Source organism: Pristiophorus japonicus, chromosome 2, assembly GCF_044704955.1.
Source record: "Pristiophorus japonicus isolate sPriJap1 chromosome 2, sPriJap1.hap1, whole genome shotgun sequence".
NCBI classification, from domain to species: Eukaryota; Metazoa; Chordata; class Chondrichthyes; family Pristiophoridae; genus Pristiophorus; species Pristiophorus japonicus.
Window position 1 is genome coordinate 351,820,607 of NC_091978.1, and position 127,980 is coordinate 351,948,586.

The 127,980-nt window shown below is 45.2% G+C and overlaps 1 protein-coding gene across 1 annotated transcript; it reads left to right on the forward strand.

Annotated features, from left to right (window-relative positions):
* Positions 1-8,604: 8,604 nt before the first annotated feature.
* LOC139234938 (rod cGMP-specific 3',5'-cyclic phosphodiesterase subunit beta-like) lies at positions 8,605-116,370 on the forward strand. Its single transcript, XM_070865876.1, has 22 exons — positions 8,605-9,066; positions 18,631-18,783; positions 18,877-18,966; positions 37,927-38,067; positions 44,276-44,350; positions 44,920-44,984; positions 45,081-45,147; positions 46,490-46,537; positions 55,984-56,133; positions 56,243-56,386; positions 60,653-60,718; positions 62,538-62,684; positions 64,340-64,447; positions 68,025-68,134; positions 82,758-82,845; positions 90,688-90,788; positions 105,256-105,363; positions 105,496-105,559; positions 108,662-108,736; positions 109,342-109,425; positions 112,325-112,481; positions 116,312-116,370. Exons 1-22 carry the CDS (start codon positions 8,605-8,607, stop codon positions 116,368-116,370), a joined length of 2,562 nt encoding a protein of 853 aa, XP_070721977.1.
* Positions 116,371-127,980: the final 11,610 nt, after the last annotated feature.

A 127,980-nucleotide genomic window follows, 5' to 3' on the forward strand; every position in this document is an offset into this window, starting at 1 on the left:
GAGGTCTTTAAAATTATGAAATGTTTTGATAGAGAGAGATTGTTTCCACTTGTGGGGAAGAGCATAACTAGAGGCCATCAATATAAGATAGTCACCAAGAAATCAAATTCAGAAGAAACTTCTTTACCCAAAGAGTGGTGAGAATGTGGAACATGTTACCACAGTGAGTGGTTGAAGGGAATAGTATGCATAATATAGGACATTCTTGCTATTGTGGGAGTGCAGCGAAGGTTCACCAGACTGATTCCCGGGATGGCAGGACTGACATATGATGAGAGACTGGATCGACTGGGCCGGTATTCACTGGCGTTAAGAAGAATGAGAGGGGATCTCATAGAAACATATAACATTCTGACAGGACTGAACAGGTTAGATGCAGGACGAATGTTCCTGATGTTGGGAAAGTCCAGAACCAGGGGTCACATTCTAAGGATAAGAGGTAAGCCATTTAGGACCGAGATGAGGAGAAACTTCTTCACTCAAAGAATTGTGAACCTGTGGAATTCTCTATCGCAGAGAGTTGTTGATGCCAGTTCGTTAGATATATTCAAGAGGGAGTTAGATATGGCCCTTATGGCTAAAGGGATCAAGGGGTATGGAGAGAAAGCAGGAAAGGGGTACTGAGGTGAATGATCAGCCATGATCATATTGAATGGTGGTACAGGTTCGAAGGGCCGAATGGCCTACTCTTGCACCTATTTTCTATGTTTTCTATGTTAGATGCATTTAAAGGGAGGCTAGACAAGCATATGAGGGAGAAGAGAATAGAGGGTTATGCTGATAGATTTAGATGAGGAATGATGGGAGCAGGCTCGAGTGGAGCATAAACGGCGACATGGACTGGTTGGGCCGAATGGCCTTTTTCTGTGCCATATATCCCATGTAATCCTATGTAAAATCTAAGCTTAAATGTCAGGTCCCTAAGAAGCAGATGTTCTGCTTTTCTTACATGATTCAGATACATGAATTCAAAAGGTTAAACCGTGAATAAAGTTGAGCAATTGTTTATTCTCAATCAAAATGACACACCTTGAAACTTTATTCATCTTTGTGACAGATGTATTTCACAAGAACTTAAAAAAAACAGATAATGCTCCACTAACATTGAGAAGTGAATTATTAAAGTTAGTTTGGCTACAACTTGGTCTCCCCACTTTTAGTCTACATTATCTTTCTCGCTGCCATTATTGAACAGCAGAAATGATATCCAGCACCCAAGTGTGTTGGATGGGTTGTGTTATGAAATTTCTGTTCAGACAAAGCATTTTTACCAAACTCTAAAACCACAGTGGATACCAGTACAACACTGAATGTGAAGAGAACTTCCAGATGAATGTACGCATCATCCATGATCTAACAGAATGGCTCAAGGGGCTGAATGGCATACTCCTGTTCCTATCTGTCATGTATGTATGCTTGGGGTTACTAGCCACCAGGTGGCGCCACTGTCGGAGGTCATTGGGCTGTACGCACGATTGTGCGGCCCAGCTATAAAAGGCAAGCCATCATGTAATGTAATCATTTTGGGCCATAATAAAGCAGAGCCAGGTTTGTACCTGTGTTAGTTTACAGTATTCAGTCTATCGAGTTATTACATACATAACATTTGGTGACAAGGTAACTTCGCATGCAAAAATGAGCACAATTAGAATGCTGGAGAGATTCGTGGAGGGAGAGGACTGGGCAGATTTTGTAGCTCGCCTGGATCAGTACTTCGTGGCCAACAAAATGGAGGAACCCACTGATGCAGTTAGGCGCAGGGCGGTCTTCCTGACGGTTTGCGGTTCGAAAATCTATGGACTCAAAGAATCTTCTCTCGCCTGCAAGTCCAATGGACAAAGACTATGAGGAATTGTGTGCTCTGGTACGTGACCATCTCAAACCAGAAGAAGGCATCATCATCTCACGATAACAATTCTACGCGCACGTTCGTTCTGAGGGCCAGGATGTGTCGGAATTCGTTACCGACCTAAGACGTCTAGCTGGACCGCGTAAGTTCGAAAACGCATTGGGAGACATGCTACGGGACTTCTTTGTAACCGGCATCAACCACGAGGTGATCTGCGTAAGCTACTGGCGGCGGAGACGCTGGATTTGAGCAAGGCCATCACGATTGCCCAGGCATGCATGACGACGGACAAAAACTTAAAACAGATATCATCGAAAAATCGGAACTCGGCAAGTACCGTAAACAAGATTGTATCGTCGTTTGCAGAGCTGCATCTGGCAGGGCCTACTCAACTGCGTATGCGAAACCTGTGGCTGCCCAAAGTCCGCCAACGGGAATTATCCAATTTCACCGTGTTGGCATTGTGGGGGCAATCATCGGCCTCATCAGTGTTGGTTTAAACAGTACATTTGTAAAGGCTTTTCGAAACTAGGGCATCTCCAGCGCATGTGTCCACAACTGAGCAAGCGTGCTGCGACATACCACGTGGAGGATAATGACCAGTATAGTGCGGATCAGGATATGCAATTCAAGATACCAGAGGAGAAAGTGTATGGACTGTATTCATTCCTAACAAAGAGCCAGCCGATAATGATTAATGTGAAACTTAATGGTGTGCCGGTACTGACGGAATTCGACACAGGTGCGAGGCAATCAATAATGAGCCAGAAGACATTCGACAAGCTTTGGGATACTAAGGCTGTGAGGCCTAAGTTGAGTCCAGTCATGCCAAGTTGCATACGTAAACTAAAGATCTAATAACAGTGATTGGCAGTGCAGTAGTCACGGTGTCGTGTGATGGTGCTGTTCATGATTTACCGTTATGGATTGTTCCAGGCAATGGTCCAACACTGTTTGGCAGGAATTCGCTAGAAAAAATCAAATGGAATTGGAACGATATCAAAGCGTTGTCGTCGGAGGATGATACTCCACCTGCTCAAGTGCTGAGCGAGTTCCCCTCACTGTTTGAACCAGGCTTCGGCAATTTCACGGGAGCCAAGGTGCAGATCCACGTGGACCCGGTGCAAGACCTGTCCATCATAAAGCTCGGGCAGTTCCGTGCATGATGAGGGAGAAGGTCAAAATCGAACTGGACAGACTCCAGTGTGAAGGCGTCATATCACCGGCCAAATTTAACGAATGGGTCAGCCTCATTGTTCCTGTGTTGAAGAGTGATGGCACCATCAGGATTTGTGGAGACTACAAGGTTACGATTAACCGAGTTTCGAAATACCCGTTACCGAAAACTGATGACCTGTTTGCAACACTAGCCAGAGGGAAGTCATTCACTAAACTGGATCTGATGTCGGCCTACATGACATAGGAGCTAGTCGAGACATCGAAGAAACTTGCGTGCATCAACACTCATAAAGAACTGTTTATCTACAACAGGTGTCCTTTTGGAATTCGCTCGGCTGCAGCCATATTTCAGAGGAACATGGTGAGTCGACTGAAGTCTGTCCCTAGAACCATCGTGTTCCAGGATGATTTCATGGTCACAGGTCATGACACCGCCGAACATCTGAACAACCTGGAAGAGGTTCTACATCGTTTGGACAAAGTGGGACTCAGACTGAAACGTTCGAAGTGTGTCTTCATGGCACCGGAAGTCAAATTCCTGGAGAGGAAAATTGCTGCTGACGGCATCAGGCTTACGGACTCGAAAACCAAGGCCATCAAATATGCACCCAAGCCTCAGAATGTGATGGAGCTGCATTCGTTCCTTGGTCTACTCAACTACTTCGGTAATTTCCTACCTAGATTGAGCACTTCATTAGAACCACTGCACATGCTGCTAAGAAAAGGCGACAACTGAGTTTGGGATGCATTTCAAGATAGAGCTTTTGAGAAAGCTACTAATCTGCTTTTCTCTAACAAGCTGTTGGTACATTATGATCTGTGTAAGCATCTAGTATTGGCCTGTGATGCTTCGTCATATGGAGTTGGTTGCGTGCTCCAACAAACTAATGAGTCGGGTAAACTACAACCTGTTGCGTATGTTTCTAAAATGTTGTCAAAGGCCGAAAGAGCCTACAGCATGGTAGAAAAAGAAGCATTAGCCTGTATGTATGCATCAGTACCTGTTTGGTCTTTGGTTTGAACTGGAAACAGATCACAAGCCACTCATTTCATTTTGTTTTCGGAAAAAAGGTATCAATACCAATGCATCATCCCGCATCTAGAGGTGGGCGCTGACATTATCTGCCTATGATTATGTTATTCACCACAGACCTGGCACTGAGAATTGTACCAATGCACTGAGCCGTCTGTCATTGCCCATATCGGAGGTGGAGACGTCACAACCTGCAGACCTACTGTTAGTTATGGATGCTTTTGAAAGTGAAGGAACCCCTGTCACGGTTCAACAAGTTAAGACCTGGACCAGCTAGGACCCGTAATTATCGGTTGTGAAACATTGCATCCTTAGTGATGATTGGTCTGCCATACCCAAGCAAATGGGTGATGAGACCAAACCTTACAACCGTTGCAAAGACGAACTATCCATTCAGTCAGATTGTTTACTGTGGGGTAATCGTGTTGTTATGCCTAAGAAAGGCAGAGAGAAATTTGTACATGATCTACATAGCACTCATCCCAGTATTGTCATGATGAAAGCCATTGCCAGGTCTCATGTATGGTGGCCTGGAATTGACTCTGATCTGGAATCATGTGTGCATCAGTGCAACACTTGCATGCAGCTAAGTAAAGCATGAGCGGAATCGCGCTGAGTGTGTGGTCGTGGCCATCTAAACCATGGTCCAGGATCCCTTCCTGTGAAAGATGTTTTTAGCTGTGGTGGATGCATATTCCAAGTGGATAGAGTGTATAATCATGTCATCCAGCACATCCACAGCTACCATTGAGAGCCTTCGTGTCATGTTTGTCACTCATGGTCTGCCCGACATTGTTATAAGCGACAACGGATCTGGAGTTTCAAGAGTTCATGAAACTCAATGGTATCAAACATGTGAGGTCAGCACCATTCAAACCCACATCTAATGGTCAGGCAGAGCGTGCTGTCCAAACCATCAAGCAGAGTATGAAACGTGTAACTCGGGGTTCACTGCAGACTCGCTTGTCATGCATATTGTTTAGTTACAGGACAAGACCCCACACGCTTACCGAGGTCTCCCCTGCTGAACTATTGATGAAGAGAGGTCTCAAGACCAGCCTCTCTCTTGTCCACCCTGACTTGAACGATCATGTTGAATACAGACGTCAAAGTCAGCAGTGGTATCATGATCGCGCTGCTGTGTCACGTGACATTCCTGTTAACGATCCTGTGTATGTACTAAATTATGGTCAAGGTCCCAAGTGGATCGCTGGTACTGTTACGGCCAAGGAGGGTAACAGAGTGTTTATCGTCAAGCTCCAGAATGGGCAAACATGCAGGAACCATGTCGATCAGATAAAGCTGCGGCACACGGATCAATCGGGACAGTCTGAGGAAGACACAATCAGTGACCAACCAATCTACCCTCAGTCATCAGAGGACTCCGCTGTCATCAATGAATCTGGACTTTCAATCCCTGACATGGTCATTGCCACTCCCATCAGATCGGCTACCCAGCCCCCAGTCATAACAGACTCAGAATGCTCACCCAAGGCTGGAGTTGAACTGAGATGATCAACTCGAGAACGGAAAGCCCCGGACTGTCTCAATTTGTAAAAAGACTGTTACTAAAATCTTAAAGGGGGATATTGTCATGTATGTATGCTTGGAGTTACTAAACACCAGGTGGCGCCACTGTTGGAGGTCATTGGGCTGTACGCACATGTGTGAGGCCCAGGTATAAAAGGCAAGCCATCATGTAATGCAATCACTTTGGGCCCTAATAAAGCAGAGCCAGGTTTGTACCTGTGTTAGTTTACAGTATTCAGTCTATCGAGTTATTACATACATAACACTATCTTTCTGATAAAATAACAGAGGGAAGTGCTTTAAGGATTTGTACAGTGTTCCAGAGTAATTTCAAGGCCTCAGTGTTTCAAAGCAAATGTCTGAATACTTTGTGGTGTCTCATTTACTCTTTGTGTACAGGTTTTGAGCCTGGTTAGAGGTTACAGGGAGGGCAGTAAGGAAGCGGGTGGACTGATGTGGCACTCTTTATGCCGCAATACCAAATATGTGACATCATGAGCACCAAGAGTTTGCGCTTCATCTGCAGCACAACCTCATCACATCAGAAGGAGGTTATTTTGCAGACTGTTCCAAACGAGCAGGTCCAAAGTATTCACAGTAGCGGGGTGGGGGCAGGGGGCAGCAGGGGGGGAGGGGGGCGCAGGGAGGGAGGAGAGGAAGAAGTGTTGAGCCAACACCCCCTTATATTTAGGGATGGTGAATAAAAATCATCATCATCATAGGCGGCCCCTCGAACGAGGATGACTTGCTTCCACATGAGTTCACAGATGTTTCAATGTAGGACCCGATATTCCAGTCCTGAACTCCAATTGAAGAGTGGAAGATGCCTGTGCGTGGAATTTTTTAACGTGTGGTGACCGTTGCACATCAGCCACTACACAGGCTTGACAGAGCTAGACCTTTATCCAGGACGACTGGAGACAAGCTCTGCTGCATCGACCTAGTGCGACACATATCGTAGTGTGGGCTGGCCTGTGCTGTCCCTGGGCCTTCGGCTCTTCTGGGCTCAAATAAAGTAAGCATTCTATGTATGTATTGAAAGAGTGTCTCGTATGCATCACCAACGCGGCTTGCTGCTACCTCAGCGATATTGGCCACCTTCACCCCTGACTCACCTGCACTGGTGCTGAAACCATTATCCACATTCTTGTTACTTTAAGAAAGGGGAATCGGACAGAGTATATAATGGGCGGTTGATCCCTTACAGGCCATTTTGCACCCAGACGTAAAAGTAAAAATGGCCCCAAACTCTTCAATGCTCTCTTCACTGGCCACCCGACTTCCAATTCATCCATAATTCTCCTGCCCACAATTCTTAATGTTAGCTTACGAGCGTTCTGCATTTGGTATAAACTCATAGATAAAATGTTACAGTAGGATCATGCACAGAGGTTGAAATTTCTTCCATTTTTGAAGTGCTAATGAGCATTACCAGATATGGGCCTAGAAATTGGATCATGCAGCGTGTCCCGATGACACAAGACCAATTTTGCGTGGTCCTCTTGCGCATCAGTTTTGGTACGGCAGTTCGCTGTTGTCGCTGGGTTTGTGCCCGAAATGGGATGCAAACGAATTTCTAGGCAATGGTTCCTATTGTCTTGTGATTGGATGTAATGACAGCTGCAGTTTTGAATACCTAGTCTGAGGTATTACTGAAACTGAAACGAGTTTCCAGCCACATATCCACAGCATTACTAAAACCGCCTATTTCCACCTCCGTAACATTGCCTGCCTCTGCCCTTGCCTCAGCTCATCTGCTGCTGAAACCCTCATCCATGCCTTTCTTACCTCTAGACTTGACTACTCCAATGCACTCCCACATTCTACACTACGTAAAGTTGAGATCATCCAAAACTCGGCAGCCCGTGTCCTAACTCGCACCAAGTCCCGATTACCCATCACTCCTGTGCTCACTGACCTACATTGGCTCCCGATTAAGCAACGCCTCGATTTCAAAATTCTCATCCTTGTTTACAAATCCCTCCAAGGCCTCATCCCTCTCTATCTTTGTAATCTCCTCCAGCCCACAACTCCACGAGATGTCTACACTCCTCAAATTCTGCCCTCTTGAGCATCTCTGATTATAATCGCTCAACTATCAGTGGTTGTGTCTCCAGCTGCCTGGGCCCTAAGCTCTGGAACTCCCTCACTAAACCTCTCCATCTCTCTACCCTCCTTTAAGACACTGCTCAAAACCTATGTCTGACCAAGCTTTTGGGCATCTGCCATTATTTCTTCCTATGTGGCTCGGTGTCAAATTTATTTATTATGTCTTATAACACTGCTATGAAGCGCCTTTGGATGTTTTACTGCGTTAAAGGCGCTATATAAATACAAGTTGTTGTTGTCTATCCTGTGGCTACACTCTCCTTTGGTTTGCTTCAGGTTATTCTGCACTCAAATTCATCCATTAACTTAATACTGCCATACAACTGAATTAACAGGATAATTACAAATTAAAATAACAGTGCTATGCAATCTGATAAAGTTGTCTTGATTTCTTTCAGGCTCATGTTTTTTGTGTAAGTGTCAAAATAATAAGATAATCTCTCTGGTAATAGGAGATTAGACCTAAGAGTACATTTAGTAAGAATGAAAAGAGCTTCTTAGTTGTGCTTTGGATAGTATAATAGGAAACCATACAGAAACGTTTATAGTTCAGATATACCTTCAATAACGCAGCATAAAGGCTGGCCAGAATGAGTCACTCTCGAAAGGATCTTCTCGACTTACAAATCTGGTAAGAGGCGATAGCATGGGATGAGGACTGGCTGCTACTCTGTCACATGACACTTGATCAGGTTTCTCTGAGACAATCTACACGCGCAACAGTTCACCTTCAACAGTATTAGGAAGATACTTTGCTGATGACAGTAGAATGTGAGCAAAGCAGCCTCCGTGTTTGCACAAGTCCTACAATGAGCTAGATCTGGTGCGGATATTGTGAACCCGGTGTACCACGGTCACCTGAATTATTCCGAATTAGTGGCGCAAACAGACAGAAGTCGCCAAAATGAACAAGGAAGATGTGGAAAAATTCCTGGACACTAATCCTGCATTTGCCAAGCAATACTTTGAGAAGAAGCTTCGTCCAGAAGCTGTTGCACAGATCCTGCCGAGCACTGACCCTGTGGCTGTCACGACGTTCAGCGAAGTTAGCCAGGTGGAAGAGAGCAATATTCTCTTTGATCTGATCCGAGAGATGCAGGAGAGCATAAATATGGAAAAAGTGGTGTTCCAAATTTTACGAAGGGTCAGCTTCCTGATCCACGCAGATCGAATGAGTCTGTTCACGTACCGGCAAAGGAATGGCATAGGGGAACTGGCCACCAGGCTGTTCAACATCCACAAGGATGCTGTCCTGGAAGACTGTTTGGTTCATCCAGATCACGAGATTGTTTTTCCACTGGACCTTGGTATTATAGGAAATGTTGCGCAGACTAAGAAAACGATGAATGTCCAGGATGTTGCTGAGGTAGGTTTGAGAATATGTAAACAAGGTAAATATTTGAAAGACCTCGGATTCAGTCAATAATGATTCAAAAGGTTGCTTGCTTTATTTTATGCATCCTATTGGTTTTGGCCACCAGAGCCAGTTGATTAATAGGATTAATGTGTGTGGTTGAATTAAGACTTAAATGACTTCACCAGTTATGTATCTAAATTTGGAGATGCTATAAATGATGAGAATGAAATATGCACGAGTTTATTAGTTTATAGACTGAATTTCATATATTTTACAAAATTTATTCACAAGATGTGGACGTCGCTGGCACGGATTTATTGGCCATCCCTAATTGCCCTTGAGAAGGTGTTGGTGAGTCACCTTCCTGGATCGCTGTAGTCCGTGCGGTGAAAGTACTCCCACAGTGCTATTAGGGAGGGAGTTCCAGGATTTTGACCCAATGACGATGAAGGAACGGCGATATATTTCCAAGTCAAGACGCTGTGTGACTTGGAGGAGAACTTGGAGGTGGTGGTGTTCCCATGCACCTGCTGCCCTTGTCCTTCTAGGTGGTAGAGGTTGCGGGTTTGGGAGGTGCTGTCGAAGAAGCCTTGGCGAGTTGCTGTAGTGCATCTTGTAGATGGTACACACTGCAGCCACGGTGCACCGGTGGTGGAGGGAGTGAATGTTTAAGGTGGTGGATGGTTTGCCGATCAAGTGGGCTGCCTTGTCCAGGATGGTGTCGAGCTTGTTGGAGCTGCATTCATCCAGGAAAGTTGTTTATAGATTTGCACATAAATGAGGAGAAATGTTTAACATTAAAACTGAGACATCATAACAAGAGAATATTTTAGACTGACTTGCTTCAACTTTAACACAAATCTCAAGTATACTTCATCAACAACTTGCATTTGTATAGCGCCTTCAACATAGGAAAATCTCCACAGGAGTGTAATCAAACAAAAATTGAGATCAAGCTAAAGAAGGAGATATTAAGACGGGGTGACTAAAAGCTTTGTCAAAGAGGTAGGTTGTAAGGAGCAACTAAGGAGGAGAGAGAGGCAGAGAGATTTAGGGAGGAAATTCCAGGGCTTAGGGCATGGATGCTGAAGTCCCGGCTGTCAAAGGTGAGGACAAGGTAGTGGAGGATGCACAAGAGGCCAAATTTGGAGGAATGCAAAGTTCTTGAAGGATTCTAGGGCTGGAGGAGGTTGAGGTGAAGCCATGGACAGATTTGAACATGAGGTTGAGGCGATGGTGAACCGGGAGCCAATGCAGGTCAGCAGAGGTGATGGATGAGCCGCAACTTGGTGCATTGGAGAAACTAGTGTCACCTTGTGTCAAAATAACCACCCATGTCTTTGCATATCATTCACTGGTTACTGAATTGCAGTTGCTCCAGAAATATCTATTTCTAGGGTTAGCCACGACTTGAATAGGAGTAGTGAACCCTAGCTCACCTTAAATGGCCAATTTATTTTTCATTTATTATACCCGTGGAATCTGCCAATTCTCAAATATCTGGTAACCAAACTAAGCATAGAATGTGCAATTTGTGATGGTATTTCAACTCTTGTTTTCAAAACTGTGCTTGGAGATGATTCAAATCCCTTTGATGTAATCCTGTGACCTGGTTATCATATCTGGGATTACATTTTCAGGTTAGGTCTTATTAATTCTATTCAAATTGGATAATTAAGGTCATCCCCTCCAAAGCAAAAGGCCTCTAATTTAACTTGCACTGTACTGTGTGAATGCAAGTTTAATGTTTTTTTTTCATCTTTTCTACTCTAAAAGTATTTTTAGCCTTTCATGTTTCAAACTCGTCTCCTAGATGCATGCTAGCTCACTATGTCCCAGAGAGTGTTTCAACTTTGCATGATATCTAGGTAACAAACAGGAAACTCATTTTCAGATTATCTCAGTAACTGGTTCTATCTCATACCTGCATCATATCCTCCTTGTCTTCAGAAGGTGGCAGACTAACACCATGATAGACCTTGTTTGAGGCTTTAACGCTGGGAATTTATTTCTCCTTTAACCACTGGAACCCCGTTTCAAGCATCTTTCCGGGGTTGCCACTGTTATAGAATCATAGAATCACATACATTTGCGGCATAGAAGGAGGCCATGCACCCCATCGTTCTTCTTCCAAAGCTATAGCAGTTGATGGGAAAAACTCCTGAGAAATTCTAGACATTGCTATCAAACATATTTATTAAACCGTAAAAGAAAAAGCAAATAGTAGCCAAAACTTAATAATTTTTACAGTAGTTGCATATATTTTTACAGCAGTTAAATATAGTTATCTCCTTGTTGTCACCCTCAACTCCATGGGACTGCCTAAGAAGAAGACAAAGAAGAAGAAGATCTCCTTGTTGTGATAGATTGCAAACTCTATATTAACCTGTAATTAAGTTTTTTACCTTATGATAATTTTTTCTTTTTCATTAACTGAGTTAATTATCTGCCTTCACTAACTTTCTTTGATGGTTTCAGTAAAACTCAAATCTCTTCAAAGGCCCTAGTTGGACGCATTGATTTGAAAACAAATGAGCTGATAAATAATTATAGACTTTTGAAATAGTTACCGAGGCAAACAAAATTTAAATAATTGGCATTTGTATTCAAAAAAAGCTGGCAATCAAGCACATAATTGAACAACTCACACAGCATGTTTGTATTTGAATTGAATGGTTTATCCCCGCTCATGGCCTCCTGTTGTTTTGAGACAAATTGACTAATAATTGCAACAAAATGAACCGGAACTATTTTCTGTGAGCAAAACTATTTTAAACCCTTCTGGGTAAATTTCAGTGCATAATGTGATTTTCTGCTCAAGTGCAGCAATCTAATGTAAAAAGTTCCAGAGGCAGTGAAAATACCAGTCTCTAAATGTATCTGAGCAATAATCGAGCATTGGTAGTGATACAGTCTGCTTGGATTCTTTGTATACAATCACACTAGCATGCAGCTGATTAATTGTTCAACCTGCACAGTTGAAAAGGAATCCTAGGCACACCATTACCTGACTGAAGAGAATTGATGAATATTCTCACAACGAAACAAACTTCAGCCATATATATGACTGTGATATAAATAAGTTCATAGCAATGTCCCTAATCTAAGTAAACTCTTTCTAAATCCCAGTATTTCCCACTCTCTGTCAGCAGGAGAATATGTAGCAGAGATGAATATTGGATGACTTTAGGACTTCAGTCCAGATACTGAGGGTTCAAAGGGCGAATCTTTTGAATCTAAACATGAAAATTGAATATTGAAACCATACTGGCAAGTGGGAAAGTGGTAACCCCCGAGAAACAAACTAGTTCCCCACACACAACTGCCATAAAATGTTTGCACACTCACCACAAGATCCCATTATTCCCATAAATATACTCATAACATAACTTAGGCCACAGATTATCCTCATTGCCCTCCTCTGCATCTACTCCAGAGCCAGAACTGTCCTACTTGAGGTGGGGGGCCGGGGGGAGGGGGGAACCAAATGGTGCACAATACTCCAGGCAAGGTCTTACCAAAGTCTGATAACCCTTATTACTGTGGCCCTAGTTTTATTTAGACCTGAGCAGTCTTGGCAATGGCAGTACATTTCAGGACCATGTTTGCTTTGCCACAGCTGCCTGACACTGCACTTAAACTTTTAGGAAGTGGTAAATGCTGAATCCCAAGTTTCTCTTCTTTACTGTCACCTTATCTTAACCCCATCCGCATGATTAGTCTATCCCCAAATTCTGCGCAACTATGTGCATAACTGCAATCGGAATGCGGACAATTTATTAAAGGGAATATAATTCTCCACGAGTGTAACTATTTAGACTTTTTTCCAGGATAATAGTAACTTAAACCTAGACATGTTTGTCTCCAAACTAGGCCATAGTTCTTTACACAGATCCTATGATGCTGCTTAAATTGCCTTAAACTGACACCTACTGCTTGCTTACCTTTGGCCTGCAGAGTCCTAATGACCTAAGCTAAAGTATTTGTTAGCCTGTATCACACAGAATAAATTCATAATATGCAGATATTAGCACTGACTTCTGTATTGTGAAGCTAAACCTTCAGCTGAATCACGCTCAATGTACGTCTGTGGTTTCTGCACTTCTTCCTAGATTGTAGTCCTCTATGATACAAAGTATCTATCTAACTCTTCTGCCACACCTTGTCTTCATCTATATTTCTGCCCGAGTCGCCCTACAACAGTCCTATTTGTTCTCTAATCAACATGGGCAAAAATGTATCCCTATTAATCTAGCTATTTTCAGCTATCGCTCTTTCTAAGTTTACTTTAGTTTGTCTAATATTTATTTTGAATTATTCTGACTGCTTTTTATACTATTCCTTGTCCAAGAGTCTGTTGCTTCTTTTATAAGCCCTGAGTGGTAGTTTCCATAAACCCTCAGTGCTTCCTCCACATTGGCCATGACTTGCTCAGGTGAATCCCAGCCTCAATGAAAAGACCTGTCTTTCCAATAAGCTCGCTCCAATTGTCAACAAATGGAATCTTCTTTTTCTTTGCCCACCTTTGTAACCAGATGTTGAAATCCATGTCCCAATCAGCAGCACTCTTCATAGTGGATAACTAACCTGAACCAATAACCTAGACACCATCTAGAGAGCGCGATTTTTAAAATTTGATTTTGAGATGTGGGCAGCTCTGACAAGGTTGCTTTTATTGTCCATCCCTAGGTACTCTGACTATTGAGCCTTCTCCCTGAACCACTGCTGTCCTTCTTGGTGATGGAGCTCTCAAAATGCTGTTTGGTAGGGAATTCAAGAATATTGACCCAGTGATGGTGTGTGACTGGAAGGTGATGTTCTCATGACATTGTTGCTCTTGTCCTTCCCTGTGGTGGAGGTCACAGGGGAGGGAGGGAGGTACTGCCAAAGTAACCTTAGTGAGTTGCTGCAGTGGATCCTGTGGGTTGTTCACACTGCAGCCACAGTGCTCCAATAATTGAGTCCACTGGCATGATTTAAGCAAACTGCTCTGTTCTGCATGGTGTCGAATTTCTTGAGTGCTGTTGCTGCTGTAACCCTTTCAGGTGAGTGCTGAGTATTTCACCACACTCCTGGCTTGAGCCTTGGAAATGGTGAAGAGGTTTCGAGGGGTTAAGAGGTGAGTCACTCATCACATATAATACAGCATTTGCCCTGTTCCTGTAGCCACAGCTTCTGGTCATTGGTGGTACCCGAGCTATTGACAGTGAGAGACTTGACAATCATGGTGCCATTGAAAATCAGTGGAAAATGGTTGGGTTTTCTCTTGTTTGAGATGCTCATTACCTGGCATTAATATGGCACAAATGTTACCTGTCACTTGTCAGGAGAAGTAGACTGATGTGTTGAAGTTTACTGAGGAACTCATTCATTTAGAAAAAGCAAGCAAAGGTGTGATTATTAATGTGTACTAGAGCTGAACTTAATTACAGTATGTCGCTGTAAGAATCATCTATCAGGTTAGCATGGGCTGCTTCATTATAGGACGCTCCTCTTTCCATAAATCATTTGTCCCCACGTGATTTACAGCAGTGGATCTCTTAGGCAACCCCTTTAAAATATCCCACCTTCATTTTTTGTCATAGATATTTTTTTCTCGCCCTACTAAAAAGTCTGGTCATTTCAGTCTTTAGTTTTAATGAGCAATATTAACCTCTATTTCATCTGTCCAGATGTTGACTGACCATATTTCTAGCATTTTCTGGGTTTAGTTCAGATTTCAAACATTTACAGTTTAAATATATATATATATAATGTATTCTGTTTGGCAGTGTGACGGTGTGGTATATTTGGTAGTGTGATGGTGTGGTGTGAGTGGCAGTGTGAAGGTGTGGTGTGAGTGGCAGTGTGAAGGTGTGGTGTGAGTGGCAGTGTGAAGGTGTGGTGTGAGTGGTAGTGTGAAGGTGTGGTGTGTTTGGTAATGTGATGGTGTGGTGTATTTAGTAGTGTGGTGGTGTGATGTGTGTGGCAGTGTGGTGGTGTGGTGTGAGTGGCAGTGTGACCAGGATATAGTCGACTGAGGCATACGAAAGCACGAGTCTTACACTAAACATCTATAAGACAAAGGTCCTCCACCAGCCTGTCCTCGTCGCACAGCACTTCCCCGCCCGCCCCCCCCAGCCCCCCCCAGTCATCAAGATCCACGGCGCGGCCCTGGACAATGTGGACCATTTCCCATACCTCGGGAGCCTCTTATCAACAAGAGCAGACATTGATGACGAGAATCAACACCGCCTCCAGTGCGCCAGTGCAGCCTTCGGCCGCATGAGGAAAAGAGTGTTCGAAGACCAGGCCCTCAAATCTACCACCAAGCTCATGGTCTACAGGGCTGTAGTAATACCCACCCTCCTGTATGGCTCAGAGACATGGACCGTGTACAGTAGGCACCTCAAGTCACTGGAGAAATACCACCAACGATGTCTCCGCAAGATCCTACAAATCCCCTGGGAGGACTGAAGCACCAACATTAGTGCCCTTGACCAGACCAACATCCCCAGCATTGAAGCGCTGACCGCTCTTGATCAGCTCCACTGGGCAGATCATATTGTCCGCATGCCAGACATGAGACTCCCAAAGCAAGCACTCTACTCGGAACTCCTTCATGGCAAATGAGCCAAAGGTGGGCAGAGGAAACGTTCTAAGGACACCCTCAAAGCCTCCCTGATAAAGTGCAACATCCCCACTGACACCTGGGAATTCCTGGCCAAAGACCGCCCTAAGTGGAGGAAGTGCCTCCGGGAGGGCACTGAGCACATCGAGTCTCATTGCCGAGAGCATGCAGAAATCAAGCGCAGGCAGCGGAAAGAGCATGCGGCAAATCTGTCCCACCCTCCCTTACCCTCAACGACTATTTGTCCCACCTGTGACAGGGACTGTGGCTCTCATATTGGACTGTTCAGCCATCTAAGGACTCATTTTAAGAGTGGAAGCAAGTCTTCCTCGATTCCGAGGGATTTCCTATGATGATGATGATGATTGGACGGCGTGTTGGAGCACAGGCAGTGTGAAACTGAGCGTACAATGTAAGTGTAATCTCCTAATGGTCCACACTAAAGCAGATAATGCAATCTAGTACCATTAACCACTGTGCACCCTGTGTTACATGTGCATTGAAAGCCACTAGCTAGACTCGTACTGGAGCACAATGTCTTAATTATTTTCTGGTGCTCCGACCACCTAATGCTTGATGCACTGAGAATGCAATGAGACTAAGGGTAGAGACTTTCAGGCATCATCAGCTATTGAAGGATTGCTGGCTGCTTGTAAATCTGTTTATGGAGGAGAACAATACATTGGGGCAGAATTACATAGAATTTACAGCACCGAAATAGGCCATTTGGCACAACTGGCTGATGCTGGAATTTATGCTACCCACGAGGCTCCTCCTACCCTATTCATCAAAGCCTATCAACATATCCTGCTAGTCCTTTCTCCATCACATGTTTATCTAGCTTCCCTTTAATTGCATCTACCCTATTGACCTCAACTACTCCTTGTGGTAGCATGTTCCACATTCTCACCACTCTCTGGGAAAGAAGTTTCTCCTGAATTCCTTATTGGATCTATTGGTGACTCTCTCTCTTATATTTATGGCTCCTAGTTTTGTTCTCCCGCACAAGTAGAAACATCTTCGACCCTATCAAGCCCTTTCATTATTTTAAAGACCTCTATTAGGTCTTCCCTCAGCCTTCTCTTTTCTAGAAAAAAGAGCCCCAGCCTGTTCAGCCTTTTCTGATAAGAACTTTCTCAGTTCTGGTATCATCCTTGTAAACCTTTTTTTCCACCTTCTCCAGTGTCTTTATATATTTTTTACAATATGGAGACTGGTCTGATACATGGAGCTGTTTTTGGAAGCCAAGCAAAACGCAATCGACGAATGACGGGGAGTGTTGGAAGTGGGTGATAAGTGACTGAAGGATTGTTCAGGTGTTTCAGCTGCATTCTGGGGCTTTGTTCTAATTAGATTAAAATGTGGTGTCCTGCGTGCATTCAGTGCGTAGATCTAAGTGTTGAAAGTTTGCAGTTGACACTGAACTGGGTGGCGATGTGAGCCATGAGGAGGACGCTAAGAGGCTGCAGGGTGACTTGGGCAGGTTAGGTGAGTGGGCAAATGCATGGCAGATGCAGTATAATGTGGATAAATGTGAGGTTATCCACTTTGGGGGCAAAAACACAAAGGCAGAATGTTATCTGAATGGCGGCAGATTAGGAAAAGGGGAGGTGCAACGAGACCTGGGTGTCATGGTTCATCAGTCATTGAAAGTTGGCATGCAGGTATAGCAGGCGGTGAAGAAGGCAAATGTTATGTTGGCCTTCAAAACTAGGAGATTTGAGTATAGGAGCAGGGAGGTCTTATTGCAGTTGTACAGGGCCTTGGTGAAACCTTACCTGGAATATTGTGTACAGTTTTGGTCTCTTAATCTGAGGAAGGACGTTCTTGCTATTGAGGGAGTGCAGCGAAAGTTCACCAGACTGATTCCAGGGATGGCTGGACTGACATCTGAGGAGAGACTAGATCAACTGGGCCTTTATACACTGGAGTTTAGAAGGATGAGAGGGGATCTCATAGAAACGTATAAGATTCTGACGGGACTGGACAGGTTAGATGCGAGAAGAATGTTCCCGATGTTGGCAAAGTCCAGAACCAGTGAACACAGCCTAAGGATAAGTGGTAAGCCATTTAGGACTGAGATGAGGAGAAGCATCTTCACTCAGAGAGTTGTTAATCTGTGGAATTCCCTGCCGCAGAGAGTTGTTGATGCCAGTTCATTGGATATATTCAAGAGGGAGTTAGATATGGCCCTTATGGCTAAAGGGATCAAGGGGTATGGAGAGAAAGCATGTAAGGGGTACTGAGGGAATGATCAGCCATGATCTTATTGAATGGTGGTGCAGGCTCGAAGGGCCGAATGGCCTACTCCTGCACCTATTTTCTATGTTTCTATGTAGGGTGCAATATTCCTCACTGTGCTTATTGGGTGCTGGGTAGGCCTTAGGTCTCAACACTTGATCATATGGTGCTGAGGCCTATGATTGATCCATTGGACATGTCTGAGTGCAATATTGCCTTTACTGATTTCCACTCTTTCATATGTGGTGAGGTGCTGATTAAAGACCAGGCCTATCCTCATATGGAGCAAGTCAAACTGGAGGGTTTCTCTTCTGCATCTCTGAATAGATACTTTCAGATACATCGGCATAAGCTTGGGAGAATACTCTCCATAGGACTGTGCATAGCATGGGGAGACCCAAGAAAAGAGATGGGGCAAAGATACCTTAAAAGCGAGGAATTATTCTTCACAAAGAAAAGACAACAAATGTGCTGATCAACAAGATTAGATTCGTGAAAGCTTTATGATCTGTGTCATGTTGTGGAGTTGGGAGCAACCCATGTGCCTATAACCACGGCTCTTACCAAGTCCAGACAGGAAAGCTTGAGGCCGGAAAATGGTCACTTCATAAAAAGCAAAGTAGATCCATTTTTTCATTGTGCCGCATTACCTTTTATTTTGTGCGCATTCACTTCCTTCTACACAATGTTAACTTCTGTTTTGTTTTCTTCTTGTGAATTAGTCCAACCTTTACTGCGAATTTGTTGATACACTGACTGAATATGTAACAAAGAATGTGCTCGCTACTCCGATAATGAACGGTAAAGACATCGTCGCAGTGATCATGGCAATTAATAAAACAGATGGACCTTATTTTACTCAAGGAGATGAAGATGTAAGTCTCTCAGCATACCCATAGTAACAGATTAATAAAAACACACATATATTTGTAATCATTTATTTTATGGATGGTAAACTTTTTTTTCAGCTTTTCTTGAAATATCTCAACTTTGCCAACTTGAACCTCAAAGTCTATCATCTGAGCTACCTCCACAGCTGTGAAACAAGAAAAGGCCAGGTAAAAATTCCCTCAACATAACTGGATTTTCTTTAGAATTATCTCTCCTGCATTACCAAGGGACAATATTGGGGCATTTGATCAAGAGCATGGATTGTGAAGGGTTTATACATTGTTTGTGGTCAGAAACAATACATTGTGGATTATAGGCTCCTTACAAATGTGGAACAAATTACAATCCAACCAGCTTTGTGGTTGTTTTTACTATCACTGGTGTAACTGTGGCAACCCCTTCATATATTTATGTCTCCTAAGCATCCTGGAATGTCCATGGAATGGAAAATAGATCACTTGAACTGCACAAAAATCCCTAAGCAAAGTTATCAAACACCAGTTCAGCAAATTTGAAAGATATAAACATCTCTCCCGAGGCATTTTCCTCAATGGGACAGGAGTAGGCCTTTCGGGTCTTGCTGCCTGTATCTTTGTCATTACAATTCCCTGCCTTCTCCCTTATTCCTTAATATCCTTACTTGTTAAGTAAGCATCAATCTCAGTTTTAAACATCTTGACCTAGAAATTCAGGTTTGCCCATTTTTTGGACTGATACTTTTGCCTGAATACCTAATAACATAAGAAATAGGAGCAGGAGTAGGCCATACACCCCCTCGAGCCTGCTCCGCCATTTACTACGATCATGGCTGATCCGATCATGGACTCAGCTCCACTTTCCTGCCCGCTCCCCATAACCCTTTATTCCCTTATCGGTTAAGAATCTGTCTTATTTCTGTCCTAAATTTATTCAATGACCCAGCTTCCACAGGTATCTGAGGGAGTGAATTCCACAGATTTACAACCCTCTGAGAGAAGAAATTCTTCCTCATCTCAGTTTTAAATGGGCGGCCCCTTATTCTAAGAATGGTGCCTGATATTGAACTTCACACCTCATTGTAATGGAGCCAGCATGGCGCAAAGACTGGAGGAGAGAAGAGAAAAGTTGGGTTGCTGTTAGTCTAATAACTTATGCATGTGGACCCCTAAATCACTTCATCTATTTCCCCCCCACCCCCCGGTGCCTCCCCATTTGCATTGTACTCCCATTAGCCATTCCTGCCTCCATGCTGTGCTACTTCACACTTTGTTGTGTCAGCCTGGATCAGTGGTCATACTCTTGCCTCTCACTCAAGAAGTCATGGGTTCAAGTTCCACTTCTGATGCCTGAGCATACAATAAGAACATCAGAAAGACAGTGAAAGCTGTCACTTCAGTGCAGTCCTGAGGGAGTGCTGCACTGTCAGATGTGCTGCCTTTTGGATGAGCAATTAAACAGAGACCCAGTCTGTCCTCTCATGCAGATGTCAAAAAAAACCCATGGTACTATTTGAAGAAGAGCAGAAGTGTTTTCCTGCTGTCCTGGCCAAAGTTAATCCCTTAACCAACACCACAAAAAACAAATCATCTGGCGATTTGTCTCATGCTGTTTGTGGGAGCTTGCTGTGTGCAAATTTGTTGCTGTGTTTCTCTACATTACAATAGTGACTACACTTTAGGAGTACTTCATTGGCTGTAAAGTGCTTTGGAAGATTGTGAGGTTGTGCAAGCCGCTATATTAACTTTTTCTTAATTAAACTACATCTATCATTGTTCCATCTATCTGCTTAATTTATGTCCTTTTGTAATTGCTCCGATTTGGGAAGGTTCCCTTTCATTCCATCCATTCCAGGAATGTCCCTTTTGTCCTAACTCTTTGCTTCATACATTCCATCCAGTTTCCTATCTAAGTAACAAGTTTACTTCTAATTCACAGCAAACGATCCTTAGCTAACATAGAAACATAGAAGCAAATAAAATACGTGCAGGAGTAGGCCATACGGCCCTTCGAGCCTGCACCACCATTCAATATGATCATGGCTGATCATGCAACTTCAGTACCCCATTCCTGCTTTCTCTCCATACCCCTTGATCCCTTTAGCCGTAAGGGCCACATCTAACTCCCTTGTGAATATATCTAACGAACTGGCCTCAACAACTTTCTGTGGTAGAGAATTCTACAGGTTCACAATTCCCTGAGTGAAGAAGTTTCTCCTCATCTTGGTCCTAAATGGCTTACACCTTATCCTTAGACTGTGACCCCTGGTTCTGGACTTCCCCAACATAGGGAACATTCTTCCTGCATCTAACCTGTCCAATCCCGTCAGAATTTTATATGTTTCTATGAGATCCCCTCTCACTTTTCTAAATTCCAGTGAATATAAGCCTATTCAATCCAGTCTTTCTTCATATGTCAGTCCTGCCATCCCGGGAATCAGTCTGGTGAACCTTCGCTGCACTTCCTCAATAGCAAGAATGTTCTTCCTCAAATTAGGAGACCAAAGCTGCACACAATACTCAAGGTGTGATCTCACCAAGGCCCTGTACAACTGCAGTAAGACCTCCCTGCTCCTATACTCAAATCCCCTAGCTATGAAGACCAGCCTGCCATTTACCTTCTTTACTGCCTGCTGTACCTGTATGCCTACCTTCAATGACTGATGTACCATGACACCCAGGTCACATTGCACCTCCCATTTTAATAATCTGTCAACATTCAGATAATAATCTGCCTTCCTGTTTTTGCCACCAAAGTGGATAACTTCACACTTATCCACATTATACTGCATCTGCCATGCATTTGCCCATTTACCTAACCTGTCCAAGTCCCCCTGCAGCCTCCTAGCATCCTCCTCACAGCTCACACTGCCACCCAGCTTAGTGTCATCTGCAAACTTGGAGATATTACATTCAATTCCTTCGTCTAAATCATTAATGTATATTGTAAATAGTTGGAGTCCCAGCACTGAACCCTGCGGCACCCCACTAGTCACTGTCTGCCATTCTGAAAAGGACCCGTTTATTCCCACTCTTTTCTTCCTGCCTGCCAACTAGTTCTCTATGCATGTCAATACAATACCTCCAATATCATGTGCCTTAATTTTGAACACTAATCTCTTGTGTGGGGCCTTGTCAAAAGCCTTTTGAAAGTCCAATTACACCACATCTACTGGTTCTCCCTTGTCCACTCTACTAGTTACATCTTCAAAAAATTCTAGAAGATTTGTCAAACATGATTTCCCTTTCATAAATCCATGCTGACTTGGACTGATCCTGTCACTGCTTTCCAAATTCACTGCTATTACATCTTTAATAATTGATTCCAGCATTTTCCCCACCACCGATTCAGGCTAACCGGTCTATAATTCCCTGTTTTCTCTCTCCCGCTTTTAAAAAGTGGGGTTACATTAGCTACCTTCCAATCCATAGGAACTGAACCAGAGTCCATGGAATGTTCGAAAATTACCACCAATGCATCTATTATTTCTAGGGCCACTACCTTAAGTACAATGGGATGCAGACTATCAGGCCCTGGGGGGATTTATAGGCTTTCAGTTCTTCAATTTCCCTAACACCATTTCCTGACTAATAAGGATTTCCCTCAGTTCCCCCTTCTCGCTAGACCCTCGGTCCCCTAGTATATTCGGGAGGTTATTCGTGTCTTCCTTAGTGAAGACAGAACCAAAGTATTTGTTCAATTGGTCTGCCATTTCCTTGTTCCCCATTATGAATTCACCTGATTCTGACTGCAAGAGATCTACATTAGTCTTACTGATCTTTTTCTCTTCACTTATTTATCGAAGCTTATGCAGTCAGTTTTTATGTTCCCGGCAAGCTTCTTCTCGTACTCTATTTTCCCCCTCCTAATTAAACCCTTAGTCCTCCTCTGTTGAATTCTAAATTTCTCCCAGTCCTCAGGTTTGCTGCTTTTACTGGCCAATTTATATGCCTCTTCCTTGGATTTAATACTTTCCGTAATTTACCTTGTTAGCCACGGTTGAGCCACCTTCCCTTATTTATTCTTACGCCACACAGGGATGTACAATTGTTGTAGTTCATCCATGTGATATTTAAATGTCTGCCATTGTCTATCCACCGTCAACCCTTTAAGTATCATTCTCCAGTCTATCCGAGCCAATTCACGTCTTATACCATCGAAGTTTCCTTTATTTAAGTTCAGGACCCTAGTCTCTGAATTAACTGTGTCATTCTCCATCTTAATAAAGAATTCTACCATATTATGGTCAACTGTAATGTCCTTACTCAATGGCACAAAACCCACATGAGATACAAACTACGGACAAGGTCACTCTATGACCTGAACCTTTATTCACAGGACCAAGAAATGATGACCCTCCCTTTATATACCTGGATGACCAGGTAAGGAGTGTCTCCCACAAGTTCACCCCCTGTGGTCAAGGTGTGCATTGCTTAAGTGTATACAGTATTGCAGTGGTGTAACATTGAGGTTACATACATGACATCACCTCCCCCCCAAAGTCTTATTGGGATCATAGGTTAAGTCTTTCAGGTGGTCTACGCTCCCTCGTGGAGCGCCGCAGTTGGGGCTCTGGTTGTTGAGCCTTGGCGTAAGTGTCTGTCACCTGTGGTGATTCCGGGCTGACCACCGGGTCTGTGTATGCTGCTGAATGTTCTTGTTGCTCGTTCACTGGCAGTGGTGTGAGCACCATCTCATGATCTTCCTCGGGTTCCTCAGTGTCCATGCTGAACCTTTTTTTTAAACTTGGTCCAGATGCTTACGGCATATCTGCCCATTGTTAAGTTTAGCCACGATGTTCCCCTCTTTGTCTATTACAGTACCCTCAAGCCATTTGGGCCCCACGGCGTGATTGAGGACAAATACGGAGTCATTTATTTCTATACATCTCCCCCTTGAATTCCGGTCATGGTACTCGTTTTGGGACTGGCACTTGCCCTCAACTATGTTGGTCAGGACTAGGTGAATGAGGGACAACCGAGTTTTGAGTGTTCGTTTCATAAGTAGCTCAGCAGGCAGGACCCCCGTGAGTGAGTGCGGCTGGGACCTACAGGCCAGCAGGAGACGCGATAGGTGGCATTGAAGGGAGGGTCCTTGAATCCTGAGCATGCCTTGTTTAATGATTTGGACCGCATATTCCGCCTGGCCATTGGAGGCCGGCTTGAACGGTACTGTCCTGACATGGTTGATGCCATTGCCCGACATGAACTCCCGGAATTCGTAGCTCATGAAACATGGGCCATTATCGCTAACAAGGATGTCCGGCAAGCCGTGGGTTGCAAAGACCGCACGTAGACTCTCCAGAGTGGTGGATGTCGTGCACGAATTCAAAATGATGCACTCGATCCATTTCAAATACGCATCTACCACAATGAGAAACATTTTTCCCATGAACTGGTCTGCATAGCCTACATAAATACGTGACCATGGCCTGGTGGGCCATGGACACGGGCTGAGCGGGGCCTCCCTGGGGGCATTACCCAGCTGGGCACACGTTGTGCACCTGCGAACACAGTATTCCAGGTCTGCATCAATTCCCGGCCACCAAATATGTGACCGGGCGATGGACTTCATCAGCACGATGCCTGGATGCTCGCTGTGGAGTTCCCTGATGAATACCTCTCTGCCCCTCTGGGCATGACTACCCGGCTGCTCCATAGTAGGCAGTCAGCTTGGATAGAGAACTCATCCATCCGCCTGTGAAACGGTCTGACCTCTTCAGGGCATGCTCCGTGTGCGGGCGCCCAATCCCCAGTCAGGACACATTTCTTAATCAGGGATAGGAGGGGATCTCTGTTTGTCCAGATTTTGATCTGGCGGGCTGAGATGGGGGAACCTGCGCTGTCAAAGGCATCAACGGCTATGACCATCTCAGCGCTTTGTTCCGCTGCCCCCTCGGTGGTGGCCAGTGGAAGCCTGCTGAGCGCGTCAGTGCAATGTTCAGTGCCAGGCACCGCGGTGCCGTATGGTGTAGTCACACGCAACCAGCGTGAGAGCCCATCGCTGCATGCGAGCTGACGCATTGGCATTGACAGCCTTGCTGTCTGACAACAGGGATGTTAATGGCTTGTGGTCCATTTCTAATTCGAACCTCCTGTCAAAGAGGTACTGATGCATTTTTTCTACACCATAGACATAACGAGAGCCTCCTTCTCAACCATCCCATATCCCCGTTCTGCTTGAGACAGCGACCTGGAAGCATAAGCCACAGGTTGTTGTTGGCCCTCAGCTCTGCTGCAATAGGCACCCAACCCCATAGGACGATGCATCACATGTCAGAACAGGGGTCGTACAGGGTCAATAACTTATTTGAACAGAGTAGGTTCCGCGCCCGATTGAAAGCCCGTTCTTGACAGTCCCCCCAAAACCAATCACAACCCTTATGCAGGAGCACGTGAAGCGGCTCCAACAATGTGCTTAAGTTCGGCAGAAAGTTCCCGAAATAGTTCAAGAATCGCAGAAATGAACGCAATTCCGATGTCTTGCCAGGCCTGGGCACTCGTCGAATCGCCTCTGTTTTGGATTCGGTGGGCTGAATCCCATCTGCAGCAACCCTCCTGCCCAGGAACTCAACCTCAGGAGCCAAAAACACACATTTAGACTTCTTGAGTCGCAGGCCTACCCGGTCCAGTCGGCGTAGCACCTCCTCCAGGTTGTGGAGGTGTTCCTCGGTGTCACGACCCGTGATGAGGATGTCGTCCTGAAATAAAATTGTTCCAGGAATGGATTTGAGCAGGCTTTCCATGTTTCTTTGGCATTCGATCAGCGGCCGCGATTTTTCAAACGGGTACCTGTTGTAAACGAACAGTCCCTTGTGCGTGGTGATGGTGGTCTGTAGTTTAGATTCGTCGGCCAGTTCTTGGGTCATGTAGGCTGAAGTGAGATCCAACTTGGTGAACAGCTTGCCGCCTGCCAGCGTGGCGAAAAGATCCTCCGCTCTCGGGAGCGGGTATTGGTCTTGTAGGGACACCCAATTGACAGTGGCCTTGTAGTCGCCACAGATCCTGACAGAACCATCCGCTTTTAGAACGGGAACGATGGGGCTCACACAGTTGCTGAATTCAGTGGGCGAGATGATGCCCTCTCTCAGCAAATGGTCCAATGTGCTCTCAATTTTCTTCTGCTTCACATACAGCACCGCTCTGGCTTTGTGGTGCACAGGTCTGGCGCCCGGGGTGATGCGAATCACTACTTTGGTACCTTTAAATGTCCCGACGCCAGTTTGGAATCGTGACTCAAATCGTTGTAGGACTTGTGAGCACGAACTTTGCTCCACAGATGACATGGCGTGAACATCCCCCCATTTCCAGTTCATCTTGGCTAACCAGCTCCTCCCCAACAGTGCGGGACCATTGCCCGGAACAATCCAGAGTGGCAGCCGGTTCACTGATCCATTGTGTGTGACCGCCAACATTGCACTGCCTAGTACTGGAATGATTTCTTTGGTATACGTCCGTAGTTGAGTCTCAATGCGTTCTAGTTTGGGTCTACTGGCTTTGAGTGGCCATAGCTTTTCGAATTGTTGAACGCTCATGAATGACTGGCTGGCCCCCTTGTCCAGCTCCATGTGTACAGGGATGCCGTTTAATAAAACCTTCATCATCATTGGTGGCGTTTTGGTATATGAGCTGTGAATGTTTGCCACATGAACCCGCTGAACTTCAGCGTCCATTGATTTGCCCCAAGAGTCATCCTGCCTCACAAACCCCTCTTCTGGTCCATCCACCTCGTAAATTAGCCTGGTTACAGGCTTCCTGCACATTCGAGCTAAATGGCCACTGAGTTTGCAATTTCTGCAGACAAATTGTTGAAACCTGCAAGTCCTGGCAGAGTGTTTGCCCCCACACCCCCAGCATGAGCTGAGATTCCCATTGTTGTGAACAAAGGAGCTATGACCCGGCATTCCTCGCTGATTGTCCCTTTGACTGCTCTTGAGTACCCTGTTAGTGGGTGTCAATGGCCCCATCCCGGACCGCATTGTCCACTGTGATGGCGTAAATGTCCGTTCAGCCTGCCATTGTCTCTGTTGAAAACCTACTCTGGGGTCTATTGCTGCCTGGGTTGTGTTGAACTGCCCTTGCCTGCCTGCGGGGCTCTGAATCGAGTTTATGATATTGACTCCCTGATCCCCCGCCGCGTTGGAGGCAGAATTGCGCACGTATATTATTTTGGTTTCCTCCTCCCCCGCCATGAAACATAGAAACATAGAAACATAGAAAATAGGTGCAGGAGCAGGCCATTCAGCCCTTCTAGCCTGCACCACCATTCAATGAGTTCATGGCTGAACATGAAACTTCAGTACCCCATTCCTGCTTTCACGCCATACCCCTTGATCCCCCGAGTAGTAAGGATTTCATCTAACTCCCTTTTGAATATATTAAGATAGAGTGGAGATGCCGGGGAAAGTCTGAGCCAGCAACGCCGCCGCTTTCAAAGTCAAGTCCTTGATCTCAGTTAACTTTCGGGAAATCCCCGCATGACCGATGCCCTCAATAAAGAAGTCCCTTAACATCTCCCCCCTGCAGGCGTCTGTGAACTTAGAGTCTGGCCAAACGCCGGAGGTCCGCAACGAAGTCCAGTATGCTGTGTCCTTCACGACGTCGGTGGGTATAGAATCTGTGTCGGGCCATGTGTATGCTGCTCGCCGGTTTGAGGTGCTCACCGATTAGTTTGCTGAGCTCTTCAAAGGTTTTGTCCACCGGATTTTCAGGTGCTAGTAGGTCCTTCATGAGCGCATAAGTCTTAGGTCCGCAGCTGGTCAGTAGATGGGCCCTTCGCTTGTCGGCCGCTGCATCTCCCAGCCATTCTTTTGTGACAAAGCTTTGCTGCAGCCTCTCAATGAAATCATCCCAGTCCTCACCAACACAGTACCGTTCCTCTGTGCTACCGGTGACCATTCTCGTGGGTCGTTGATTCCCGTTTCTCGTCGCCAATGTAATGTCCTTACTCAATGGCACAAAACCCACACGAGGCACATTCTGTGGACAAGGTCACTCTATGACCTGAATCTTTATTCACAGGACCAAGAAGTGATGACCCTGCATGGGACCTCCTTTTATTTACCTGGATGACCAAGTAAGGAGTGTCTCCCACAAGTTCACCCGCTGTGGTCAAGGTGTGCATTGCTTAAGTATATACAGTATTGCAGTGGTGTTACATAGAGGTTACATACATGACAGTCACTCTTTCCCAAAGGGCCCCGCATGACCAGATTGCTAATTAATCTTCTCTCGTTACACACGACCCAGTCTAGGATGGCTTGCTCTCTAGTTGGTTCCTTGACATATTGGTCGATAATATTCCCCTAACAATCTGTTATGGAGCCTCCTCAAATGCCTTCTGAATATCCATGTGCTCGACATCCATTTATCCTCCTTTATTCCTCACCTCAGTGAATGTCAAAGAATTCTATCTTTTTACTTGGACATGATGGGGTAAAAATCCATCGAAGCTGAAGCCACAACTTACGTCCGAACTGAAGGGCCCAAAGCAGGCCCGAACTTATGCCTGGCTTCGTTAGTATTAACTGGGTAAGCTACCAGCGCCTGTCGTGCCTCCACAGGCAGCTCACCCATTTGAACAAAATGAATATTGGGCCACTTGCCTCGTAGACAACGTCCGGCAGATACCACTCGGGAAAATGGGGGGGTTTAAAGCGGCAACAGGGTTGGAGGCATGATCGGGATATTGTGCACTCCTGGCACCACAGCAATGTTTTATAAAATATATATATATACTTTTGAAATACCTGCTTAAACCACAGCAGCCACTGAACCCTGATTGGAGCCTGCTCAGCTTTTGATGAGCTCCTTGGAAACCAATTTCCCAGAGGGGTCTTTATCCAGGCATTAGGCCCCTTATTAACATATGCAAGGAACCTGTTTTAGGTGGCTGCCTTAATTTGTCATCATTGCGCCTGTTTTATGCCTGTAAAAAAAGGCATGATGCTTGCCAATTTTCACCCAGAAGTGTCTTTCACAAAACCATTCTTTCTAATTAGCTCATACAATTTTTTAGTGGTTACTTACTCTCTCTAATGATGGATTCTAACAGTGTTCCCACTACTGACATTGAACTCACTGAACTAATGGATTAGACCCTTAATCCATTTTTGCTATCTTCTAACATTCTGATACTAGTCCTGAATTCAGTAAGCTCTGGAAGATTCTCAATCTCTTTGCCTATTTCCATTAATTTCCTTGGGTGGAAACCATCTGGGCCTAGAAACTTGTCTGGTTCCAATTCCATTATTTGATCCATCACAAATTTTTTGTTCATACTGATGCTTGTAATATTCTCCCCTTCACTAATCTCTAGTCCTCCCCACATCTCTGTTATTGTAAATGTTTTAATTCACCATGAAAACTGAAGTAAACCAGCACTGAGCAGCTCTGCCATCTGTTTATAATGGGCTTTCTTTGACCCATACAGTTGTTTCTTGATGTAGTGATAAAATACTGCTGTTACCCATGGTAACGCCCTATATATTTTTTCATATTTGTTCTTTATCCTTATTATTTTATTGGACTTTTCTACAACTCTCCAGTTTGTCATTCTTGCTACTGTCCTTTTATCTAACCTGCTTCTCTTTGTTGGATACTGATCACTGACCACAGTTACATCACCTCCCCAGAAGCATCCTTTTCATGTTTTTGGAGTATATTCACTAATTACCTTCTGAATACTGTAGCGACACACACAGACACACACCATCATCACAGACAGTCCCTCGAAGTGAGGATGACTTGTTTCCACGCCAAAAAGGAATGAATTCACAGGTGTTTCAATGAAAGACCTAATATTCCAGATCCCGCACTACATCATGAAGGGTGGAAGATGCCTGTGCGTGGATTTTTTAACATGTGGTGGCCGTTGCACACCAGCCACCACACGGGCTTGACAGAGCTAGGTCTTGGCCCAGTGGCAAGGATTACCCAAGACGACTGGCGACCAGCTCTGCTGCACGGACCGCAGTGTGGGCTGGCCTGTGCTGCCCCCGGGCCCTCGCCTCTTCTGGGCCTCAGACTCACGCTCCTCCTGGGCCCCGGTCACTTCCTTCTACAAACTCTTGCCTCCTTCGCCCCTCCTGCTGTCCCTGCCCGTACTGCAATCAGCGACCTGGCTTCGCAGCCATCTCCCTCCTGTAGTGGTATACCACCGCACGCTGCTCCCTCTGATGGTCCCGGCCTGCTGATGGTCTTGCTGCTCCCTCTAATGCAGCCTTTCAATCACAGTAGATTTACTGTGATTGAAAGACACAAACACACACACACACACACACACATATGGGTGTGTAGTCCATCACTGTACCGTTTTCAACAGTCAGACTTCACTTTATAATGTGTCGAACACAACAGCGGCCCTAAGTGTTCTGGGATATTACTCACTCAGTGCACGATAAATGGCTAAAACTCCACTTATATCACGCTTACATTTCTTTTACATTTTCATCACTACATATTGTGCAAATAGAATACTGTACATAAAGTTGTTGAATACCATTACATAGGATTACACAGGATATTCAGCACAGAAACTGGCCATTCGACCCAAACAAGTCCATGCTATCGTTTATGCTCCACTCGAGCCTCCTCCCGTCAATGAACTCATTGAATGGCGGTGCAGGCTAGAAGGGCTGAATGGCCTGCTCCTGCACCTATTTTCTATGTTTCTATGTTTCTATGTTTTCCTCATCTAACTCTCCATGCATAACCCTCTATTCCCTTCTCCCTCATATGCTTGTCTAGCCTCCCCTTAAATGCAACTATTCGCTTCAACCACTCCCTGTGGTAGCGAGTTCTACATTCTCACCACTCTTTTGATAAAGATGTTTCTTCTGAATTCCCGATTAGATTTCTTGGTGACTATCTTATATTGATGGCCTCTAGATATGCTATTTTCCACAAGTGGAAACATTCTCTATGTACCCACTCTATCAAAACCTTTCATAATTTTAATGACCTCTATTAGGTCACCCCTCAGTCTTTTTTAAGAGAAAAGAAAGCCAGCCTGTTCATCCTTTCCTGATATGTATACCCTCGCATTTCTGGTATCATCCTTGTAAATCTTCTCTGCACCCTCTCCAGTGCCTCTATATCCTTTTTATAATATGGCGACCAGGACTGTACGCAGTACTCCGTGTGGTCTAACCAAGGTTCATAGAAACATAGAAACATAGAAAATAGGTGCAGGAGCAGGCCATTCAGCCCTTCTAGCCTGCACCGCCATTCAATGAGTTCATGGCTGAACATGAAACTTCAGTACCCCCTTCCTGCTTTCTCGCCATAACCCTTGATCCCCCGAGTAGTAAGGACTTCATCTAACTCCCTTTTGAATATATTTAGTGAATTGGCCTCAACTACTTTCTGTGGTAGAGAATTCCACAGGTTCACCACTCTCTGGGTGAAGAAGTTTCTCCACATCTCAGTCCTAAATGGCTTACCCCTTATCCTCAGACTGTGACCCCTGGTTTTGGACTTCCCCAACATTGGGAACATTCTTCCTGCATCTAACCTGTCTAAACCCGTCAGAATTTTAAACGTTTCTATGAGGTCCCCTCTCATTCTTCTGAACTCCAGTGAATACAAGCCCAGTTGATCCAGTCTTTCTTGATAGGTCAGTCCCGCCATCCCGGGAATCAGTCTGGTGAATCTTCGCTGCACTCCCTCAATAGCAAGAATGTCCTTCCTCAAGTTAGGAGACCAAAACTGTACACAATACTCCAGGTGTGGCCTCACCAAGGCCCTGTACAACTGTAGCAACACCTCCCTGCCCCTGTACTCAAATCCCCTCGCTATGAAGGCCAACATGCCATTTGCTTTCTTAACCGCCTGCTGTACCTGCATGCCAACCTTCAATGACTGATGTACCATGACACCCAGGTCTCGTTGCACCTCCCCTTTTCCTAATCTGCCACCATTCAGATAATAGTCTGTCTCTCTGTTTTTACCACCAAAGTGGATAACCTCACATTTATCCACATTATACTTCATCTGCCATGCATTTGCCCACTCACCTAACCTATCCAAGTCACTCTGCAGCCTAATAGCATCCTCCTCGCAGCTCACACTGCCGCCCAACTTAGTGTCATCCGCAAATTTGGAGATACTACATTTAATCCCCTCGTCTAAATCATTAATGTACAATGTAAACAGCTGGGGCCCCAGCACAGAACCTTGCGGCACCCCACTAGTCATGCCTGCCATTCTGAAAAGTACCCGTTTACTCCTACTCTTTGCTTCCTGTCTGACAACCAGTTCTCAATCCACGTCAGCACACTACCCCCAATCCCATGTGCTTTAACTTTGCACATTAATCTCTTGTGTGGGACCTTGTCGAAAGCCTTCAAAAAAGTCCAAATATACCACATCAACTGGTTCTCCTTTGTCCACTTTACTGGAAACATCCTCAAAAAATTCCAGAAGATTTGTCAAGCATGATTTCCCTTTCACAAATCCATGCTGACTTGGACCTATCATGTCACCATTTTCCAGATGCACTGCTATGACATCCTTAATAATTGATTCCATCATTTTACCCACTACTGAGGTCAGGCTGACCGGTCTGTTAATTCCCTGTTTTCTCTCTCCCTCCTTTTTTAAAAAGTGGGGTTACATTGGCTACCCTCCACTCCATAGGAACTGATCCAGAGTCAATGGAATGTTGGAAAATGACTGTCAATGCATCCGCTATTTCCAAGGCCACCTCCTTAAGTACTCTGGGATGCAGTCCATCAGGCCCTGGGGATTTATCGGCCTTCAATCCCATCAATTTCCCCAACACAATTTCCCGACTAATAAAGATTTCCTTCAGTTCCCCCTCCTTACTAGACCCTCTGACCCCTTTTATATCCGGAAGGTTGTTTGTATCCTCCTTAGTGAATACCGAACCAAAGTACTTGTTCAATTGGTCTGCCATTTCTTTGTTCCCCGTTCAATACAGGTTTAGCATAATTTCCCTACTTTTCAATTCTATGGGCCCAAGCTTCCACATGATTTGCGCCTGATTTTTAGGAGCAACTAGTGGAGAACAGACTATCTTTGAAATCGCAATTCTCCACATTTTTTTTTCTGCAGTTCTAGTCAGGTAGAACAGTTCTACTTTGGAACAGAATTTTTTCTTCAAAAGGGGGCGTGTCCGGCCACTGACACCTGATTTCAAAGTTTCCACAGTGAAAACGTACTCCAAACTAACTTAGAATGGAACAAGTGAAGATTTTTGTAGAACTGAAAAAACCTGTTCTACACATTAAAAAATCAGGCGCAGGTTACAAATTAGGCGTCCAGAACGAGGTGGGGGGGAGGGGGGGAAGGGAAGTCATTAAATTCGACAATAAATCCTTATTTATACTTCTACAAATATTATACAAATAAATCCAACCTGAATAAACATTTATAAGCAAAGAAAAGATTAAATAAACCATCTTCCTACCTGTGTGAAAGTGCTTCAGCCAGTCTCACAAGTTTGTTCGTTCGTTCCCGACGGCAGGGGGGGAGGAGGAAGACTTTCCCGATGGCGGGCAGGCCCGAATGCAGCGGGGGGGGGGGGGGGGGAGCCGTTCCAGACGGCGGGCGGGAAGGAGACAGTGAGAAGGCTGCAGGAAGCCTCAGTGCTGATGTGCTGATGGCAATGTGCTTTTATTAAAAAATGTTCAAAAATTAAACAGCTACAAAGAACTACAAAAATGGCCGAGTGCCAATGTTTCCTTCACACTGCGCGTGCGCGAACGCTCCAACGCGCACGCGCAGCGTTGCCGGCAGGAAAAAAACTAATTTAAATAGTACCCGCCCCCTCCCACTTACAAAATCGGCACGAGTGTAGGCTCTGCCCCCCCTGGGCGCCGCGCCAAACAGACAAGGAGCTGCAGGGCTCTCCAGAATCGCGGGGTTTTTTTCCGGCGCCGTTTTAGGCGCGAAAAACGGGCGCCCAGCTTGGAGTGGCGCCCGTTTTTTATCGTGTGGAAACTTGGGCCCAATATCTCTATAAATAAAACCAGATTTATTCCAGTAATGAAGAGCCGTGTGACTTCATGGCATGTGAGCTCTGTGGTCTCCTTCATTCACAGAATAGTGTATCTGACACCGATCTTGTGTCAAGCCCTATAATCACAAATGTTTTTATATGCTTTATCAAATAGTTAAAGCTGACTGCTCAAACCTGATTGGATGCAGATATATGTAAAGTCATTAGTCATGTACACTCTGTTTGGAACCACACTCAAAGTATGGGTTGGAGATAGTACAACAATTCTACAACTTGTCTACTCTCTGTACAAACAGTTATTGGGCTGATACTGCAATCCTTGGTGCCCTAAGCTCATTATGATGGAACGATAAGGGACTCCATGGCTATGGGGAATGGACAGGGAAGTGGAGTTGAGGCCAAGATCAGATCAGCCATGATCTTATTGAATGGCGGAGCAGGCTCGAGGGCTAAAATAGCCTACTCCTAATCCAATTTCTTATGTTCTTATTACCAGCTTGTCCAACACCCAATACTTTCAGTGTCCTATAATGTATCCCAGCTAAGTAATTGGAACATAGAGCCTGTCCAGTGATTGTATGGACTGATTACTAAGACCCCATTTCTAATATAAGGAAGGCCTGCTCCCTGTAATGTGACTGGAGCATCTAAGAAGCGATTCAGACACACACAATGTAAGGTCGCAGTTTTTCTCCCCTTGGGTGAGCCTGACCTTCCAATAGAGCTACACAGCTTGCTTACTCCCGAAAGACTTTAGCCTCGAAAGACTGATTTGCTGCTGGTGCTGCCTCCATGATGTCACCCCCCCGCCCACTGCCTTCTCTACTAAAAAAAGTGAATGCTCTCTTTAATGTGTAAGCAGCCCTTTGTGAACATCTGATGCTCGAAGTACTGCCCCACAACCTCAACACTCTCTTTAACACGACTTTAATCTACATATTGATTGGGCTAACCAAACTGGTAGTAATGCGGTGGAGGAGGATTTCCTGGAGTGTATTAGGGATGGTTTTCTAGACCAATATGTCGAGGAACAAACTAGAGAGCTGGCCATCCTAGACTGGGTGATGTGTAATGAGAAGGGACTAATTAGCAATCTTGTTGTGCGAGACTCCTTGGGGAAGAGTGACCATAATATGGTAGAATTCTTTATTAAGATGGAGAGTGACACAGTTAATTCAGAAACTAGGGTCCTAAACTTAAGGAAAGGTAACTTTGATGGTATGAGGCGTGAATTGGCTGGAATAGACTGACAAAGGATACTTAAAGGGTTGACGGTGGATAAGCAATGGCAAACATTTAAAGATCACATGGATGAACTTCAGCAATTGTACATCCTTGTGTGGAGTAAAAATAAAACGGGGAAGGTGGCTCAACCGTGGCTAACAAGGGAAATTAAGGATAGTGTTAAAACCAAGAAAGAGGCATATAAACTGGCTAGAAAAAGTAACAAACCTGAGGACTGGGAGAAATTTAAAATTCAACAGAGGAGGACTAAGGGTTTAATTAAGAGGGGGAAAATAGAGTACAAGAGGAAGCTTGCATGGAACATAAAAACTGACTGCAAAAGCTTCTATAAATATGTGAAGAGAAAAAGATTAGGGAAGACAAATGTAGGTCCCTTGCAGTCGGATTCAGGTGAATTTATAATGGGGAACAAAGAAATGGCAGACCAATTGAACAAATACTTTGGTTCTGTCTTCACGAAGGAAGGCACGAATAACCTTCTGAATATACTAGGGGACAGTGGGTCTAGTGAGAAGGAGGAACTGAAGGATATCCTTATTAGGCGGGAAATTGTGTTAGGGAAATTGATGGGATTGAAGGCTGATAAATCCCTGGGGCCTGATAGTCTGCATCCCAGAGTACTTAAGGAAGTGGCCCTAGAAATAGTGGATGCATTGGTGATCATTTTCCAACAGTCTATCGACTCTGGAACAGTTCCTATGGACTGGAGGGTAGCTAATGTAACACCACTTTTTAAAAAAGGAGGGAGAGAGAAAACTGGTAATTCTAGACTGGTTAGCCTGACATCAGTAGTGGGGAAAATGTTGGAATCAATCATTAAGGATGAAATAGCAGTGCATTTGGAAAGCAGTGACAGGATCGGTCCAAGTCAGCATGGATTTATGAAGGGGAAATCATGCTTGACGAATCTTCTGGAATTTTTTGAGGATGTAACTAGCAGAGTGGACAAGGGAGAACCAGTGGAGGTGGTGTATTTGGACTTTCAAAAGGCTTTTGACAAGGTCCTGAACAAGAGATTGGTGTGCAAAGTCAAAGCGCATGGCATTGGAGGTAATGTACTGACATGGATAGAGAACTGGTTGGCAGACAGGAAGCAGAGAGTGGGGATAAACGGGTCCTTTTCAGAATGGCAGGCAGTGACTAGTGGAGGGCCGCAGGGCTCAGTGCTGGGACCCCAGTTCTTTACAATATACATTAACGATTTGGATGAAGGAATTGAGTGTAATATCTCCAAGTTTGCAGATGACACTAAACTGGGTGGCGGTGTGAGCTGTGAGGAGGACACTAAGAGGCTGCAGGGTGACTTGGACAGGTTAGGTGAGTGGGCAAATGCATGGCAGATGCAGTATAATGTGGATAAATGTGAGGTTATCCATTTTGGGGGCAAAAACACGAAGGCAGAATATTATCTGAATGGTGGCAGATTAGGAAAAGGGGAGGTGCAACAAGACCTGGGTTTCATGGTTGATCAGTCATTGAAGGTTGTCATGCAGGTACAACAGGCGGTGAAGAAGGCAAATGGTATGTTGGCTTTCATAGCTAGGGGATTTGAGTATAGGAGCAGAGAGGTCTTACTGCAGTTGTACAGGGTCTTAGTGAGGCCTACCTGGAATATTGTGTTCAGTTTTGGTCTCCTAATCTGAGAAAGGGTATTCTTGCTATTGAGGGAGCGCAGCGAAGGTTCACCAGACTGATTCCAGGGATGGCTGGACTGACATATGAGGAGAGACTGGATCAATTGGGCCTTTATTCACTGGAGTTTAGAAGGATGAGAGGGGATCTCATAGAAACCTATAAGATTCTGACATGACTGGACAGGTTAGATGTGGGAAAAATGTTCTCGATGTTGGGGAAGTCCAGAACCAGGGGACATAGTCTTAGGATAAGGGGTAAGCCATTTAGGACTGAGATGAGGAGAAACTTCTTCACTCAGAGAGTTGTTAACCTGTGGAATTCCCTGCCGCAGAGAGTTGTTGATGCCAGTTCATTGGATATATTCAAGAAGGAGTTAGATATGGCCCTAATGGCTAAGGGGATCAAGGGGTATGGAGAGAAAGCAGGAAAGGGGTAATGAGGTAATGATCAGCCATGATCTTATTGAATGGCGGTGCAGGCTCGAAGGGCCGAATGGCCTACTCCTGCACCTATTTTCTATGTTTCTATGTTTCTATGTTTCTCTCACAGTGTGTCATGGGAGGGTGGTTAAGAAGATGCCAATGAGCTGATTACATTAACGGGTGAAATTACCCTCTTAGCTCGCGGGCACAGTATTCACCTTGCTGCTTGCCAGGGCTACCTTATTGGTCCCATTATGTCAGTATTTCTTTGTTTTTTGGAGGAGGTCTTTCAGTCTAATTCCATTCTGCTTTCCTGTTAATATATTCTGTATCTGCTTTTTTTCTGTATCAATTTTGTATCTGGTTTTATGGAGGGAAAAGGCTACTTAAAGTGTGAAATGAGCTCTTTTTTCGCAACAGCAGATATATCTAAGGCTGGACCATAACCCTGAGTACATCAATTGAGTTTCGCAATTATATTTGTTGTAAATGTATCACTGCTGTGGCTGTAATCCGGGAGGGTGCTGAGCACCTCGAGTCTCGTTGCCGAGAGCATGCAGAAATCAAGCGCAGGCAGTGAAAAAAGCGTGCGGCAAACCAGTCCTGCCCTCCCCTTCCCTCAACGACTATCTGTCCCACCTGTGGTAGAGACTGTGGCTCTCGTATTGGACTGTTCAGCCACCTAAGAACTCAAGTTAAGAGTGGAAGCAAATCTTCCTCGATTCCGAGGGACTGCTTATGATGATGAATGAGGGGACCAGAATATGTAATGTGTTTCTTCCCCTCTTGAGACCTGGTTCAAATGCAGCTCGGGTATCCTTTGAGTTTTATTCTAACATTATCATTTTATTTCTTCCATTCCTGCAGGTTCTTTTATGGTCAGCTAACAAAGTATTTGAGGAACTGACAGATATTGAGCGACAGTTTCACAAAGCTCTTTACACAGTGAGAGCGTACCTGAACTGTGAGAGATATTCAGTCGCACTGCTAGACATGACGAAGGAGAAGGTTTGGATCATATTTTAGATATTATGTTGATTTAAGTACCATATCATTGTGAACCACTGCATCAGATCTTGGCTATTGTGAAAATTAGTTATCATAGAATCATAGAAAAATTACAACACAGGAGGAGGCCATTCGGCCCATCGTGTCTATGCCAGTCGAAAAAGAACTACCTAGCCTAATTCCACCTTCCAGCACTAGGTCCGTAGCCCTGTACATCCAAGTACATTTTAAATGTGATGAGGGTTCCTGCCTCTACCACCCTTTCAGGCAGTGAGTTCCAGACCCCCACCACCCTCTGGGTGAAGACATTTTTCCCCATCTTCCCTCTAATCCTTCTACCAACTACTTTAAATCTATGCCCGCTGGCTATTGACCCCTCAGCTAAGGGACTAGGTCCACTCTATCTTGGCTCCTCATAATTTTATATACCTCAATTAAATCTCCCCTCAGCCTCCTCTGTTCCAAGGAAAATAACCCCAGCCTATCTAATCTTTCCTCATAGCTAAATATATCCTCATAGTTATATGATGTATCCTGAATATTAGTTACCAATATTCAGGATTTAACAAATGTAATCCAGTCACAGGTATGTTAAGCTAAAAGGTTTCCTTGGGTTTCAGTTGAGTTTGACTGCTTGTTATGATGTGATCTCTCAGTTAAAGCAAACACTGGTAGTGCAGGAAGAGTACTGTTTAAATTGAACAGTGTGGTGACCCATAGTCTGAACTTCACTTGTCTGATTGTTGGCTATCTGAAGGCCTCGTTTATAAGCGTTTTATTTACTTCACGTCTCGTTTTCCTACAATTGGGAAATGTAACCGACCCCTGTTTAAAAGTGATGTGGAGACAGGCTGTAAAAGCACTGTCCGATATGGTGGGCACAGTTGTCCAATGAAGCACTAATTCAACTTAAAGAATATGATGTCATAACCATTACAGAGACCTCCCTGGTTACAAGCTGGGCATCACTGGGAGCTAAATATTCCAGGCTATTGGATCTATGGAAAAGGACAAGGAACTTGGAAAAGGAGTAATAACAATATTGATAAAAGACACAACTAGAGCAGTAGAAAGAAAGGGTTTCAGTAAGGATGCTCAGACAGCGGGAATATAAGGAACAGCAAAGGATACAAGACTCCGATGAGAGTTGTCTATGGGTCTTCTGATGGTAGTGATGTAGTGGGGGAATGTATAAATGCAGAGATCAGGGAAACATGTAGCAAAAGCAATGTGGTTTTTCTGGGAGATTTTAATTTTCACATAGACTGGGAGAAGCAGAACAGTAGAAGTAGTTATGGTAACACATTTGTGGAATGTATTCTGGACAGTTATCTGGAATGTTTCGAACCAAGGGAACAAGCCATAATAGATTTAGTGAAGAGTACCTATCCAAAATGAGTTAACAATTTGATGCTAAGGGAATAATTTGTGATCTGAATTAGATATTAAATTTGAGAGGGAGAACGAAGAGTCACCAACCAAGTTTTTTGATTTAAGTAAGGCAAACTTCAACACAACGAGAAATAAATTGACTGCAGTAAACTGGGCTGAATTGTTAATGGGTAAAACTACAAACAGTGGGAAGTATTCAAAGAAGTATTTGATACAAAACAAAAAGGGAATCCAAAAGTCTTCTTAGGCATATAAATAGTAAACGGGTAGTTAGAGGAGGAGTGGGGCTGTTAAAGATCAAAGAGGAGACTTACGCATGGAGGCAGAGGGCATGGCCGATGTACTAAATGAGTACTTTGTATCTGTCTTCAACAAGGAAGAGGATGCTGCCATAGACATAGTGAAAGAGGAGGTAGTTGAGATACTGGATGGGATAAGAATTGATAAAAAGGAGGTACTAGAAAGGTTGGCTGTACTTAAAGTAGATACGTCACCAGGGCCGGATGGGATGCATCCTAGGATGCTGAAGGAAGCAAAGGTGGAAATTGCAGAGGTACTGGCCATAATCTTCCAATTCTCCTTGGATATGGGGGTGGTGCTAGAGGACTGCAAATGTCACACCCTTCTTCAAAAAAGGGTGTAAGGATAAACTAAGCCACTACAGGCTAGTCAGTTTAACCTCGGTAGTGGGAAAGCTTTTAGAAATGATAGTCCGGGACTAAATTAACACCCACTTGGACAACTGTGGATTAATCAAGGAAAGCCAGCATGGATTTGTTAAAGGCAAATCATGTTTAACTAACTTTATTGAGCTTTTTGATGAGGTAATAGAGAGGGTTGATGAGCGCAATGCGGTTGATATAATGTACATGGACTTCCAAAAGGCGGTTGATAAAGTGCCACATAATAGGCTTGCCACAAAATTGAAGCCCATGGAATAAAAGGGACAGTGGCAGCATTGATACAAAATTGGCTGAGTGACAGGAAACAGAAAGTATGGTGAACGGTTGTTTATCGGACTGGAGGAAGGTATACAGTGGTACACAGAGGAGGATAGTGATGCATTTCAAGAAGATATAGACAGGCTAGTGGAATGGGCAGACATGTGGCAGATCAAATTTAATACAGAAAAGTGCGAAGTGATACATTTTGGTTGGAAGAACGAGGAGATGCAATATAAACTAAATCGTATAATTCTAAAAGGGTTGCATGAACAGAGAAACCTGGGGGTATATGTGCACAAATTGTTGAAGGTGGCAGGGCAGGTTGAGAAAGCGGTTAAAAAAGCGTATGGGATCCTGGGCTTCATAAACACTGGTTCGGCCTCAACTGGAGTATTGTGTCCAATTCTGAGCACCACACTTTAGGAAGGATGTAAAGGCCTTAGCGAGGATGCAAAAAAGATTTACAAGAATGGTTCCAAGGATGAGGGACTTCCGTTATGTATATAAACTAGATAAGCTGGGGTTGTTCTCCTTAAAGCAGAGAAGATTGAGGGGAGATTCAAATCATGAGGGATCCAGACAGAGTAGATGGAGATAAACTGTTCCCATTGGCAGAAGAGTTGAGAATCAGAGGATACAGATTTAAAGCGATTGGCAGAAGAACCAAAGGCAACATGAAGAAAATCTTTTTTACTCAGCGAGTGATTAGGATCTGGAATGCACTGCCTGAAAGGGTGCTGGAGGCAGATTCAATCGTGGCTTTCAAAAGGGAGTTGGATAAGTACTTGAAGGAAAAAAAATGCAGGGCTACAGGGAGAGGGCGGGGGAGTGGGACTAGCTGAAGTGCTCTTGCAGAGAGCTGACATGGGCTTGACGGGCCGAATGGCCTTCTCCTGTGCTGTAACCATTCTATGATCCTATGAAAAGCGGCACATACCTCTAAAAGGCAACGGCTCCACTTGTGCACTTCCCCTTTGTGATGCCCTAGAAAAGAGAAGACTGAGGGGTGACCTGATAGAGGTCTTCAAGATTACGAAAGGGTTTGATGGGGTAGATATAGAGAGTTTCCACTTGTGGGCGAGACCATAAATATCAGATAGTCACTAACAAATCCAATCGGAAATTCAGGAGAAACCTTTTTACCCAGAGAGTGGTTAGAATGTGCAATTTGCCACCACAGGGAGTGGTTGAGGCGAATAACATTGATGTATTTACGGGGAAGCTTGAATCTATTTCTCTTCCATGTTGGTGATGGTAATAAAAATAGGTTAAACGTCTTATCCTTTTTCAAAAAAAGATAATGAAGTGCTTGAGCTGCACAATCGACCGTATTGGACAAAGTTGCTGTGAAGCACTCATGCTCAGGCAGTCTAACAATAGCCATTAGTATAGTAACACAAATCCTGAGCATCGAAGCACTGCCCGACACAAAACTCCCAAAGCAAACGCTCTACTCGGAACTCCTATGCAGCAAGTGAGTCTCAGGTGGGCAGAGGAAATGTTTCACGGACATCCTCAAAGCCTCCTTGATATAGTGCAACATCCCCACCGACACCTGGGAGTCCCTGGCCAAAGACCGCCCTAAGTGGAGGAAGAGCATCTGGGAGGGCGCTGAGCACCTCGAGTCTCGTCGCCGAGAGCATGCAGAAATCAAGTGCAGGCAGCAGAAGGAGCGTGCGGCAAACCAGTCCCACCCACCCTTCCTCCAACATCTGTGTGTCCCACCTGTGAGAGAGACTGTAATTCCCATCTTACACTGTTCAGTCACCTGAGAACTCACTTTTGGAATGGAAGCAAGTCTTCCTCCATTTCAAGGGACTGCCTATGCTGAACACAAAATATATCTTGCAAACAAAATAATACGCGAATATATCTGCATTAACCTAACATTCTCATCCTCTGGTTTCCAATCTTATCACACCACACAGCCTCTTCTATTAATCATTAATTAGTTTTAGCTTTTTAAAACACTGGTTATTAGTTAATAAGACCTTGTGGAAAACTGAGTTTGAAACTCTGTGCAACAATACCGATGCTTTTTTTATTATCACTTATGCCACGAGATACAGGGAATTGTCTGGCAGTCTATTAGTGGAACCTTTTCACTATGGACAACATAGGGGCGGATTTTCTGCATCGCCAGGATCCCGCCTTGCTGCGAGTTGCACCGCGAAATTCCCATTAGGCATAGCGTTAACCCTGGCCGACCTCGCTGGGCCAGCACAATCTTAAAACATGAGACCGGACCATTATGGGATCCCACGAGTGCCAAGGAGCCCGGGTGGGGTATGGCACGAACAAGAAGAACTTGCATTTATATCGCTCCTTTCGTGTCCTCAAGGCATCCTAAACCACTTTACAGACAATGAATTACTTTTGAGGTTTCACTGTTGTAATGCAGGGAAACACAGCAGCCAGATTGCGCATAGAACGATCCCACAAACAGCAATGCGATAAATGACCAAAATCGTCTATTTTTAGTGATGTTGGTTTAAATATTTGGATTTGGATAAATATCTGTCAGGCTACTGGGGAGAACTCCATTGCTGTTCTTCCAATTGTGCCCTGGGATCTTTTATGTCCACCTGAGAGGGCAGATGGGGACTCGGTTTAACGGCTTATTCGAAAGACAGATGAAAATTGACTGCTGGAGGCCTCAGGTGCCTGCAGCAATGCAGTGGGTTGGCTGATGCGGGGAACCTGAACGTCAGTCAGCTGTTTGGTAACATTTTCAAATGTAGGATTTCACAATTTAATTGCATTCTTTTGGGGCATTTAAATTTCAAATTCTCTCCTGCTCTCCCTCACAACACTGGAATTCCATTAACTTTCTGGCATCCCTGCGTCTAGCGTTGTCACGGTGATCATGATTGGAAATGGTCATATGACGTCATCCCCATCATTACGACCCACTTTGAATATGCCTGCCATATTTGGGTGGACGTATTCAATGGGTAGCAATGCCTTTGATGGTCCACAGGTGGGGAGCTGGCAGACTGCCACCGGCATGTTTTCCAATCCTGCCCACCCCCCAGGTCTGCCGAACATCAGGTGGATTTGAACAGATGATCGGCTCTCAGAGATCAAATTCAGAGGGCATCTTATCTTACTGCAACGTCCTGCAAAAAAACATTTCAGATAATCATATTCATGGTGTCATCTAAAGTTCTCGAAATGTTCGCACCTTGTTTTAGTCCTCCTAGCTTTGCGTCGCTCTCAGTGCTTAGTTATTGGTGAGGCCACACCTGGAATACTGTGTACAGTTTTGGTTTCCATATTTACGAAAGGATATACTTGCTTTGGAGGCAGTTCAGAGAAGGTTCGCTAGGTTGATTCCGGAGACGAGGGGGTTGACTTATGAGGAAAGGTTGAGTCGGTTGGGCCTCTACTCATTGGAATTCAGAAGAATGAGAGGTGATCGTATCGAAACGATTAAGATTATGAGGGAGCTTGACAAGGTGGATGCAGAGAGGATGTTTCCACTGATGGGGGAGACTAGAACTAGGGGACATAATCTTAGAATAAGGGGCTGCCCATTTAAAACAGAGATGAGGAGGAATTTCTTCTCTGAGTGTTGTGAATCTGTGGAATTCGCTGCCTCAGAGAGCTGTGGAAGCTGAGTCATTGAGTAGATTTAAGACAGAAATAGACAGTTTCTTAAACGATAAGGGAATAAGGGGTTATGGGGAGGGGGCAGGGAAGTGGACCTGAGTCCATGATCGGATCAGCCATGATCATATTAAATAGCATAGCAGGCTCGAGGGGCCGTATGGCCTACTCCTGCTCCTATTTCTTATGTTCTTATGTAACCTATCAATTTTAACACTGAGTTTTATAATAATGGATTTAACAAATTCTTATTCCATTTGCAGGAATTTTTTGACCTGTGGCCGGAACAGATGGGTGAAGTCCCTCCTTATAAGGGTCCCAGAACACCCGATGGCAGAGTATGTTTGAACCTAATTCAATGTAAATTTGAGAATTCTGATGTAGAAAAACTTGCATTTATATCACGTATTTCACAATCTCAGGATGTCCCAAAAGCACTTTGCCACCAATGATGTACAGTCACTGTTGCATTGTCGGTAATGTGGTAGCCAATGTGCACACAACATGGTCCCACAAACTGCAATGTGATAATGACCAGATAATCTCTTTTAGTGATGTTGGTTGAGGGATAAATATTGGATAGAATTACTCTGCCTCTTCTTCAAAATAGTGCCATGGGATCTTTTACGTCCACCTGAGAGGGCAGGCAGGAGCTCAGCTTAACAGTTAGATGGCACCTCCAACAGTGCAGCACTCCCTCAGTACTGCACTGGAGTGTCATCCTAAATTTTGTGCTCAAGTCTCTGGAGTGGGACTTGAACCCACAACCTTCTGACACAGAGGCGAGGGTGCTACCCACTGAGCCACAGCCGACATGGGTTAGAAGAAATTTGTGATTCCTATCACTATCATTATTGTTAAATGTTCCATCTACTGTGTGTTTATCGTATATATTATTATTTTACAGGAAATAATCTTTCACAAAATCATTGACTACTTCCTACATGGGAAAGAGGAGATCAAAGTCATTCCGTAAGTTTTAAATACGTCTCAATTGAGTATTTTTTCTGCAGTGGTCAAAAAATAATTCAGCTGAATAACTTGTGCTTTTCTCTGTCTTTTCTTCAGGAATCCTCCTGCTGACCACTGGGCCTTGGTCAGCGGAATACCAACCTACGTTTCAGAAACTGGCTTGGTACGTTTTATTTTCAGAGCTGTTAAAACATTTTATGAAGTAGCATAATTTTGCCTTGGAAAAGAAGAGCTATGATTCTTAGCATAAAGAACCGTAGCTACGTAGAGGTGGGACTAAATTAATAACAAAGAACTTTGTAATCCAAATCTCCGCCTGGTCGGCCTTGGTAACACATGGCTGGTGGAGCAGAGAGCCCTGGCCGCGAAGGTAACCACAGTCAGCGATGTACTGGACGGTAGCATTGCGAGCTGCATGTTGCTAGCGATGCTGGTACTCGGATGTCCTGCTGCTACATCCGGCCATGGCTCACGGCCAAAGCCATCCAGGCGTTGAAAGTTGCGCTCAGCCCCGATTCCATTCAGGGTGTTGAGGAGGCTCAAGCACGTGAAGCGATCCGACCCGATCTTATCCTCACTCAGGTGGATTTGCTCAGCGGCGTGCGTCTGCCGGATCCTCCCTCAGGAACCTCCTCCTCACAACTTGAGCCGCCGCTCGGGAACTCCCTCCATGCCGTTGCACTCTGCACAGGGAGTGGCGGAGTGGGGGTGGCGGAGGGAGGAATTCGCTGTCTGGCTGCTGCTACACACTATCCACTTCCTCATCCTCGTCATCCATCCAGACATACCGGATGATGCAAGGCCTCAATGGAAGACCATTGAAATAGACCCAGTGTAACTACAGACTGGCTTATATATTTTAACCTATGGTCCAACTAGTTCAAATGTAACGACAGACTGGCTTATATATTTTAACCTATGGCCCAACTAGTTGAAATGCTCCCCAAAGGCTACCTCTAACACCTGTGCACCCAGGAACGATGGAGGCCGCCTCTCCTAAACAACTGACCTTCCAGTTGAAAAATTCCCTAGTTGACAATAAAAGTAAGTTTCAAGGACGGAGTAGTTCTGCTGAAAAGTTGTGGGATTCTTCGGGATTCTCACAAAAAAAGGGGAGTGGCAATATTACAGCACGATGAAACCATTCACGAGGGCACTTGGGAAAGCACCGAATTTCCAATCTCCCAGTCTGCCCCTAGCAACAGCTGATCGATCCGCGGGGCTTGGGAAATGCTGCTGTGAAGCTGCTGGAAGGGCCGCCTGGTCACTCACTTTCCAATGTCCCCTCTTTCACTGTGGAGAAGCCCAGAGCCACCTCCTGCTCCCACCAGTAACACAACCGAGATTGGAAACTGAAAGTGTGTGGGGAATGTGTTCACCCAAGGCATCATGTGCTAAAGCACCATTACAGTGGTGCATCCCTGCTGCACAATCTCTTCCGATTGTAAAAGCTCTCACTGAATGATTTTCCTCACTAATCTGCTTTGAATTGATTATCTTCACAGATCTGCAATATCATGAATGCAGCAGCAGATGAAACATTCGCCTTCCAGGTAAAACATCCAATTATTAGGACATAAAAACCCGTGCAGTGTTGGAATCTCGTGATCCAGGAACAAGAAATGGCAAAGCTGTGATCAGGTTATTCTGTTCACAATTCCATCGGCTCTCAATGTAGAGAAAACAAGCATCAGTCCCAGCACCAATAACTTTACTGTGTTTCAACTTTACCGAGCCAGTATAAAAAAGATGGGGTCAAACTTCAAATATTGAAAAATCCCTCTGCCACCTATAAAGGGTCATTGTCAATTGGAAGCAACTTTGAAAGCAGAGTGAAGTGGTGCAGAGCTGAATGTGGAGTGGGGCGGGTCAGAGAGGGAGCGGGGCGGGTCAGAGAGGGTGTGGGGCAGGTCAGAGAGGGTGTGGGGCAGGTCAGAGAGGGTGTGGGGCAGGTCAGAGAGGGTGTGGGGCAGGTCAGAGAGGGTGTGGGGCGGGTCAGAGAGGGTGTGGGGCGCGTCAGAGAGGGTGTGGGGCAGGTCAGAGAGGGTGTGGGGCGGGTCAGAGAGGGTGTGGGGCAGGTCAGAGAGGGTGTGGGGCAGGTCAGAGAGGGTGTGGGGCAGGTCAGAGAGGGTGTGGGGCGGGTCAGAGAGGGTGTGGGGCGCGTCAGAGAGGGTGTGGGGCTGAGCAGAGAGGGTGTGGGGCGGGTCAGAGAGGGTGTGGGGCTGAGCAGAGAGGGTGTGGGGCAGGTCAGAGAGGGTGTGGGGCGGGTCAGAGAGGGTGTGGGGCGGGTCAGAGAGGGTGTGGGGCTGAGCAGAGAGGGTGTGGGGCGGGTCAGAGAGGGTGTGGGGCGCGTCAGAGAAGGTGTGGGGCGGGTCAGAGAGGAGTGTGGGGCGGAGCAGAGTGAAATGGGGCGGAGCTGAGTGGAGAGGAAAGGAGCAGAGATGGGAGCAGCGGGGAGGAGAGTGGAGTGGCGGGGGGAGCAGAGTGGAGCGGCGGGGAAGTTTGGAGTGTGGAGCGGGTAGGGGAGGAGTGTGGAGCGGGGGCGGGGGGGAGAGGAGCGGCGGGGGGGGTGGGGGGGAGAGTGGAGCAGGGGAATGGGGGGAGGTGGGAAGTATTGTGTTCCTAACACAGATGAGACTGCACACAGGGAGGTTAAAGTAACAGTGACCTCAGTCTTTAATAAGACACTCCAGAGTGAGGAACAGGTCTTAGGGGCCGGCTTCTTTACAGTGCTCCCAAGGGATGCTGGGATCCCTTGGGACTTCAGGGATGAGCTCCCTGGTGGCGGAACATGGGAGTGCATGCTTTACAGATACACAACATCACTCCCCTGCCAAAGACAAAGTGAAAACTATTTACAAGGTGAGGCGGTCGGGAGCCTTTCTTTCCCTGGAGGACCGCCTCGGTACAAATGACTGTTCTTATGTGTTGGCTGTGCCCTCGCTGGGCTGGCGTGTTGTTGGTCCTGCAGGGCTGCTAGGTGAGCCTGGCCTTGCTGGGCTGTTGGCGTGATGGGTTCGATTTCCTGGTCCGGCGTGGTGTCGTTGATCCTTTGGGTGTGTGTTGTGGGCTCGAAAAAGGTGGTGTCTGCTGTGGGTTGTTCAGGGCAGCCTGTGAACCGCAGCCTCGTTTGGTCCAGGTGCTTTCTGCAAATTTGTCCATTGTCTAGTTTGACTACAAACACCCTACTCCCTTCTTTAGCTATCACCGTGCCCGCGATCCACTTGGGACCATGTCCATAGTTTAGCACATACACAGGGTCATTCAGATCAATTTCCCGTGACACAGTGGCGCGACCATTGTTTACATTTTGTTGCTGCCGCCTGCTCTCTACCCGATCATGCAGGTTGGGGTGAACCAGCGAGAGTCTGGTTTTAAGTGTCCTTTTCATGAGTTGCTCAGCCGGGGGCACCCCTGTGAGCAAGTGAGGTCTCGTGCGGTAGCTGAGCAGCACTCAGGACAGGCGGGTTTGGAGTGAGCCTTCTGTGACTCATTTAAGGCCCTGTTTGATGTTTGTACTGCCCGCTCTGCCTGCCCATTGGAGGCTGCTTTAAACGAGGCCGAGGTGACATGTTTGATCCCATTGCGGGTCATGAATTCTTTAAATTCGGCACTGGTGAAACATGGCCCGTTGTCATTGATCAGTATGTCAGGCAGGCCGTGGGTGGCAAACATGGCCCTCAGGCTTTCAATGGTGGCGGTGGCGGTGCTTCCCGACATTATTTCACATTCAATCCATTTTGAAAAAGCATCCACCACCACCAGGAACATTTTACCGAGAAACGGGTCCGCATAGTCGACATGGATCCTCGACCATGGTCTGGACAGCCAGGACCACAAACTTAGTGGTGCCTCTCTGGGCGCGTTGCTCAACTGAGCACACACGCTGCATTGCCGTACACAGGACTCTAAGTCAGAGTCGATATCGGGCCACCACACGTGGGATCTGGCTATTGCTTTCATCATTACTATACCCAGGTGTGTGCTGTGGAGATCCGAGATGAACGTCTCCCTGCCCTTTTTGGGTAGCACTACGCGGTTACCCCACAACAGGCAGTCTGCCTGAATGGACAGCTCATCCTTTCGCCGCTGGAACGGCTTGATTGGCTCTTGCATTTCAACGGGGATGCTGGCCCAGCTCCCATGCAGTACACAGTTTTTTTACTAGGGATAGCAGAGGATCTTGGCTGGTCCAAGTCCTAATCTGGCAGGCCGTGACAGGTGATTTATCATTTTCAAACACTTCCATGACCATCAACAAGTCTGCGGGCTGCGCCACCATCAACAAGTTTGCAGGCTGTGCCATTTCCACCCCTGTGACTGAGAGCATCCACACAGTTCTCGATGCCTGGCCTGTGGCGGATGGTATAGTTATATGCTGATAGCGCGAGTGCCCACCTTTGTATGCGGGCTGAGGCATTCGTATTTATCCCCTTGTTTTCAGCGAACAGGGCTGTGAGCGTCTTGTGATCGGTTTCCAGCTCAAATTTGAGGCCAAACAGGTACTGATGCATTTTCTTTACCCTGAACTCTCATGCTAATGCCTCTTTCTCAATCATGCTGTCGGCCCTCTCGGCTTCAGACAAGCTCCTGGAAGCATAGGCGACAGGTTGCAACTTTCCCGCAATGTTAGCTTGTTGTAATACACACCCGACTCCGTGCGATGAAGCGTCACATGCTAGCACGAGTCTTTCACACGGGTTATACAATACAAGCAGCTTGTTGGAGCATAAAATGTTTCTGGCTTTCTCAAAAGCAATTACTTGTTTTTTTCCCCATACCCAGTTCTCACCTTTGCGCAATAACTCATGTAGGGGCTCTAAGAGGGTGCTTAACCCCGGTAGGAAGTTACCAAAATAGTTGAGGAGTCCCAGGAATGACCGCAGCTCCGTGACGTTCTGTGGCCTGGGCGCGTTCCTGAGAGCCTCTGTCTTGGCGTCTATGGGCTGAATGCCATCCGCCGCGATCTTTCTCTCCAAAAACTCCACTTCTGTTGCCATGAAGAAGCATTTCGACCTCTTCGCCCGCAGCCCTACGCGATCCAGTCGCTGGAGGACCTCCTCCAGGTTTTGTAGGTGCTCGACAGTGTCCCGACCCGTGACCAATATGTCGTCCTGAAAAACCACCGTCCGTGGTACTGACTTGAGTAGGCTCTCCATGTTTCTATGGAAGATCGCTGCAGCCGACTGAATTCCAAACGGGCATCTGTTGTAGATGAACAGTCCCTTGTGCGTGTTGATGCATGTGAGGCCCTTCGAAGACTCCTCCAGCTCCTGTGTCAGGAAGGTCGAAGTCAGGTCGAGCTTGGTGAATGTCTTGCCTCCTGCCAGCATCGCAAATAGGTCATCTGCCTTAGGTAGCGGGTATTGGTCCTGTAGCGAGAAACGATTAATAGTTACTTTATAATCACCGCAAATCCTGACCGTGCCATCACTGTTGAGTACTGGAACCATCGGGCTGGCCCACTCACTGAATTCCACTGGGGGAGATGATGCCCTCGCATTGCAGCCTGTTCAGCTCGATTTCCATTCTCTCCCTCATCATGTGAGGTACCGCTCGCGCCCTGTGGTGAATGGGTCGTGCCTCTGGGACCAAGTGGATCTGCACCTTCGCCCTGGAAAAGTTTCCAATGCCTGGCTCAAAAAGGGAAGGACATTTGTTAAAAACTGGGTACATGAGGTCTCATCGACATGTGATAGCGCTCGGATGTCATCCCAGTTCCAGCGGATTTTGCCCAGCTAGCTCCTTCCAAGCAGTGTGGGGCCATCGCCCGGGACAATCCAGAGTGGCAGTTCGCGCACCGTGCCCTCGTAGGTGACCTTGACCATGGCACTGCCCAGGACAGTGATAAGCTCTTTGGTGTACGTTCTCAGTTTCGTGTGGATGGGGCTCAGGGCTGGTCTGAATGCCTTGTTGCACCACAGTCTTTCAAACATCTTTTTACTCATGGTGGATTGGCTAGCGCCAGTGTCCAGTTCCATGGCTACGGGTAAGCCATTCAATTTTATGTTTAGCATTATAGGTGGACATTTCATCGAAAATGTGTGCACCCCGTGTACTTCAGCATCTGCCTCCTCTCTCTGAGGCTCGAAATTGCTTTGATCCACCATGGACCGATCTTCCTCTACCACGTGGTGGTTAGCAGGTTTTACTGAGCTTGCAGCTCGTTTGCAAGCTTTTTGGAGGTGCCGCATTGTTCCACAGCTCTTGCAAACATACCCTTTGAAGCGGCATGAATAGGCTGAATGGAAGCCTTCACAATGCCAACAAGGTGTGAATTGCCTTGCATTCATCCTTTGTTGGGGACTCTGAGTCATCTGGGTCACCTGAGGCCTGCTGGCAGTTGCAGACCCGTGGGTTCTGTCCTGTACATTTCTGCTCACAAACACAGTTCCAGTTAATTTATGAACATTGCTAGCACTTGTGTGCTGAGAGATTTATTTGGTGTTATCACTGGTCGACATAAACGCCTGTGCTATCACAATGGTCTTACCGAGGGTCGGTGTCTCTACAGTCAAAAGTTTTCGTAGGATGGTCTCGTGGCCAATGGCCAGTACAAAAAAGTCACTGAGCATTTGCTCCAGGTAGCCATCAAACTCACATTGTCCTGCAAGTTGCCTTAGCTCGGCGACGTAGCTCGCCACTTGCTGACTTTCAGATCGCTGGCACATGTAGAACCGATACCTCGTCATCAGCACGCTCTCCCTCGGGTTAAGATGCTCCCGAACCAGTGTACACAGCTCCTCATACGACTTATCTGTGGGTTTCACCGGAGCCAGAAGATTCTTCATGAGGCTGTAGGTCGGTGCCCCGCAGACCGTGAGGAGGACCGCTCTCCTTTTTGCAGCGCTTCCTTCTCCGTCCAGCTCGTTGGCTACAAAGTACTGGTCTAGTCGTTCGATATAGGCTTCCCAGTCCTCACCCTCCGAGAACTTCTCCAGGATGCCCACAGTTTGCTGCATCTTTGCGTTGGATTCGTATTCTCGTTGCCAGTTATTGTATTCCTAACACAGATGAGACTGCACACAGGGAGGTTAAAGTAACAGTGACCTCAGTCTTTAATAAGACACTCCAGAGTGAGGAACAGGCCTTAGGGGCCGGCTTATATACAGTGCTCCCAAGGGATGCTGGGATCCCTTGGGACTTCAGGGGATGAGCTCCCTGGTGGCAGAACATGGGAGTGCATGCTTTACAGATACACAACAGGGAGAGAGGAGCGGAGGGGGTAAAGAGGAGCAGGGGGGGAGGGAGAGTGGTGCAGTGGGGGAGGGAGAGTGGAGCGGGGGTGGGGAGAGAGTGGAGCGGGGAGGGTGTGAGGAGGGAGGAGCGGGGGGAGGAGAGTGGAGTCGTCGTGGGGGGGAAGAGAGTGGAGCCAGAAAGGGTGGGGTGGAGGAGAGTGGAGCCAGGCGGGGGAAGAGTGGAGTGGAGAGTGGAGTGTGGTCGGGAGGGGGGGTAGAGTGGAGTAGGGGGGAGGAGAGTTGAGCGGGGGCAGGAGAGGAGAGAGAAGCGGGGACGGGAGGAGAGAGGAGCGGGGTTGAGGAGAGTGGATCGGGGGGGCGGGTGGGGAAAGAGTGCAGCCATGGGTGGGGGGGCGGTGAGGAGGAGAGTGGAGCGGGGTGCGGGGGGATTGGAGTGCAGTTGGGGGGAGTGTGGAGCGTGGGGGAGGAGAGTAGAGCGGGGGGAGAGGGGGGAGGGGGGAGAGTGGGGGGGAGGGAAGAGTGAGGGGGGAGGAGAGTGGTGCGGGACAGGGAGGAAGTGGAAGAGTGGAGCGGGGAGGGGGAGATTAGAGTGGGGCAGGGGGGGAGTGGAAGAGTGGAGCGGGGAGGGGAGGAGGAGAGTGGAGGGGGGTAGAGAGGAGCGGGGGGGGTAGGGTGGAGTGAGGGGGGAGAGAGAGGAGCTGGGGGGTAGGCGGGGAGAGTGGAGCGGGGGCGGGGAGAGTGGAGCGGGGGAGAGGAGAGTGGTGCGGGGGGGGAATGTGAGAGGAGCGGGGGGAGGGGAGAGCGGGACAGACTGGAGCAGAGTGAGTTAGGATGAAAAGGCCTGGGGGAGTTGAAATAGAAGGCAGTGGGATATGTTGAGATGCAGTGGGGCAGTGCAAAGTGGAGGGGGGAGCTGGGTTGGAGCAGAGTATAATGCAGTAGAATGAGGTAAGGTGGGGAGGAATGAGTCGAATGGAATGGGGCAGGGTAGAGTGAGCTATGTTAGATTGAACTGAAGGAGTGTGCAATGGGGCAGGGTAGAGTGGAGTTTTTACATTTCAAAACATAGGCGTAAAAATTTCTTCATAGCGCATGTTAGCTATGGTGCTGGTCAAATGACCCAGAGGTTGTGAGTTCAAATCTCACCGTAGCTTTATGTATTTATCTAAAACTCCTTTCTGCACTATTTTAGTGGAGGTGTCAATCTCTTTAAATAGATGGATTAATGACTTAAAAACAGAAAATGCTGGAAATACTCAGCGGGTCAGGCAACGTCTGTGGCAAGTGAAACAGAGTTAACGTTTCAGGTCGATGACTTTTCATCAGAACTGGAAAAAGTTAGAGATATAATAGGTTTTTAAGTAATACAGAGGCAGGGAAATGGGGAGGGGAGGAACAAACAAAAGGGGAAGCTCTGTGACAGGGTGGAAGGCAGGGGTTTTCCAGCATTTTTTGTTGTTATTTCAGATTCCCAGTATCCGCAGTATTTTGCTTTTGTACTTTGGGTTAATGCCTTCCTTGAAATAGCAGAGGAAGAAACTTCAGGCAAAACCAATGTGTTTGTCTGCTTGTATTACATTTTTGGTAATGTTATTAGAAATTTACTCTCTCAATTTATTTTATACAGCAATCAATATAGCTATTTGAAAGCTCTCAATGAATGGCAACTGAAGGTTATCTTCTCTCTCAGTAGACCATGAAAACTGTTGATAGTTGGTGGCAATGAGAGGACATTTCTTCCTAACCCTGGGATTAGGCTGCTTAGTGTGATTAGTCATAGCGCACACAAACATGATGCTGCTCATTGGTTTCTGAGTTCAATTGCTTTTTGCCTGAATATGAGTATGTATATAAACCTGCAAGCCAGCAGCTCAACTGAACATTGCACAATGGGTTAATAGTATATTGACAAGCTATTTTGTGTCTCTGTATTTAACTGATGTGGTGAGAGGGGACAGGGGTCAAGGGAACGTGTGGTGCCTTTCAACTCTGGGACAGGATCTTTGGGACCGGTCTAATAGGAACATTGGAACAGCAGTAGGTTATTCAGCCCCTCAAGTCTGTTCCGCCATTCAATGAGACCGTGGCTGATCTGTGTCTTAACTCCATCCACCTGCCTTGGCTCCATATCCTTTTTAAACCCTTGGCCTTTCAATGAGATTAAAGTCCCCTCCCTGTCTCTATGCTAGCCGTAAGGGTCCTAAATGAAGTAAGTTTGGCTTAGATCCCAGTGCACATGAGCACACATCACAGAACTGTACAGTTTGACACGAATTGGTACTAAATGGAAATCTCGCTGGGACCATGCGACGGATGGTATGGGAAGTGCACAGATATCACACTATTGCAATAGGAGGTGCTCTGCAAAGCTTTGGGTTAAGGCACAGTGTTGGGAAAGAATAAAGGGAGCTGTAGTCTATATTTGACTGATCTGGGAGAGCTATCACTTCAATGTGTGGAGATTTTAGGCTGTCTCAGTCCCTGGAACAGCCACGAATGGCCTCTTCTGAAATTCCTGCATCCACATCATCATATCTGATGTCACTGTTTCTATACTTTCATCGTAGTTTTCATTTTACCATAACATCAACAACATAAGCAGCAATTTGCATTTAAATAGCACCTGAGTGCAGTAAAAATATCCCAAGGTGATTCACAGGAGTGTTATCAAACAAAATTTGACACCGAGCTACGTAAACAGTTGACCAAAAACTTGGGTCAAAGAGGTAGGATTTAAGAAACATCTTAAAGGAGGAGAGGCGGAGAGGCAGAGAGGTTTGCAGAGGGAATTCTGGGCCTGGGCAGCTGAAGGCACAGCTGCCAATGGTGGGTAAATTTGACCACCAGCCAACCGACGTGTCGGGTATCTGGCTGCTAGTGCTGAGGGTAGGCCTGGTCCATTTAGATGGTTGGACCTCCTAACAAACAGCCCCCTCCCTCGTGGGCTATGGGTGGACAACAGGTGCCCTAGGGCACTCGCCAGCTCTGGGCAGATGCAATATTGGGCAACCTAGAGGCCGGTCCGGCTCAGAAAAGGTAGGTCCAGGGGGTGGGGGGAAGAGGGGGAATCCTTTCGCGGGGTGGGGTGAGGGGGCAACTTGGTGCAGCAGTGGATCAGCTTATTTTTGTGGAGCCCAGAGGAACACTCCTGCATCTTAAATTATTCCACGCCATCTTTGGGGCACTGCCACCCAATTTATGCCCAACGGGAAGCCCAACAATCTCTGCAGCAATGTTTCCCATCAAATGGTTAACATGTCCAGATCAGAGAGGCACAGAGTGAATCACACAAAGTAGCCCATACTCACCTTTAGGAAGTAAGCAGCAAGAGGGAAGAGAACAACATTTCCATTACAAATGGTAATAGAATCGAGGAATAAGTTGCCATTGAGACAGGCATTATAAATAGTTGACCTTTCAACCAGATGGATTTTTGGAGAGAAAAGTGTTCGAAAGATGTGGTGAGAAGGTGGGTGGGTGAACCTGATCTGTGAAACTTGGTAGATTTAATAGCCTTTATCTGTTGCTTCTACTTGTTCTCTCTGATATTCCTCTTCCCTGTGCACCAGAGCAGCGGTCAGTCATAATGCACCTGAAATGAGCTGTACCTGACCTGTAACTCACATGTATTTGCTGGTCCAGATCATTAGCCTTGGTGCAGAATTGGTAGTGGAACAGCAGCTGTCCCTGGGTGCATAGGAGAGGAAGATTGTGGCCAGTTATGTTTTCATGTACTGAATGAATGACATATTTCAAACCGATTGTGATACCCTTAAAAATACAATTTTTCCCACATTCAGACTGAACCCTTGGATAATTTTGGATGGACTATCAAAAATGTCCTTTCGATGCCAATAGTAAATAAGAAAGATGAGATTGTTGGAATTGCTACATTTTACAACAGGAAAGATGGAAAACCTTTTGATGAAATGGACGAAATTCTTATGGAAGTAAGGCTCACACTCCATGACTTATTCAGCCAAACTGATTTAAACATTGTCCACTCGGAGCTCAAAAGTCACACTGTCTTTTGCCTCTTTTTCTCTCCCCCCACCCCAGTCCTTAACCCAGTTCCTAGGCTGGTCTGTTCTCAATACAGATACATACGATAAAATGAACAAGCTGGAACACCGGAAAGATATTGCGCAGGGAATGGTGCTGTATCACGTAAAATGCAGCAACAATGAAATTCAGGAGATACTGGTATGTCTTTGAGTGAGAAGGGGAACCATCTCTATTTTTTAAAGTACAAAGTATTTTATGTGTGTGTGCGTGTGTGTGGGTGGCAGAGAGAAGATAGAGGAGTCCGAAGACCGTCACACCCATCATACCACATTGCTGCCAGGTAGTGATCCAATCTAGTGTACTTTAAATCAGCATCTTGCATGAATTAAAATGGTCTTTCAAATGCTTTTTCTGGAAGACGGTGTCCATTTAAACTGTTAGTTTCCACAACATGTGGCTCCAAGGCAGTGAATGCATGATATAGCGCTTTAGATAATCAACACCACGTGTAACAATGGCAATAGATTTACGAGAATGGTTCCAGGGACGAGGGAATGCAGATAGACTGGAGAAGCTGGGGTTGTTCTCCTTGGAACAGAGAAGGCTAAGAGGAGATTTAATAGAGATGTTTAAAATCATGAAGCGTTTAAATAGAGTAAATAAATAGAAACCGTATCCAATGACTGAAAGCTCGATAACCAGAGGGCACAGATTTAAGGTGATTGGCAAAAGAATCAGAGGCGATATGAGGAAAAACTTTAAATGCAACGAGTGGTTAGGACTTGGAATACATTGCCTGAGAGGGTGGTGGAAACAGCAGTCTTCAAAAGGGAATTGGATAAATACTTAAAGGCGAGAAAATTGCAAGGATAAGGGGAAGAGTGGGAGTGGGACTAACTGGATTGCTTTTCGAAAGAGCCAGCGCAGACTCGATGGACTAAATAGCCGCCTTCTGCACTGTACCATGCCATGATTCTATGATGTGCAGCAGCAGCAAACTATACCGAATGCAACCATTGAAACTGGTTACCAGCCATTTACAGCTAAAGTGCAAACTGTTCCAGCTGTACGATATATCTGTCCAGCAGCGCTTTGTGTCACAACTCTGACTTGTATTTCTAAATTTGACCTGCGCTTGAATCTAGCAAAGACTTTGGAGTGGCACTAGAGCTTGAAATTCTGCCCTTGCATGTAGCACATTAATCACAGGAGTCATTTTAAATCTGCAGTCTGATCTCTAGTTGCAGTTGTCAGCTTTGAACTGCTTTACAAATGCTTATTTCCTGATCTGAGCCATTTTATTTGTAGTTGCTCCTGGGCAGTTGTTATTGTGCATGTCACAGTATTAAAATTATCAACAATGAGAGGAACAAAATTTGGGACTTTAGACTTGGATTCTTTTCATTTTACTTCATAATGAAACTAAACATATAACTGCTTGTAGCATATAAATAACAAATAATATTATATTGTGTATTATTTATTTGCCACATAAACTGGTACTAGGAAAATGTCAATGTTAAGATGCTCTGCATCATTAGGTCCTTTAGTACTATTTGTTCCATTACCCGTTCACTCTACATTACACTGCCTGTGCCATGCTCAACACACCCACGACACACTGTACAGACTTAATAAATACATTGGATGAGGTAAAGAAACAAAAACCACATCCGGCAGTTAGTTTGAGGAACTAAATCACGCTTCTAGTTCTACTGACTTTTGTAAGTCATTCATGTGATTTATGATGTCTAAATTATTCCCCAGTAATTCCACCTCTGTCATCAACTAACCTGAGTATCTCAGTTGAAGAAGTAATGCAATAACGAATCCTAAATATAAATCAAACCATTCTTTAGGAACCTAACACAGCAGGGATCCATGCTGGGACCACTATTGTTCACCATATACACAAATGATTTGGACTCAAGATTTTGAACTATGGTGTTGATACCAAATTAGAGATTAGGAATATGATTAGGCCATTAAGTCTCTCGCACCTGCTCCGCCACTCAATTAGATTGTGGCTGATCTGTACCTCAACTCCATTTACCCGCCTGAGCTCCATATCCCGTCATACTCTTACCTAACAAAAGTCTATTGATCTCAGTCTTGAAAGCTCCAATTGTACTAGCATCTAGATTTCTACCAACCTTTGTGTGAAAAAGTGCTTCTTGATTTCCCTCCTGTACAGCCTAGTTCTAATTTTGAGGTGATGTCACCTTGTTCTTGATTTCCCCCATCAGAAGAAATAGTTTCTCTGCATCTACCCAATTGAATCACTTCATCATTTTAATAAATATGGTGAAACGTTGAGGCTCCAGAACAGATCCCTGGCGAACACCACTAGTCACGTCCTGCCAATTTGAGTACCTACCCTTTATCCCACTCTCTGTCTCCTATTTCCCAACCAATTTCCAAACCAAGTCAAAAGGCTATCTCCAATTCTGTGCACGCTAATCTTTGCCCATGATGTTTTGTGTGGAACTTTATTGAATGCCTTCTGGAAGTCCATATAAAGAACATCCATTGACACTCCCTTGTATTATCTTATTAGTGACCTCCTCAAAAAATTCAACTAGCTTAGTCAGACATGAATTATCTTTAACAAAGGCATGCTGGCTTGTACTGAACAGCTCATATTTGTTCAAGTGCTCAATCACTCTAACCTTAGAGTGGGGGATTTAGCTAATAATATGGAGGACCGCACCAAAATACAAGAAGACATAAACAAGTTTTCAAAGTGGGCAGATAAATGGCAAATTATATTCAATATAGTGAAGTGTGAGGTCATTCATGTTGGTATGAGGAATAATGAGGTCACATTGCTTGGAAGGTAAGAAACTAAATGGGGTAGAGGAGCAAAGAGATCTGGGAATACAGATAAATCACTAAAATTAAGCGATGAAGGTTCATAAAGGCATAAAAAGTGCAAGCAAAGTGCTGGGGATCATTTCTAAAGGATTAGAATACAAAAGCAGGGAGGTAATGTTACATTTATATAGAACCTTGGAGTATGCAGTCTCTGGTGTCCATACTAACAAAAAGGATATTGAAGCACTTGAGAAAGTGCACAAAAGATTTACAAGGATGTTACCCACATTGACAGAATGCAACTATCAACGAAGATTGATCAGGGCCAGGCACTTTATTCGGAAAAGAGAATGCTAAGAGAAGCCCTTTAAAATTATGATGAGGATTGATAGAGTGGATATGGAGAAATTGTTTCCATTGTTGGTGAGTCCAGAACACGGGGCTGAAATTCAGGGTCTGGATAAGGCCTGTTACTGCCGTTGTGCGGTGGCCATGCGATGGAATTGAGTGGCCGCCGCATTGCATACCATTGGCCGCCACGAGCCAAATTCAGCTCGGGGAGATTCCGGCCTGTCCCCACTTCTGCCCTTCTCCTGCCGACCACCGCAAGCGTGTCTTCAAAGCGCGCACCGCCGCTATCTCACACCTGCATCGCAATCCACCCCAAATTTACCTCCACAAATCTTTAACCTGCCGGGCGGTGCCACCGACAACTTTTTATGTCGGGGCATCTTGTTTTGTGTGTGTGCGGCACGGCAGCATGGTGGCCCTTCGAGGGGAGGACGCAAAAAAAAAAACACGCCGGTGAGTGACAGCTGGTGGATACTCGGTCCCGCCCCAATTTCCACCCCTCACCAGCACTTACCGCCGCACTTCCGCCCCGATTATGACCGACGTCCGGTCTTGTCGAAAAAACCCCACAAAGACCTGAATATCGATCAGGAGTCGACCTCTTCCCATAGGTAAGAAATCGTAGGTGCGTCAGGTTTCTAGCGGGCCTGAATTTTTTTTGCATAGAGAGTATGGAGCTCACTGCCACTTCAAAAGGGAGTAGGATAATTACCTGAAAGAAAAAAATTTGCAGAGCTACGGGGAAAGGGTGGGGGAGTGGGACTAGCTGAGGTGCTCTTGCAGAGAGCCGGCATGGACTCGATGGGCCGAATGGTCTTCTTCCGTGCTGCAACCATTCGATGATTCTATGATTCATATGAAGTGGTTGATGCAGAGAGCATTGATGCATTTAAGAGTAGGTTTGCTGCATACATGAGGGAGAAGGAAACAGAGGGATATGGGGGCATACAAACGGACATTGCCTTGTGATTTTACTTTCTTCCTTGCATGTTCACAGATTTAGAGTCGGCTCATCCACTGAAGTAGGCTCCCTGTGAAATCAATACAGAGCTGCCACCAAACAAGCTGATAAATATGGTTGCTTAAATTCAATTGAGACTTTTACAATAGTCCCCGATTCAAACAATGACCAATCTCGCAGCTCGAACAGTTTCACCATATTTAGGATCGTATAATATTTGCACAAGGAGATTGCAAAAATAATCATTGCCATAATAGAAGTTCTGGTTGAATGATTTTTCAGTGTTTATTGCAGTGTACTTCCTTGAGTAATTAGTAAATGTCTTTCTTTGTTACCAGCCAACAAGAGAAACTTATGGCAAAGAACCCAATGAATGTGAAGAGGAAGAACTACAAGAACTATTGGTAAGACACACCAGATTGCTTTGACTCACTGCATTCCAAAATTGGACTGACATGGCAAAAAGACATTTAAACCATAAATAAGCATTAAACAATTTATCAGTACTGAAAACCCCAATTTGATGAGCACAGTACACACACACGTGTGCAAGTCTACTGCCAGATCCTCAGCAATGATTTCTGAACCAGTTGGTAGGTGGCTCAGAGACATCTTATCCTCTGATTTTCTCTTCCTCCTTATAGAAAGAAAGACTTGCATTTATATAGCGCCTTTCACAACCACCGGACATCTCAAAGCACTTTACAGCCAATGAAGTACTTTTGGAGTGTAGTCACTGTTGTAATGTGGGAAACGCCGTAGCCAATTTATGCAAAGCAAGCAATATGATAATGACCAGATAATCTGTTTTTGTTATGTTGATTGAGGGATAAATATTGGCCAGGGCACCGGGGATAAATCCACTGCTCTTCTTCGAAATAGTGCCACAGGATCTTTTACGTACACCTGAGAGAGCAGACGGGGCCTCGGTTTAATGTCTCATCTGAAAGACAGCACCTCCGATAGTGCAGCGCTCCCTCAGCACTGCACTGGAGTGTCAGCCTAGATTTATGTGCTCAAGTCCCTGGAGTGGTACTTAAACCCACAACCTTCTGATTCAGAGGTGAGTGGGCTACCCACTGAGACACACCTGACATTATAGGTAAACACCTACCCTCCACTTAGCAGCTTGCTACAGTGTTGAGGCTGAGATCAGTGTCATGGAGAACAACACAAGAAGTGTTCTTCTGTACTCTATTCCCTGTGGCGTTTCATCAATAAGTTATTTGTCAATAATGAAGGTTTCATCAGCATTGTTAGAACTAATGATACGGGCCTTCTTTAAGAAAAAAAATTATATTTAGTGATGATTCAGATTGCTTGATGAATTAATTAGGTTCAGTGACAAAGGAGATTTCATTATTATATAGATCTCTCAATTAGTATATCTTTGCTATTCAAGGACAGTACAAAATGTGAAATCAATATTTAATGTCCATGCAGATTTCCTATGAACGGTTTGCATTTATAGATTTTTCTACTCATGACAATCTTGCAGTTGTGTTGAGAAGTACATGCTTAAAGCATACAATTAGAACCAACACTGCACACTTCTCTTGTGTAATGTATTTGCTTCATGGGTTCTTTGCCGAAGAATTAATTGCAACACATTGCTCTTAAGAACTAGTTGGTTTATTAACAGAGGTTTAACAATCACACTACACATTACCAGTTCATCCAATTAGGCTCACAACTGCATGCCTCATCGTGGATGACCTAGGCCCAATTGACTGGGGTTTTATTGAGTCTTGTGAACATCACGTGACTGGCTCAGCCACTTACAATGCAACAGCTCTACAACTATTTTAAGTAGAACATTAAATCAATTCTCCCTTTTGGCAAGGGCATTAGAACCCATAAATTAACAATTTAAGACTGTAATGAAAACCTTTAATCAAATTAGAATTTGGTTGCCGGGGGTGATGCCCTCCAGTCCCTCCGGCACCTCTCACGGAAGGTTGCGAGCATACCGGTGGGCACCGCGTGCTCCATCTCCAGGGGCACCCTGGCATGAATGTAACCGCGGAAGAGAGGCAGGCAGTCGGGCTGAACGACCCCCTCGACCGCTCAATGGTTCTACAAACCTGTGAGCATACTCACAATTGCATACATTACACTTTGTAAATCCACTTTTCCTTGATAAGAATGTGAGTGAACACAGTGGATGCAGTCACATTTTCCTGATTCTGTAGAGAATAAACAATACAATATTTTATTTTCCAGGACATGCAACTCCCAAGTCGTGAAACTATGGAATTTTATGAATTCAGATTTAGTGATTTAGATCACACTGAGATGGACCTTGTGAGATGTGGCATTCAGATGTATTATGAACTAAAAGTTGTGAATAAATTCCATATTCCACGTGAGGTAAGTAACTCCCCGATGTGACAGGAAATGGCAGGGAAAAAAATTGGATGTGAAATTCCAAGAGACTAGCGGTTCTCCAGAGTTACCAGATTCCAAGGATGAATTTCAGTGAGATTATTGAATAAACTGAATCAATCCCAATACCTTCCTCCTCACCCTTATCCCATAAAAAAATATATTTCAGACCCTAAAGCTACTATTTAATTGTAACTTTTGAAGTGAATTCTATTTAACTTTAAAAGTATGTAGTGTGGCTCAGGCGGTTAATATTGTGCCGAGTTTAGGCATACAGATCAGGAAGGTCCAAGTATGATTGCTGTTATAGAAACATAGAAAATATGTGCAGGAGCAGGCCATTCGGCCCGTCAAGCCTGCACCGCCATTCAATATGATCATGGCTGATCATGCGAGCTCAGTACCCCACTCCTGCCTTCTCTCCATACCCCCTGATCCCTTTAGCCATAAGGGCCACATCTAACTCCTTTTGAATATATCCAACGAACTGGAATCAACAACTTTCTGTGGCAGAAAATTCCACAGGTTCACAACTCTCTGGGTGAAAAAGTTTCTCCTCCTTATTTGCTGCGTTAGATGATTTCAGCCAGAGCTGCAGGTTAGCAAAGGAAAAATAGCCACGCTTCTGACTCCTGAACTGAACTTGCTAGGCCTAGGTTTGAGACAATAAGGGGAGAACAGCATTAATAAAGCCATGAGAATATAAACAGAAATTTGCTGAAATAAATAGGGATTTACTCAGCAAAAGCAAAATACTGCAGATGCTGGAATCTGAAATAAAAAATAAAAACACAAAATGCTGGAAATACTCAGCGGGTCAGGCAGCATCTGTGGAGAGAGAAACAGAGTTAACGTTTCAGGTCGATGACCCAGTGATTTACTCAGATCTGGGCACCATGCTCTAGGAAGGATGTCAAATCTTTGAAGAAGGTGCAGAGGAGATTTACCAGAATGGTACCAGGGTTGAGGAACTTCAGTTATGTGGAGCGACTAGAGAAGCTGGGATTGTTCTCTTTAGAGCAGAGAAGGTTAAGGGGAGATTTAATAGAGGTGTTCAAACTTAGGAGGGGATCTAGTAAACAGGGAAAAACTGGCAGGAGGGTCAGCAATCAGAGGACACAGAATTAAGGAAATGGACAAAAGAACTAAAGGGAAGATGAGGAGAATTCTTTTTCTGCATTGAGTTGTTACAATCTGGAAGGCGCTGCCTGAAAGGGTGGTAATAGTAACTGTAATAAGGGAATTGGATAAATACTTGAGGAGGGGAAATTGCAGGACCATGGAGAAAGAGCAGGATGTGGGACTAATTGGATAGCTCTTTCAAAGACCTGGCACAGGCAAAGTACACCGAGTAGCCTCTTTCTGTGATTCTATGATTCAGAGGTGTCCAGAAATTACCAAAATTGACATTTTATTCAAATATTCCACCATAGCTGTTAGCAACTACCTGATCTCTAGTTGCCACATCATTATTGGGGAGTGGGGGGAGCAGGAATTTCAGGCATGAGCTCCATTGCACCATTTTACCCTCTGACCTTATTTTCCTTCAACTGTCAAAGATGAGGCATTTTATTGAATGCCAGAGAAAACGCCTCCCTCATTTTCCTGCAATAACAAAATGTCCTGTGGGTCTTTCATAGGTCCTAGTCCGGTTTATATTCTCGTTAAGTAAAGGATACCGAAGAATAACCTACCACAACTGGCGCCACGGATTCAACGTTGGACAGACCATGTTCACCCTTATGATGGTAAGGCTATATCTTCAAAGGTTTGAGTTTCATTGGGCCCAAGTTTCCACAAGAAAAAAAACGGGCGCCCCTCCGAGCTGGGCGCCCGTTTTTCGCGCCTAAAACGGCGCCTAAAAAAATCCTCGGTATTCTGCACCTACTTACAGGTCCTCTGGCTCTTGGCGCAGCCAGCACAAGCTGTGGGGGGGCGGAGCCAGGTCCCGGCGCTGAAAACAGTGCCGGGACCTCTGCACATGCGCGCTACAGTCGGCATGCAAGTGCAGTAGCTCCAGGCGCCGAACTGTGTGGGAGGGGCCCGAAGCACGCAGCCCCTAGCCCTGGCCCAATGGCCTCACTGGGGCTCCTCCCACGGTCAGTTCCTGCTCCCCGCCTGACCAGACCCGACACTCGCTCCCACTCCCCCCCCCCGCCCCGACCCGACACCCGCTCCCACTCCCCCCCCCCGCCGACCAGACCCGACCCGACACCCGCTCCCCCCCCCCGCCCCAACCCGACACCCGCTCCCCCCCCCCCCTCGACCCGACACCCGCTCCCCCCCACGCCCGCCCCGACCCGACACCCACTTCCCCCCCCAACCCCCGACCAGACACCCGCTCCCCGACCCGACACCCGCTCCCCCCCCCCCACCGGACCCGAGACCCACTCCCCCCCCCCCCCGACTGACCCGACCCGCGCTCCTGTTCCCCGACCCGACGCCACCCCCCTCTCTCTCTCACTCCCTCCCCCTCCCTCCCTTCTCTCTCCTTCCCCCTCCCTCCCCCTCCCTCCCCTCTCTCTCTCACTCCATCCCCTCTCTCTCTCTCTCTCTCCCTCCCTCCCTCCCCTCTCTCTCTCTCTCTCTCTCCCTCCCTCCCTCCCTCCCCTCTCTCCCCTCTCTCCCTCCCCTCTCTCCCTCCCTCCCCTCTCTCCCCCTCTCCCTCCCTCTCTCCCTCCCTCCCTCACTCTCTCCCCCCCTCTCTCCCCCTCCCCCTCTCCCTCCATCCCTCCCTCTCCCTCCCTCCCCCTCTCTCACTCCATCCCCCTCTCTCCCTCCCTCCCTCCCCTTCTCTCCCACTCTCTCGCTCTCTCTCCCTCCCTCTCTCTCTCTCTCCCTCCCTCTCTCTCTCCCTCCCTACCCCCCCCTCCCCCCCTCCCCTCCCCCCTCCCTCCCCCCCTCTCTCTCTTCCTCCCTCCCCCCTCTCTCTCTCCCTCCCCCCCTCTCTCTCCCTTCCCCCCTCTCTCTCTCCCTCCCCCCCTCTCTCTCTCCCTCCCTCTCTCTCTCTCTCTCTCTCTCCCCCTCCCGCTCAGCGGCACGAACGGCTGCAGAATTCTCCCTGGCTGAAGCACTTTCACACAGGTAGGAAGATGGTTTATTTAATCTTTTCTTGGCTTATAAATGTTAATTCAGGTTGGATTTATTTGTATAATATTTGTAGAAGTATAAATAAGGATTTATTGTCGAATTTAATGAGTTCCCCCCCCCCACCTCGTTCTGGACGCCTAATTTGTAACCTGCGCCTGATTTTTTAATGTGTAGAACAGGTTTTTTCAGTTCTACAAAAATCTTCACTGGCTCCATTCTACTTTAGTTTGGAGTACATTTTCACTGTGGAAACTTTTAAATCAGGCGTCAGTGGCCGGACACGCCCCCTTTTGAAGAAAAAATTCTGTTCTAAACTAGAACTGTTCTACCTGACTAGAACTGCAGAAAAAAAAATGTGGAGAATTGCGATTTCTAAAATAGTCCGTTCTCCACCAGTTGCTCCTAAAAATCAGGCGCAAATCATGTGGAAACTTGGGCCCTAAATGTGCAATAATGTTACGGTCCCTTTTCCCCTCTTGTCTTTAAAGGGATACGTTGACATCTATGAATAAATTAAACAGAGGTCTTCATTTGGAATTCCATCGTGCTATTGCATTCAAGTTTCTGAAATCTTTCTCTCCTTTCTTCCTCTTCCCCTCATCCTTTTGTTTCAATATTATTTACTGGAGAAACAACGAGCCAATCTGAGTGTAAAAATATCCCCGATAGATGAAGACAGAATTTCTAAAGTGACTAGAGGCAAAGGAGTAATACCATTGTATTATTATCAAAATGATTGGGGGTTTTATAACAATCCAACAGCTTCATGGTGACTTTTACTGATTCCAGCTTTTTACACTCAGATTGGCTCGTTGTTTCTCCAGTAAATAATATTGAAACAAAAGGATGAGGGGAAGAGGAAGAAAGGAGAGAAAGATTTCAGAAACTTGAATGCAATAGCACGATGGAATTCCAAATGAAGACCTCTGTTTAATTTATTCATAGATGTCAACGTATCCCTTTAAAGACAAGAGGGGAAAAGGGACCGTAACATTATTGCACATTTAGGGCCCAAGTTTCCACATAATTCGCGCCTGCTTTTTAGGAGCAACTGGTGGAGAATGGACTATTTTAGAAATCGCAATTCTCCACATTTTTAAAAACTGAATTCAAATTCTCAAACTTTTACAGCAGGATTTGAACTCACATTTGCGAGATTATTCGCCCAGGCCTCTGGGTTGTGGGTTCAGTGATATAACCACCACGCTGCCTTGGCACTCGCAATTTAAATTATGCCTCTCTGAAGCACCTTTGAGAGACCTTGCTACATTAAAAGCACTACATAAATGCAAGTTGTGGTTGATCTCTCTGCCAACATGGTGGGCAACCCAAATGTAAATAGCCTGACCCCAGGAATTCCAGTGAGATCAGACGTGTAACTGTGTGGCACAACTGAGATCCAGCCTGCCATTCATCGCGGCAATGGAACAGGGTCATAGTTTTGCAGGCCCATCATTTCCGAATAATATTAAAAAATATATGGTGATGAATAAATTGCTTTGCTCGAATCAGAGAGCTGCTATAAGAACATAAGAATATAAGAAATAGGAGCAGGAGTAGGCCATTGGCCCTCTTGAGCCTGCTCCGCCATTTAATAAGATAATGGCTGATCTGATCTTGGCTCAGCTCCACTTCCCCACCTGCTCCGCAAAACCCTTCACTCCCTTATCATTCAAAAATCTGTCTATCTCCACCTTAAATATATTCAATGACCCAGTCTCCACAGCTCTCTGGGGCAGAGAAGTCCACAGATTTACGACCCTCAGAGAAGAAATTTCTCCTCGTCTCAGCTCTAAATGGCCGACCCCTTATTCTTAAACTGTGCCCCATAGTGTTAGATTCTCCCACCAGTGGAAGCATCCTCTCTGCATTTATATTGTCGAGCTCCCTCAGTATCTTATATGTTTCAATAAGATCGCCTCTCATTTTGCTCAACCTATCTTCATAAGTCAACCCCTTCATCTCAGGAATCAACCTACTGAACCTTCTCTGAACTGCCTCCAATGCAAGTATATCCCTCCTTAAATAAGGAGACCAAAACTGTACACAGTACTCCAGGTGTGGTCTCACCTATACCCTGTACATTTGTAGCAGGACTTCCCTGCTTTTATACTCCATCCCCCTTGCAATAAAGGCTAAGATTCCACTTAATGCATCAGATGCATTAACACAGCCTGTCACCTGTGATGTACTGATCAATTGCACTCGATCTCACAGCTTGCTTTGCATTTGCAGACTGGTAAATTGAAACGCTATTACTCAGACCTGGAAGCACTGGCCATGTTGACTGCAGGGTTTTGTCACGATATTGATCACAGAGGGACCAACAACTTGTATCAGCTGAAGTAAGTTCTTAATAAACAGGAACCATCCTTCCTCAGGTCAACTGCCATTGGTCAATAAGGAAACATGAGAAATACACCTTCCCCAAAAGAAGAATTTGATATTAGAATATCGACGATATTAGCATTTCTGTTTACAATCAGAACAAATACTTGCTTTTCTGTTCATCGCCACCTTGTTCAATCTACTTAGCTATGGCTCAGTTCTTTAGCTTATTTAACATAAGAACATAAGAAATAAGAGCAGGAGTAGGCCATATGGCCCCTTGAGCCTGCTCCGCCATTTAATACGATCATGGATGATTCGATCATGGACTCAGATCCATTTCCCTGCCCGCTCCCCATAACCCCTTATTCCCTTATCAGTTAAGAAATTGTCTATCTCTGTCTTAAATCCATTCATTGTCCCAGCTTCCACAGCACCCTGAGGCAGCAAATTCCACAGATTTATAAACCTCTGAGAGAAGAAATTTCTCCTCATCTCAGTTTTAAATGGGCGGCCCCTTATTCTAAGATCATGCCCTCTAGTTCCAGTCTCCCCTATCAGTGGAAACATCCTCTCTGCATCCACCTTGTCAAGCCCCCTCATGATCTTATACGTTTCGATAAGATCACCTCTCATTCGTCTGAATTCCAATGAGTAGAGGCCCAACCTACTCAACCTTTCCTCATAAGTCAACCCCCTCATCTCCGGAATCAACCTAGTGAACCTTCTCTGGAAACCAAAACTGTATAACTGTAGCAAGACTTCCCTGCTTTTATGTGCTTATCAGTGTTTATAAGAGGTATAAATATGTTAAAGAATGGGGTAAGGAAGTTATAAGTTCAGAACTAGACAGGATTAAACAGTAGGAGAATGTATACTTCTGTGCAGAATACACATGTTATCTCCATTAGAGATGGGAATCTAACAGGCAATATAAACAGTTGCTCACCTTTCCGAACGACATACACTTTAGTTTAACAATAGCAAGAGAAATATATGTTTCTCCTAGTGGGTAGTGATTGCAAATGTTACACCAATATTCTAGGATATTTCTAGGCATAATGCTAAATCTGTAGATTATTCACGTATTTTCCAATGATTCGACCTGGTATAAAGATGTTAGTAGAAAGTGCACAGAGAGTAAGATGGTGTTAATTAAAGAGCTGGCATGGACCTGAGGGTTTGTATCAATAGAGCAGTAAGCTGATTGAGCCTAATACCGTTTCACTTAACCTTTATTTCTTTAAATTCAATTTATGCATTTGATAATACCATTTTAATTTGTAAACATATAAATGTTAAACTCAGAAGAAAAACGACAGTCAAGTCAGATTATGCATCTATATAAATATATAGATATAAATGCAGATATTCGTATATGTAACAGGATGTGCAATAATGCTAACGGGGAGCACAAATACAGTGGGCCATGTTTATTCAATTCACTGCTCTCCTCTGAGGTTCTGGGCCATATTTTCATCTGCCAAAGAAATAAAGACTGATTGTCTGTTTATGTTTGTGATTTATGACCCACCATCATGATCATGAGTCCACCTAAAGCGTGCCATCGCAACTACTTGAAAGGAATATCAAGTACATGGATTTGGCATGTCACTGTGACCTTAATGCAGTGGGTTGCGTTGAGATGGGTTCCTCTGGTAAGATGCCATGATGGAGCTGGTGATGTAGTGGCAGGAACTGTAGATCATGAAGTGGCAGCAGCGGTTTCTCCGGAAATGCTCCAGTTGCCTTTGGAGTGACCGACCCTTCTTCCAAGGCCCATCATGATGTGAAACACAGAAGAGCTTGTGTAGCTGTGGACACATTTACACTGATCTTAAGGACATCGTATCTGAATGTCAGGCTGTTGCAATACGTTGAGAAAGCAGGGGAAGCTACCATTACTCATGATGGAGCCTTGCCATGCCATTACCAACATTCTGCTGCCACCTCATCTTCAACCTCATCACCTCCCACAGCCGACCCTGCCCATCTGCCTAACACTTGCTGAGCTTTCTGTCTGTGTGGACTCAGGGGCTGAGCAATGCGGCTCCATAGGTTTTTCGGCGCTACATTCCTCTATTCTACCCAAAATGGCGTCCGCACCACGCAGGCGCACACTTCTTATCTGCGACCTGGCCCCACTTTGTTCAGGTCGCTAGCGTGGGTGATGGAAGGGTGTGCCGGAAGTATGCAGAGTACGCAGATTAGTGATGTCAGTCAGTCAATTGACCTCAATGCTGCAGCCAACACCTCTTAAGCACACACAGCTGAACATGCATTCAGCAGAAATCATGAAGGGTTTTAATAGAGTAAATAAGAGAAAAATTGTTCCCACTAACAGAAGCATCAATAATCAAAGAACACAATTTAAGGTAATTGGCAAAAGAGCCCGGGGTGAGACAAGGAAAATGTTTTTATGCAGCGAGTTATTATGATCTGAAATGTACTGCCTGGAAGGGTCGTGGATGCAAATTCAATGCAAACTTTCAAAAGGGAATTGGGTAAATAATTAAAGGGGAGAAAACTGCAGGGTCATGGGAAAAGAGCAGGGCAGGGGGACTAATTAGATAGCCCTTTCAAAGATGGGCCGAATGGCCTCCTTCTGTGCTCCATGGTTTTCTCATTAGGACCGAACCAAACCTAAATTCCAGTAGTGAAAGATAAATGTGTTGTAGGAGAAGCTGTAGCATATGTGATCATACGATCAACATGCCTTCATGGCATTGAATTGTGTTAAGTCAAGTAACAGTGAGCTAAGAAATCAATGGTAAAAAAAAAAGGACACCCCAGCAGTGCTATTTAAAAGGACCATCACCTGCTTTCAAGTTAGTTGCTGGTTTATTTATACTGGCTCTTGGTGAGTTTGTGGAGACGTTTCTTGGTTTGGAGTTTTATTTGAAGTAGCTGAAGAGTCCAGGCAGTGGTGTGGCAGGTTACTTCAAGGTTTCTGCTCAGACCACTTCTCCTAGATATGGATGCTGTAGATTTTATCCCCCCTTGGCCTGCAGCATGATAGGGAGAATGAGCAAGGCGACACATAAGAACACAAGAACATAAGAAATAGGAGCAGGAGTAGGCCACCTGGCCCCTCGAGCCTGCTCTGCCATTTAATAAGATCATGGCTGATCTGATCATGGACTCAGCTCCACTTCCCCGACCGCTCCCCATAACCCTTGACTCCCTTATCGCTCAAAAATCTCTCTATCTCCAGCTTGAATATATTCAATGACCCAGCCTCCACAGCTCCCTCAGGCAGAGAATTCCATAGATTACAACCCTCTGAGAGAAAAAATTCCTCCTCATCTCAGTTTTAAATGGGCGGCCCCTTATTCTATGTCCCCGAGTTTTAGTTTCCCCTTGGAGTGGAAATATCCTCCCTGCATCCAACTTGTGATACAGAGGAGGACAAGCTGCTGGAAGAGGGAGGCGGAGGAGAAGGGCTCCCATCAGAAGGCCATTTCTGCCCAGGATCTTTAGGGAGCACTTCTCCTACCTCAGCTTCAGCGATGGACAGTGCATGCAACGCCTCCGCTTCACTAAGGAGGTGCTCACTGAAATCTGCCACCTGCTGCAGGAAGGCCTGCAGCCTCAGTGCAGGGCAAGACCAGCATTGCCAGGGACTGTGAAGCTGAGCATGGCCATGAATGATCAGGCGTCGGGCTCCTCCCAGGCTGGAGCTGGCGATAATTCCAACAACTCGCAGTTCGTTCGCCGTTCACTGTTTGCATAAGGGTTGCACTGAGGCTATGTGTGCACGCACGTTGCTTTGCGGGCGCCGCAAGTGAACTTGGGGATGTACCGCAACCAAAAGCGGTTCCACTCCCTCAATGTCCAGCTGGTGTGTGACCATACTCAGCGCATCATGCAGGTCAATGCTCGGTACCTTGGCAGCAGCCACGATGCCTTTGTTCTGCAGCAGTCCGCTGCACCCACTCCAAAAATTAGTTCTTCAGGTGACTGAACAGTCCAATATGGGAATTACAGTCTCTGTCACAGGTGGGACAGACAGTGGTTGAAGGAAAGGGTGGGTGGGACTGGTTTGCCTACACAACAGCCTGCTGCCCCATCTGCTTTCCAGCCACTACCACAAACCAGAGGGTGACTACTGGGCGACAAGGGCTATCCATTGACCACAAATGGTCAGCAGGCATATGACGAAAGCCATGGTGCCATTCGGAATTTGATCGAGTAGACTATTGTGTTCCTAACACAGATGAGGCTGCACACAGGGAGGTTAAGGTAACAGTGACCTCAGTCTTTATTAAGACACTCCAGAGTGAGGAACAGGCCTTAGGGGCCGGCTTATATACAGTGCTCCCAAGGGATGCTGGGATCCCTTGGGACTTCAGGGGATGCGCTCCCTGGTGGCGGAACATGGGAGTGCATGCTTTACAGATACACAACATCACTCCCCCCGCCCCCCCCCCCCCCCAAAGTCAAGGTGAAAACTATTTACAAGGTGAGGCGGTCGGGAGCCTTTCTTTCCCTGGTGGACCGCCTCGGTACAAATGTCTGTTCTAGTGTGTTGGCCGTGCCTTCGCTGGGCTGGCAAGTTATTGGCCCTGCAGGGCTGTGAGGTGAGCCTGGCCTTGCTGGGCTGTTGGGTGTGATGGGTTCGATTTCCTAGTCCAGTGTGGTGTCCTTGATCCTTTGGGTGTGCGTTGTAGGCTCAAAAGAGGTGGTGTCTGCTGTGGGTTGTTCAGGGCAGTCTATGAACCGCAGCCTCGTTTGGTCCAGGTACTTTCTGCAAATTTGTCCATTGTCTAGTTTGACTACGAACACCCTACTCCCTTCTTTAGCTATCACCGTGCCCGCGATCCACTTGGGACCATGTCCATAGTTTAGCACATACACAGGTCATTCAGATCAATTTCCCGTGACACAGTGGCGCGACCATCGTTTACATTTTGTTGCTGCCGCCTGCTCTCTACCCGATCATGCAGGTTAGGGTGAACCAGCGAGAGTCTGGTTTTAATTGTCCTTTTCATGAGTAGCTCAGCCGGGGGCACCCCTGTGAGCGAGTGGGATCTCGTGCGATAGCTGAGCAGTACTCGGGACAGGTGGGTTTAGAGTGAGCCTTCTGTGACTCGTTTGAAGCTCTATTTGATTGTTTGTACTGCCCGCTCTGCCTGCCCATTGGAGGCTGGTTTAAACGGGACTGAGGTGACATGTTTGATCCCATTGCGGGTCATGAATTCTTTAAATTCGGCACTGGTGAAACATGGCCCGTTGTCACTGACCAGTATGTCAGGCAGGCCGTGGGTGGCAAACATGGCCCTCAGGCTTTCAATGGTGGCGGTGGCGGTGCTTCCCGACATTATTTCACATTCAATCCATTTTGAAAAAGCATCCACCACCACCAGGAACATTTTACTGAGAAACAGGCCCGCATAGTCGACATGGATCCTCGACCATGGTCTGGAGGGCCAGGACCACAAACTTAGTGGTGCCTCTCTGGGCGCGTTGCTCAATTGAGCACACATGCTGCATTGCCGTACACAGGACTCTAAGTCAGAGTCGATACCGGGCCACAACACGTGGGATCTGGCTATCGCTTTAATCATTACTATACCCGGGTGTGTGCTGTGGAGATCTGAGATGAATGTTTCCCTGCCCTTTTTGGGTAGCACTGCGCGGTTACCCCACAACAGGCAGTCTGCCTGAATGGACAGCTCGTCCTTTCGCTGCTGGAATGGCTTGATTTACTCTTGCATTTCAACGGGGATGCTGGCCCAGCTCCCATGCAGTACACAGTTTTTTTACTAGGGACAGCAGAGGATTTTGGCTGGTCCAAATCCTAATCTGGCGGGCCATGACAGGTGATTTATCATTTTCAAACGCTTCCATGACCATCAACAAGTCTGCGGGCTGCGCCACCATCAACAAGTTTGCAGGCTGCGCCATTTCCACTCCCGTAGTGGGCAATGGTAGCCGACTGAGAGCATACGCACAGTTCTCGGTGCCTGGCCTGTGGCGGATGGTATAGTTATACGCTGATAGCGCGAGTGCCCATCTTTGTATGCGGGCTGAGGCATTAGTATTTATCCCCTTGTTTTCAGCGGACAGGGATGTGAGGGCCTTGTGATCGGTTTCCAGCTCAAATTTGAGGCTAAACAGATACTGATGCATTTTCTTTACCCCGAACACACACGCTAATGCCTCTTTCTCAATCATGCTGTCGGCCCTCTCGGCCTTAGACAAGCTCCTGGAGGCATAGGCGACAGGTTGCAACTTCCCCGCAATGTTAGCTTGTTGTAATACACATCCGATTCCATACGACGGCGCATCACATGCTAACACAAGTCTTTTACACGGGTGATACAATACAAGCAGCTTGTTGGAGCATAAAATGTTTCTGGCTTTCTCAAAAGCAATTACTTGTTTTTTTCCCCATACCCAGTTCTCATCTTTGCACAATAACTCATGTAGGGGCTCTAAGAGGGTGCTTAACCCCGGTAGGAAGTTACCAAAATAGTTGAGGAGTCCCAGGAACGATCGCAGCTCTGTGATGTTCTGTGGCCGGGGCGCGTTCCTGATAGCCTCTGTCTTGGCGTCTGTGGGCCGAATGCCGTCTGCTGCGATCTTTCTCCCCAAAAACTCCACTTCTGTTGCCTTGGAGACGCATTTCGACCTCTTCGCCCGCAGCCCTACGCGATCCAGTCGCTGGAGGACCTCCTCCAGGTTTTGTAGGTACTCGACGGTGTCTCGACCCGTGACCAATATGTCGTCCTGAAAAACCACCGTGCGTGGTAGCGACTTGAGTAGGCTCTCCATGTTTCTCTGGAAGATCGCTGCAGCTGACCGAATTCCAAATGGGCATCTGTTGTAGATGAACAGTGCCTTATGCGTGTTGATGCAGATGAGGTCCTTCGAAGACTCCTCCAGCTCCTGCATCATGTAGACCGAAGTCTGGTCGAGCTTGGTGAACGTCTTGCTTCCTGCCAGCGTCACAAATAGGTCGTCTGCCTCAGGTAGCGGGTATTGGTCCTGTAGCAAGAAATGATTAATAGTTACTTTATAATCACCGCAAATCCTGACCGTGCCATCACTTTTGAGTACTGGAACAATCGGGCTGGCCCACTCGCTGAATTCCACTGGGGAGATGATGCCCTCGGGTTGCAGCCTCGATTTCCACTCTCTCCCTCATCATGTGAGGTACTGCTCGCGCCTTGTAGTGAATGGATCGTGCCTCTGGGACCAAGTGTATCCGCACCTTCGCCCCGGAAAAGTTTCTAATGTCTGGCTCAAAAAGGGAAGGAAATTTGTTAAGAACCTGGGTAGATGAGGCCTCATTGACATGTGATAGCACTCGGATGTCATCCCAGTTCCAGCGGATTTTGCCCAGCCAGCTCCTCCCAAGCAGTGTGGGGCCATCGCCCGGGACAATCCAGAGTGGCAGTTCGTGCACCGTGCCCTCGTAAGTGACCTTGACCATGGCGCTGCCCAGAACAGTGATAAGCTCTTTGGTGTACATTCTCAGTTTCGTGTGGATGGGGCTCAGGGCTGGTCTGAGTGCCTTGTTGCACCAGTCTCTCAAACATCTTTTTACTCATGATGGATTGGTTAGAGCCAGTGTCCAGTTCCATGGCTACGGGTAAGCCATTCAATTTTACGTTTAGCATTATAGGTGGACATTTCATCGAAAATGTGTGCACCCCGTGTACTTCAGCATCCGGCTCCTCTCTCTGAGGCTCAAAATTGCTTTGATCCACCATGGACCGATCTTCCTCCACCACGTAGTGGTTAGCAGGTTTTGCAGAGCTGCCCATTGTTCCACAGCTCTTGCAAACATACCCTTTGAAGTGGCATGAATAGGCTGAATGGAAGCCTCCACAATGCCAACAAGGTGTGAATTACTTTGCATTCATCCTTTGTTGCGGACTCAGTCATCTGGGTCACCTGAGACCTGCTGGCATTTGCAGACTCGTGGTTTCTCCCTGTACATTTCTGCTCGCAAACACAGTTCCAGTTAATTTATGAACATTGCTAGCACTTGTATGCTGAGAGATTTGTTTGGTGTAATCACTGGTGGACATAAACGCCTGTGCTATCGCAATGGCCTTACGGAGGGTCAGTGTCTCTACAGTCAAAAGTTTTCGTAGGATTGTCTCGTGGCCAATGCCCAGTACAAAAAAGTCTCTGAGCATTTCCTCCAGATAGCCATCAAGCTCACATTATCCTGCAAGTTGCCTTAGCTCGGCGACGTAGCTCGCTACTTCCTGACTTTCAGATCGCTGGCACGTGTAGAACCTATACCTCGCCATCAGCACGCTCTCCCTCGGGTTAAGATGCTCCCGAACCAGTGTATACAGCTCCTCATATGACTTATCTGTGGGTTTCACCGGAGCCAGAAGATTCTTCATGAGGCTGTAGGTCGGTGCCCCGCAGACCGTGAGGAAGTCCGCTCTCCTTTTTGCAGCGCTTCCTTCTCCGTCCAGCTCATTGGCTACAAAGTACTGGTCTAGCCGTTCAACATTGGCTTCCCAGTCCTCACCCTCCGAGAACTTCTCCAGGATGCCCACAGTTTGCTGCGCGTTGGATTTTTATACTCGTCGCCAGTTATTGTGTTCCTAACACAGATGAGGCTGCACATAGAGCGGTTAAGGTAACAGTGACCTCAGTCTTTATTAAGACACTCCAGAGTGAGGAACAGGCCTTAGGGCCCGGCTTATATGCAGTGCTCCCAAGGGATGCTGGGATCCCTTGGGACTTCAGGGGATGCGCTCCCTGGTGGCGGGAGTGCATGCTTTACAGATACACAACATAGAACATTAAGGTGCTTAAGCAATGCTTCCACTGCCTGGGCCGCTCTGGAGGAGCCCTGCAGTACTCGCCAGGGCGTGTCTCAAGTTTTGTTGTGGTCCCTATCTCTGTAATCTCTTTCAGCCTCACAATCCCATGAGTTGTCTGCGCTCCTCAAATTCTGCCCTCTTGAGCATCCCTGATTATAATCGCTCAACCATTGTTGGCCGTGGTTTCAGCTGCATGGGCCCTAAGCTGTGGAACTCCCCTCCTAAACCTCTCCGTCTCTCTACCTCTCTTTCCTTCGATAAGACGCTCCTTAAAACCTACCTCTTTGACTAAGGTCAACGGCTGTAATTTCTTCTTATGTGGCTCGATGTCAAATTTGTCTGTTTTGTCTTATAACACTGCTGGTGAAGCACCTTGGGATGTTTTACTATGTTTAAGGCGCTATATAAATACAAGGTGTTGTTGAACAACTTCGCCATCATGAGGGCATAGCCCTTGCCAATAGGCAAATAACAAAGAGCTGAGGAGGAGGCGAAAGGGAAGAGGCAACCAAGACAGCTCCTTTTCTGGCCGGGCTGCCCGTAATCAACTGAACCAACTGTGGTACCAGTGAACACAAACCCAATTTGACACCTCCCCTTCCCTCTGTTACAGACCATCACTGCGTCGTCTCGGCCACAATGTTACAATAAAGCCACCATAAGACAAGCATTCCAAACCAACTTTATACATCAATCCATCCAATATTACACAATAAAGTCAACTAATTACATTTGTGCATTCCCTTAGTGCTTCTCTTCCACGTGCCTTTGCTTGTCGCGGTGCCCCTACGCGGTGCTACCTTCAGTGGCTGCAGCATGGTTGGTGGAAGGCTGCTGACTTTCAGTGGAGAAGACTACAGCTGGCCTGGGAGGATGACCTTTGAGCAGCCCTGAGCCTAGAAGGCCTGGTTTTAGACTACACCATCTAGGCATGGGCGGCAGCAGTGTGGGCTGGCTGGCTGACAGGCAACAGTAAGGGCACTGGCGGAGTGGCAGTGGTGGGAGGACGAATGCTGTGATCCCGAAAGAGAGAGAACAGCAGTTTTATGTTCCATGGAGCCACTGCCACTCCCCGGGGTGGCGCCTCAGTAATCCTCGTAATCTGCTGGAGGGCATATTGCTGGACATCCTGTGACACCCTGCAAGCCCCTTTCAACATTGGTAACCGCAGCCATGATGGCAGCAGTCTGTGCTGCATGGCAGCAATCTGAGTTGGCGTGACTTCAGTCTGAGTTTGCACTGCAGCACTCAGAGAATTTGGGGGGGGGCTTCTGTTTGTGCTGCAATGGAAGCTGAGACATCGTCCATCAGTCGTTGCATCGTGGTTGGGTCCACAAGTGCGCTAAAGGCGTTGCCCATCACTTCCATGCTGGAAAGAACAAGCTCCAAGCTCTGCGCAAAGCCGAGTGCACGGTTGGTACCGAACTCCTCCATGCTCCTTGAAATTGCACCTTGACCTTCTGGCCAGCCTGCCAATGCACCGAGCATTTCATTGTACATAGCCATCAGCCGTCGCCCAATCGGAGTCCTCATCTGAGGTCTGTGCAGCAGAACTCACCCTCCGAGAGCTGGCACCTGCGCTATCCTTTCCCCTCTGCCCTGGCTGCAGCTCACTTGTGCCCTGTGTCTCACCATGTGAAAGTGCCGCCTCTAACCTAATGTATGCGGAGGGTCAGTATCTGAACTGGTGGCTATGAGTGTGAAATCGAGTGATGGTGCATCTTCTACATCACTTCCGTCTTCCTCTTCCACTTCCTGCTCCTCCACCACTGCCTGGCCTGGTTGCAGTTCTAGGCTATCTGAAAGGAGAAAGGCACAAGGGTAGGGTTGCAGTGAGGGGAGGGGGGAAAGCAGAAAGTGCATGCTTGCATCATCTCCAGCTTGTAAATCAGGAGAGATAACGGGGTGAAGGAGATAAGGAGGGTGATGTGATGAGGATGGCTAGGTATGAGGATACTGTCATCCTGTATTGTTTCGGTCCCGCCGCTGGCCACAGTCTCAGCGATGGCCGTTCCACTTACCTCCAGCACCGCCTCTTCCATGGGGGTCAGCTCATTCAGACGCGCCTATCCTCCATCGGTTTGATCCTGCTGCTGCTGGTTGTGAGCCGCCTGGTCCTGCAAGAGAGAGGGAAGTGCATCATTGAATGTGGCGCAATGTGTTTGGGTGATGTGCCTGTCATGGGTGAATAGCTGGCAGTGTGTGCAAGCTGTGAGATGTTGGTGTGAGGCCTATAGCAGTGGTAAGTGTGAGGGTGAGGTGAAGCTACGAATGTGAGGTTTGAGTCGTGTTTGTTCGAGATTGTTGGTAGTTTAGTGATGGGGATGTGATGCATTGAGCAGTGTGTGAGGCTATGGTGCAGATGGTGGGATATGGCATTTGAAGATTAATTCACTGACCTTGACTACTCGTGTGAGGTCATTAAACTTATTCCTGCACTGCATCCATGTCCTCGGGGCTACACTGCTTGCATTGACAGCAACGGCTATCTGCTCCCATTCCCTTCTCAGCGTGGGTCTGGAAGGCCTCCCAGCTCCCTGTGGATGAAGGAAATCTCTCATCCTGTCCACCTCGAGTTTTGCAACCAAAAATCTGGGAGCTTCCTCTCTCTGCCATGTTGTGGCAACTTCACTCTTCCTGTAGGTGTTGTGGCAACTTCACTCTTCCTGTAGGTCACACATTCCTATAAAATGATTTCCAGTACCTGCTGCAGCCAGAATGTGCCTCCCCTTTAAGAGATGCAGGCTGGCTTTAAGAAGTGCAGGCTAGCTTTAATTGGTGCTAGCCTTGGACAAAGTTGGCTCCCTGCTGAGAGGTGCAGCCATTCGACAGCTTGTGTAGCAGTGGGCTGCACCCTGCTGTCATTTAAATTAACAAGCAGCACAAAGATTCCTTGCTGCCTGCAACTGAAGGAACGGGCGTGGGGTAGTTGCACATCATGATGCCCGCACCTGTTGTCAGGCCGTAACGAATTTCTAGACCAGGATTTTCAGTATTGGGATCTGCTCCAGGAGCAGTTCTCTTTAGGGGGAGAAGACCAAGTTAAAGTATTTTGAATGGCTTGGTGATGGTGATTTGTCTCAGTTGGTTGCACTCTAGTCTCTTAGTCAGCAGGTTGTGGGTTTAAGTCCCATTCCAGGGACTTGAGCACATCTAGGCTAGCATTACCATGCAGCACTGAGGGGGTGCTGCACTGTGGACAGGTGCTAACTTTCAGATGAGATGTTATCCCCAGGCCCTATCTGCCCTCTCAAATGGACCTAAAAGATCCCATGGCACTATTTTGAAGAATAGCAGGGGGGTTATCCCTGGTGTCCTGGCCAATATTTATCCCTCAATCATCATCATAGGCAGTCCCTCGGAATCGAGGAAGACTTCCTTCCACTCTTGAAATAAGTTCTTAGGTAGTTGAACAGTCCAATACGAGAACCACAGTTTCTGTAACAGGTGGGACAGAAAGTTGTTGAGGGAAGGGGTGAGTGGGACTGGTTTGCCGCACGTTCTTTCTGCTGCCTGCGCTTGATTTCTGCATGCTCTCGGCGATGAGACTCAAGGTGCTCAGCGCCCGCCCAGATGCACTTCCTCCACTTAGGGCGGTCTTTGGCCAGGGACTCCCAGGTGTCGGTGGGGATGTTGCACTTTAGCAGGGAGTTTTTGAGGGTGTCCTTGTAACGTTTCCTCTGCCCACCTTTGGCTCGTTTGCTGTGAAGGAGTTCCGAGTAGAGCGCTTGCTTTGGGAGTCTTGTGTCAGGCATGCGAACAATGTGACCTGCCCAGCGGAGCTCATCAAGTGTGGTCAGTGCTTCAATGCTGGGGATGTTGGCCTGGTCGCGGATGATAATGTTGGTGCGTCTGTCCTCCCAGGGGATTTGTAGCATCTTGCGGAGACATCGTTGGTGGTATTTCTCCAATGACTTGAGGTGTCTCCTGTATATAGTCCATGTCTCTGAGCCTTACAGGAGGGCGGGTATTACTACAGCCCTGTAGACCATGGGCTAGGTGGCAGTTTTGAGGGCCTGGTTTCAAACACTCTTTTCCTCAGGCGGCCGAAGGCTGCACTAGCACATTGGAGGCAGTGTTGAATCTCGTCGTCAATGTCTGCTTTTGTTGATAAGAGGCTCCTGAGATATGGGAAATGGTCCACGTTGTCCAGGGCCGCGCCATGGATCTTGATGACTGGGGGGGCAGGGCTGTGTGGCGAGGACAGGCTGGTGGAAGACCTTTGTCTTACGGATATTTAGAGTAAGGCCCATGCTTTCGTATGCTTCAGTAAGTACATTGACTATGTCCTGGAGTTCAGCCTCTGTATGTGCGCAGACACAGGCGTCGTCCACGTAGTAGCTCAACGACAGAAGTTGGTGTGGTCTTGGACCTGGCCTGGAGACAGCGAAGGTTGAACAGCTTCCCACTGGTTCTATAGTTTAGTTCCACTCCAGCGGGGAGCTTGCTGACTGTGAGGCGGAGCATGGCAGCGAGGAAGATTGAGAAGAGGTTTGGGGCAATGACGCAGCCCTGTTTGACCCTAGTCCGGACGTGGATTGAGTCTGTAATGGATCCGTTGGTAAGGATCATGGTCTGCATGTCGTCGTGGAGCAGGCGGAGGATGGTGATGAACTTTTGGGGGCATCCGAAACGGAGGAGAACGCTCCATAGACCCTTGCAGTTGACAGTGTCAAAGGCCTTTGTAACATTGAAGAAGGCCATGTATAAGGGCTGGAGCTGTTCCCTGCATCTTTCCTGCAGCTGGCGTGCTGTAAAAATCATGTCCGTTGTGCCCCGTAGGGGACAAAACCACACTGTGACTCCGGGAGGAGCTCCTCTGCCACAGGGAGAAGACGGTTGAGGAGGACTCTAGCGACGACTTTCCCAGTGGTTGATAGCAGGGAGATTCCCCTGTAGTTGCCGCAGTCGGACTTGTCCCCTTTTTTAAAGATGGTCACGATCACTGCATCTCTGAGATCTCCCGGCATGCTCTCCTCCCTCCAGATGAGAGAGATGAGGTCATGTATTCACGCCACCATACTTCAGTGCCTCAGCGGGGATTCCATCCGCTCCCGTAGCCTTGTTTTTAAGCTGTCTTTTGGCTTTTTCCAGCTCGTGCAGTGTTGGGGTTTTGCCGAGGTGGTGGCGGATGGCATGCTGCGGGATGGAGTCGAGAACACTCGGGTCAAAGGCAGAGTCTTGATTGAGGAGATCTTCGAAGTGCTCCATCCAGCAGGCCCTGACTGCCTCGGTGTTCTTGATGAGTGTTCTTGGCCAGCAGTGGGGTGGGGCCTTGGGTGTTTGGGCCATAGGTGGCCTTGACTGCGATCAAGAATCCTCGCACAACATGGCTGTCGGCTCGCTGCTGTATATCCTGTGCTTTCTCCATCCACCACCTGTTCTTTAGATCTGGGTTTTTTGTTGGACCTCAACTTTCAGCCATCTGTAATGATGCTTTGCTGCTCTCGCGTTGAGTTGTTGATAAAACAGACTATCTGGTCATTATCACATTGTTGTTTGTACGAGCTTATTGTGTGCAAATTAGCTGCCTCGTTTCCTACATTGCAATGGCGACTACACTTAAAAATAAAAGCACTTCATTGGCTGTAAAGCACTTTGGAACATCCGGAGGTCATGAAAGATGCAATATAAATGCAAGTCTTTCTTTCTTGTATTCTATTTGCACTTTTAAAGATATTAAACCCATTTTTACTTATATCTACTTTTGACATAATTATTGAACAGGGGACAATATGGCCCCTAGATTTGCCTGTTTATTTTGTTCAGTTTCTCTGAAAAGTTACTGTTGTCTGAAATAACCAGCAACCCACGATTTGTAATTGTTGATTCTCTTTGTTACCAGATCCGCGCACCCACTGGCAAAACTTCATGGCTCTTCAATTATGGAACGTCACCACTTGGAGTTTAGCAAGACTTTACTTGCTGATGAGGTGAGGTTCTAACTTATGTGGGCATCTGCGATGAGCTGGAGCCCTCTTGCTAAGCCCAGCACTGTGATGGACTGATAAACACAATCAAAGACTTGAGCCAGCAAGAATGCTTAGGGTGAAATAAAACAGAGCATAGCTCAGAGAGGCAGTGAAATTCACCTTGGTTGGTAAAACAAAATGGCCACTGGCTCATCGGCTTCCCCTTTTACATTTCGCCCTACTTTCTTTTCCATTGACTTCAAGACGAATTTTACCCCTGTGATATATTCACAGAGCACAGTACACACAGCTTCCTAACATGGCAGGCAGCTCTCTCGGAAGTCTCCGGAATTGCCTGGTTCTGTTTAATGATTAACCCTGCAATTGCAGTACACAATACGTCCACATCCACAGTGTGGAGCTACAACATTACAAGCTTACAGACATTACACTTCTCCCTCCTTAATGAAGAAGCCCTCATAACAAACATCATACATAACTTTCATGTTTATACATAACACAGGATATAAACTTTTTTTTTCCTATTTACAAATTTAACTTTACCACTTGTTTTCTGTTTCGAAGAGGATACCTTCGCTCTCGAACAGAAGCTTCCAAACCGATTTCACACTCATTTGAGGCTCATCCTGAGGAACATTTTCCTCCACGGAACTTCCTTGATTTTCATTTGAACTCACTCTAACTTCAGGCTCTTTGTTTTCCTGACTTGGACTCAGACTTTCATTCTGATTCTCTCCTGGATTTGTTTCCAGTACATTGGATTTAGTACTTGCTACTGGTATATCAAAACTATCTGATGAGTCAGAAATAATTGAATCATTCCCACCTTCAACTCCTTCCATGTCTGTAGGTAAAATATGATCAATATGAATAAACCTAAGCTGTCCATTATCAAACATCTTTACCAAATATGTGCGAGAACCACATATCTTCACCACTCTTCCTGGTAACCACTTTAACCATTTATGGTGATGGTTCTTCACTCTTACCTTCTGGTTTAATTTCACACTTCTCTCTGTTACTCTACCTTTATCATGATTCTCTTTCTGTCTTAATTGTGTCTCTTCTACGGACTGTGCCAAATTTGGCTTTAACAACGAGAATCTGGTTCGTGGCTGTCGTTTGAGAAACAACTCTGCTGGTGTTCTCCCAGTAGTTGTATGAGGAGTATTTCGATATGTAATCAAAAAATTAGCCAATTTGTGATCCAATGACAACTGTCGTTTCCTTGGATTTGGATCTAACATTTGTTTTATGAGGACACGTTTTACAATTTGTACAGTGCGCTCTGCTGCACCATTCGAAGCAGGATGGTATGGTGGAACCTTGGTATGTTTCACACCATTTTTGCTCGTGAATTGTGCAAATTCTTCTGAATGAAATTGTGGTCCATTATTCGAAACAATTTCTTCAGGGAGGCCAAATGAAGAAAATAATCTTCGTAAAATATCCAATGTTTTACTTGTTATTTTCCACATTGGAAACATCTCAACCCATTCGCTCTCACTGTTGGTGCTCATGCCAGGCAGCAAATGAAGGGTCCTTCTAACTCAGCGAAATCAATAGCCTTTACCACACCCTGGGAGGCCATTTCCATGGCTGTAATGGTACTGGTGGTGGTTGCTTGCTTACCGATTGACATGTTGTACACTGACTCACGATGTACTCTATATCTTTATCAAGACCTGGCCACCATAAATAACTGCGTGCAAAACTCTTGGTCAAACACATTCCCAGGTGCTGGTCATGGAGATCTCCTAATAATTTGGACCTGAATTTATTTGGTATAACGACTCTTGCACCCCACATGATACAATCTTTATCGACTGATAATTCATTCCTACGAATGAAGAATGGATGTGTATCTTTGTCTGTTACGTGGTTTGGCCATCCATTTGCAATAAAATCATACACCTTTGACATCACTGGGTCACGTTTGGTTGCTCTACCAATCTCATCAGCTGTGACTGGCAGTTCATCAATGTATGAAAAATAAAACACTTCTTCCCTATCGGGTGTAACTTGCGATGGGGAAGGCAATCTAGACATTGCATCAGCATTACTGTGATCAGCTGATCGTCTGTATTCGATATATGTATATACTGACAAAATCAAAGCCCATCTCTGCATTCGGGCTGCAGCTAATGCTGGAACTGGGGACTTTGGATGGAGGATTGCTATTAGGGGCTTATGGTCTGTAACGATGGTAAACTTACGACCATACAAAAATTTGTGAAACTTCTTGACCCCAAAAATTAATGCCAAAGCTTCCCTTTCAATTTTCGCATAATTACTCTCACTGGCACTGAGAGTGCGTGAAGCAAAAGCAATTGGTCTCTCCTCCCCACTACTTAATACATGAGAGATTACTGCCCCAACTCCATACGGAGAGGCATCACATGCTAGCTTAATCTCCTTAGATATGTCATAGTGAACTAACATGGTGCTCTCTACCAATTTGCTTTTACACTCATTGAATGCTGTATCGTATTCTTTTGACCACTTCCAATGGACCTGTTTTTTCAAAAGTTCATTCAGTGGATGTAATACTGTAGCCAAATTTGGTAGGAACTTCCCATAATAGTTCAAAAGACCCAAGAATGAATGAAGTTCAGTGACATTCCTGGGAGTGGGTGCATTTCTAATTGCATCCAATTTTTCCTTGGTCGGATGTAAACCATCTTTGTCTACTCTGCACCTAAGTACTCCACTGAGTTTTTAAATAATTCACACTTATGAGCAGACACTCGTACTCTGTGCTTCTCCAGCCGTTTGAGGACTTCATTCAAAATGTTATTATGAATTTGCCTATTTGGTACTGAAATTAGTATTTCATCCAAATAACATACTACCCCTTCAATACCTTGCAAAATCTGGTTCATCACCCCTTGGAATATGGCAGGGGCGGAAGACACTCCAAATGGTAGCCTATTAAATTGATATAGGTCTAGATGAGTATTTATAGTCAAACATGACTTGGACTCCTCATCTGTAAGTAGGCATTCGTAAGATCCAGTTTTGAGAAGATCTGACCACCTGTCAGTGTTGTGAACAAATCTTCTATATTCGGCAATGTATTGGGGACATTACTCTCTAGAACCTAGTTTACGGTTACTTTATAATCACCACACAATCTTACCTTACCATCGGACTTAGGTACAACAACAATTGGTGTAGCCCAATTACATCGATCTATCTTACAAATAATGTTCTCATTCTCTAGTCTTTTGAGTTCTTGCTCAACTTTCTTCTTGAGTGCATATGGTATGGAACGTGGCTTATAGCAAACCAATCTAGCGTCCTTCTGTACCCTGACACTCGCCTTGAATCCTTGGATCGGACTGCCTGTTTCACAGAGCACCTTTGGATACTTCTTGATAACCTCATCCGTTGATGAAAATCGCGCTTCCACACAGAAAATCTTACTCCAATCCAGCTTCAGTGAGCTCAACCAATTTCTTCCTCGTAAGGCAGACTTGTCTCCTTTTACTACTATTAGAGGCAAGTTCTGAAATTGACCTTTATATTTCACCGGTACGGTGATACGGCCTACTACAGGAATTTTCTCTCCCGAGTAGCCTCGCAGCTCTATCTTGGATTTCTCCAGTTGGAAATCTCGCAATTTGTCGAGGTACAGTGACTCCGGTACTACACTCATGGATGCACCCGTGTCATTTTCCATTGGTATCTTGAATTCCGCAACATCTATGTGGATTTTGATGCTTTCCGAATCGCTGTCCGTTAACCTCGTGCTCCTGATGATGTGTAATTCTAACATCTCGTCCTGTTGTTGTTCTTCCATGCTATGTAGTCTCTTGGGATTTCTACTCATAGCTTTGAACGCTGGACTCATAGCTTTAAAAGCTGGTGTACCCTTCAGTCGGCATGCATTCACAAGATGCCCAGTCTTTCTGCAGAAGAAACACTCTGCCTTCACGTATGGACAACTTTGAGCAATGTGTTGTCCTAGGCACCTATAGCATGACTTCGACGCTCTGTTAGAATTTCCAGTTTCTGAGACTTTCGGCCATTGAACCTGTAGGTGATTTACCTCGGTTGACTGACGACCGTAATCATTATTTAATTCTCGGGAATATTGTTCGGCCATGCCCATCGACCTCGCTGTCTGACAAGCAATCTCAAAAGTCAAGTCATCCTTCATCAATAACTTCCTTCTGATCGCATCATTTTTCACCCCACAAACAAAATGATCCCGTAATGCTCGGTTTTGAAAGTTTCCAAAATTACAGTGCATCGATAGCTTTTTTAATGCTGTGATGTAATCACTGATACTTTCATCAGTCTTTTGATTCTGAATCCCAAAACGATAGCTTTCAGCAATTTTTAATGGTTTGGGGTTATAGTGCAGCTCCAGCTTCATTAAAATCTCTAAGCGTTGTGTCCTTTGGCTCGTCAGGCACAAGCAGATTTACAAAGTTTTGTATAATGCCGGACCTGCCATCGATAAGAAGATTGCTTTCTTACGTTGCAACACAGCCCGGTTCTGGACTGCATTATCTGGAACTTCGATTATGTTATTTGCAGTGAAATACATTTCTAGCCGATCCACATATGCTTTAAAACGTTCCCGGTCATGTCTATATTCCCCCAAATATCCCAATACACCTGCCATTTTAATCTCTAGCTGTTCACACCGTGTGCTGTATTTTACCCCGGATTTTGTAGCTTTTTTCCAAAGACGGAAACTTCCAAAGTCTCTCTGTCGGCTGGCTGAATCCTTCACCAATAAAAACTAAGCTTTAAATCATCCGAAAAATCCTATTTCAGTCACCAAAAGTGATATATTCACAGAGCACAGCACACACAGCTTCCTGACATGGCAGGCAGCTCTCTCGGAAGTCTCCGGAATTGCCTGGTTCTGTTTAATGATTAACTCTGCAATTGCAGTACACAATACGTCCACATCCACAGTGTGTAGCTACAAACATTACAAGCTTACAGACATTACAACCCCTGTTAACTCCGAGAGGGGAAATAAAAAGTGCAAAACTGAGGTAACTGAAGAAAGATTATAAAACAGTTGAGGATATACAGAGATACAAAATAAAAACACAAATGCTGGAAATGTGAAATACAAACCGAAAATAGGAACATAGGAACAGGAGGAGGCTAAACAGGAGGATGCCATTTAGCCCTTCGAGCCTGTTCCACCATTCAATGGCTGATCTGCAACCTATCTCCATATACCCACCTTTAGCCCATATCCCTTAATACCTTTGACTAACAAAAATTTCAGATTTAAAATTAACAATTGATCTAGCAGAAGAGAGTTCCAAACTTCTACCACCTTTTTCGTGTAGAAGTGTTTCCTAATTTCACTCCTGAAAGGTCTGGCTCTCAATTTTAAGACCATGCTCCCGAATCCTAGAATCCACAACCAGTGGAAATAGTTTCTCTCTATCTACCCTATCCATTCCCCTTAATATTTTGAAAACTTCAATCAAATCACCCCTTAACCGTCTAAATTCCAGGGAATACAACCCTAGTTTGTGTAATCTTGTAAATCTTGTTATTGCTTCATGCGCACGACAGATTGGTCAGCTTTTGAATGTAAAGACAGATTAATGTCTTGAGAATTACTCTTCTTTAGAACTGTACTGAGAACGAATTACTGGATGAGGTGCAAGATCTGGCCTATGTGCCTGCTAATGCAAGTATTTTAGGGCTTTTCGTGATACCAGTTACAGCCTCACTGGTATCCAGTCAACTAAGGTGAAGGTTCAAGGCTCATTGTGCAGGAACTCACAAGGTTGAAAAGATTAAATGAGAGGATGAGGCAAATCAGGAAGTTTAATTCGATGATGCTAAGCTTAATTTTTTTAAGTTAAATTTACAGGGGGTAGAAAAGACTGAAGGGGCGATTTTATCCCTGACTGCCTGGCAGAAATCGGGTAGGATATTGTGCCATGTCCTGCTCCCTTTCCGCTGCTTTTTATGTTAACCTACTCTTCTGAACAGGCGACATGGAAACCTACCTGAAACTGGCGAGACCCTTCTTTAAATATGCAAACATGCGGAATGACATAATCTGGGGCTTTATGGCGTGTTAAGCTTTATCCAGGGGAAAAAGGTGTGATTGGCACAAAAGGAGTCAACAGAACTTTTTGGAGGTTGAGGAGTGTTTGAGCATTAAGCATAAGATAGAGGACTTTGAATTCAGCTTGACATAAAACTGAAATTGCTAGGGTTGGTTTGGTCTTCCAAAAATTGGATCAATAATTAATATGGTTTGTGCTATACCTGTATTCCTAACTTAAGAAACACGTTACGTTTGCTGCAACTCATCAAATTACAAATCAATTATTTTTGTCCCTCATGCAGTTTTCTGGAATTTGCATCCCACGTTTTAGATTCTCTACCAATCTTCCCTCTATCCTTCCGGTATCCTCCGGCAGCAACAGCTTGTGAACGGCCTGCGCGGGACCTCCCAGTTGATGAGCGCCCGTGCACCTTGGGGGAATAATGTTCTCCACAACACTCCTCACCCTCACATCTGGGAGAGTGCATGGCCAACCTGCCCACAGAGCTCAGCCAGTAAAGCCCTTGAACCACCGCTCACAGATGCAGGGGAATGGCAGAGATCAATTCTCTGTGACTATTCTCTTCCATCAATTGTGAACTCCTTGGCTCAGTTGGGAATAGTCTTGCCTTTGAGTCAGCAGGTGCTGAGTTGAAGTGACATTGCAGAGATTGAGCACATATTCTGGCCTGAAACTTCAGTGCAGTTACTGAAGGAGTGTTGCATTGCCAGAGGCATAGTCCTGCAGATGAAACATTGAATGGGTGCTTCAAATGACTATTAGTAGAAGAGCAGAAAGTCTTGGCCAACATTTCTCCCTGAACCAACACCACCATAAATTAATTGGTCCATCATAAGAACATAAAAACATAAGAAATAGGAACAGGAGTAGGCCATACGGCCTCTCGAGCCTGCTCCGTCATTGAATAAGATCATGGCTGATCCGATCATGGACTCACTTCCCTGCCCGCTCCCCATAACCCCTTATTCCCTTATCAGTTAAGAAACTGTCTATCTCTGTCTTAAATATATTTAATGATCCAGCTTCCACAGCTCTCCGAGGAAGCAAATTCCACAGATTTACAACCCTCTGAGAGAAGAAATTCCTCCTCATCTCAGTTTTGAATGGGCGGCCCCTTATTCTAAGATTATGCCTCCTAGTTCTAGTCTCCCCTCTCAGTGGAAACATCCTCTCTGCATCCACCTTGTCATGCCCCCTCATAATTTTATACGTTTCAATAAGATCACCTCTCCTTCTTCTGAACTCCAATGAGTAGAGGCCCAACCTACTCAACCTTTCCTCATAAGTCAATCCACTCATTTCCGGAATCAACCGAGTGAACCTTCTCTAAACTGCCTCCAAAGAAAGTATATACTTCTTAAATATGGAAACCAAAACTGCACATAGTATTCCAGGTGTGGCCTCACCAATACCTTATATAGCTGTAGCAAGGCTTCCCTGCTCCTTCATCTCATTGCTGTGGGTGGGATTTGCTGTGTGCAAAATAACTGATGCAGTCAACCACGTAACAGCAGTGACTGCACTTCACAGTAACTGATTGTATGTGAAGGGCTTGGGGATGTCCTGAGAAATGTGATAAGGTGTTATATAAATACATGTTTCCATACTCCCCCACCTCTCTCCCTATAAAGAAGGGCGTCACTTTGACTGCTGCCTTATACCCTCCCTAACAACATATCTAAGAGCAGATATTTCCTACACGAAGAACTACAGGTGTTGTAGTGTTCTACAGTATCACTGGGCAACCATTCTTAACTCTATCTTGTTCGTTCTCTTCCAGACTTTGAACATTTACCAGAACTTGAACAGGCGGCAGTACGAACATGTCTTCCATCTGATGGATATTGCTATCATTGCTACAGACTTGGCACTCTACTTTAAGTAAGGGACAGTAAGTTTCCTTAACTGAGGAATAGTTTTGTTATTCTTTGAGTACACACAATGTACGGAAAGAGGAGTAAACAAGGTTAGGTAGTGTCTTATCTGAAGCACTGATTTCAGTCACAAAGACTTTTTTGAAGAACGAAGTTCATATGAGATCTGGAGAAAAATGATTATTTTGCTACATGGGTTTAAATTCTTCATTTGGACTGCAATAGGTTTGAGTTCACAACATATAATCAACCAATCCCAGTGGGCAGGCCCCTCGCTGGGGGGGGGAGGGGGTACGAAGTTAGAAGATTACCTCCTATGGGCACACTTAATGAGCACAAATTCAAAAGTATCTTGGGCAGAGAAATGGCAGGTACAATTTAATATTAATGTAGGGTTATGAGAGTTGGCAGAGGGAAGATTGAAGTGGAATATGTGCCATATGGGAATGTACTTGAGGTAATGGAGCAGGAGGGAGATCTTGGAGGTTTTAGTGGAAAGGTCACTAAAACCATCAGCACAATGTTCCCAGACTTAAAAAAAAATGTTGGGATTTGTAGCAAGAGGTAAAACATAAACCCAGAGATGTTGTTTTAAAGCTTGAAGGGCCGAATGGCCGACTCCTGCACCTATTTTCTATGTTTCGATGTTTCTATGCAAAGCTGTATCTGGGCCTAGTGAGAAACGTACAGTTTTAGTTTCCTTATTTCAAAAAGGATATTCAGTTATTGGAGGGGGTTCAGAGAAAGATATTCAGTTATTGGAATACTGAGAAGGATATTCAGTTATTGGTGGGGGGCGGGGGGTGACAGAGAAGGATATTCAGTTATTGAGGGGTACAGAGATGGACCACATGGTTGATCCCAGAACTTAAGGGAATGAAGTATGGGGAAAGAATAACTACCCTGGGTCTCTTCTCTCTTGAAAAGAGAAGCCCGAGAGGGAATATGATAGATGTTGTTAAAATTATGAAAGTTTTGGATAAATAGGATGCAAGTAAGCTTTTCTGCCATGTACAGAATTTAACCACAACGGGGGAGGGCGGGGGGGAACATACATAATTCATGAATTGCAGGACAACGTTTTTTACTAACAGGGTGGTGAGTATGTGGGACACATTACTGGCACGGGTGGTGGAACAAGAAACCTTAATGGGTTTGAAGAAGGAAGACAGGTTCTTGTCAACAAATGGGATTCAGGGTTAATAGAAATGGGACCAAGGGAACACTGTGGATAGGTGGGCTTGATGGGCCGGAGGTCTTCTCCTGCCTGAAACTGTGATGGTAGGGCCTATTTTTTCTCCTGGCGGGAAGCCGGTGGGAGCAGACACCAATCCTCTGCGGGTATGGGAGTCGGAGTGTTGATGCTGAGCAGAGTTTAAGACAGTGTGCCCTGGGAGAGATGAGCCCGCTGCCCTTATCAGTTTGGTTCAGGTCAGTCTGTGCCGGACAGTTTTGACATGTGACGTCCAAGTACAGATCAGCTCGGACTAAGATTCCCAGTTCAGAGTTGTCACCTTCACACAGAACCTAAGTCAAAACCCGAGTCCAAGGAGATAGGGAGAGAGATTGGGCATGTGACAGTGGCAGTGCTAGGGGAGCTTGGCCACACCTTGTGCAGTGCAGGCGGATTCTGTTTCAGGGTGGATAATAGCGCGTTATAGGATTACCACTAGTTACAGGTATAATATTGGGCCATTACACCTATTACTACATATGAACTATTAGTGAATTATTGTATTACTTTTGGTTATGAGGGGAAGCTGTTACCAGCATTACTATTAGTTATCAATGCAATTTCAGTGAGTTACCATTAGTTACTGGTGGAATCAAAATTCCTCCCACCTCTGGTTCCCCCTATGCAAATCCTTCTCCACCCTCGGTTTTCTGCTCTTTGCCTGCTCGCGGATGACTTCCTGGTTCTCTGAATTTCTTACACAACAGCTGCTGGCAGGGAGCCACGAGAAAAGATACTCGACTACAGAGGGCCCAACTGTTGCACGGTAAATACAGTCGCATTTGCAGGCGTCACATGCTCAGACGTCACGTTGCCAGATGTCAGGTGGTCATTCATCACGCGGTTAGACACCACATTGTTATGTGTCATGTGGTCAGAATGTCACATGATCAAACCTGCAGGAATGCCTTCGATCAAAGTTGCCGACCCGAGGTTAGATGCTTGGTCAGTTATGGCAGGAAGAGGGAGCCACATCCACCGCCAAAACCAGCGGGTTAAAATCGCAGATAGCGGGAAAGGGAGCCGCTCCATTTTTACTGCTTCCTCACCCCCCCCTCCCCGCCCATCCCCTCTTTTCAGGCCAATCGTGGAGAGTTGAAATCTCCCTCTGTGTTACTCGTTCAATGTCTGGATTTCATATCTTTCCAAATGTTAGCAAACCAAAAACACATGTTCGCAGCTACATACCTGCATGTATTTACATATATGCAAATCAAGGAAATGGTGGCCCCCAAATAGTGGCAGCATATAACAGAAAAAGGCAGGGAACTGGTTATGCCAGGTCCTGCCAATTCCGGGAGTTCACAGTTACCGCCCCTTGCAAGGCCAATGACACCCAGGGAGCAGAGCTGGAAACAGGGAATCCTTATGTTGGGAGTTCCCACCTATCTGGTTCAGAGGGAACCCAGTATTTACTGGAGGCCAGTACATCGAGAGAGATGAGATATACCATTCTCCAAATGGGTGCAAGTGGGTCCCACTGGGGATTCCTCCCAAAGAAAAGATTAGACATTGAAAAAAAAATGGTTTGGTTCCTTAGACAGGAGACTGAGTGGAACACGTTGAGGTCTCGGGTAGGGATCAGTTACTAGACTCTCTGGTCACATGGGGTTGGTGGGGGCTAGAGATGAGCCTCTAGGCCAATAAGCGCCCGCTGGCCCTGTGCAAATGAGATGCCCACCCACTGTCCTTGCAACCCCTGGCGGGGTCAGTGCTAAAAGGCACCAGGGGACACAATCCCAGTGCTACCATGAGGGTCATGACCACCCCTCCAATTTCAGGGCCAGTGTATCACAGTCTATCCTGTGTGTGTGTGTGTGTTTATGTGTTTATGAGTGTGACTCTGTGTGTATATGTGAGTGTGTGCGTCTGGTTGAGGGTGTAAGAGAGTGTGTATATGTGAGGCTATGTGTGAATGAGTGGGTATTTGTGAGGGTATATGAGTGTGTTTGTATATGAGTGTATGTGAGATTATGTGAGTGTGTGTATATGAGTGTATTTGAGTGTGTTTATATATGAGGGTATGTGAGTGTGTGCATAAATGAGTGTATGTGAGTGTGTATATGTGAGGGTATATGAGTGTGTTTGTATATGAGTGTATGTGAATGTGTGTGCCTATGTGAGTGTGTGTTTATGTGAAATTATGTGAGCATGTGTTTATATGTGAGTCTATGCATGAGTGAGTGTGTGTGCGTAATATAAAATGTTATCATTTGCATCTGTTGCAACTGTGGTCAAACTATTTCAAAAATAATTATTAGATGTATGTCTTTAGGGGATAGCACAACACTATAATGGATCTTCATTATAAAACCCAGGACAAGCACAAAAATACCTTTTCCTCCAACATAGTTTTGCGCTGAATAAATCATGGAATTCACAATTGAGAGTATAACCCACTGTTTAATATTCAATAACAACCCTGAAAATTGCAGAATTGAAACAAGGTGTTATAGTTTTGTGAAAATGAATGTACTCTGGCACTTTAAAAATATCGGGCATACTGTTGTGGTGGCCCGCGTTTGATAAGTGCTACAGTTCAAAAACTTATGAGGTACGAGTGTTCTTGCAGTGCCAAAAACTTTACTATTACACATTGGAAACTATACTGGAGCATCCTTGACATTATCAAAACATTCTGTGAATAATGGTATAAATAAAACTCTTCCAGAGCAAAATCCTTTAAAAGCCCAGAATGCTTCCACTGTGCTGTTGGGCTGGAAATCCCAGCCTCCCCAGGTCTGTTCGGAGTGTCTACGGACCCGGGAAGGCATCGCAAAAGCTGGTTTTCAGCACACAATGCGCATGCGCTGAAAACCGGCTTTTCTGATCTGTCAAGCTGGAACTTGACAGATCATCCGCATCTCGGGAGCGAGGACATTTGCATGGGCAAGATTGCAGTATTTACCCATCTCTTGCCCAGAAAATGTCCTCAAAACTCTTGTGCCTGATAAAAGCAGGCACATAATCTACTTTTACAGGTATAAGAGTTTAAAAACATACAAATATATAATAAAATTAAATGAAAGAAACACATTCTTTTTTTAAATCCTGAAGACTACGTTACATTTATTTTAAATCATAATTTTAAAAACTTTTTAAAAACTCAAAAAAAATTTCTCTAAGATATTAATTTTAATTTCAATTAATTTTAATTATGTGAAATGTGTTTTTTATTTTTTATTATGTGTTTAGTGTGTTGGTTTTTTTCTCATGAACAGCAATGAGAACTCGTAGATATGGAGTTCCAATTGCTATTAATGAGAAAGCTGTGGAATACAGTACCTGATTGGCTGAGCAGTCACACATGACTGCACCTTCTGTGTGGGAAGCAGGAGGATGGGAGCACGCTTTGCAGCGCGGGAAGAGAAGGCCCCCCACTGGAATCCCACGCTTCTCCTGGACCACCAGGTAAATTCGTAGAAAGGTTTCAGGTCGGAGGCAATTGCCCACAGGAAGTCTCCGACCTGAAACCTTTCTACGAGGTTCTGAGCTAGTTAGAGTGGGTGAGAGCGCAGATGAACAGGATCCCAAGAAAGAATGCAAAAGGCAGGAGGCAACAGAGCAGAGTAGCACTGGGGTAGAAGGGACAATATGTATGAATATAAAGGGACTGCAGGAGGGGTCAAAACTAAAAATCGTGGTTTAAAAACGAGTATTAAAACACTCTACCTAAACGAACGCAGCATTCGAAATTAAGTAAATGTGTTGACGGCACAAATCATTACAAATGGGTATGATTTGGTGGCCATTACAGAAACGTGGTTGCAGGGTGGCCAAGACTGGGAATTAAACATACAGGGGTATCTGACAATTAAGAAGGATAGACAAGAAGGGAAAGGAGGTGGGGTAGCTCTGTTAATAAAGGATGATATCAGGGCAGTTGTGAGAGATGATATTGGCTCTAATGAACAAAATATTGAATCATTGTGGGTGGAGATTAGAGATAGTAAGGGGGAAAAGTCACTGGTGGGCGTAGTTTATAGGCCCCCAAATAATAACTTCACGGTGGGGCGGACAATAATCAAGGGAATAATGGAGGCATGTGAAAAAGGAACGGCAGTAATCATGGGGGATTTTAACCTATATATCGATTGGTCAAATCAAATCGCACGGGGTAGCCTGGAGGAGGAATTCATAGAATGCATACGGGATTGTTTCTTAGAACAGTATGTTACAGAACCTACAAGGGAGCAAGCTATCTTAGATCTGGTCCTGTGTAATGGGACAGGAATAATAAACGATCTCCCAGTAAAAGATCCTCTCGGAATGAGTGATCACAGTATGGTTGAATTTGTAATACAGATTGAGGGTGAGGAAGTAGTGTCTCAAACGAGCGTACTATGCTTAAACAAAGGGGACTACAGTGGGATGAGGGCAGAGTTGGCTAAAGTAGACTGGGAACACAGACTTAGCGGTGGCACAATTGAGGAACAGTGGAGGACTTTTAAGGAGCTCTTTCATAGTGCTCAACAAAAATACATTTCCAGTGAAAAAGAAGGGCGGTAAGGGAAGGGATAACCAGCCGTGGATAACCAAGGAAATAAAGGAGAGTATCAAATTAAAAACCAATGCGTATAAGGTGGCCAAGGTTAGTGGGAAACTAGAAGATTGGGAAAATTTTAAACGACAGCAAAGAATGACTAAGAAAGCAATAAAGAAAGGAAAGATAGATTACGAAAGTAAACTTGCGCAAAACATAAAAACAGATAGTAAAAGCTTTTACCGATATATAAAACGAAAGAGAGTGACTAAAGTAAATGTTGATCCCTTAGAAGATGAGAAGGGGGATTTAATAATGGGAAATGTGGAAATGGCTGAGACCTTAAACAATTATTTTGCTTCGGTCTTCACAGTGGAAGACACAAAAACCATGCCAAAAATTGCTGGTCACGGGAATGTGGGAAGGGAGGACCTTGAGACAATCACTATCACTAGGGAGGTAGTGCTGGACAGGCTAATGGGACTCAAGGTAGACAAGTCCCCTGGTCCTGATGAAATGCATCCCAGGGTATTAAAAGAGATGGCAGAAGTTATAGCAGGTGCATTCGTTATAATCTACCAAAATTCTCTGGACTCTGGGGAGGTACCATCGGATTGGAAAGCAGCTAATGTAACGCCTCTGTTTAAAAAAGGGGGCAGACAAAAGGCAGGTAACTATAGGCTGGTTAGTTTAGTGGGGAAAATGCTTGAAGCTATCATTAAGGAAGAAATAGCGGGACATCTAGATAGGAATAGTGCAATCAAGCAGATTCAACATGGATTCATGAAGGGGAAATCATGTTTAACTAATTTACTGAAATTCTTTGAGGATATAATGAGCATGGTGGATAGAGGTGTACCGATGGATGTGGTGTATTTAGATTTCCAAAAGACATTCGATAAGGTGCCACACAAAAGGTTACTGCAGAAGATAAAGGTACGCGGAGTCAGAGGAAATGTATTAACATGGATAAAGAATTGGCTAGCTAACAGAAAGCAGAGAGTTGGGATAAATGGGTCCTTTTCGGGTTGGAAATCGGTGGTTAGTGGTGTGCCACAGGGATCGGTGCTGGGACCACAACTGTTTACAATATACTTAGATGACCTGGAAGAGGGGACAGAGTGTCGTGTAACAAAATTTGCAAATGACACAAAGATTAGTGGGAATGCGGGTTGTGTAGAGGACACAGAGAGGCTGCAAAGAGATTTAGATAGGTTAAGCGAATGGGCTAAGGTTTGGCAGATGGAATACAATGTCGGAAAATGTGAGGTCATCCACCTTGGGAAAAAAAACAGTAAAAGGGAATATTATTTGAATGGGGAGAAATTACAACATGCTGCGGTGCAGAGGGACCTGGGGATCCTTGTGCATGAATCCCAAAAAGTTAGTTTGCAGATGCAGCAGGTAATCAGGAAGGCGAATGGACTGTTGGCCTTCATTGCGAGAGGGATGGAGTACAAAAGCAGGGAGGTCCTGCTGCAACTGTACAGGGTACTGGTGAGGCCGCACCTGGAGTACTGCGTGCAGTTTTGGTCACCTTACTTAAGGAAGGACATACTAGCCTTGGAGGAGGTACAGAGACGATTCACTAGGCTGATTCCGGAGATGAGGGGGTTACCTTATGATGATAGATTGAGTAGACTGGGTCTTTACTCGTTGGAGTTCATAAGGATGAGGGGTGATCTTATAGAAACATTCAAAATAATGAAAGGGATAGACAAGATAGAGGCAGAGAGGTTGTTTCCACTGGTTGGGGAGACTGGAACTAGGGGGCAGAGCCTCAAAATACGGGGGAGCCAATTTAAAACCGAGTTGAGGAGGAATATTTTCTCCCAGAGGGTTGTGAATCTGTGGAATTCTCTGCCCAAGGAAGCAGTTGAGGCAAGCTCATTGAATGTATTCAAATCACAGATAGATAGATTTTTAACCAATAAGGGAATGAAGGGTTATGGGGAGTGGGCAGGTAAGTGGAGCTGAGTCCACGGCCAGATCAGCCATGATCTTTCTGAATGGCGGAGCAGGCTCGAGGGGCTTGATGGTCTACTCCTGTTCCTAATTCTTATGTTCTTATGTTCTAATTTCAGCCCCGTTATGTTTGCGATTGTTAGGCTCTAGCAATTTACTTTGTGTTTAATGTAGAAACATAGAAAATAGGAGCAGGCCATTCGGCTCTTTGAGCCTGCACCACCATTCAATATGATCATGGCTGATCATGAAACTTCAGTACCCCACTCCTGTCTTCTCTCCATACCCCTTGATCCCTTTAGCTGTAAGGGCCATATCTAACTCCCTTTTGAATATATCCAACAAACTGGACTGAACAACTTTCTGTGGCAGAGAATTCCACAGGTTCACAATTCTCCGGATGAAAAGTGTCTCCTCATCTCGGTCCTATATGGCTTACCCCTCATCCTTAGACTGTGACCCCTGGTTCTGGACTTCCCCAACATTGGGAACATTGTTCCTGAATCTAACCTGTCCAATCCTGTCAGAATTTTATATGCTTCCATGAGATCCCCTCTCATTCTTCTAAATTCCAGTGAATATAAGCCTAGTAGATCCAGTCTTTCTTCATATGTCAGTCCTGCCATCCCGGGAATCAGTCTGGTGAACCTTCGCTGCATTCCCTCAATAGCAAGAATGCCCTTCCTCAGATTAGGAGAACAAAACTACACACAATACTCAAGGTGTGGTCTCACCAAGGCCCTGTACAACTGTAGCAAGACCTCCCTGCTCCTATACTCAAATCCTCTCGCTATGAAGGCCAACATGCCATTTTCTTTCTTAACTGCCTGCTGTACCTGCATGCCTACTTTCAATGACTGATGTACCATGACACCCAGGTCTCGTTGCACCTCCCTTTTTACTAATCTGTCACCATTCATAATAATCTGCCTTCTTGTTTTTGCCACCAAAGTGGATAACCTCACACTTATCCACATTATACTGCATCTGCCATGCATTTGCCCAATCACCTAACCTGTCCAAGTCACCCTGCAGCCTTTTAGCATCCTCCTCACAGCTCACACTGCCTCCCAGCTTAGTGTCATCTGCAAACTTGGAGATATTACATTCAATTCCTTTGTATAAGTTATTAATATATATTGTAAATAGCTGGGGTCCCAGCACTGAACTTTGCGGTACCCCACTAGTCACTGCCTGCCATTCTGAAAAGAACCCATTTATTCCCATTCTTTGCTTCCTGTCTGGCCCTGGGGATTTATTGGCCTTCAATCCTATCAATTTCCCCAACACCATTTCCTGATTAATAAGGATTTCCCTCAGTTCTTCCTTCTCGCTAGACCCTCAGTCCCTAGTATTTTTGGGACGTTATTTGTGTTTTCCTTAGTGAAATCAGAACCAAAGTATTTGTTCAATTGGTCTGCCATTTCCTTGTTCCCCATTATGAATTCACCTGATTCTGACTGCAAGGGATCTACATTAGTCTTCACTAATCTTTTTCTCTTCACATATCTATAGAAGCTTTTGCAGTCAGTTTTTATGTTCCCTGCAAGCTTACTCTCATACTCTATTTTCTCCCTCCTAATTAAACCCTTTGTCCTCCTCTGCTGAATTCTAAATTTCTCCCAGTCCTCAGGTTTGCCGCTTCTTCTGGCCAATTTATATGCCTCTTCCTTAGATTTAACACTAGCTCTAATTTCCCTTGTTAGCCACGGTTGAGCCACCTTCCCCATTTTATTTTTACGTCAGACAGGGATGTATAATTGTTGAAGTTCATCCATGTGATCTTTAAATGTCTGCAATTGTCTATCCACCGTTAACCCTTTAAGTATCATTCGCCAGTCTATTCTAGCCAATTCACGTCTCATACCATCAAAGTTACCTTTCCTTAAGTTGAGGACCCTAGTCTCTGAATTAACTGTGTCACTCTCCATCTTAATGAAGAATTCTACTATATTATGGTCACTCTTCCCCAAGGGGCCTCACACGACAAGATTGCTAATTAATCCCCTCTCATTACACAAGACCCAGTCTGGGATGGCCTGCTTTCTAGTTGGTTCTGGCATCTTGAGCATCCCTGATTGTACTGTAAATGTTGCTTGGTTTGTTACCGCCAGACTTGACTATTCCAACGCTCTCCCGGCCAGCCTCCCATCTTCTACCCTACATAAACTTGTGTTCATCTAAAACTCTGCTGCTCGTATCTTAACTCGCTCAAAGTCTCGTTCACCTGTCGCTTCTGTGCTTTCTGATCGACACTGGTTTCTGGTCTAACAACATCTCAGTTTTAAAATCCTCAACCTTGTTTTCAAATCGCTCCATGGTCTCGCCTCTTCCTATCTCTGTATTCTCCTCAGGCTTGACAAGCCTTCAAAATCTTAGTGCTCCTCTAATTCTGACCTTTTGAGCATCCCTGATTGTAATCGCTCTACCATTGGTGGCCGTGCCTTTAGCTGCCTAGGCCCTAAGCTCTGGAATTCCCTCCCTAAACCTCGCCACCTCTCTCTCCTTCTTTAAAAGGCTCCTCAAAACCTACCTCTTTGACCAAGCTTTTGGTCGGCTGTCCTGATACCTCCTTCTGTGGCTCAGTGTCAAAAATGTTTTCATTGATATCGCTCTTGTTAAGCGCATTGGGACGTTTTGCTGCGTTAAATGCGCTATATAAATTGCTGTTGTTGTTGTTGTTGGTTTGCAGAAGGCAGGAAAGGAGCACCACCTGGTGGCCAAGAGACATTTTTCAGGGCAACATTTGTTGTTAAAAGTAGAGTTTGGCACAGGAGAGACTACTGTGGTGCCTGAAAAGCTTTTTGCTTTAGCAGGTCTCCTGTAATAATATTTTGGCAGCCCCACGCCTTGTGAGTTCATTATTTCTGTTGGCCTATCATTCTCGTTCAATTGTTAATAATGCTTTTGGATTTATTTTGTTTGTGAGTCACTGGACTTCACGGAAGCAGCTTTGATACAGAACAATGGAAGGTTCAGAGATGGTGTAAATGTGGGGATTTCACAATAACCCTTATATCTGCAATACCTAAAATGTAATTAAAGGGCACAGCGACCCTGAGAAAGCCTGCATGTGTTCTTACCAGCTTTGTAGACACAATTGTGCAGTGATCTCACTGATGCGATACTCATGTCTGCTGCTTAAAAACCTTACAAAATGTTGATATTTTCCCCTTGGTTTTGTTCCCTGCTGGGTGATAGTTCTGTATGTACTTGCAGCCATACAATACCAACTGCTACTGCATAAAACGGACAGCACAGAAATCGGCTATTTGGCCCAACTGGTGTTTATGTTCCACACGAGCCTCCTCCCAGCCCTCTTCATCTAACCCTATCAGGATATCCTTCTATTCCTCATGTACTTATTTAGTTTCCACTGACTATGATCAAACATCCCCCCCCCCCCCAACCCTCCAAACCATGGTGATGCCCAGTTAAGAGTACAAGTGTTACCCAAAAAAAGCAGTAATCATTTTATGGGGAAAAAAAATCAGAACTGCATTCTCATCAACCAGGATTCTCCAATAAAGTAATAGAGAGATGAGCCCAGTTTGGAGAGTTTTCGGAGACTGAATCTTATCCTAGTTGCACTGTAAAGGCACTAATTTGGACAAATCAAATTGCTCAAGGTAGCCTTGAGGAGGAGTTCATAGAGTACGTAAAGGACGGATACCTTGAGCACTACGTAACGGAACCAACCAGGGGGCAGGCTATCTTCGATCTGGTCCTGTGTAATGAGATAGGATTAATAAATAATCTCCTAATAAAGGATCCCCTCAGAATTAGTGATCATAGCATGATTGAATTTCAAATTCAGATGGAGGGTGAGAAAGATGGATCTCTAACCAGCGTACTAAGCTTAAATAAAGGAGACTATGAAGGTATGAGGGCAGATTTGGGTAAAGTGGACTGGGAAAATAGATTAACGTGTAGGACGGTTAATGAACAATGGTGTACATTTAAGGAGATATTTCACAATTCTCAAGAAAAATATATTCCAGTGAGGAGGAAAGGGCGTAAGAGAAAAGATAGCCATCCGTGGCTAACTAGAGAAATAAAGGATGGTATCCAATTAAAAACAAGGGCTTACAAAGTGGCCAAAACTAATGGGAGGACAGAAGACTGGGAAGCTTTTAAAAGCCAACAAAGAACGACTAAAACAATGATTAAGAAAGGGAAGATAGACTATGAAAGTAAACTAGCGCAAAATATAAAAACAGATAGCAAGAGTTTCTATAGGTATATAAAAAGGAAAAGGGTGGCTAAAGTAAATGTTGGTCCATTAGAGGACGAGATCGGGGAATTAGTAATGGGGAACATGGGGATGGCAGAAACTCTGAACAAATATTTTGAATCAGTCTTTACGGTAGAAGACACTAACAATATTCCGACAGTGGATAGTCTAGGTGTTATGGGGGGGGAGGAAATTAACATAATCACAATCACTAAGGAGGTGGTACTCAGTAAGATAATGGGACTAAAGGGAGATAAATCCCCTGGACCTGGTGGCTTGCATCCTAGGGTCTTAAGAGAAGTAGTGGCAGGGATTGTGGATGCATTGGTTGTAATTTACCAAAATTCCCTGGATTCTGGGGAGGTCCCAGCAGATTGGAAAACTGCAAATGTAACGCCCCTATTTAAAAATAAAAAGGAGGCAGACAAAAAGCAAGAAACTATAGACCAGTTAACCTAACATCTGTGGTTGGGAAAATGTTGGAGTCCATTATTAAAGAAGCAGTAGCAGGACATTTGGAAAAGCAAAATTCGGTCAGGCAGAGTCAGCATGGATTTATGAAGGGGAAGTCATGTTTGACAAATTTGCTGGAGTTTTTTGAGGATGTAACGAACAGGGTGGATAAAGGGGAACCAATGGATGTGTATATCTGGACTTCCAGAAGGCATTTGACACATAAAAAGTTACTGCACAAGATAAATGTTCACGGGGTTGGCGGTAATATATTAGCATGGGTAGAGGATTGGTTAACGAACAGTGAACAGAGAGTAGGGATAAATGGTTCATTCTCTGGTTGGCAACCAGTAACTAGTGGGGTGCCGCAGGGATCAGTCCTGAGACCCCAACTATTTACAATCCATATTAATGACTTGGAAGAAGGGACTGAGTGTAACATAGCCAAGTTTGCTGACAATACAAATGTGGGAGGAAAAGCAATGTGTGAGGGGGACACAAAAAATCTGCAAAAAGACATAGACAGACTAAGTGAGTGGGCAAAAATTTGGCAGATGGAGTACAGTTGGAAAGTGTGAGGTCCTGCACTTTGGCAGAAAAAAAATCAACGAGCAAGTTATTATTTAAATGGAGAAAGATTACAGAGTGCAGCAGTACAGCGGGACCTGAAGGTACTTGTGCATGAAACACAAAAGGATAGTATGCAGATACAGCAAGTGATCAGGAAAGCCAATGGTATCTTGGCCTTTATTGCAAAGGGGACGGAGTATAAAAGCAGGGAAGTCTTACTACAGCTAAATAAGGTATTGGTGAGACCACACCTGGAATACTGCGTGCAGTTTTGGTTTCCATATTTACGAAAGGATATACTTGCTTTGGAGGCAGTTCAGAGAAAGTTCACTAGGTTGATTCTGGGGATGAGGGGGTTGACTTATGAGGAAAGATTGATTAGGTTGGGCCTCTACTCATTGGAATTCAGAAGAATGAGAGGTGATCTTATCGAAATGTACAAGATTATGAGGGGGCTTGACAAGGTGGATGCAGAGAGGATGTTTCCACTGATGGGGGAGACTAGAACTAGAGGGCACGATATTAGAATAAGGGGCCGCCCATTTAAAACAGAGATGAGGAGAAATTTCTTCTCTCAGAGGGTTGTAAATCTGTGGAATTTGCTCCCTCAGAGAGCTGTGGAAGCTAGGACAGTGAATAAATTTGTCAGAAATAGACAGTTTCTTAAACGATAATGGGATAAAGGGTTATGGGGAGCGGGCAGGGAAGTGGAGCTGAGTCCATGATCATATCAGCCATGACCTTATTAAATAGTGGAGCAGGCTCGAGGGGCCGCATGGCCTACTCCTCTTCCTAATTCTTATGTTACCGCCCCTCAAAGGAAGTGGAGCGCAATCTCGCGTGTTCCATTTCCTGTAGGGGCGGGACCAGCGGCGATAACGGGCCGCGATCAGGAGCACTAAACGGATGCTGCGCATAGCGATGACACTCTTCAACGCCCCTCCCTTTTGCTTGAAGGAGAGGGCCACTGCACACTCTGCAAGGCCTCTGATGGCCTCCCGCGGACCACCAGGGCAGGGTGGGACCGGGTCTGCAGACCCAAACCGGAGTGCCAGATTACACGATGGTGGCCCGGACCACACAAAAAAACAGGTAAGTGAGCCGACCTGAGAGTCGGCAAAACTATAAGATCGTGACGTGGGGCGCTGGTGACAGCCCCTTTAACTTCCACCCCCATGAGCAGATGTCAGCCAGCTGGCATTGGCACCCGCTTGCGCCAGCCTCGTGGGACGCGGGGCAATTTACCCCGCGGGGCAGAACAGGGTCGGGGTGCAAACTCCCGGGCAATTTCCTGGGTGACTCTAGTGCTCCCTGATCCCCCGGGCAAAAAATGTGTTGCAACCTCTTAGCGCCTCTCAAAATGGGGCAATTTAACCCCCAGATTATCTGGTTATTATCGCATTGCTGTCTGTGGGAGCTTGTTGTGTATAACAGTGACTACACTGCAAAGGTACTTCCTTGGTTGTAAGGTGCTTTGGGACGTCCTGAGGTCGTGAAAGGCGCTATATAAATGCAAGTCTTTCTTTTTCTTACAGAAAGAGGACAATGTTTCAAAAAATTGTCGACCAGTCAAAAACCTATGAGGATGACGCGGCATGGGTGGAGTACATGTCACTGGAGACTACCAAGAAAGAGATTGTCATGTAAGTATGAGATTTTCTAAATCCCGTAAAGGATGTTACTGATGACTGAGGAAACCCAACTGGAGTTCAGTGTTGTGATGACCTATGACCCTGTGGAAAGTTGACTTTAATACCTGTTCTTGTCACATTCAGGGCCATGATGATGACAGCATGTGACTTATCGGCCATTACTAAACCCTGGGAGGTTCAGAGCAAGGTGAGTTCTCAGCTGCAACAGCTTTTCATACCACCAAGAGTTCACATTGGTGCCTGTCTGATTGGATGGCTCCAGCCGTTTTCGTTATTCAGACTGATGCTGCAACTCTCGTGGCCTGGGCTTTATTCTGTACTTTACGTGAACCAAGAAGTGTAAAGTGCCAATAGAGTCGGTCCGCATGTCTGAATTTGCAACAGTGATATAAACCAGTAATTCTCAACCTTTTAGTCTCAAAGTAGATGTGACAAGTTAATGGTTAATAGCGTATCCACACACAGAGACGGGCGAATGACCACGGGAGGCTTAAGAGAGGGACAGAGAAATACCTTTTCATCTTAAACTTTCAGCACTTCATAGTTTTGATCTCTTTATTCTTTGTGAACGAAAGTGTATTTTCCATCTTGCACACAAGGGCCCAGAAGTTGCTGTTTGCATTAGCTGACAGCACTTAAAGGGGTGGAAATTCGGTCGCCCCTCAGTCCGTCTCGGCGGTGTCCCAGGCGGAGCGGTAAATTTTGCTCTGGCAAATGGTTTGTGTCTCCTGCCGCAAAATTCATCAGCTGGGCCCGGAGTTTGGAGCGGGGCGCGAAGGGAGGCGTTGCACACCTCTTTTAGGGCGCTAGGCCAGCTGAGCAAGGGAAAATACCGAGCTAAACAGCCGGCCATGGAGCTCCCTAAGAGAGGCCTCGGAGGGAAGGGGGGATGCGGGGGGCCTGAAAAAAAACAACCAAAAACATTCCCAATAGATAACCCACGCCACTATAACAACAAAAAAACAAGGGGCTAGAATTTCGGTCTTTTTCCGCCCCTCTTCGTGCCCTGGCAGCAATAGCGGCAGTATGCACTTCCAGGTGGACGGGCAGCTTTGAGCGCCCCGCAGGGACATTCGGTGCCGGTTTCGACGCATTACTGCCCGGAAGAGGCGAGCCGGTGTGTAACGTCCCTGGTTACGACATTGGCTATGTGTGGTTGGGTTTTTTTTGCGATTTAGTGAAAATGAAATGTAATATTCCAATAGTCCACAATAATTTCAGTCCACCTAAATATTGTTAGGTGCTGCAGTATATCAAAAGCCTGCTCACTACGCTCAGATAAAACACGGATATTATATGCTGCTTTGAAACAGTGCCATTATTAGTCACAGGGAGGGTGATAGAAGGCATCAATTAACTTGAAGCAGTGCAACATGATCATTGACTCCTGGGGAATCACATTGCCACTCATGCGTGGCAAAGGGGTACAGAGTGAGAGGAGGAGTGAAGGGCTTTGAGCTACAATGCCATGTCAGTGTGGAGGCAAAACACGAGAGAGGGAAGGATGGGTAATATTAGAGGGATCAAACAGAAGAACTCCCGCGCACCACCCCACTTATGTCAGGCTTGTGGTAGATGATGTCTGTCAAGTATCGGCTTGCATAGTCATCAACGGCCCGCCAACCCTGAACCTGCGCTTATTTTATTGTTGGCACCATCATCCTCGAGTACGAGGGACACATGACTACTACACTAATATTTATAGGCTGTCAGCTTCTTAAAGTCAATGGCAATCCCCTTTGGGGAAACCACTTGCAAGCTAATAGACAGGAGCTGCAAGCATGGGGAAAGATAGGACTTGCTCACAAGGAGGGAAGATCAGAAGGTCTATCACTCCAGGCAGCTCTCTTGCACCTCGCATAAATAGTGGTATTAGTAGCGGCCTGAGAGCAGGTTGCCTGGCTGTTGTTTAATGCAGCGATGAGGCATGGTCCGGGGCAAGCTAAAAAAAGAGAGAAATAAAATATACTATGACCTAGAAAATGCGGTCGGAGGTGTACCTCCAGAGTACGCCTCTGATCTGGGAAACATTTACAGAGGTACCCCAGGCACCCAGGCTGCGGTCTTGGGCCTCCAGGAGGACATAATGGTCCATGGAACCCAGGGACACAGGCGGTTTGGAAGCATCCCTGTGATCACGTGGGCCCGGTCCTCCAATCACAAACGAGAATTCAATTTCAATCATTTATGAAGGGAATCCTTTAATGATATGCAATGGAATCCCCAAATAATTATACAATAAACAGAATTGCAATTTTATTCATAAGTTTCTCATTGCACTATCCTCAATAAAAATTTCATTTTTTGATAAATAATTTTAAACATTCTAATCTGGGCCAATGTTTGCATGAACTCATTTAAAGTGTATCTGCATAATTTGGGGTTTTTAAATGTTTTAGTTAAGCATCGCCTGCTTTTACCAGCTGTAAGAGTTGCGTGGGCAATTGCTGGCCGGTTGTTGGGCAAATAGCCCAACTCTGCGGCAGCAGTACTCAATCTCTAGGCGACTCAGATGATCTGTCAAGGCGAACCTTGACAGATCGCAAGTTCCGGATTTCGCACGTGCGGAGACAGTAAATTCAGGGGCAATAAAATGGGAGAGTGTCACAGCCATGCAGACCAGGAATGGCCCCACTTTGACACTTGGTCGCTGCTAAAGTAACTGATCTCACCTAGAGCCGCACGAGTAACACTGCAACTGGCTTCAGTGGCCCTGAAGTAGGAAGAGGAAAAACATCAGCCAATTGCCCCACTCCTGTTTGCTAACCAGTGACCCTCATTGAATGAGAGCAGCATTAGTGTTACTCTTAGTACCCCCCCCCCGCCCCCACCACCAATCAAATTGCATGCTCTCAATCATTCTTGGCTCACACTAGGATTGAAAATTAAACAAGAAAAAATGGTGCTGAGGTAAAATATGAAAGTAAATTAGTCTTAGAATAAGGGGCCGCCCATTTAAAACTCAGATGAGGAGAAATTTCTTCTCTTCGAGGGTTGTAAATCTATGGAATTCTCTGCCTCAGAGAGCTGTGGAGGCTGGGTTTTTGAATATATTTAAGGCAGAGATAGACAGATTTTTGAGCGATAAGTGAATAAAGGGTTATGGGGAGCGGGCAGGGAAGTGGAGCTGAGTCCATGATCAGATCAGCCATGATCTTATTGAATGGCGGAGCAGGCTTGAGGGGCCAGGTGGCCTACTCCTGCTCCTATTTCTTATGTTCTTAAATTTAGTTATCGTGTGTAATGGATATTGAGCTGTACTGATCAGTTGCATTGTGTTGTGCTGTAGGTGGCTCTGTTAGTAGCAGCTGAATTCTGGGAACAGGGCGACTTGGAAAGAACTGTATTAGAACAGAATCCCATTGTGAGTATGGAACAATATTCAAACACTTCAGCTTTACATCGCATTTACAGCACAGAAAAATACCATTTGGCCCAACTGGTGTTTACACAGCACACGGGCCTTCTCCCAACCCACTTTATCTAATCCTATCAGTATATTCTTTCTCCCTTGTGTACTTATCTAGCTTATCTTTAAATACATCTATGCTATTCACCTCAACTACTCCATGTGGTAGCAAGTTCCACATTCTAACCACTCTCTGGGAAAATAAGTTTCTCCTGAATTCCTTATTGGATTTGTTAATGACTATCTTATATTTATGACCCCTAGTTTTGGACTTCCCCACAAGTGGAACCATTTTCTCTATATCTACTCTATCAAACCCCTTTATAGTTTAAAGACCTCTATTCGGTCATCCCCTCAGCCTTCTCTTTTCTAAAACCAAGAGCCCCAGCCTCTTGTCCCAGATTAGTTTCTTGTCAGTAAGAAATAATTTAAGTTGCGTGACTGTTGAATATCTACTGAGTATTTTAAGAAGTAATGTTTGTCATGGATTTAAAATAACACAACTCTGTATTTAAGGCTCACAGATTATAATTTTTTGGTTTTGTTAATTAACATCCTAGCCTATGATGGACAGGAATAAATCTGCTGAACTCCCCAAGCTTCAGTGTGGTTTCATCGACTTTGTGTGCACATTTGTCTACAAGGTATGTATTTCAAACATGTTTTATGAGTTACAGCATCATTTATTTTGTAACATCTAAGGGGCTTTACATCTGAGCATGTGTTAAAAAAATATTTTCTCGTTATTTTAATGACTTCCCTCAAAATACTACCCTAGACAAATTAACTACAATATTGTGGCAAGCAATGGCCCATAATTTGCAGTCAGCAGTGAAGCGAAGGCGCTCACCACAGGCCTCAAAGAAAGCTGCGATCTCCGTGGCAAGAAGTTTAACTTTCTTGACGTGCAATTAATTTCAGCACTCTGTAATGGGAATTCCCAGCGAAGAGCTGCAGTGGCGTCAGTAAGCTTTCTAAGCAGCTTATCACATTGAAGAATTCTCAGACAGCAAACCAGGAAATGAAAAGTAGCTTATATCCAGACTTTAAAAAATTGTTACAGAGAGAAAAAAAGATTGGGACTTTCACATGGAGATAAGGTAGAAGCTAAAATATCATGAACAAACTTAAAACATTTGCTTTTAAGTTTAACATTTAAAAAAATTTTTTATCAGTGGAGAAATTTGACAAACTACAAATATAAAAATTAGTTTTTCAGGGCCAGAACGGTTGTTTAGCAGTGAATGTGCTGTTAAAACCCCCTTTACACCTATTCCAACAAGATTTAACATTCAATGGGGTATTTAACAGTGATATTAATGGAAAAGCCCAAGATTTTGTCAGTGCCACTGATTTCCGGCTATGGAGTGTCGGAGCAGTGTACAATTCATGATTTCCAGGTTTGGAATCGCGTGCGCTAAATCCTGAAGTTGCGGTCAGTTTCAGAGAGGTAATGGCAGCGAACGCTGACGGTTCTCCGTCATTACCCACCGCAAAATCCGGGCCATTATGGAATGTAGAACCCAAAAGGCAATCTCTGTATCCAAATGGGATGAACACCCAGCTTTTTGTTCCGCTGTAAACCAGAACATTGAATTCTGTTCAAAATCAATTATTGGTGATGTGTCATCATCAATAAACAATAATCAGAAAACAGTTTATCTAAAAAAACTTGGAGCTGCTTTTTGTGGCATTGGAAACATAGGGTCCAAGTTTCGAGCCGCACCTAGAACAGCGCAGTCCCGACCTGGAGGCCCATTTTTCGCGCCACAAAGTGCGCCTAAAAAAAACCTCCAGATTCTCCACCTCCCTGCAGGTCCACTGGCCCTTGGCGCAATGCAGCAGGAACTGTAGGGGGCGGAGCCAGGACCCTGCGCCGAAAACAGTGCCGGAAGCTCTGCACATGCGCGCTACAGTGGGCACGCAAGTGCAGTAGCTCCAGGCGCCCGAAACTGTGTGGGAGGGGCCCGAAGCTCGCAGCCCCTAGCCCTGGCCCAATGGCCTCACTGGGGCTGCGTGAATAAGGCTCCTCCCACGGCCAGCTCCTGCTTCCTCCCGACCCGACTCGACTCCCGCTTCCCCCCCCCGCCCCCGGACCGGACCCGACACCCGCTCCCCACCCCCCCCCCCCCGCCCCCGGACCGGACCCGACACCCGCCCCCGGACCGGACCCGACACCCGCTCCCCACCCCCCCCCCCCCGCCCCCGGACCGGACCCGACACCCGCCCCCGGACCGGACCCGACACCCGCTTTCCCCCCCGCCCCCGGACCGGACCCGACACCCGCTCCCCCCCTCCGCCTCCGGACTGGATCCGACCTGACCTCCCTCCCCCCGACCCGACCTCCCCTCCCTCCCCCCGACCCGAACCGCTTCAAGAGCTACCACTTCCCTTAGAGCGCTTAAGGAAACGAGTGAAGCGATATCAGCAGAGCACTGCACAATGTTCCACGCACGCTGACGGTTTTAGAGGCTCCTTGCCTTCCTTAAAGGGAAGGGCCAATTCTGCACTCATTGAAGACTATGGCTGCGGATGTTAGGCAACGACACCTGCAGTACACGCTTAGCAACCCCAAGCATACTGAGAGTGCAGGTCTGAGCAATAGCGATGTACAAAAGAAGCAAAATCCAACACAGAATTAAATTTTTGCCGTTGTTGATGCCCTGGGCAGAAGTAAATTTTACATCCGGGGCAATAATGGGGCACTGTGCACTGGGTGATAGAAACATAGAAACATAGAAAATAGGTGCAGGAGTAGGCCATTCGGCCCTTCTAGCCTGCACCGCCATTCAATGAGTTCATGGCTGAACATTCAACTTCAGTACCCCATTCCTGCTTTCTCGCCATACCCCTTGATCCCCCTAGTAGTAAGGATCTCATCTAACTCCTTTTTGAATATATTTAGTGAATTGGCCTCAACAACTTTCTGTGGTAGAGAATTCCACAGGTTCACCACTCTCTGGGTGAAGAAGTTCCTCCGCATCTCGGTCCTAAATGGCTTACCCCTTATCCTTAGACTGTGACCCCTGGTTCTGGACTTCCCCAACATTGGGAACATTCTTCCTGCATCTAACCTGTCTAACCCCGTCAGAATTTTATATGTTTCTATGAGGTCCCCTCTCATTCTTCTGAACTCCAGTGAATACAAGCCCAGTTGATCCAGTCTTTCTTGATAGGTCAGTCCCGCCATCCCGGGAATCAGTCTGATGTCACGATCTCCGGGGCACAATGGAAATAACCCACCATGGAAGTTTGTGGGAGTTGGTAATTTTGCCACGCTTGGTCGGTAAGCCCTTAGTGCCCAGTTATCGCCCCCCCCTCCTCCCCGGAGACACTAACAGGAGGTGCAAAGGAGGTCAATTTCTCCCCCACAGTGTTTTTACAGAATTATGATAGCTGGATGAATTTTAGAAATATAAAGAGGGAAAGATTCAGCCGAATCTCAACATTCCAGATTCTGACAAAATCAAGCCTTTATATCTCAATATAATTGTTAGTCAGGTGGCCGGTTCTAGTTTTATAGTTGCATTTGCTTTCTTTCAGGAATTCTCTCGCTTTCATGAAGCTATCACACCGATGCTTGATGGTCTACTCAACAACAGAAAAGAATGGAAACTACTTGCTGAAGAATATGAAATGAAAGTGAAGGCTTTTGAAGAAGAAAAGCAGAAGAGAGCAGATGAGCTAGCAGCAAAGAAAGGTTAGGGAAATGCAAATCTTCTCTTTCAGATGTGCAATAATCAAAGGCTGAGATGCCATGGCTCAGTGGGTAACACCCTCGCCTCTGAGTCAGGAGGTTGTGGTTTCATAGTCCCACCCTAGAGACTTCAGCACAAAAATCTAGGCTGACACTCTAGTGCAGTGCTGAGGGAGTGCTGCACTGTCAGAAGTGCTGTCTTTCAAATGAGACATTAAACTACTCTCTCAGATGGTCGGAAATGATCCCATGGCACTATTTTGAAAAAGAGCAGGGAAGTTATCCCTGTTGACCTGGCCAATATTTATCCCTCAATCAACATCACTAAAAAACAGATTATCTGATGATTATCACATTGCTATTTGTGGGAGCTTACTGTGTGCAAATTGGCTGCAACGTTTCCCACATTCCAACAATGACTACACTCCAAAAGTACTTAATTGGCTGTAAAGTGCTTTGGGACATTCTGAGGTCATGAAAGGCGTGATGTAAATGCAAGTCTTTCTTTTCATGAATTTCATTTAAGAGACAGCTTCCCAGGAAGGTTGGGTGATTTGTTGCCCTTTCCATCTGATATCTGTGTTCTCATCGAACCTGCCCCCTTTTATACACTATTATGAGCGCCTAAGTTAAATGAGTTTAGAAGGTCTCAGCCCACACAACACTGACCATAATTTGACAATATCTTTTATATGAGTGGTGTGACAAATAGAGAAGCCACCGCACATTGGAGAGGAAAGGAATGATGGAAGTTTTTGATTAAGGTCTAAAGTAAAAATTTTGAAAAAGGAGTAAATTTTTCCCCACCATAAAATTTTTTAAATAGCAGCCTTTATTTTCTGTTCCTCTCAGAAATTTACCTTTTTGTACAAAGTTCTTCCATGCCACATGCTACCTACAATAGTACAAAATGACCACTGGGCTTTTGGCACTTGGCTTTTTTTGTTCCTATATCTCCAATCCACAAACACTAATGCTTGATGTTGTTATGCTGAAATAATTTTCTGCAGTTATGGCCAGCATTTAAAATAAAGAAATAAACTAAGGGGTGAAAAGGACAGGAGAACATGCTCCTGCAAAGGTGACTTTTTACGGCATGCTCTTGAATTTGAAGTTATGATTAAGATTAAGGCATGTTCTTGGGTTAGGTTATGGCTCTGCTATATCTATTTACTGGTATAATTTAGCACTGAGATTATTACTGTGTATCTAACCAATAGTAACAGTGAATTACACATACACCTGGATGTGTCAGTTTCTGCTTAAACCTGGAGCACCAAAAACTGCTCCACATGTCCATGCACGATTCTTAACAACATGAAATCATGTGTCACATAACATGCGTGTTACCGACGATGTCTCCGCAAGATCCTGAAAATCCTCTGGGAGGACAGATGCACCAACGTCAGTGATCATGCCAACATCCCCAGCATCGAAGCACTGGCCACACTCGATCAGCTCCGTTGGGCGGGCCACATTGTCCGCATGCCCGACACAAGACTCCCAAAGCAAGCGCTCTACTCCTACATGGCAAGCGAGCCCCAGGTGGGCAGAGGAAACGTGCAACATCCCCACCGACACCTGGGAGTCGCTGGCCAAAGACTGCCCTAAGTGGAGGACGAACATCTGGGAGGGCGCTGAGCACCTCAAGTCTCGTCGCCGAGAGCATGCAGAAAACAAGAGCAGGCAGCGGAAGGAGTGTGCGGCAAACTAGACTCCCCACCCATCTTTTCCTTCAACCACTGTCTGTCCCACCCATGACAGAGACTGTAATTCCCGTATTGGACTGTACAGTCACCTGAGAACTCACTTTTAGAGTGGAAGCAAGTCTTCCTTGATTCTGAGGGACTGCCTATGATGGATGATGTTTGTGTATATATAGTGAGGGTAACAGTGCTGGTTCCAATTTTAGAGGGAGCCAATCACCCCTCTAAGGTATGTGCGTAAATTTGTGCTAATAAGCAAATTTGACAGGAGTAAAGCTTATCGAGTAATTGTATGTCACAATATGGAATGGTTTCTGAACTGTGGTGTTCCCTTCTCATATTAAACTGAAGCCAATGTCTACTGAGAGACCAGTGCCTTGTACCCGCCTTGTTATTGGTGACAAGCAAGATTATGCTGGCATGTCTATAATTGGATCGAATGCTCTATTCTCAAATCACGTTGACATGAATGAAGCACTAAAGGTCTAGTATAAGAGAGTGACACACCCATGGTATTCCTAATCCAGTGCAGTGAAGCAGAAAAATCTTCCATTTTCTGGCATCGATGTCCTTTACTTTCCAGTAATATAATTTTGTTTTCTGAATGAATTGATCCCTTAATGATTGATTCAGTGGGCCGAGGGGAAAGAATTCTTAATGGTTAAAGGTTAGCTTGTCCTTTAAATTAAAAAAAAAATGTTGTTCTTGATAATACATTTATTAGATTTGTTCTACAGCTGGTTGTAATTTAAAGGGGAAACACGAGATACTGCAAATCACATTGAAAAGCACCACTGAAAGACATGGTTGCAAGAAAAATAGTGTAGATGTGGATGCTGATAGGGGGCAATGTTAATATTGAGTTATGATGTGTCCCAATCTGAGTTGAATGCTTTTAAGGCTAACGTAGAATACAGCGCAGAAGGAGGCCATTCGGCCTATCGTACATATGCCGGCTTTTGAAGGAGCTATCTAATGAGTCCCATTCATAAGAACATAAATAGGAGCAGGAGTAGGCCATTTGGCCCCTTGAGCCTGCTCCGCCATTCAATTAGTTTATGGCTGATCTGATCTTGGCCTCCACTCCATTTCCCTGCCCGCTCCCCATAACCCTTGATTCCCTCATCATTTAAAAATCCGTCTATCTCCATGCTCAAATCTGTCTATTCCCCTGTCTTTCCTCATAGTTCTGATTTTTTTTTCCTTTTCAAGCATCTATCCAATTCCCTATTGAAAGTTAATATTTAACTTCTAGCTGGTACTCACCAACTGGACCCTTGCTTGTCTACCTTTTCTGGATTCAAATCTCCTGCAGTCCAGAAAAATATCTCATCAGTCACCATGGCTCCCCATAACTCAGGAACCTTGAATCTACTGACAACTCACCTACTGAGTTAGCAAAGTTCAGATCGCCCAATGTTTCCAGCAAGTCAGTGTCCATAAATGCAAAGATCTTCTGAAACTTCTTTTAAAAAAAAAAATAAACAGTGAATGTGCAGTCAGAACTTGTCCCATAGATAAGTGGCCACCCTTAAATATGATCATGACCATTATTTAAAACTGTCACAGTGATGGGTTGAGGTTATGATGTACCAATATCTGCAGTCTGCATTCTACTGTTACTTGCTATTAAAAAAAAATCAGTGATTTATAAAGGAATATAGGAATTAGAATAGAAATGAAAAATATTTGTTAAGTTGGCATTGGGATATATTGAAAGGATACTACTGTCAAACATTCATGCAACCAAATCAAAATTTGACAAAATGTACTTTTTGAGTGATTTAAAAAGCGCAGCTTTTATAAGCAAGAAATTTCTGCCGATAGAGAATGTAGGACCATAAAGAAAATTGGGACATAGAGAACATATGGATATGGGGACATAGAGACCATGAGGACACGGAGACATTAGGGATATGGGAACATAGAGAGTGTGGGGACATAGAGAATGTGGGGACATAGAGAATGTGGGGACATAGAGAGCATGGAGAACATAAGAACATAGGGCCCCTTTAACTTTTTTTTGTTCCTTGAAGCACCAAAGAAATGTTGTTTTGTTTGAAACTGTTTATCTTCTCTCATTCATATATCTTCTCTCGTTGGTTTATCCTCGCCCCCGACCTTTAGCTGCTGATGCTGCTGCTGCCGCAGCGAAGGCTCAGTCCAAAACTTGCTGTGTGTGCTGAACTTTGTGGGCTGCCTCGTTCTCTTCAGCACTCACACAGACAAGGGACTGCACAGACTGACCTGCAGAAACTGACTGCAACAGGCAGTGGAAATCAAGAGGATGACGTCACTTTGTAACTATTGAATCATGCTTGGAATCTACTCGTGTTTGGAAGGTGGACCTTGGACAGGGTGACGACACCAGCCTATATCAAAGGGGTACAGTCATTGCAACAGATATACTGTCGTGTGTGTGGTACTTGCATGTTAATTCCTCTGTAAATAATAATTTTAAACAAATAATTGTGGAAAACCTCTCGAGTCTGTGGTGCTGGTAAAATGTAATGGAGCAGAAATTAGATTTGGGCGGCTATTCAAAACGGTAGTATAACGGCTGCCTGTTATACGCCTTACCCAATATTCAATCCCTTTGATGTCAATGGAACGGAGTATCGGGCGGGAAGTCTAACAGGAAGTCAGCGCAATACTGCCTATTTGTGCTGCTGCAAAAATCGGATTTCTACCTCAGTGTTTCAATCCAGGAGGTGTATTTTTCCAATCACAGAATGTTATTTCTGCACTTGAAGCTTAAACAGGAATCATACTTACAAGAATTAGGTCTTAGAAGTGGCAACCCTTCACTGTATTTTTGCTTAAACCTTTTTTGTCCCGTCATCATTTTCAAAGAAGTTATTCAACCTTCAATGCTCAAACGAGGATGTAAGATAACATTGGGATTCTGAATCATAACATAATTGAAACCCGTTTCTGTGAGCACACGATCAAAATCATATTGTTCCTTGTGTGACGCTTTTATTGCAAATTCTGACAAGTACTCGGCAGGAGATAACACAGTGTTGGTTCAGTCAGTGTTTATGATGCCATCTGATCCCTTTGATTGTGCTGTTGCCTTGTAACTCTCTCCCCTCGGATGATGCCTGTTTTAAAAACACACCGAGCACGACCTTCTATCTCTGACCTGCAGAAAACTATCTTTAACCTTCATCCACTCAAAAAAACATATGTTGTGCATTTCCACACTTTGGGCCACAGATAACTTCCTGCATGGCCACATGCTTTTTACTTTTCTGATGAAATCACAAAAGCATTTTCATTTTAGGCATTGTTAAAGTTAGGTATCAGCATTTATGTTAATAAGAAAAATTATACCAATAAATTTAAATCAAAAATTGATGAGTTGTACCTCTCTAAATCCTGGGAAATGATTCAACAAATGAATCATAATGAAAGATTGTATTAAATTGTTGAGAACAGTAAGACATTGGAATAGGCAAATATATAACTGGATACATCAGGTACGTAGCTATAATCTGTATATGTGCATCAGGCAAGGCCTCTCGATTAGTGTATTGCTATATTGTCACATAACAATGCTATTGTAAAAACGTCCATATGTTTTACTGTTGAATACTTAAATTTCTGATTGCAACAGCTTCAGAGCTGCAATGTATCTACTGTGAATTTGTATTAAGTAGTCTCTCTTCAGGTCTGATTAGAACGAGCTATTTCACCCATGATGAAGTTTACACATTAACAGAAACTTTGAGGTGGTCGCTAAAGACAGCACTTTCTGTGGGTGATGTCTATACAGGTCTCACTGCACAATGGTTAGCATGTCCGCACGTCAGGGTACATCTTCCAAACAATCAACACTGACAACCATATCAAAGCGTGCAATGATCAGATCTTCAACACGATGTTCCAAGTAACTGAAAGCATGAGATATTCTCAACTAATCAAACTGTGTAATTTGAAGGCATTACAAAAATGTTTTATAAAACTGTATAAAAGCTGCCATTTGAGTTCCTTGAATATAGTTAATCTATTGTATATTGAGTCTATTGTATATTTAATCAAGTTAATTGTACATTTAATCAAGTGTGACATGTTCATTTTCTCTGCTATAAATCTGTGGAGATCTTTTCATTTTTGAAGTTGATACAAAATAGGTTAACAGTTTAAGGCTATCTTAAGGAACACTTTAACAAACTTTGAATAACACTAGCCACAATGTTCCGCCACCAACTATGAATGGGTAGCAAATGCAGCCACTGTCAAAGTTCAGGATTTTTATTTCATGTAGTTGAGAACAAGCAAGAATGTTAAAGGAATAATTGATTTACAGTACTATAATGATATTGGGCAGAGAGAGAGAGGACAACCTCAAAATTTGATGATGACACAAATGTAGAGGATTGGAAAGCAGTGAGGAGAACTGTTAAAGACTTCGGGGGGGATAAACATGTTAACAGAATGAACAGAGATCCAGCAGTTGGGGCCAGGTGCAATTTAAAGATAAGTGTGAGTTGATCCATTTTGGGAGGAAAAGAAAGGAATGAATTTAAATGTGTAATTCCTTGAAAGTAGGCATGCAGGTAGATATAGCTATAAGAAAGACCAATAACATTTGGGGTTTTATAAATGGGGACATAGAGTACAAGAGCAAAGAAGCAATGATGAACGAGATGATATTGGGGATCAAAAACTCTCATCATGAGGTGAAACTTGAGATACTGAGGCTATTTCCAGTGAAGCAGAAGTGACTACAAGAAGATTTAATAGAAATTTTAAACAACGACAACTTGCATTTATATAGCACCTTTAATGTAGAAAAAAAGTCCCAATGTGCTTTCCATAAGCATTATCAGGCAAAAAACAATGCCGAACCAAAGAAGGAAATATAGAACGGGCGACCAAAAGCCTCGTCGAAGACATAAGTTGTAAGAAGTGTCCTAAACGGAGGAGAGACAGATAGTGAGGTAGAATGGTTTAGGGAGGGAATTCAGAGCTTAGTGCCCAGAAGGCTGAACACATGATTACCAATGTTGGGGCAAAAGGAGTGGGAAGAGAGAAAGTAAGACAGAAAAATTTGGAGGAAGCGTAATTCTTGAAAGGTTGGCGGGTTCCAGATGGTTGCAGAGATAGGAAGGAGCGAGGCCAAGAAAGGGAATTAAACATAAGGATGAAATTTTTATATTTGAAGTGTTGTGGGGACCAGGAGTCAATGTAGGCCAGTGAGCAAAGGAGTGTTGGGTAAGCAGGACTTGGTGCAAGATAGGATATGGGCAGAAGAATTTTGGATGGTTTGTGGAACGTGAAGCATGGGAGGTTGGCCAGGAGAGCATTGGAATAGTTAAGCCTCGAGGTGACAAAGGCATGGATGAGGGTTTCAGCAACAAATGGTCTGAGGCAAGGGCAGAGATAGGGGATATTACGGAGGTGGAAGTAGGTGACCTTTATGATGCAGAGAATATGGGGTCAGTATCTCAGCTTAGGGTCAAATATGATATGAAGGTTGCAAACCGCCTGTTTCAACCTGAGACAATGATCAGGGGGTGGGATGGAATCGGTAGTGAGGGTAAAGAGTTTGTGGCAGGGTCAGAAGACAATGGCTTCAGTCTTCTTAATGTTTAAGAGGAGATATGAGGGGAAATTTCTTCACCCAGGGAGTGGTGGGGGTCTGGAACTCACTGCCTGAAAGGATGGTAGAGGCAGGAACCCTCACCACATTTAAAAGATACTTGGATGTGCACTTAAATTGCCATAACCCACAGGAATTCGGACCAAGAGCTGGAAAGTGGGATTAGGCTGCATAGCTCTTGGTCAGCCGGCGCGGACATGATGGACCGAAATAGCCTCCTTCCGTGCTGTAAATTTCTATGATTCTATGATTAACTGGAGAAAATTGCTGCTCATCCAAGACTTGGTGTTGGTCAAACAGTCTGACAACACAGAGGGTTGAGAGAGGTGCTGGTGAGATAGAGCTGGGTGTTGTCAGCATACATGCAGAACCCAACATTATGTCTTCGGATTATGTCGCCAACAGACACCATGTAGATGAGAAAGTGGAGGAGGCCAAGAAATGATTCTTGGGGGATTCCAGAGGTGACAGTGTGGGAGCAGGAAGAGAAGCTATTGCTGGAGATACTCTGGCTACAATTGTATTGGTAACACATAAAATGAAATTCCATAGTTTGCAACAGCACATGACAGTTAGTGGAGTTTGCATTAATAGACGCCAATCCACAAAACCTTAAAACTACAGTGTTCAACAACCATTCATGTGGCCAGTGCCAGTCTGGTATTGGTGCTATTTTTGCACTGGTAGCTCTACGTTTTGGTTTAAAACCACCAAGAATTGAACAAACAGCATAAATTTCAGCTTACCAAGATATTAATAATTGGTAAATGTGATTAGAATCAAATTTTATGACAGACCTATGTAATGTTGGATATTTAATATGAAACTCTAGTGATAGTCAATTTGTGTTGTTAAGAGAAAGGGTATTAAAAGAATATGAAGCTGAATAGCTAATACTCCATTCTTGCTACATCTTATGAGGTTTGATGGTGATTAGGTTGGACAAGGTAAGCGTAAACGACATGGGGTGAGCAGGGAATTGTATTGTCATTCTTCAATGTTATATTGTTACCATTCATATTAGATTGTCATATATATTGACAATATATTAATTGCATTGATTTTAAGTGCTTGTTCCTATCACATTTAAAAAACCCATTAACAATTTTTGACAGCTTTCTATGCTAGGTATTACAGCACTTAGTTCAACACTTACAAGGATTACTGGCACTGTTGTATAATAATACACTCCAGTGTGTTCCATTTAGTGCAGATTAGTAATTCACCGGCTGATAAATCTTCTTATCCAGCAGAAACACTCAGCAGTTTCCTAAAATCACCTGTCATTTTATTAATGCACATCAAGGTCAATGTGGATTTCATTTTTATATATTTAATTATTGGATATTATTTCTATAAAACCAATGTAACTTTCTTATTCATTTACTGCACAATGGTGCAGGTTAGTTGTATATAAATACCAAGTGTATGCAAGGAAATCTCTGGTATGCATATATAAAATTGAAAAATAGTTTGATGTGGTTCCACTTCATGCTTTCTTTCAGATATTGGCTTCTGCCAGTCCCTAAATATTTTCAAATAAAACATACATACAGCGAATTAGTCTGGATGGTTTGAAAATCCTTTAAACTGTCACTTGACAACTCATTCTGATTCATCTATTAATATACTGTGGCTATAATGCCAAGGCAGTCTTTACCTTGTAAGCTGCGGTGTGCCGCAGTATCTAATGGTTTTATGCATTTCACCTTCCCAGCTGGAATATTTACATCTGCTTGGTTAAATGTATCCAAGTACAATCGCTCAGAGGTTTTAAGCGCTGCTTGACCTAATTCTAGGGGTTTATCTATAGATACATCAGATTGCGGGACTTTCCCTTCATCTGTTAAGGTTAAGGGAAGAAAATACCTTATTTAGTAACAAAGTGAAGGTTTGCCATTGCATTTCCCCCCCTCCCCACTGCATGAGTGAGATCTATGGGCACAGTCCTGTTACCCTACATTACAACTATACTTCAAAGTCATTCATTGGCTGTAAAGCACTTTGGGACATCCTGAGATTATGAAAGGCGATATATAAATGCAAGTTTTTCTTTCTCCTTCTATAGTAGACAATGTACGTTAGAGCAAGCAAGGCAACCTGCCTACTTTCAGTTGAAAGTTGCTCTCCTGTATAACAATATTGATCATTTAAATGCGTACAATTAAAGTACAAATGTTGCTGATCTACATTGGTGGACAAAATATCCTTTCTGTTTAGACTCAGTTCAAATGAATGTTATGCTGATAAATCTATTTACGAAATACAATTAACTTCCATTATGATAGTGTATTTGGCCTACTTCTGCTCCTATTTCTTAAGTTCTTCTGATAGCTCACCAGTTTTTAGGGATGGCTCAAGACACCATGAACCCCAAGGTCACAGGAGGCCCTGATGCCAAATTGTGTGTGGGTTCAAATTCCACTGCAAAGACATAAGCGTATAATCTAGGCTGACACTTTAGTGCAGTACTGAGGGAGCGCTGCACTGTTGGAGGTGCCATTCTTTCAGCGGAAATGTTAAACTGAGGCCTCATCTGCCCTCTTGGGTGGGTGTAAAAGATCCCATGGCACTATTTCGAAGAAGAGCAGAGGAGTTCTCCCCGGTGTCCTAGCCAATATTTATCCCTCAACCAACTTCACTAAAACCTGATCTGGTCATTTATCACATTGCTGTTTGTGGGACCTTGCTGTGCGCAAATTGGCAAATTGGCACATTTCCTATATTACAACAGTACTTCAAAAATACTTAATTGGCTATAAAGCACTTTGGGATATCCTGTGGTTGTGAAAGGTGCTATATAAACACAAGTTCTTTATTGCTTTTCTTAATATGATTAAAAATATTATAGCAAGTTATTAACTGTGAATCAGTCAGCTGTCAAGGGGCCTGGGAAGTAAAGGGACATCCTATACAGTGCACTGAACTGATGAACTGTGAGGCACACAGGGAACAGAGGAACACAGATGGTGGGGGTGTATGGAGCGATGGTCGGAGGAAACGAGAGCAATTGACGATCACTGGAGGGAGAGGATATGGGGTAGATTTTCTACTGAGCAACCTTGTTCCGTCTGTGGGTTTTATTGTGTGATATACCAGGGGCCTTTTATCTGCCAACAGATAAGTTCTCACACAAATGGTGCAAAATCTTCATTACTGTATGCAATATTATGGTAATGAATTTAAGCTTTGTTCACCGGGACAAATGCCTTCATCACTTTACCTTGGAAAAGCAAGCGCAGAATAATGGTCGCTGCAACCCTTCCATATCACACGATGCTCCAAAGTGCAGGATGGGGTCTTGAAACACATTGCCAAGATTTTCATTAAGTGGAAGGAGATTCACTCCATGAATGTTCAGGTGGTCAGGGACCAGCCAATGACTACTTCCCATACAGCAGCCACAAATCTGTTATATAAAAGCCATCGTCTTTGCCTGGGTTATTCAAAGGAGAAAGCAGAATTGAAGGGTAGCTCCTGACAGTAACAGAAAGGAGCAGAGAAGAAGAGCAAGAGTTACAGAGAACTTACAATTATCTGGCACTTTATCATGTTTCTCAGAAATATCTCAAAGCACTTCACAGAAAATGAGTTATTTTTGAACTGTAGTCACTATTATTTTGCAGGCAGACATGGCAGCCATTTTGTGCCTATTAAGATCTCTTAAATAGCAATGAATGAATCAGATGTTGTTGTTGGGAGGAATTCCAAGCTCTTGAAATAGTGCCATGGGATCAAATGAACAACTAGTACAGGCAGACAGGGCTTTGGTTTAACACCTGATTCCTCCGTAGTACACTGGAGCGTCAGCTAGATTACAGGGCCACCAATGTTACGTGCACACTTGAGCTGACCTTGCCTGATACCATGGGGTCAGCTCATTTGCATCATTTTCTAGCACGCTGGATCTGGTGCTCACGGTGGGCAGGGAGCACCAGGACTGGAATGTCAGGTGCCAGCAGCCAGTAAAGAGCTGCTAGCTACCCCTTGTGTGCGTCAAACGATTAGTTTGTTGTGGGGGGAGGGGGCGGTGTGTCCAGCAAGGAGAGTAACAGAGACACAGGGAGAGTAACAGAGACATGGAGAGTAACAGGGGCACACGGAGAGGAACAGGGGCACAGGGGCACAGGGAGAGGAACAGTCACAAGTAGAGTAACAGACTCACAGGAAGAGTAACAGGGAAGCAGTGAGAGTAACAGACACACAAGCCGATAATGCAATCCTGGTATGATAATGCAGGACTGCTGCTCTTTGGGAGGTATAATTCGACATCAGCTCATTTACATGATGTCAATGAGGTCAATGAGTGACAATTCAAAGAAAGAAGAAAGCCTTACAGTTATATGCCATCTTTCACGACCACCGGATGTCCCAAAGTGCTTTACCGTCAGAAAGTACTTTTTGAAGTGTAGTCACTCTTGCAACGTGGCAGCCAATTTGCGCACAGCAAGCTCCCACAAACAGCAATGTGATAATGACCAGATACAGGTAAGTGCATCGAAAATCCGGAATCCCAGAATCCGTACTGTTCCGGAATCAAGACACCAGGACGATCCGTGGTGGATTCGTCCAGAATCTGGAAAATGTTCCGAATCCGGCCCCCCGGCCACCACTGACCTCTCCCCCACCTCGGGCCGCCCTGGGGAGCGGAGAGTGGCTCTGAGCCTGGGGAGTTGCACCCCTCAGACCCGCTTGTGGGAGGGGGAAATCAGAACTTGGACTCACTCCAGGCACCGGCATTGAGAGCACGTCGCTGTCACCGAGGCCAAAGCCCCAAGGTGGGGTGGAAAGAGCTTGCAGTCAAAAGAGCAGGACCCTGGGCTTCCCAGGTCAGACCGCTGCATCCCAGGGACCCCGAGGCTAACGGCAGGGTGCTGAACTGCGGGGGGCGGGGGGGGGGCACAGGCTGAGGGCGGAGCGCTGGAGCCCGGGACAGCTCAGGCCACTGACCGCAGCGGTGGGGAAACAAGAGTGGAGCCCAAGAGAGTAGCGAGTTTGTAGAAGGGATTATGAATGAGCATATGCATGGGTATCAAACCTAGAGGAAACTGCTCTTTGGAGTGTTCTAGGAATGTGCGGGCTAGGAGGCTGACAACTTCAGGGAGATGGGGAGTTTAGGGAGAGATGGCTCTGAGCTTCCAGTAGGACGATTTCAGGAGTGGAAGGTGTAAACCTCGAGCCCGGGGGTGGGAGAGCAGGGGGGGGGACACGGCTCAGGAACTGGACGTGTCAGAGATCTGGGGCTGAAGGAGTCGCGGCTGCGAGATTCCCAGAAGACGTTTGCGTGGGGCGCAAACTTCGATGGTCTTGGCACTGAGGGGGGATTTGGGGACTGGGATGGCAGCATTCAGGAGGGTAGTTGAAGAGTACGAAATGAGGGAACGAGGACCTCCCCCAGCACTTACAACCGAATGTCCCTTTTGGAAGTTGAGCGTAAAAAGGGAATTCAGCGTAACTTTTCAATCTTTAGATTTTACTTGCAGTAATGGAGACCTCTCCCCCACCTCAGTGGAAGTGGTCTTAATGATGGAGACACCATGGGGTTTGAAGTCTAGCTCAGGGTCGAACAGGATACTGACGTTGCACACCATCTAGCCTGTCTAGAGCAAACAGCCTAAGAAGGAGGATGGAGTTATTGCTGGGAGACAAAGATGATGGATTAGGCTTGTAGAAATTTCCAGCTCATTCATGACATATGAAATAGGCAGTCTGAAATCAGATGATCATGTAATTGAGGGCAGTGGTGAAGCAGTAAAGCTGAATGCCATAAACAGACATAGAAACTGATCCTATGTAAGTTTCCAAGGCATCTGCAAATGAGATGACCAAGCATCTAACCATGATTATTGTACAGGATGGAAGGTGTGCCTTGGCTCCCTGCTGGGTTCTTGCTATTAGTCAGCAGTGAGCATGGCAGAAAGAATCAAAGAGCAAGTTATTATTTAAATGGAGAAAGATTGCAAAGTGCTGCAGTACAGCAGGACCTGGGGGGTACTTGTGCATGAAACACAAAAGGATAGTATGCAGGTACAGCAAGTGATGAGGAAGGCCAATGATATCTTGGCCTTTATTGCAAAGGAGATGCAGTATAAAAGCAGGGAAGTCTTGCTACAGCTATATAAGGTATTGGTGAGAATCACCCAGAATACTGTGTGCAGTTTTGGTTTCCATATTTACAAAACGATATACTTGCTTTGGAGGCAGTTCAGAGGTTCACTAGGTTGATTCCGGGGAAGAGGGGGTTGACTTATGAGGAAAGGTTGAGTATGTTGGACTTCTACTCATTGGAACTAAAAAGAAATGAGAGGTGATCTAATCAAAACATGTAAGATTATGAGGGGGCTTGACAAGGTGGATGCAGAGAGGATGTTTCCACTGATGGGGGAAGACTAGAACTAGAGGACATGATCTTAGAATAAGGGGCCACCCATTTAAAACAGAGAGAGAAGAAATTTCTTCTGAGCGTTGTAAATCTGTGGAATTCGCTGCCTCAGAGAGCTGTGGAAGCTAGGACATTAAATAAATTTAAGACAGAATTAGAGAGTTTTTTTAAATAAGGGGATAAGGAGTTATGGGGAGCAGGTGGGGAAGTGGAGCTGAGTCCATGATCAGATCAGCCATGATCTTATTGAATGGTGGAGCAGGCTCGAGGGGCCATATGACCCACTCCTGTTCCTATTTCTTATGTCACAGGACTAACAGCATTGGTTGGGAAGTAGGGAGCTCAGGTCTGGTAGCACTGCTTTGTCAATTTTTAAGTAATCTCTTCAAACACTGAAATTTTGTGATTGGTTCTTAATGCGTCTGATTCCATCTCACAGCTGCCACTAGTCTTTATCATTTCTAACCATCAATGCCGCATGGGTGATCATAATCACAGGCTTTGTTTAGCCGAGAAGCTTTCCAATTCCATTCATTTTTTCAGAGAAAAGACTGCAAATTAAAATGTGGAAGAACACTGCTAGGTATTTCGTCGGAGCTGCTTCTGCTCCACAATCACAACTTTGCCGAAATTGCTGCATACATAGGATTTCTGCCACACTTCCAGCAAAGTTACAGTGGAGGAGCAAGACCGAGGAAATTTACAACCTTTGTCTGTTACACTGTCAGTTTCAGCTGGATATGCCTTCTAATGTAAACATATGAATAGCATTTATTTCAGTTTAGTTGTAAACCTACTCATATTCATCATCCAATTTGCATTCAACTCATTTTCAGCACAAAGTACAATGCGGTTATACAACAACCTGCATTTATATAGGAACTTTTAACATTTAAAAAAAAACATGCTAAAGTGCTTCTCAGAAGCCCAGGCAGACAAAAGTGGATGCTGAGCCAAATAGGGAGATATTAGGAGGTCAATCAAGTATGTGTGGGGTCATTCATTTTGGATTAAACAAGGATAGATCTGAATATTTTTTTTATATTGTGAAAAGCTAGGAACAGTGGAGGTCCAGAGATTTAAGGGTCCATGTACACAATTCACTAAAATGTAGTGGCCAGGTACAAAAAAATCAAAGAGGTTCATGGTATGTTAGCCTTTATATCTAGAGGGCGAGAATAGAGATATATTTTGCTCCAGCTATACAAAGCTCTGGTTAGCCCACAGCTGGAGTACGGTGTAAATTCTGGGCACCACACCTCAAAAGGATATACTGGACTTAGAATGTTACCAGATTCAAAAGGGTTAAATTATATATGAGGATAGATTACATAAAGTAGGCTTGTAGCCTCTGGAATATTACATAAGAAATAGCAGCAGGCGGCCATACGGCTCCTCGAGCCTGCTCCGCCATTCAATAAGATCATGGATGATCTGATCTTGGACTCAGCTCCACTTCCCCGCCCGCTCCCCATAACCTCTTATCCCCTTATTGTTTAAGAAACTGTCTATTTCTGTCTTAATTTTATTCAAAGTCCCAGCTTCCACAGCTCTCAGGCAGTGAATTCCACAGATTGACCACCATCAGAAGAAATTTCTCATCTCAGTTAGAAATGGGCAGCCCCTTATTCTAAGATCATGCCCTCTAGTTCTAGTCTCCCCACCAGTAGAAACATCCTCTTTGCATCTACCTTGTCAAGCACCCTCATAATCTTATACGTAGAAGGTTAAGGGTTGATTGGATTGAGGTTTTCAGGATTTTGAATGGAATTGATAGGGTAGATAAACTTTTCCCACTGATGGGAG

What these genes read in the sequence shown, in the direction of transcription:
- LOC139234938 (XM_070865876.1), top strand. Translation starts at nt 8,605, where the DNA reads ATGAACAAGGAAGATGTGGAAAAATTCCTGGACACTAATCCTGCATTT. An exon ending in ATGAAATTCAGGAGATACTG is followed by an intron (nt 56,387 to 60,652) that starts GTATGTCTTTGA and finishes CTTTGTTACCAG; the next exon opens with CCAACAAGAGAAACTTATGG. An exon ending in AAGAACTACAAGAACTATTG is followed by an intron (nt 60,719 to 62,537) that starts GTAAGACACACC and finishes TTTATTTTCCAG; the next exon opens with GACATGCAACTCCCAAGTCG.